General features: G+C 43.0%; 1 protein-coding gene across 1 annotated transcript; it reads right to left on the bottom strand.

The window, feature by feature from the left end:
* Positions 1–8322: 8322 nt before the first annotated feature.
* On the bottom strand, positions 8323–101979 carry LOC111141812 (calcium binding protein 39). The gene is made up of 9 exons (XM_022494643.1): positions 101650–101979; positions 61236–61391; positions 33348–33512; positions 31303–31421; positions 26478–26646; positions 19285–19344; positions 15115–15180; positions 11464–11607; positions 8323–10865 (listed from the first exon to the last, which is right to left on the bottom strand). The coding sequence occupies exons 2-9, from the start codon at positions 61347–61349 to the stop codon at positions 10677–10679; spliced, it is 1026 nt and encodes a 341-aa protein (XP_022350351.1). The 5' UTR covers positions 61350–61391; positions 101650–101979; the 3' UTR covers positions 8323–10676.
* Between the last annotated feature and the right edge of the window lie 26233 nt (positions 101980–128212).

Here is a 128212-nt window from a genome sequence, read left to right as displayed (position 1 = left end):
TGAGTTTTTTTTTTTTAAGATTTTATTTATTTACTTGACAGACAGAGACCACAGGTAGGCAGAGAGGTAGGCAGAGAGAGAGGGGGAAGCAGGCTCCCTGCCAAGCAGAGAGCCCGATGCTGGGCTCAATCCCAGGACCCTGACATCTCGACCTGAGCCGAAGGCAGAGGCTTTAACCCACTGAGCCACTGAGTTCTGTGTAAAGTTTGGACAATAGTACTTTGTCAGATGTGTCTTCTGCAAATACTTTCTCCTAGTCTGTGGCTTGCTTCTTGTTCTCTTGATAATGTCTTTTCCAGAGCAGTTTTTAATTTTAACGAAGTCCTGCTTATCGGTCATATCTTTCGTGAGTGCTGCCTCTGGTTATATTGAAAAGATCATCACCATATCCAAGGTCATTTTTCCAACTCCCATCCCAAACTCCTATTCCCAAACTCCCATCCTCTGGGAGTTTCATAATCTTGCTTTTTATAGTTGGGTCTATAGCCAATTTGAGTAAATCTTTATGTCTGTCTTTAGATTCTGGAAGAGTCCCAGAATCCAATCACACCACGAGTGATTGGGATTATCTACTTTCCTTCTATTTACCATCCTCTACCCTATTTTCTTGGCTAAACTCAGAGGAGGGAATTTCTGGGCCGAGAGAACTGTTCTTATGTTTGGGGCTCTTTGGGACTCTAGTCTGTCCCATGAACCTTCTCCACTTTCTGGAATCTGCCTGATTTCCCCTTGTCCTTGCAAAATCTCTCCATCCGGGCCAGGACTGCTCTTAACCAGACCAGGCAGTCCCTCCGGGCTCTGAAGACTGCCTTAGCTCTCCACAAAAGCTCCCCTCAGCTCAGCCACCAGAGCCCTAGTCCTCTTAGCAACTAATTCATCCAGGCTCCTGCAGGTCCCTCAGCCTGCACCTAGCATTGCCTTGAGTTGGAGAGGAACTCCTGGAAGCTGCCAGATGTCCCCAGCCCTCTGGAGAGGCCCCCCACCCCTTAGCCAGCAGCTTGCTCTCCCTGAGGCACCTCCAGGGCTTTCCCAGGCTCCCCGAGGACCTCAGTTGTGCTTGGACCTCAAACAGGCCGCTGTGGAATGAGGATGCATGGACCTCCAGGATCACCACCACGCCTGGAGGAACCCAGGCTCCTGACTCCCGCCTGCATTTAGAACAGGACCCAGAGATCACTGTCCCCGTGTGGGCCCGGGAGGCTTCCACCGGCAAGACTCCGAGAGCCTCAGCGGCAGCTCAGGAATGACCCTTCCGCCCCCAAGTCCNTGCTGGTGATGGGCGGTGGGGCAGAGGCCCTCTGGGAAGGTCCAATGGGAGGCTGGGTGCCCACTTATCCTCGGAACTTGGCCATGTCTCAGGGCGTCCCGGCCAGCACGGGCACAGTGGTTCTGGTGGCTCAGCTCCTAGAGAGGGGTGGGCAGCCAGCTGCCTCGGTCTTCAGCACATCTGAGCACCTGGCCTACCTGCGGGAAGGACCAAAGCTACCGGCCCATGTGGGTTCTGGTCTTTCATTTGATCTCAGAGCAGTTGCCTTGATGGTGTTCTGTGGGCACTAGTCCCGGAGACGCTTCCCTGCCACCTGCTGGAACATGGTCAGATTAAATACACAAACCTGGATATAGTAAGAATGAGGGGACCCCTAGAGGCCCATAGCGGGCTCCCCTGTAGGGGTGTTGCTCTCAGCTGAGCTTGTGTGATGCCCGACCGCTGATCTCCCTGATCGGCAGAAGCCCCTGGTCGGGGGCACAAGGACAGACCCAGAAACACAAGGTGTGATACACAGGAGAGGGATGGACAGCAAACTGGGAGCCCAGCTCAGACCCACACCCTCTCTGAGGGGCCACACGGCTCAGGATCCCAGCTCTGGGTGCTGGGTCCAGACCTGACCCAGGCCTCTGGTCCCCAGATGGGTCCACACCATGCCCTGCCTCCCAGCTCTCTCTGGTGGCCCTGGGCATCATGGGCTCTGAGGCCTGGCATCACAGCTGCCCTCACCTGAGCCCACTGCTGGCCCATATCCTGGAGGATGGGCTTGCCTGGTGCTGCTCCTTGTTCATTTGCACGGAAGCGGGAGGACCTGCGGCCAAGTCCGAGTACTTGCCTGTCTGGCTTCTCCACCTGTGGTCCCGGGGCCGCAGCACCCCGGGATCCGGTTAGAAAAGCAGAGTCTCGGGTCCCATCCCACACCCTCTGGATCAGAACGAGCTTTTCATCAAAGCCCCTGGGTGAGTAGCAAGGACAACACCTTTTGAGACCAGAGACCACCTGGGAGCTGGGAGCACCTCAGAGAGCCACAGGGCTCCCAACTATGAGGACAGTGAGGGCCAGACCAGTAGCCACTCCTCTTGTGCATTTCGCTTAAGCAGCTGATCAGAACGGGTGGGATCCCGAGACCTCCTTCGACATGGTTCCTTGCGTAACTGAACCATCTGGAGTTTGCTCCTTGGTGAGTAGCAGGTTGAAATGGACCGGAAACTTTATTTGCAACAAATGAAGAGATCAAGGAGAGTCGTGTCCGAGGCTGGGACTCCATAGCGAGAGTGAATGGGTTTCCCTTATTTAGGGTGAGGATGAATATTTAAGAAAGGGAAACCTTATCTTCGTGTGTGGAGGAGGCTTGGGGGGNGGGGGGCTTGCGTTTTAAGCAAACATTGTCATGTGAGTGAGGCTTGTGCTCCCCCTTGGGCTGGGGGGGGTTAGTATTATAATGAGGTAAAGGTAAATGAGTCACTCCAGGGGTCACTCTCAGTCCCTCTGTGCAGGCATCAGTCCTCAGTGGGGGGGTGTTGGGGCGGTGTGGAGCTCGGACTGGCTGCCCCAGCTCTTCTGGGCAGTCATTCTTCAAGGGTAGTTTTGGTTCCATCATGCGATGCTATGCCTGTCGGGTGTTTTGATGGAAAGAAGAGCTTACGGAACAATGTGGGGAGAAAGGCCGATGGTACAAACAAGCAGGTGAGCAGTGAAGCTTAGGTCTGGCGGTCTGGCTGGTGACAATTGGGCCACAGCTATCGGCTTATTGAATTTTGGAGGAAGACAGGCCATGGGAAGACAGTGTAGAGGGTCCGACTAAAGAAAAGAGATCCTGCCCACCCAGTCAGTTTCTGGCTCTCTTACCTACTGCTATGTGGCCTTGGCCAAGGGGTTGACCCTCCCTGTGCCTCTGTTTCCCCATCTGTAAAGTCGGGATCCCAGAGAACCTACCCAGCTGAGTGTCATGAGGATTGAGTTAACCCTTGTAGAGCACTGGGTAATCACTCAGTGTTATGAGGATTGTTGGTGATTAACCAGGAACCCTGGAAGCATGGGGATCTGTTGACGTGGGTGCTTCAGGAGGACTTGGATGCGGAAGGTCAGCAAATATTTACCTACCAGTCACCACAAAATACACATTAAATCAACACTGATTCTCTATTGCATCATCACACAATTGAATTTCTAAGTCTGTTTCCTAAGAAGGGAAAAGAGCTTTCTTGGGATTTTAGACGGCTTGTTGTAATCATTGCAAGGATGTCGCATTTACAACCTTGAGACCAACGCACTTCAAGGCAGGACAGGCAGGATTTGCCCTGCACAGGAAGGGAGGAACACGGGTGGGGGATGGAGATGAGGCAGGAATTTAGGAATGAGAGCAGAGCTGGAGGTCCTGGCTGGTGGGCCTCCCTGAGTTCCGGTTTGGGCCGGCACATCTGGGATTGCGGCTGGGCACCCACGAGGCAGTGGGAGAGTGAACTCAGAGAAGGTGCGGTGCATGCTGCTCAGTCCCCTTAAAAACATGGGACCCTTCCCCTGGGGCTCAGCAGTGTCTGTGGGGCTTGTATCCCCCTCCTCCCAACATTTCAAGCGAACAGAAAATTCTACAAGGGAAGTTTACAGGGGGAAATGATGTAATGGGGAGAAGAGACAGATCTCTCATGCAGAAAAATTCCAAATAATCCGTGTAGATACTTGCTACTTGCTTCCAAGGAAGTGGAGCCTGATCCCCACTCCTGGAGCATGGGCTGACGTCGCGACTTCTACCTGAGGACAGAATCCGAAGAGGGAAAACGCAAAAACAATGAATTCTGTTACGCTGAAAAGAAATTAAAAAAACAAAACAACAACAAAAAAACACAACATATAAGAGAAACAAAACAAAAAAAAAAAAGAAAGAGGGAAAACGAAAGAGCAGCTTTACTGCAGAGAAACCCAACAACAGGGTCTCCGCCAGATGTTCAAGGTCAACATCAAGTGATAAGTCACGGGGCTGTGTGCACCCTCCATACGATGGAATGAGGACGGGACTCTATCTGGGTGGTCTCCCTCCTCAAACCCATAGTCTCATTCTAATCAGGAGAAAAAGTTCAGATCCCACCTTTGAGAGATTCTACAAAATGCCCCTCATGGCAAACAAAGGGAATCCGAGGAGCCGAAGGAGACAGGATGGACTAAATGTTGGGTCCTGGGAGAGATCCGACACAGGGGCAGGACATTAAGGAACAACTAAGGAAATCTGAGACAAGTATGGACTTGAAATGTTAATAATAACACATCAATATTGGTCCATGAATTACGACAAACATATTAATTTAGGATGTTAATAATAGGAGAAACCATGTGTGGGGAATATGGAAACTCTGCTATCTTTGCATTTTTTCTGTAAATCTAAAATTTTTTAAAATATAAAGCTGCTTCAAAACAAAACAACCATATACTTACCACCTAATTTGGACTCTTCCTACTTTTCTGTCTCGATCACAGTTTGCGTGTGTATGACCGACACATCTAGCCCTCCCTCTGGCTCTTTATGTACCTCTCTTGACTGCCCGCTTTTTTTTCCCCTCAAAAGGGCACTCTGGAATTTGGGCAGGTGGGGACTCAGCACCAGGGGGGTCCCAGGTTACGGCTGTGCTCCCGGAATGCCACTCTGGCAATGCCGGGTCCCCAGGCTCAGCGGCTGCTGGCAACAAGGAGCTCTACTGCCACCCAGTGGATGTTTTAAAAATTAAAGTCGTGTGCTGGGGAGGGGGAAGCTGGAGGCCAGGTAGGCAGGGGTTGCCTCTGGCTGGGAGCATGTCTGAGCCCAGCAGCACAGGACCCTCTAGCCCTATGGTGAATTTTTAGCTAAACCCAGACCATTGCTAATCCTGGCCCCAGCTCCCAACTGTGCAGTCACTTCGTAGGGTTATATATACCACACTTTTCCAAAAAAGTCTTTTTGGGAAGGAGATAGAGCATGAAGGAATCGGGAACTTTGCAGTTTTGCTAGTATTTTTGTGACCAGGAAGAATAATTTCAGAGTGGCAGCCTGGCCTGTGTAGCTGTTTTTAAAAGATAAGTATCTGGAGGCTTCGGCTGACTGGGGCCTGGGTCTGCAGCCTGCGCTGGGTCACAGGTACCCAGTGTCAGGCTTTGACACACACATGCTGTGGCCACAGCCTCTCTTCAATGCCGAGGCCAGAGGGACAGGAAGCCCTGAAGGGCAGGCAGCAAGCGTGGCCGCTCCTCTAGGAGAGGCCCTGTGTGTGACACGGCTGACCACATGCCTCTCGGTTAGGAGAAGGAACAAAATGGCATCTTAGTTTGTGTCTCCCCAGAAGCAGAGCCTAGGACAAAGGTTCAAATGCTGGTCATTTACTTGGGACTCGATCCCAGGAAGTTCTGGTACAGAGTGGGACGGGAGCCTGGGGAGGGAAAGAATCTGACAAGAGCTACGTCCTGAAACCCTGAAACATCGTGGTTTGGGAGCTAGGTTCTGCTGGGAAGCACCTATCCCAGCTGAGGTCAGGTGAGGACGCTGCGGTGAGGGCTGCTTCTGGGGACATTAACGGCCACCCTTTCGGTGCCCAGGGCCACAATAAACAGTTCTGAGGGCATAAGTGTGCTAAGGAGGTGGGCTTGGGCCCTGCTGGGTCCTTAGTGTGTTTGGTGTTGGGGTGGGTGGGCACTCAATCCTACCCCACCCACCCCACCTCCTCATCCGGGGAGAGGTCCCGGGGTGGGGGCTGCCTGAAGGCTGGGGAGAGAGAACTCAGGACCACACAGAGATTCAACTGAGCAAGAGAAGGTCCTATTTGGCTTAGGAGTAGGGTTGGCACAAGGGGACCCTCACTGCCTTCTCCACGCAGGTGAGACTTCCTAAGGTGGGGAGATGCAAATGTCTCTCTAGTGTGGAAGGGAGTATGCTGGCCGCCCACCAGGGTGGAAGGAGAGGGAGCCAGCTGGGGGCTCAGCCTGTCTGGAAGCTTCCCCTGGGCTGACCCAAGGCTCCTCCCACAGCCTTGTCCACCGCCCCTGTAGAATCTCCACCAAATGGAAGACCCAGGTACTGAAAAACAGAACACGACCATGTTATTTCCACAGAACACCAAGTACTTAGGTGATAAACATTTATTGCCAAGGAGCTAAAGCTCATCTTGTAGAGAATGTTGAGAAATATAGACCTTCTCCCCAATCTCCTGTGTCCGCTCTCCCTGAAGTGTGACCCAGAAAAATGTTATTTCACAAATTACAGGGGACAGGACCTCCTGCCTAGAAACCTGGTGATCACTGTACTCAGGGACCTAGATCCCCAGGGACACGCTGGGCCCGAGGCCTCGGGCACGTGCTCCACCTTCTGGACGTCCGTTCTCATCTGGTCACACTGGGCACCCAAACATCAGCGGGGCTGTAGAGGTCATTGTGAATAAACACAACACAAAGGCCTCGTGTCAGCTGGGAAGCCACAGGACTTTGTGCAAAGATCACTACGGCCTCCGTCAGCGTGCACTTGGGCAGGGACAAGGCTCCATGAGAGCGGGCTTGAGAGCTTCTGTCCCTGTTAACCTTGTCTTGGGTTCTTGGGGCCTGCTGGAGGAATGCGGGTCGACCAGAAGTGAGGCAAGCACTGGCAGCCGGAAGCTGATGGTCCTGTCACAGCAGAGCTGAAGTGGAATGTGTCCAGACTGCTCCCGAGGGAGGTTTTTCCATGGGGCTGGCTTCCAGCTAGCTTCCAGCCAGCTGAGAGGGCTCTGAGCTTGCAGTGTGGGGTGTCCTACCTTGTCCTTCACACCTTCTAGAAACAGGATGGTCAGAGAGAGAGAGGGTACCAGGCTCTGAAAACTGCTGTAAGGACACAAATGGCCAAGGGGAGAACACTCCTTATAGAAGCAGTAGCTGAATGGAAGTGTGTCTGGGGCATTTCTAGTGAATTCTCAGGAGGGATGACTCGTTATCTCAGAGTGGCTCTAGTCTCCTGAATGAACAACGCATCGAGCATTGAGCCCTTAAAAACTTTTAGAGTCATGATCTTCTGTGGTCCTTACAAATAATATATATAAATAAAGGAATCAGGGGAAAGCTACGCATTACGTCTGAGCAGCCTGAGACTCAGTTTTTCTTGCCATGGGGAGCTGACACCTGACTGGTGACTGGTAAGAAGTGGAATGTGTGCTAACGCATGAGGCCAGCCCTCAGCATGGCCACTTCTTCATGTCTGATCAGAGAAAGAGCAAAGTCACAAGTTCTGACCTTATGGGACCCTGTCACCTTTGGAGATGACAGACTTAACTACCTGGAAGAAATAAGCGGTAAGTAAGATGTTGTTCACATGAAGTGCTTTGACGAGAACATGTCCCATGCCATCTCCACAGAGAACGGCGGTCCCATTTACAGACGAAGGTTAAAATGAGAAGCGAGGGGGCACCTGGGTGGCTCAGTGGGTTAAAGCCTCTGCCTTCAGCTCAGGTCATGTTCCCAGGGTCCTGGGATCGAGCCCCGCATCAGGCTCTCTGCTCAGCGGGGAGCCTGCTTCCTCTTCTCTCTCTCTGCCTGCCTCTCTGCCTACTTGTGATCTCTGTCTGTCAAATAAATAAATAAAATCTTTAAAAAAAAAAAATGAGAAGTGAGGACGGGGCTGTGCACCCCCAGCCCAGGCGGCCCGGGGACAGATGGTCGCTCCGGTACTTCTGCGCTCTCTCGTCTTCACTGCAATCTCACCCTGATATCTGTAAGCCTCCTGCCCTGTGGTCCAGTTTTACCCTGGAATGTTCACAATAAAGGTCACAGAGCCATGGAGAAAGGACCCACTCCCCCAAATGCTAGGGTCTAAAAAAGCCATCAGACAAGGGGTGACAACACTGAACTGCGAGAGGCAGGGCCTGGGACCTGGGAGCCCCAGCATGTACGGGAAAGTCGCATTTGACACCAAAAATAAAACCGGGAATAGGAAAAAAGACTCGGAGAGGCATGTGTATTAACTGTTTCCGGTTAGTCTGTGACAAGATTTGTGCCTATGTATCTCCTGATGGGGCTGTTCACAGACACAAATGCAGCTATCTGTAAGACACCGTAAGAATGGACAATGCTGTTTCTCCAAAATTTTATTTTAATTTAAATTACAGGGCCAGCCAGATATTCTGATAAGAAATTTACGTTTCCTCAGGAGAAAAGAAATGCTTTCATGGCATTGTTAACAACTGTATACATCTCCACTTTTTTTTTAAAGGGTTAAAAATCACAATGAGTAACTGTAACTGACTTATGTAAAATTAAACCTTTATAACACAAAAAGAAACCACTTCCAGTATAACAGTTTTGGTAATATGAATATATTAAATGTTCATAACTTCAAATGCAACTTTTCAACTTTGAATGTTTTCACATTTTTCTTAAAAAACAGAAACAAAACAAGTCTTAACTCTGCCCAGATCCCAGTGCATCAGAGGCATATGGGTTTTGACAGGCTGCACCCCCACTGCCTTCCACACGGAGGCGCTAGTGCCCTGGAGCCGCCCCCAAGTGGAAGCTGTTTCAAATTTGAAGAACCAGCTTGGCAAGGAAGGAAACCTTTCTTCCACTTGGTGTGACTAAAGTTTTCATGCTAAACCCAGATACCAAGCACGAGACCACGAGAACCAGAACACTTTATCATGGTCAAGTCTGCCGTTCCCTTCCTAAACATCTTGGATATTTTCATTTCGAGGAGCTTGGGTTGCTTTCCATACTTCCGACAGAAAAATATGAATTATTTTACACAGATTTTTGGAAAAGACAGCCTCAGAAAAACCAGTTATAATGTAGGCTGCCTTTTTAATGAGATGGAATAAAACACATCTATGTTTCCTGGAGCTATTTTCCCCACTGGTATTCCTAGGAGGGCTGAAAACCTCATGCTTAAAACATCCACTGGGCGTCTCATTTTACTGGCTGATAAATAATTCAATTAGTGAGAGAGGCTAGCAAAGAGTAATTATATAAATTTCTTAATCAGCTACAGCCATGCTGAATTCGAACTGGCAAACTCTGATTTGTTAAGTTATTAGTTGTGATCTTGTATTACTAAGATGAACAGATACCATTCTAGTAACTTTACACAGGTATGTTCTAGGAGACATTGTTCTGCCGTGGTCACAGTAACAAAAAATGGTGCAAAATCAGTTACTTCATAAATACTGATCATTTGCAGCATTAAGGAACAGGACATTAAAAAAAAATAAATTTCCCCATGGGACACCTAGGACTAGGGACTCTTCTTTTCCTAAGAGAAGCCAAAGTTTTAATTATTCAGTTTTACAACTATTGTACTGGATTACTTATTCTACAAAGGAAAAGGTGCTCTACAGAGGCTCCCCCCACACATGGAGAATCAGCAGTCATTTAACATAATCGGGGTCATCCGTATCTGGCAAATTCATGACTCATTTAAATGAATAAGGCCAACATAGCGCAGGAAAGCGTAGCCGACTGACTGACGGCTCCCCAGTAGGTAACTGAATACAAAGGACTGGTTTCCATTTTTTCTTTTAATGCTGTGATACTTAAATGTTAAATCAGCATTTTCATGTGATCGGAAGTATTTCAATTACATATGAGCATTCTTTTTTTTTTTTTTGCAAAAACTCAATATTAGGTAATAGTTACATACTAATACAGTAACATTCCTCTGCTGTACAAATTAAATCATTTAAAAGAAATGAGCATTCTAAGAATTATATACAAAAGAAACCTGTAAGCATTGCTGAAATGAAATGCAAGGTGTCACTGTTAGCTCTACTGGTTTAAAATACCTTCCAAAGAGTAAAATTAATACCCTTCAACATACCCAGGTTTACAAGTCTCAAGAAAATCAAATGTCAAAAAATTCTAGAAAGCTGTGAAAAGCATATATACATTTTCCTTATGACCTTATGAAGCTTCACACCTTCGAGAAGTTGCTATCAGTTTATTTGCACGTCAACTTTATCCACCCAAAAAGCTCACATCTCGGATACAGCTGCCCTCTCGTTTCAAATACAGCTCTGCTCCATCGTCCTTTAGTGAAGGCGTACAACCTTACCAAGAAGCCATGCTCAGAGATCAACGCAAACACGCAGGTTTCATCTGCTAACAGCAATTCCCTTCTGCCCCAACCCACACCACCGTCTATACACCTGCCTCCGGAAACCTAGCCACGTTCAGAACTCCTACAGCAAACAGAGTCCTTGAACCCTGAAATGACACAAAGATCAAGAGAAAGTCCACGTGTGCTCTAGTGTGCAAGAAAGCAGCAGCTACGTTCTCCAACTTGGACTAAAAAAAAAACAAAGGTAAAATGAAAAACCGTTCACTTAACAGCAGGTTAGCAGTAAAGTTCCTCATGACCCAATAAAGAGCGCCTGATGCTGAATAGCTAACAGCAAATGCTGAATGTGAATTTAATATTTTAGATGTTGACTGGAAATTAGGCTTCTTGCTGAGCTGGTCTCTTCAAATCCCTGATCTGTTTAACTAAATAGGTCTTCTCATCGTTAAATTGTTCGTCCTCGGTCCTGTCATTCTGAAACTTGCTGAGGAACTCTATAAGTTTGGTCTGATTCTTGAGGAGGATGTCTAGGATGGGCTGCGTCTTGTTGGGATTGGCTACAAACACCTGCAAAGAGAGAAACCAATGTCAGCCGCAGGAGAGAATGGGAGCCTGGTGGCCCATGGTCAAGGCAGCCGCAGAGGCTGCTGCTTGGGAAGACGTCATCCGACGAGAGGGGTGTGCATGTGTGTGTGTGCATGTGCGTGCTTGCGTGTGTCTGTGAGGGGGGAGAGTCTCTGTGTCAGTCCAAAGGACTGATGCCTTCATTCATGCTCTGAAATCCAGTAGCTGGTATTAAATACAGACTGTTTTTAGAATAAAATGGGCAGAAATTATATCTAGGCACAAAAAGCCAGAATGGATTTTAAGTACTGAAACCTCCAAGAAAAGGATTAAGGAATGGATTACCCTTTACTTTGTGATTAATAATATTCTATGCCAAAGATAACTGACACTCTTCCATAACATATGCTTTTCTGGTCCCCAGTCCAGATGATATACCCTGTTTCTGGGTCTATTTAAATGTCATACTATACATATGTGAACACTGACTGTTGAATCACTTAGATTACCAAAATTAGGTGAGTAATATTTCAATAACCAGTCAATGAAATGAGATTAACAACTCTGGAGGAAAATACTGCTTACAGTTCTAGCACTCTACCTTAAAAACGTGGAAGGCCTCAAACTGGATGTTACGACTCTTGTCTCGTAGGAGATTCATCATTAATTTGAGGTTCTCTGGTTTACTGATGTACTTCGTCATAATTGTGAAGTTGTGTCTGTCTAAAAGTAGTTCACCGAGAAGCTGAGAAGACATTTAAACAATTAACTCTTATATTATCATCAAGATTTCAAGTAAAAGCAAAGTTTAAAAAGAAACTTCCTATCACTATTGTTAAGCACAGAGTGTTGTTAGCAGGTACTCAGAAGACCGATGAGCTGAACTGAAATCATAACCGAAAAATTACTGAGTGTCCACTGCTTGCCACTTGAACACCTAGGCCTTTCTTCCAGGGGTAAAGCCTACGGGGAGTCCAGCATTGCTCTCTGCTCTTGACACAGTCCAAGGCACATCGGCCCTGAATCTGAAACTGTCAGAGCTACTCTTTAAAGATGCATTTACGTTATCTCATTAAAAACAAACAAACAAACAAAAAAAAAAACAAAAAAAACCCACACCTATCAAAGAAAATGGTCAAAAGGTAAGTTGTTGGTAATTCTTATTTAACTACAAATCTTAGCCTAATTGAAAAATTATTTATCTGGACCTCCCAGGACAGAGGTTTCCAGATTCAAAGCTGGAACACAGGGTACCCTTAAGCCTGAGAAAGTTATGTTTTCAGCGTATGGGCTTCAGGAAGGTCTATAAAAATGAGTATTTCTCTTTTCTTTCTTCAGCAAAGTATCCTGAAGATACTCCCAATTTTTTCTTAATGACTCCTCATCATCACTAATGACATCAATTAAGCTTAAAAGAGCCTGTCTCCAGGGCTTGCTGAGTTCAAAAGAGTCTATTATACCCTATCAGTTCTTGGTTTTCACATTGTCACTGCTTGCTCTAGTTCGCAGTCACCCCTTCGTGTTGTCAGTGGGCCAGCTTCTACTGCGGGTTTAGCGTGCCTGACCCACGGGGCTAGGGGTCGAGTTGCAGTCCTCGTGGACAGCGGCAGAAGCAGAGAGGTAGAGGGCCGGGCCCCGGCATCAGCCCGCCAGGGTTCCAATGCTGGCTCCTTGCTTCCTGCGAGCTCTGGAACCTTGAGCACATTATTTAACTTTCCCGAGCCCTAGTTCCTACATCTCACGAGAGTGCAGGGAGGAAGAAAAGCATGAATATGTGCAAAGCATGTTAGACTTGAGTCTGAACAGAGACTCGGGTGAGGTCCGAGGGAAGCAAAAAGCATGAATACAGTTATGGATTTATTGCTTTAGTTAATTGCTTTTTGGATTCCTGGCTATGTTCTAGATACTTGGAAGTTGCCAGAACACTGGTCTCTAGATAAGCAACATGTTGTCATATGAAATAAAAAATACGCTGACGTATAGGAGAACAAACCTTTTCTGCTTAGGGTTTTTAAAGAAATTATAAGAAGAATTCAGAAGCTCAAGTTCAGGCTTCACATCAATCTGAATCACAAATAATATAACTTTCAAGGTAAGAATCAACAAGTACTGACTCTTATGAAGACTCTAAAGTTACTATTATGTGAAGGTTTGTAGTTTTACTAATGTTCATTTTCTATCAAAGAAATACAGAACATGACCCATTTGGTTATCTGGAGATTATCAGTTTAGTTATCTGGAGGAGGGTAATTGGTAATTCATTATATTTCTTTAGACATAAAAATAAAAGTCTGAGGTATTGCACGGGAATATATATTTGCTGATAAAATAAATACAGGAATAATAAATGCCAATGTAGCTGCAAAAAAAGGAATAAAAATTAAAATTCATTTTTAAATTAACACCGGTCCTCAAAATAGCTCCATGCGTTCACGAGGTGTTACAAAACTGTAGGAGCCAAAGACTGGCTTTGTGTCCATGACTAAGGTCTGGCAACTGGTGGTCTTAACCTTCCTTTTCATGTTGGCAATTCCTAAGTGGCAGAAAGGTCTTGAAAGCCCTCCTCCTTATCTAAGCAGCACCAAAATTCAGAACTTGGTCAAAGTCTATTGATTTGCCAATAAACTACCTTGCTCCCCATCCTGTGAAGAGGTATTGGCCCTGGAAGCTACTACCCTAGGTAATCCTGCCTGGTGTCCTTGGCCTTGGAAGACGCTGGCTCTATCCAGTTGCTCACATCTGCATGATGCTGGGGAGACAGGGCATCTTGGCCCTGCGATAGAAACGGGCTGCTGACAGAAGGCCATTTTACTGTGTGGACAATCACAGGGGAGCCTATACTATATCATGAACCTTACAAATATATATTACATCATACTGGTGTACCGGGAAGAAAATGTCCTTAAACAGCCACCAGAAGTACCGTAACCCATTCACCACCCCCTGCCTCACCCAAGATGAAAAGATTGGTCTTATCCTTGGCCATCGCCAGCCAGCTCCCCTAGAAGGGAGGAGGTTAAGGATCCCGGATGCTGACCTTCAGGCCAGGCTGGGAGGTGAGGCCTGAACAGCAGCAATGAGTGGGAAGTGCCCCAGCCCGACCAGATCATTTCCTCAGCGACTCATTTCCAAACTGTGGTTATGACTGGTCCCCCACTGTAGGAGTCACAGCCTTAAGGGAAAAGGAGGAAGTAGCTGGCCTGATAGAAAGGATTCTTTTGGAATTTGGATGGTAGAGAGTGTTCTTATCAAAGGACACAAAGTACAAAAGACACTCCTGATGTCTTTTAGTCGGTTCCCACAGAAAGATAAGGTCTTCACGAGTGATGTCCCCATGGCAGGACGGGAAGCAGGAATGCAGGCCTGATCAGATGAATGCAGACAGCTCTGATAGGAAGAACTCCGAGCAGAGTAGAATTTAAAGGGGACATAGCAAAAAGTATAAATGGAATTAGAATTTTTCCCCCAAATCCTTTGTGATTTCCATCTATAGTTCCTGTCAGGACCACTAACTGACAGAGTGAGAGGTATGCTTTTATGAACTGCACTGAGAATTTTCTAGAGCAGAGGTCAGTCAGCAAGCTTTCTGTAAAGGACCAGATAGGAAACGTTTTTAGACTTTGCCGGCCATATGGTCTCTGTAGCAACCGTTCAAATCTGTTATCCTCTGAAACATAATATGTAAATATGTAAATAAATGAATGTATCTGGGTTCCAACAAATATTTACAAAAATAGGAGCTGGATCTGGCCCATGAGCTACAGTCTGCCAAACCCTGTTCCAGAGTTTTAAATTTGAAATTTCAATTTCAGATGGAACTGTCCATATCCCAGGTTGATACAAAGCAGCCAAAACTGCCTGTTGATCAAGATTTCATTGCTCATGTCCCCTCTGCGACCCCCCTGCTCCCGAAACAGGCCTGTGCCGTCCCCAGGAGCACAACAGCTACTGGGCCTTCCTCTGGTTGAGATGATTCTAAGTGTCAAAAATAGGCTCCAAATGTAAAAGACAGCACTGCTAAGAGGTAGAGACCTCTTCAAAACTCCGTATATTCCACTTTGGTATCCCTATTCACAGGCAGGTGGGCAGGTGCCCTGTGAACTCCTTCCTTTCCACAAAAATCTTGACCATGGAGAAATGTATTTTCCTCTCATAGGTCTAAGACCCATACCAGCATATCTCCCTTTCCCCCAAAGACAAGTTTCAAACACAGGGTGAAGAGAAGTAAACCACATAGAATAATCAGTCATACCTTGAGTGACTGTCTTTTTGTCACATAATTTTCTGAATGAAGTAACTTCTCGTATTCACTGAAGAACTAAAAGACAAGAAAGCATGTATTAGGAGTTATATTTTTAAAGATTGAAAGAGAACATTATAAAGCTTGAGCACAAACTTTTTTTTTTTTTTTAAGATTTTACTTATTTGCGAGAGAGTGAAAGTATGAGCAGGGAGAGGGGCAGCACGAGCAGGAGAAGCAGATTCCCTGATGAGCAGGAAGCCTGATGTGGGGCTCGATCCCAGGACCCTAAGACTGTGACCTGAGCTGAAGGCAGATGCTTAACTAAGTAGCCACGCAGGCGCCCTTGAGCATGAACTTTTTTTTTTTTTTTTAAATTTTACTTATTTATCTGACAGAGATTCCAAGTAGGCAGAGAGGCAGACAGAGAGAGAGGAGGAAGCAGGCTCCCTGCTGAGCAGAGAGCCTGACATAGGGCTCAATCCCAGGACCCCAGGATCATGACCTGAGCCAAAGGCAGAGGTTTTAACCCACTGAGCCACCCAGGCACCCCAAGCATGAACTTCTAACACCACAAAGGCCACCAGCTGCCCTTCTGTCTCACACAGCCCTCCCCAGTGGTGCTCAGAGTTCCTTAGGGGCTCCTGAGGATGACCTCCAGGAGTAGGGTTCCTGGGACTGACCCTTGCCCAGTGCTAGACTAGCCAGGCCCATATGGCTTAAATCTCATCTTCTGTCATCCAAACTCCGTATGCACAAGACATAACTCCTACCCTCCAACTGTTTCTCAAGGTAGAGTCAGCTCTCATTTCTTGGTGTTAGAAAATTTCTGTATTTTACAGTTCAGTGAGCCTGAAGCACAACTACAGAGAAAAGCTACCTGTTCTTCCAGTGCATCAAGCAAAAGGAGAAAATTGAAAAACAGAGTAGGAGAAATTCAGCACTGTCAAATAGGTAGGTGTCCCTAGAGTAGTTGGGACTTGGACTCAATCTCGACTAAGGGCAGCAATTTCATTTGGGGATGAAGGGGAGGAGGGAAGTGTTCTTCAGAGATAAAAAGGGAAGGACACCACATGAGAAGATTGGAGAATGCACAATGTGACATACTTAGGAAGTGACACATGTCTACTGCATTTACAAAATGGGAAGTGACACGTGTCCACTACATTTATAAAATGAACAAGCACAGCGTCACCAGCTGGGTAAGGAGCAGAAGCCCATCAAAGCAGGAGGTAGGACATGGAGACGAGGGACACACAGAGGCCAAGGCCACACCTGCTGCAACTGTTTGTGCCTATGCTTTCCCATGGGTCTGCATACAGCAGGCCCTAGCGAACTGCCACTCTTGGGCCAGATCGAGCCTGCCCTGCTTTTATACAGTTTTGCTGGAACACAGCCATGCTCATCGACATACTGCAAATGAGTCTGTTTGTGTATTGTTTATGGCTGCTTTCTCCGCACCACAGATAGGAGAGGAGAGGGAGAGGGGAGAGAGAGAGACTGCATGGCCAGGAAGCCTCGAATATTTACTCCCTGGCCCATTACAGGAAAGGTTTTCTGACCCTTGCTTTTAGAGCTAACCCAGAACCTATGCTTCTGTCTAGGCAGAGGTGGGATGGAGACCTCTGCAGAGAAGGATGTTAACCCACACTTCTGCTCAAAGGATCATCAAACCAACGATCCAAACAACTGGATCTGCCTTCAGTCGGTGACACAGAATATGTTCCCCTCAAGTTCTTGACAGAAAATGCAGGTTAAGATGGTCTGTGGCCCAGTTCTTCCGATAAGCATAAGCACAAGAGACTGTCCGGCCAGAGGACTGGCTGAAGAGTGCCCGTGCAGTCCACGCGCCACCCCCCCACCGCTCCCCCGGGGTAATCGACTCTCTTCCCTGGGTTAGGAACCAGGGCAAGGACAGGCACCGCTGTGGCTCCTCCAAGATCTGCTCTCAGGGAACTAACCACACTTCAGTTCGGCATCTCAGTCATCCTGAGGGCTGCGTCCACTGCATGCCACTCTGACCCATTCCTCTGAGAACCCCAATGGGAGAAATGTGTTTTGTTTTACAGGTGCTGTGATTTTTTAATGGATTCTGTTTCCCTCTATCCTTCTGGTTATTAGGAAGCTCAGGGCCCAGGTGTGCGGGACTTCCGGTGACACAGTCTTATGTAATCGCACCTCTGGCCCCTCACTCGCCTTTTCGATCCCTCAGATCTGACCTCACGGTCTACACACTTCTGTCAGCTGCCTCCCAGAAATTCTCCTAAAATCCTGTTAACCAATGTCATCCATTACTAACATGTAGGAAACTATTTTACTACAAAACTAAACCAATGTCACTGTTAGTTTGTGCCTTCGGTGGGCTTTAAGCTAAGACACCAGTGTGCTCAGTCAGAGAATCCCTGAGACCTGGCAGCAACACGAACAACCCGCCGACGTTTACTGGCTGCTCACCGAGTTCCAGCTGCTGCCATCTTGCCCACGACACACATGTTCTAGGTCCTCACAGCAACCCATGACAACAGAGACGCTGCTATTACAAGCCTTCTTTTTGGGCTGAGGATTCTGAGGGCAGAGGGTGAATGAAGGCAGCCACCCAAGGTGGGGCTGGGACTTAGAGCCAGACTCTTGGCAACCTGGAGCCGAAGCCCATGCTTCTAACTGCTGTAGAAAGGCCCCCATTTTGAACCAACACACATGCAAAGAAACATACCATGTCCAAATGGAAAATTAAAAAAAAAAAACAGGCGACCAGCAATGTTTAAGCCACTCGTGAGGCCTTCTATGAGGGACTCCCTATGTACTGAGCATTGCATGATGGATGTTACTGAGTGGGAGGGAGAGAGGAGCACGCATGAGTTCAAAAGCGCAGATTCTGCCTCCGAGCATCTTACAATTTAGTTGAACAGCAAAGTGAATAATGAACAGTATGAACATAATGTGCCTAGGATTTCAAAAATTCAAATGACCAGTGGAAGAATGGAAAGTTAAGCCAGATCTCATGGGTTAGATGGGAATTATAAGCGGGCTGTTACTATCCCAGCTTCTCTAAGCAGACACATCCAGTTGTGGACAGCACGGCATTAAGCTAGTCTAGCATTAGGAGGCGCTCGTGGGTGTGGTGGGGAGCAGAGCCTGGGCACTGTGGCCTGAGGGCTGCTGTGCAGATCTAGAGCACTCAGGATTGTTGATGAACTTCCAGTTCAGTACCCGGCAGTGTAACATAGGCTCAAACCAGAAGGAACCCTTCTGCTGGGCTAGTCCACTGTCCTCACTTTAAAAGGAGGACGGACATCTGAGTCCCCCAGGGGTAACGGCCTTGGTCATGGCCACAAGAAGGCAGCAGCAGAGCCCTCTAGGCTAGTGCTCTTCTCACTCTCGTGGTCACGCCCCTTCCTTCTCTCTCCTAGAAGCAACAGGAATGTCAGCAACCGATGGAAATGGAGAGTTAAGTCTTATGATAATTTTCTTTTTATCTTAATTTTATATTGTCATTTGGCAACAAAGCACTTTTACTTCCTTCCCTAAAGCAAGAAAAGATGCAAAGGGTACTGTGTCAATCAAAAAGATAAAATTCTACTCCTGACCAAGTTAAGACTCTATTACCTCAATTCAGTAGAGAAATGATGATAGCACCATATAAAATCATTATAAACATATGCAAAATAAGTAACTGGCATAAAAATCTAACTTAAGTCTTTCATTTCTGGTACAAAACTTACAATTCATTAGAGAGAGAGAGAGCGAGAGAGCACATGCACATGTGTGTGAGGAGGGCAAAGGGAGAGAGACAGAGAATCTTAAGCAGGCTCTACAGGCAGCACGGCCAGAATGTGACATGGGGCTTGATCTTATGAACCTGAGATCATAACCTGAACTGAAATCAAGAGTCATATGCCTTTTTTTTTTTTTTTTTAAAGATTTTATTTATTAATTTGACAGAGAAAGACAGCGAGAGAGGGAACACAAGCAGGGAGAGTAGGAGAGGGAAAAGGAGGCTTCCCACTGAGCAGGGAACCTGATATGGGGCTCAATCTCAGGATCCTGGGATCACGACCTGAGCTGAAGGCAGACGCTTAACGACTGAGCCACCCAGGTGCCCCAAGAGTCATATGCTTAACTGACTGGACCACCCAGATGCTCCCAAACTTATAATTTTAAGGTACTAGTTCATATACTTACTTTATCATAATGTTGTTCCAAAAATTCTGCACTGAGCAATTTATGTCTTGTAAGTAAATCCTAGAGAAAGAAAAGACGCAATTTTACAGTTGTTCTGCATTCAAATTCTTTAGAAAAGAGAATCCTAAAACATGCCACGCCACTTTACCTGATAAAAACTGTTGTTAAAAATCACTATACTTAAAAACATTTGAACATGAATTATATTCAAAATGCTGATTCTAGGTAAAAGTGAATCAAATCATTAATAATTTGAAACTGTGATTGTAATGATTGTGATTGGTCACAGGTCTACAAATCTTAGAAGGAGAAATTTAAAAACAAACATAAATTCAAAGAAATACAAATTCAAACAAAGGGAATAAAGCAATAAAGTGAAATAAAAGTAAATGATTGTGGTTAAAATGTCAAATAGGATACTGTTCCTGGTGGAGAAAGGAAATTTCTTTCATTAGAGAAAGTTGGAGGATCCATTTTCTTCCTCCTAAATTCTGTTACATTCAGTTTCATATCTAATGCAATCTTTTTCTCAGGGACAGAATTTTAAAAAACCCCACCACCTTATAAACATCAGCTCCTAAGTAAGCAGACTAAGGCTGCAAAAATGTAGTATCAAACCTCAGAATGTCTCAGAGTCCAATTACGCATGACTACAAACGACAGCTTATGCCTCACCCATATGGCCCTCCCAGGATGCAACTCAAGGGTCATTCATTCAGAAAATATCTACTATGTGCCAGGTAAAGTTATGGGTGCTAGGGCTACAAAGATAAAAAGATGTGGTTCCTGCCTTTAAGGACTTGGAAGTTAGCAATGAACTAGCCTTGGTCTCACCAGGTGGGAAGAGAATGGAACATGTGACAGCAGAAACAGTCAGTCACTACTTGGTGAATTACTGAATTGAATACAATTCCTTTAGAGCCACCCACTGGAGAGCTTAGTGCCAATAATCCTTGTTCTCCAAACCAACTCTCCTTGTTTTCTTAGCTGTTGATGTTTGAGTGGCCCAGGTCACGATGAACTAGTGTTTCCTGAAGTACGTCCAAGTGTAGTGCCAGTCCTGAGAAATGCTCTAGGAAATGCTCCATGGTCAAACACGTGTGGAAAGCACTACAACTCTTGCATCCTCGTGGGGATCTGGCAGGTCTCGAGTGATCCTGCAGGGAGCTCTTTTGTTGTCTACTATGTGACTGCCCTTCCCTGAAAGGGCCTCCTCATACAGGCTTTCCCCTCGGCCTAGCTAACTACCACCTCTGAACCTTGCTCCCACATCACTGCCGTAGAGAAATCTTCCAGACTGGTCACCAGTACTGAAGCATGGACAGAGTTGTCTTTACGTCTGTGGGATTATCTGATTACCATCTCTCTCATGCTAGACTTTATGTTCTAAATATATAACAGTCATGTCTATTTTACTAATCTTTGAATCCCCAGCAGCCATGCAATGCCCAGCACATAGTAAGAGCTTAATATTTGATAAATGAATGAACCAATAAAAGCAGGGAACAGTTTTGGGAAAATATTACATCAAGCAATCTTCAAAGTATGCTTTCAAGAAGGCTTCTAACCACCCCAAAGATTTACAGGTGTTCAAACTGCTGGATAGGGCCCAGGAAAGACCTATCTAATTTTTTTCCAAATTCCCTTTGGGGATTAAATCGATAAAATTAGAAAACCTGATGTTTGAGCAGCCTCAAGAAGCTGGAAAAGAAATGCCATAAAGCTTCCCCAAATGGGGCAAGAGATGGCGGGGGGCAGGGAGGGAAAGGAGAATTTGTATTATCTTAGCATACTGGCCCGCAGGAGTCAGTTATCCGGGAGTCAGCTATCCGGGAGAGAGGTACACAAGACCTCAAATACATCAAGGATGCTTGTTAAAGGCCTTCCTCCTCCATGCTACTGTCGTCTGTTTATGGCGGTCCTCCCTGCGCAGGAGCCTCAAGGGCAAGGGTTTGTCTCGTTCACTGACGAGCCTCAGCACCTAACAAAACAGTGCCTGACACGGGGCTGGCGCTCAGACTTGAGGTGTGAGCTGAATGAACAAATGAATAAGCCGATTAAGGGATTAGTGTGTCAGGATTCGTGCAAAAGTAAGTGTCATTTCCACTTTTTCTGTGGTTAAGTCATCCTGGAGACCAATATAAGGAAGTACAGCGAAAGGAACCCAGTGTTTGTGGTTTTGCCATAATCTGACAGAAGAAAATGCCCAAGGCAGGGGTCTTAAAGACAGTGGCTCTCAACTGGGGTTGATATTAGGGACAGGTAGGTAGAAAATATTGCTCTAGAAAGCAAAAGTCCTAAATACGTGGTACAACAGATTTTTATTGAAGTTCTGAGTAAGGAAAGTACTCTGAAGGATAGGTCTCAAATAGAAGCAAGAGCCTCACAGCTGGGCCGGACAGGAAAAGGGGGACTCAAACATCTTGCCATCTGGGGAAGATTCTATCACCATCTGGTTTCAAGACACCAGGAAACTCAGGAAACTACTGTCAATTTGGGAATCAAATCTCATAGCCTTGGGGTCGGAGACTGAAGGGGAGCTCTGAGACTGCTGAAGTAGGAGCCAAACCCCAACTCAGCACAGGATGAAAGCTCCTTGTCAAGACAGGACACACCAGGGCCTAGACAGGAGTGACACATCTGTAGGAAAGGAGCAACTGCTGAGAGCCAGCCCCGAAGAAGGTGGATTCTAAGCAGGGAAAAGAGGTGGGGACTTGGGCAGAGCCTCTACCTACTGAGAGATGAGAAGGAACCTCAGCCTCGGGGCTAGAGCCAAGAGCTCTGTTGAGTTCAAACCACAGCGGGGGACAGAACTCAACAGAGAAGACAAAGGGGAAAGGTCATGCAGTCAGTGGTCAGCAACCTGCAGAATTTCCAGAATGCCATGTACTCCCAGACCAGGAGGTGCTGGGTCTGCTAGCAGTGGGGGGAAGGAGCGAGATCTCTGATTTCTTCCCTATCTAAGTTCTAGTATACCCCAGGCCCTGGCAGGACTGGGAGGAAGGCAGGGGTCATCTCCCAAGCCCAGCAGAATGAGCAGCCAACTTTTAGGGTATGCTGAATTTGAAAAGATTCTTAAAAGCTAGTAAGTTGGGGCCTCAAACACCATGTGGCAAAGATGGCCCTGGGGTCTCTGAGGTAATGCCACTGATCCCAGGGCTCGATTTCACAGAGCCCTGGCAAGTTGTGTGGCTCATTTTCCTCCTTTGTGCTTGACCATGTCCTAAGACAAAAGACTCAATTCTCCCAACTGTGTGGTTCTCCTTTGGAGCTCTTAAGGGTTAGAAAGTTCTCCCTCCGCTGGAGTCAAACCTATCCCCTGGTTATTTCCAGAAACTGCCAGAGCCTACAGAAATAGGTTCAACCCACTTTCTACAGGTCCCCACCTCACAACATGTGGTGCTCTCACAGCAAGTCCCTACAGAGTCTTCTCTTCTCCAGGCTAAATACGTCCAAGTTCCTTTAACCACTCCTCACACAACAGGTTCTGAGTCCCCCTCACCATCTACTGTCTTCTGCAAGTCATCTATTTGTCTATGTGCCTCTTAAAGTGTAGTGCCTGGAACGGAGCACATTTATGTGTTGTTACCTTAATGGCTTATAGTGGGGTGAGACCATCGTAAGCTCCTTAGGTCAGACACTATGTGGTCGCATGGAGCTCTGGGGCAGCAGCATCACACTGTTTAATGTTACAGGACGGATTCAGAATTTCGTTTCCTCAGAGTGGGCTCTGGAGGCAGACTGCCTGGGTTCAGATTCTGGCTTCCCCATTTATAGCCTGACTTCACCCAACATTTCTAGACTCCAGTTTCCTTATCTGTAAAGGAGATGGTTGAGTCGGATATGAAATTGCCTACATTTTAGTAACTATTACACTTAGAAAGTATTATACTGAGTATTAACTGTATTATTATGTCTTATTCCCATATCCTTTAGAGTTGGGAACTCCTTCCCCTTGAGGAACTCCTTTAGACTTCCTCAAGGGGAAGACCTCAGTCATCATCCTGTTCTGTTATGGCCTCTGCAGATCGCTGTGAAGCCTTATTCTAGGATCACCACTGTCTGCTATCTCTCCCTTCACAGCTATCATCTCATATTTGATAAGAAGGCCTCCTCACCCTTTATCTAAGTCATTAACAATGTTCAGCTGGGCTGAGACAAAGCCCAGTGAAAAGCCACAAGAAATTTCTCTCCGGGGTGATGGCAAATCCGTTCTCTAGCACCTTATGGATAGGGCATTCATTTAGATGTAAATCACTACACTGAAACTTCAGCTCCTTTCTTTTCATTGATTCCATAAAAAAAATCTGTATGATTATTCAATATCCAGTATATCCTTATGGTCATAAAGGGATAATTCTAACAGTTACTGTTTTCTGCACACACACTGTGTGGAGGCACAATAACCTTGACATACTAGTATTATTACCTCCAACTTAACAGATTAAGAGCTTGAGATTAAATCCACAGCAGAGCTGGGAAATGAACCCAGGCAGCCACACACTCTTATCCCTTTAGCTACTGGCAACTATGAGATTAATAGGACTGAACTTACTCTTCGTGAATCCATGCTGGCTGTGGGTACATGGTTTCCTTTCCAAAATGCTCAGAAATCATCCTTTAGAAATACTTTCTAGAACCTTACACAGGTATAACATCAAGCTCCAAGCTCCACCAGCCTCTCTGGGGAATCTACCTTCTTTTACTCTGGAAAAATTGGAAATATATTTGTTGGCCTTCTGATGCCCCCTCCCCATCTCCTTAAGTCCTCAAAAAAGAAAACACGAACAACATTTGGCCACTGATTTACTATCTTAGTACATATTCATTCAAGCTGCAAATCATGGACACATTTAGAGCAGGTGGTTTGGTTGATTTTTTTTTTTTTTAATTTATTTTTTAAGTAACCTCTGTACCCAACATGGGGCTCGAACTCATGACCCTGAAATCAAGAGTCACATACTCTTCCGACTGAGCCAGTCAGGTGCCCCTGGACCAGGTAGTTTTAATTTCCTTTTGAGACTCAGCACCTGTTCCACAGACTCTAAACTCAGGTTTATGGATGAGCTGCATTTGTCTGACAGTTTTTTTGTGCATGGTGCATTTTCTGGAGACATGGGTCTGGTCATATTCTTCAAGGATGGTGCAAGCCATAGATCTAGCCTCCTTTTTCCATGACACAAACAGTCTCTCAAAGAGGACACGAGCAAACGAGGAGAGGAGAGTCCTCTGGCAGGAAGTGTGAGACTGTCCCTGCGCTGACCCGGGTTCCTTCTAGGAAGGGTTGGGAGGGAAGGTCTGCCTGACAGCTCTGTGTCGCTTGCTCTCTCCCATGCTGTCTTGGTTTGGACTCCCCTTGATTTGGTTTCTTGGGAGAGCTCTCTGTTCAGGGGCCTCTTGAAAGGGCTCCTCCCTTGCCATGTGGTCAGGAGCAGCTGAGACACACAGGCCAGGGCAGCTTCTCAGCGCGCCTCTTCCACAGTCCACCCTTGGCATCCTGCACTGTGCTAGAAAGCTTCCCTTCCTCAGTAGACCTACCTGCCAGGCGCTGCCCAGTCTCTCCCTCTCTGGCTAACGTGAACTGACAGGGTGGCTTTCCCCACAGGGATTCCCACCACTGCTTTCTCCCTGGTGAGAATGTAACTCTAAGCAGCAACCCTAACTGAGGGCTGATCATGAAATTATCGGCAAGGCCAAGGAAGACGGTTAGAGACTGCGCCTAACCCGCTGGCTGTGTAAACAAGGCTCTCTCACCCGTGGGCCAGCTGTGCTGCCCTCGCCCTCTTGGGTCAGGCACTGATGTGCGCTCCTCTGCTCTCCCCCCACCTGCCTCTCCCACAGTGGCCGCCCTCAGCTCGTGGCTTCCTTTCCGCACAGATCTCTTCCCAACACATAGGGTTACCGTACCTCTCTCCGAAACAGGCCTGCTGCTTTTGAATGGGGTATCCCCTTCCACCGATATATCCTAAGTATGAGTCCTAGCCCCAAAATGCAGGGACACAAAAGACATCACATTTGTGGCTCTGTTATAAAACCGAATTCGAATTCATTTTGTTTTGTACATTGACATAAAAATATCTAAGATCTTACTTAAGGCTTCTGAAATCCTCTTTAATGGTTTCCGGGAAATGAATCCTTGGGCACCTCTTACACTATTACCTGATTCTCGTTCCATGAGAAACCCTAAGGGCCAGCTCCCCAGGTTTTCATCCTGTTTTAAGAGTGTTCACTCACCGTGAGGGACGAGTTTTACCCAGGAACCAAGGTGTGTGCTCATTATCTCAAGGGTTCTTTATCGCCATAAAACCGAACCCTCACAAGAAAAGTGGCTACTTCTCACTAAAACAGTGTTCATGGTTTCTGAGCAAAGTAGTCTGCGGGTAACTATATTAAATTCTGATTAAAGTAGCAGTAAATATTCACTTAGAAGGGCAGACATTTTATATAAGGGAATGTAACATCTAAAAGCTTTACTTTCATTGTGAAGGACACTAATAAACATTGCTGCTTTGTGTAAACAGCACAGAACCTTGCAATTCACAACAAAAATGCACGCGTTGTACATTGGTATCGTATCAGATGTGTATCTAGTTTATACAAACATACAACAGGGAGATGAGGTATACAGGAAAGAGAGGCTACAGAGTAATTTGGATAGTGCAGGTGATTCTGCTCTCTTTCCCCCAAGCATTTGACAAATAAGTTTTGGCATGAGCATGAGGTAGGAGAGCTCAGCCCATCGTTCCCTTGGGGCTGTCCACAACGTGGAAATCTCTGTCCTGATTGTGGTTCTAGTACTTGAAGACGTGCCTATTCCAAATTAGCATGGCCCTGAGCAAAAGACAGCTACTTTGTCTGGTGCTTAACCAAAGAAACTACTATAGTATGTTCCAACACAGGGGAAAAACCTGTTTGTTAGACGTTCATGTATCAATATATCACACCTAATGGGTAATTTAACAGAAAAGTATAATTTTGATCACACCAACCACACAGTCGAACTCGTCCACCCCTTGTAAGGGTGACTCCACCGCATACACCTAAGTCACACAGACTCACATAAAACATATCTTCTCTCTTCCCGCTAGAGGGCAGCCGCGTATAGACTTGGAGCTTAGAGATTCAGGGAAAAAAACAGCAAACCAGTTAATCACACTTACAAGTGTATTTAGAATTCTATAGTTTTATGTTACCTTGAATGTGGCAAATGCATCTGACGCTATGTCAAATGTTGACATTTCGACATATCTGAAGAAATCATAAAATTGTTCTGACCACAAAATGATTTTTGCAAGTGGTTCATGTCTGATGCATTCTCTCAACATTATTCCACAATTTAGAGCTATTTCTGGAGATTCATACCTACAAAAAGAAAACAAACCATGATTGCTGTTTTAAAACTCCTCTAACACTGAACAGTTTCAGATGTGTCCTAATTAAGTGACCAGAACAGGTTACTGCTCAGGGGAAGTTATTCTAGAGGGCACGCACACACTAGCTGGTGACAAATGCTTCAAACCAAAGAAAAATAACGATAAATAAATAATAAATGTCATATTTTAGGTAAAAGATTAGAGAAGTATTTAGAGTCACACCTCCAAATAGGGGTAAGATTTACGTGTGGTGCTCTTAAGACTTCAGAAAAGCCAAAAGCTGAACCAAAAACCATTATGAAACAAAATGGTTTCTCTAATTCCTAGTATCCAAAACAGCATTTTGATATCCAAAACAGTATATCAAATATATAGCATTTGTACTTCATTGTTTCAATATAGTAGTTAAAACAGAACCTTTAAGACTCTTGGCAACGTGAACCCTACAAAGTTGAAAGCCTGATCTGAGGAGGTCACAGTCTGCTTGTCAAGGAGAGCCTGGAGGACCCCCCCGGTGGGTGCTGGGGATACCCCAACATCAGTCATGCACACACGGTTGTGTCTCACCTCGATCAGGAAGGAGCCCCATTTTCCTCTCAGCTGTGCTGCCCAGTCCCTTCTGACGGGGGTCCAGCCTCGAGGGCAGCCCCCGGTCCCTCCACTGCCTTTTGGGCTGCATGCACTGGCTTCGTGTCTTTCCCACATACCGGCTCCTCAACCCTCCCGCACTGGTTGCATTTCCCAATGTTCTACTTGCAAAAGACCTCTTCCTGGCTAAAAGAAACTTTTCTCACAACATAAGTTCTACACCCTACTTAGTGTCCCCACACTGCCAACCTTTGCATCTCTGTCTTTGAAAAAGGAAAAGAAAAAGCTCCCTCAGTTCTCCTTTCTGCCCCTCAGACCGTTCCTATTTCTTGCCTGGCTGAGGGCCTACCTCCGTGGCTGCCAGCCTACCAGTGATTGCCTGTACACTTTCATGGATCCCACCATGACTCCACAATTCCCCTACTCAAGTCTGCTTCTGAACTCTAGTTAGGCATTTTCTGTTGCCTCTGGACAACTTCAGTTAAAAGTCTACCAGAAGCACTACATATCTAAATTCAAATCTCATCTCCCTCTGCAAAACAGCCGCCCTCCCCTGCTTCCTCATTTTTATAACTTGGCGCCATGATTTTGTTTCAGATACCCAGGTCTAAAACAGGTCTTCCAGAACTTTCTCATCTGATAATGTAAGTGTTCTACACCTGTTCTGTTCACTGTGGTGGTTACTGCTAGTCACATGTGGCTAGTGAGCCCTTGAAATTTGGCTAGCTTGACTGAGGGACTGAATTCTAAATGTTACTTAATTTAAATTGATTTAAAGCAAAATGATGGAGTGTGTTTAGGAGGTACTGCATTGTACAGAACAGTTCATACATTTCCCCTTTCAGCACATCCAAACCTTCCCATCTTTGGTGTCGCCACCACCCATCCTTTTTAATAAGACTTCTCTGAAATATTTTAGTTTCATTTCTTTTCATCCATCCCCACTGTTGCATTAACTCTCCCCTAGAGAAAGGCAGGAGCTCCCTGACCAGTAGTATCTTTGTTTAAGCTGTGTCTAACCCATTTACCCAATACACTAGGGTATCAATAGCATTTCCAGTTCAGGAGTCCAAATGATTTCTACTTGCTAATCAAGTAAAGACAAATTTCTGGGCTTAATGCCCAGGCTTCCCCTCATCAGATCTGTTCCTACCGTACAATGTCCTCTCCCACTCTGCCATCAAGCACTCACTCCTATTTCCTTATTGCTGCCCATCACTATGTTCATTCCTATCCCTGGACCCAATCTCCTTTTTCCTAACTATGCAAATTCCAAACCTTTGGAACTCCAATCATTAGTCTCACCTCTTGTACCAACTCTTGCGCCTCACTGACTAAACACTTCCTCCCCTGAAATCCTAAAATACTACTCATTCTCTAGCACTGGTATCCCTCTGTCGTACAAAGGTTCATGACTCTTCTGTATCACATGTGGCCCAGCAACTAGAATGCTGACCAGCGCTTTGGTCCTGAAAATGTCTGCTCACAAAATGGCTGATCGTACAATTCACCTTCACTGACCTTAATTTAATAATCAAGAGACTAGAAAGACAAGAGTAAGACAGTTTGGTACAACAAGTCAGGCAGGTTTTGATGGTGGTTTGTCAAGCTTGTCTTAAATGATTAAGCCATAAACCATTGAGTACAGGGCAGACAGTTATGCTGCACAGCCTGTTAGCACTAGGGAGGAAAATACATCAACGTCAAGTCACCGGAGGAAAAACTACTGCTCCAGATGCCTTTGAACGCTAGCAACAAGATTACATTCAAGCACACACGGAAACCAGCTGCAGAAGTCTCTCCCTGATGTCTAACAACAAAGTACTTCCAGCCTATGCAGGTGGTCACGTTGCATGCAAACGGTCTCAACTCACGAACTAAGGTACAGAAATCTTAAACGGGAGCTTGCAAGGTTCCTTGAGGAAATGGCTGTTTCCATGTCTGGGACAGGAACCCGTACAAAATGAGCAAGGGACATCTTGTGCCAGAAAGCATGAAGCAGTCAAAGACTAACAGGGTCTTGCCAAAAGGACATGAGTACCAACTTGAAGGAGCTTCCCAATGGCCCAATGATGACACAATGTGGATATAAAAATCTGGACATAATAACTGCAATGGACTGAAATACATCAAATATATGGAAACGCCCCCTACCCCCAGACTTGAGTTCATAATGACTAGTTCACCAATTTAAAAGAACAGAGGACAAAGAAACACACTAAATGAAACCACAGGGATGCAAAATCCAAAATATGTCATTTTTCTATAGAACAAATGACCCAGTTGCTTCAACAGGCAAATGGTATTAAAAAAAAGAAAGAAAGAAAGAAAGAAAAGAGAAGGCATAAGAGTCATATGAACCAAATTCAGTTTGTGGACCTTGTTTGGAACTGGATTTAAACAAACTAACTGAAAAATGTCGCTTTGTGGGTGAAAATCTAGGACATCTGAACACTGAGTATAAGATAACATTGGGTTTGTATGTGGTATCATGACTATGGTAAAAAACAAATCCTCGGACGTTTATGTCTAAAATCCTAGGGATGCATACTGAAGTACTGCTGTGTGTAAGGAGGGAGAGGAGGAGGCAAGGGTTACAAGTAAGAGTGACAGGAGGTTAGTGACAGGCAGAGCTGGGGAAGGGGTAGGAAAAGGCTGGTTATTTTCTTCCCTCCAGCTTTCTGCACATTTTCTGCTCTAAAGGCTAAAAAGGGGAGACCAATACCAGCTGCATTTTCTAGGCTTCTCCCCCCTCATTGAGTTTTCTGCTCTGGCCCGCTCACATGAGAGCTTTCAATTCTTCTTTAAATTGTACCTTAAAATTCTCACTTTACATGATGTTTAACAATATTTATATCATACCTCTGGCTACTTTCAAGTGAAAATATAGGCAAACTAATTTACAGATTTTAATAACCACTGCTTTCTATGGAAAAGGAAATACTCGGTTTAAAAATACACAAAGGCATCTGGAAGGTGCTCTAAGAACACCAAATTTTCAAACTACTCACTACGTGTTTACACACGCAACTCTGGATTGGTAACAACAAAAAATTTGATGCCAAAAGTTTTGTATGGCAACATCTGAAGAAGCAACATAGATATTTAGAAATAGAAAGAAGGAAATAGAATGCTGGCATCAAACACATGCACTGACTCACGCTCTGTCTAAACAAGTCTGAACTTGGGGGAAGTGTTAAACCGCAGAGATATGAATCAGAGGGAGGCAAGCTATAAAGCGAGGGGTAGGAGAGCAAGCTGATTCACGCCAGTACTGATGCCAGTAAAACGCTCGTCCGCCAATTTAATAGAACAGCACCAATGCTGGGACAAACAGATGCACCAACAGACCCAGAGCTGGCAAACAACTCTTGTGCAAAACAACAGGGGGTGACCTTGCCAATCAGGGAGGCTCACTCCTGAGGGAGAAGAGGATTTGTTTTCTTTTGTTTTGAAGTTTTCAGGCTTTTTTGGTTTTTGTTTGTTTGCTGATAGTAACACACTACCATAAATGCCTGCTTATCAGCCCAGTCATTAGTTCCAGGAAGATGCAAGGTGAGTTACCAACTAAGTGGGTTAGTGAGTGGACACACACAGGTAAAAAGCAAAGGGCAGACTTCATAAACATGTCCTTTGTTGACACAACATAGATAAGCTATACAGCACCTGAGCTCTATTTCTCAGGCAGCTTCTATTGCCTCACCGTGTGCAGGTCTGTCCAAAGAAGACGTCTTGAAACACATCATTTAACTGATAGTTCAGAAAACCTTTTAAAATCTAAGGACTAGAGGTAAGACCACAGAAGACTTTTTTCCTTCAGTTGTATAGGATTTGTGAATTTAAGGGCTCATGATTCACCTACCTTTTAACTCCCATATGGGAGTTTAGCTCATTGGCTGAATTTTAAGGAGGGAAATGTGTTAAGATGTATGGAAAAATGAACTGATTGAACTACAGAGAAAATACTTTCCCACATTTACCATCTTGTCTTTGCCCAAGACCATCTTTCCTTTTTATTTTTCAACTGAGAATATAAATTTTGTTACATTGTACATACCCTTTCAATAACATGAACAAAATATTCTGTTGAGTGCAGATGTATTCAACAGTAGGAGTTCTTGTACCAATTTGTCTTCTGAGAATATTGTTGAAAATTTGAGCCACGTCTTTTTTGCCCTATTAGGAATACAATCATTAAAATGTTTACCCGACTAACCGCCAAAGAGCCCATCCACCCTCCCAAGTAAACTCAAATTAATGCATTGCATATTTGTATGACTGAATATCTGACTTTAAAATGTTCACAAATATTAAATTTTCGTATTTATTTATAATTCCAAATTCTACGTTTTAGTAGTACACTGTTTTTAACATGAGCAATTTATGTTCACCAAGTGAAATCTTACTGCATATAATTTCAACCATTTCTAGCCCTTCAGATCATGTGGACTCAGATATGAAAAATAAAACCCTGCTATATGCTTACAGTGTTCAGGTATCTGATTCCCACCCATATGGAACAAGCAGCCTCAAATAAAATGCTCGTGTTGTAAACAATACATATAATTTCCTTTTTACAGTGATAGAAGGAAGAGAAGCTACTTCTGCTAGTATAATAAAACTGAAAGAATCCTGTAAACAGCTGAGCTTTCATGGCAAGTAGACATAACCCCCTATTAAACTAGGCCTACTTCAGAGAGATTTTATATAGATTAATAATGAAGGCTCTAAGTACCACAAGACGCAGCAGCTCAGAGATCAGAACTGTAAAACCATCCTGTACCAAACAAGATAGCAGGACTTTACTGCTATACAGTGAACCTTATAATCAGAAAACTGCACAAGAAATTAACACACGAAAACAAACCCCTGAGATTTTTTAGAATGGCCACCTGGTACGAGGCTGACAAGCCTGCAGGAGAGTAAGTGAAATGAGAGCTTTCCAGCGCCAGAGACCATCCTGGGCCCTGCGCTAGGTCAGGAGAAGCAATGGCAATCTCTAAGAACACACATCAAGGGCACACACTGCTCTTAAATTTGAGTCTCAAATGAGTATTAAATTCAGTGTCCAGGTCAGGGAATGAGATGGGTGGACAAAGCAGAAGGAACACTGCATTCCCAACTTTGCAGAGGAAATAGAAATTGCTTTTGGTGGAATTTGAGACACTATTAAAAATACATGATATCATCTATATACATGGGAAGTAACTTTATCATCTGTTCTACAGAAGTAAATTTTTATTGTCCTTTAGTATGAAAATTATATTCAAGTAACCTATGAACCACACCCTCCCACTGTTCTCCCAAGTTGGATCTGATTACCCGTCTGCAATCCTCTCCCCTGGTTTTTGAAGCACCTGGACAGACATCGAACTGATCACTCAGGACGATAAACCCTGGGCTTAAAACAAGGCACACCCATGACAAAGACTCAGAGGAACCTGCTCATACCCATGCTAGAGCCCTTCATTACCATATAGACTTCTCAGACTACCTTTCAGACTGGAATCAAGGACCATTACTGTCACTGTTAAATTCACTGAACATCTGACGTGGCACGATTCAGCTGTATAAGCTTGGGCAGTGATATCAAACGCCTCCCAGGGCCAGGCAGGAGCCACAGCTGGGTGAAGCAGGCCCTGAGACAGAAAAGCAAGCTGCTGTGTGCAGCACACCCCAGTATGCCACGGGGTGGGAGCTGCTCCGTTCCAGCTGAGGCCAGGTAGGCTTTGCAGGCTCAATGTTGCCAGAGTCAAAATTTTCAAGAGAAGCCAGAAATTCTAGTCTTCTTTAGATTGTTGACTCCTTGAGAACCCAAGGCCAGTGAATTACGTAAAGCAGCAGCTCTTTATTAAATATAATGTAAACAAAAGGACACAACGAATACCTAAGAAACTTCACACACAGTGTGGGGAGAGAGGAGGCGGTCCTGCACCCCTGCCCGGCTCCGCTCATGGGGCAGGCAGCCGGCGCCCGCTCACACGGCAGGAACCCTGCAGCCAAAAGCCTGATGGAATCTTGGGGTCTTTCAAAGGAGAGAACACAAGGAAAAGGACCAGGAGGAAGGTAGCGCGCTTGCAAGGGAAGAAAGCGGCTTCTCACCTCAAAGTCAATGAGCTGTAGGTCGGCCACCAGCGTGCCCAGGAGCCCGCTGTTATACAGCTCCTGCGCCAGCTGCGCCACGGCCTCCGTCTGAGGCTCCTTCTCATTCGTGCCGTACAGGATCTCCTTCATGGCGACCAGATTTTTGGAAACTTCTTCAGTGGCCTGATGTGGGGGAGAGGAGAAAAACAACTCCTTTAAAAAACCATGTACGGCATCCATCCATTTGTTACATACCTTCTCTCCATATGATATCACCAAAACTCCGTAAGAGACTCGGGCGGGCCCGGCCCATGCTGGCCCTCGGGAGCTGAGCACATGCGTGTGTGCACACATGTGAGGACTGACACACGTGTGGCGGAGGGAAGGCCAGCAGAGTGACAATAGGTACGCTGGAATGCCGAAAACTGTGTTAGGATGGCAGGAGCAGAACAGAGAGAGAAGGTTCAGTTCTGCCTCCCGTGGGAGGGAAAGGACATGGAAGAGGCCGCGGGGCTGGCCCTGAATACGGAGAGCCACTGACGAGCGAGAACGAGGGAAGAGGAGACTGAGGGAAAGGAATGGCATGCGGTGGGGATGAGTGAGGGGAGAAGCATAGAGTCTGTCTGAGGAAAGCATGGCGGGAACAAGGGAATGACAGCAGAAGGCGGCTTTGGATGCCGAACTAAAATGTTAGCAATAAATAATCACCAAAGAGCTTCCACTTCCAGCTAAGAGAGGAACAAGAGCCCGTTCTACCTTCCCCCATAAAAAAGATGAAAAAATTGGGGAATTTATTACATGAAACACTACATTTAAAACACTGAATTTCAGACAGCACAGGATAGTGACCCTCACGAGAAGGGGAACAAATGAAAAACTCACAATTGCCCCAGCTTGCCGCCTGGAGAGCTTCCAGGCCACTGCTCAGGGAGGGGGAAGGCAGGCACAACAGGCGGTCAGGCCCTGTGGAGACAGCTGGGAATCCGCAAGGCAGAATACCAGAGCGGAGAGAAGTGTGCAAAGACACACCCCAAATCAGGGAGCAGCCTGCCCATCTCTGATCTTCTCCAGAAAACCTCCTCTCAGCCTCCGTAACTATTCCTTTAAGAAAGGTAGGGCTAATGTTCCAGTCCCACTTAGGATGGAAAGATGTAGAAGACACTAGACCACGACTTCCCTATAAATGTCACAAACGTTAATGTAGCCTGAGGCTACCATTAAGAATTTTTGCAATTAAATCATATAATTCATTTGAAGCCAGGTCTTTGAGTGACCCTGCAATGAAGGCTTCAACTCCTCCCACTATTTAATTTAACCTCATTAACAGCCCATTGTTCAACACCGTGGAGGTTATTTCTGGATTCTGAAGGACATCCAACATACCAGCTATCACTCTCATATCTGCATTACCTGCAAATTTGATAAGTATACCTCCCACGGCCTCAATCATTAAACAAAACACCGAAAAAGAGATAACTCTGAACAGAACCTACCATTATGACTTTGAATCATCATGCTCTTTTCATGAACGATCTACTCATAATCTTTGGGCATGGTCATTCAGCCACTTACATATAAACCTATTTCCAAATCATATTCAAAAGGCTTTTTTTTTTTTTTTAAAGAGATTTTATTTATTTATCTGACAGAGAGACAGTGAGAGAGGAAACACAAGCAAGGGGAGAGGGAGAAGCAGGCTTCCCGGTGAGTAGGGAGCCTGATGTGGGGCTCGACCCCAGAACCCTGGGATCATGACCTGAGTTGAAGGCAGAGGCCCAACAACTGAGCCACCCAGGTGCCCCTCAAAAGGCTTTCTGTTAAACACCTGGATAAAATAACACTTGACCCTTGAACAACAAGGGTCTGAACTATGCTAGCCCACTTATACACCCATTTATTTTTATAGGACAGTACTAGAAATGTATTTGCTCTTCCTTATAATTTTCTTTCTTTCTTTCTTTTTAAGATTGTGATTTATTTATTTGACACAGAGAGAGAGATCACAAGTAGGCAGAGAGGCAGGCAGGGGGGTGGGGAAGTAGGCTCCCTGCTGAGCAGAGAGCCTGATGTGAGGCTCGAGCCCAGGACCCTGAGATCATGACCTGAACTGAAGGCAGAGGCTTAGCCCACTGAGCCACCCAGGTGCCCCTGCTCTTCCTTATGATTTTCTTAGTAACATTTTCTTTCCTCTCTCTGACTTTATGGTAAGAATACAGTATACAATACATGTAACATACAAAATGTGGTGACTGCTGATGTTACCAGCGGGGCTTACAGTCAGCAGCAGGCTACCAGTAGTTAAGTTCTGGGGGAGTTGAAAGTTTTATGTGGATTTCTGACTGTGTGGGGAATCTGTGCCCTTTACCCCCGTGTTGTTCGAGGGTCAGCTATATACTATTTCTTCCATATTTCTTGAATATAAGACAATGAAATTAAGTTAATTTGCTATGACCTTTTTCCTAAGCCTATGCTGATTTCTGATGACTAGGATTTTCTTTTCGAGATGTTTAAGATGATCCTAGCAATCCCATGCAGAACTTCTTCAGTATCAGTGGTCCGCAGAATCTTTACCTTCTCCGGTCAGCTATTACTGCCTGATTCTGTGAATGCCTTAGGTTTCTGATAGCAGCTCATCATCCCACATACCAAGTTTAAGTACCCCAAAATGTGCTTTTGGGGGACAAATATATAAAATCATTTATCAACAGAAAATGTTCTCTTACAAACTAATTACATGGGTTATTTCTGTAATTTCATTTTATTCATCTTTATTCTTAAGCTATTTTCTCTGACAGGGAAGAACCTGGCATTTAGTGCATTTCCTGAGTGTGTTATCTGCTGATTTAACACCAGTGACCCTAAGTAGTAGGCCCAGCCCCCTGTGCATCTCTGGCTAGATCACACTTTTGAGGCTCTCGGCAACCTTTCATATGCCTCAGCTTACAGGTACTCTTCTTTGAAATCATGATATGATTTTAGATTTGAATTCAGACCACACTCTATGCTCTGACAGTAAAAGATGAATAAGAAGGGAGAAGGGTGATAGCTAAAAGGTAGGAGGTTTCTTTTTGAAGTGATGAAATGTTCTAAAATTGACTGTGGTTATGGTTGCACATTATCTGTGAATAAACTAAAAACCACTGAAATGTACACTTTAAATGGGTGAATGGTATGTGTGAGTTATCTCAATAAAGCTATTAAAAAAAGGGGAGAAGCCAGGAAATAGAAACAACTTATGGTATTTCTTAGATGAAAGGCAACCTGGACCCACGTGTAAAGCCCTCTTCTTCCCACTGAGAAGATGGTACTGTCACCTGTATTACAGGCTGAGGAGGGGTGGGACATCAAGGGCATTCCCCTATCTGCTAACCACTGTACTCGCCTGCTTATGCAGATCCTTGTGATATGGAGAATGGATTGTAGGGAATTCAAGGCAATCAGTTAGTGGGCTACTTATGGAAACCCTCTGGCTTTCTGAGGAACTCACCTGTCTGTCTTCTCACCTCCTCATACAGCCAACTCCTTCTCACTTGATTTTTTTCTCCCCAATCAGTTTCAGATATGATCAAGACTCCCATTAACAAAATCAAATAAGCTCTCCCTTGGCCAACCCCAGAGCCCTTTCCCACTACTGCTCACCCTAAGCAAACGTCTAAAAAGCGTCCACCCGTGTGTGCTACAGTCCACATCTTCTCCTGGTCCCTCCCAGCCCAGTCCCATGGGGCTTCTCCACCTAGCGCTTTACAGCTTTTAGCCACTCACCAAAGACCAGCCTGCCGGAAGTACGACCCTGTCTTTAGTGCGCATTAGCTCTTGGCAGCAGCTGAAGGTGCTGCTTACACCCTTCTTCTAAAGCTGCTCCTCCATGGTCCTCTGTGACTCACCACCACCCTAATTTTTCCTGCCTGTCTCCCTGGTTGCTCCTTTTGCCTCCTTCTTGACTCATTCCTCTTGACGAGGCCATTTAAATATTGGGAATCCCTCAAGGCAGGGTACAAGGTCTATTCTTCTCATTCTATCATCTCTCCCAAAGTGATGTCATCCACACCCACACCTTTAATTAACACCTCAACACAGATACCTCACAGATTCCTATCTCTAATCCAGTTCTCTTACTAGTACATTCAAGAGCCCACTTGAAATGTCTCCACTTGAATGTCTCAAGGCACCTCAAAGCTAACACAATTGAAAACAGAACTCATGATCTTGCCCTAATGCCTGATACTTGTCCCTTGCTCTCTATTTCAGGGAATTGTATGGTACTACTACTGATGTTCTTGTGCATGCTGGAAACTCAGAAGCCATCCTCAACCCTTCCCTCTTTCTCACCCGCCCCAATATCTAATTCACCACATCTCCCAAATCCATCCATGTATCCCCATAGCACCACCCGCCATGTCAGAGTCCTCACAGTTCTTGCCTGGACTACTGTAAGTAGCCCACTAACTGATTTCCTAGAATTCCCTACAATCCATTCTCCATACCACAACTAGAATGATCCTTTCTTAACATAAATATGATTGTCGTGACTTCTGCTTCAAATATGCTCCAATTACCTATTGCTCTTGGGTTGGAGAAAATTTCTTAACATGTCCTGTAAGACCCTGCACTACAGTTCCTCCCCCACCATCTATACGCCACTTCTCTGGTCACACCGGCATCCTTTCAGGATCCTGGCACATGTGGTTTCCTAGGCCCATGCCCCAGCCTCACCTCTTGGCCAACTCACATTCTTCTTTCATTTCTCAGCTCAATGATCACTTCCTCAGAGGAGTCTTTCTTGCTAAATTCTATCACACCTTTACCACTGCCACATACTTCTTTTCTCACAGTTGTACATAATTCTGCTTTTCCTTGTGATTTCTAATTATTGTGTTCCCTCCTACTCCATCAGAAGCCCAGTGCTGGCAGGTGCGCCATACTTGCCTGATGAATAGCTGAAAATCGGTAATCTTGATCACCAGGATAGTAAAAAAAAATCCAGATGAAAACTGGATGTGGGGAAATGTGGTATTACACCATGAAGGCAAGGAATTCCTAAAAAACACAGTGCATGCATGAAAGGCAATCTACCTGGCAGAGCAACAGCAGTGAGCAATAAACATAAACCCTTGTGTTCTCACAGAGAAGAGTCTGGAATGAGACACCCCAAACTGAGCATAGTCTGCCTGTGAGGACAGGGTAGAATACTTTCCCTTTTCACTTGCTCTACTTCAGCCTTGTATATTTCACAATTTACACCTTCCTTTACACCCATGGTTAGTTTCCATCTATAGAGGATAATCGGCAGCATGATATAAAAAACTAAAACTCATCAACCTTATTATTAGCAGTCCTGAGAGAGAGTAAGTTCATATTTCAAATGATGACTTTTAATTTTATGCATACTTCAACTATTTGTGTGATTTCGGTTCCCCATTACATGGATAGTTACAAGTTGATTAAATAAAACCTTAAAAAAAAAAAAAGAGGAAGAAAGAAACATGTCCAAATTTTCCTCAAAGATGATCAAAAAACCTTGGGCACCTGGGTGGCTCAGTGGGTTAAGTGTCTGCCTTTGGCTCAGGTCATGATCCTAAGGTTCTGGGATTGAGCCCCACATCGAGTCCCACATCAGGCTCCCTGCTCAGTGGGGAGTCTGCCTTTCTCCCTCTACCCCTCCCCCCTGCTTGTGATCTCTCTCTTGCTCTCTCTCTCAAATAAATAAAATCTTAAAAAAAAAAAAAAAAAAAAAAAAAGATGATCAGAAAACCTTAAGAAGTATTTCACCAGAAAAGGTGATGTGGCAAGTGTTTACTGAATGAAGATAGCACACAGAACAAATAAACTTGTCTGTTCCTGTGTAGGCTTGGCTTGGCACCCTTTATCGGCATTTATATCAGGGAGCCCGCCTAGTCCCCCATCTCTGGCCTGCTGGCATTAAGGCAACATGTTCTCTGTCTTTCTGACCACATCCTCCTTATTGCACCTCCCTGTCTGTCCCTTCACACCTACCGAGTAAGCAAGTCACACTTACTGCTTCTCCAAGCACTATACCCTTTTTCAAGCTGTTGAGACCATTGTGTCACCTAATCCACCAGGCTCCTCATCGACCGTGTTACCTGTCCTGCCAAGACTGCATGTTTCTGTGCTGTGCGTGCCCACAGCAATGGGTCTCTTGTTCCCCTAAACAATGTTGGATGTTCTTCACTGAAATTTTCTCTACTTCTCTACCTCAGCTCCCAGGTTTCTCGGCACTGTAGAGAAAGTGCTGGAAACTGCGTACACTTAGTTGGCTAAAATTCATGCTGTTCGATGGCCTTCAATCCAGTCAGAAACATTTCTTCCATCTGGATTATTTTCAACCAGTAACTCTTAATAATAGATGCTTCAAAATTGCTCCACTTTCCTCAAGAGACTGAAGTTTCTCTCACTCTCTGCTCCCTATCTGAACAACTAGCTTCACTCCTTCCATGTTGAGGTAAGACTTCATGAACTTCGGGGCGCCGAAGTTCAAATAAATAAATAAAAATCTTAAAAAAAAGAAAAAAAGACTTCATGAACTTCTCCATCTCGATGTACGTCTGCCATCCTCCATCCCGACCCTGGACACACACCACAATCACTTGGGGTCTTTTAAAAAAGATGCCCAAAGGGGCGCCTGTGTGGCTCAGTTGGTTAAGCGTCTGCCTTTGGCTCAGGTCATGATCCTGGGGTCCCAGGATCGAGCCCCATATCAGGTTTCTTGCTTGGCAGGGAGCCTGCTTCTCCCTATCAAATAAATAAACGAAATCTTAAAAAAATTAAAAATAAAAAAGATGTCCAATCCCCTCAAGAGACTTGTTAATGACAAAAGGAAAAATAGTTCTTTCACATGCAGACACCATCATAACTGTGTGACAGAGTAAGCGAATGGTAACGGGACCATTGACCTCATATGCCTCCTGGCACTGCCAAGGGTACAGCATTATTTCTGTGATTTTGTCGCCAAAAAGGCATCACCTGCGTTGAATCATGAGGAAACATCAGCCAAACCCAAACTAAGGAACAGTTTACAAAGTAACTGGCCAGTACTTTTCAAAAGTGTCAAGGTCATAGGAGTCGATGGAAGACTGGGACACTTCCAGATTAAAGGAGAGTAAGGAGATGTGACAACTAAATGCGATGTGTCATCCAGAACTGGATCCTGGGCCAGGAAAAGGACATGAATAGGACAACTGATGAAATCTGAAAAAGACCCATGGATTAGTTAATATTATCGTATAAATGTCAGTTTCCTGATTCTGATCATTAGACTGGTTATGAAAAATGTTAACATTTGGGGAAGCTGACAGAAAGATACTCTTTTTGTAATCATTTTATAAGTCTAAAAAGTTCATCTACTCTCTTATTTTGCTTTTTCTTCACAAGTGAGAGGCATCCCTCCTGAGTTCCAAGGCTGATGATGGTTCTATATATGTGCTGGAGAAAGGGCCCCCTGCCTCCAGTCCCCCACGTGCAATTTTGCCAGTTGTGTGGGCCTCGTGGAATGTGCAGATTCCATACCTCAAGATCTCAACTTCCAAATAAAGGCTCTCCCAGTTCTCTACAACCCCATCCTCTCTCCTCACTCTCTCACCCTGACATTTTTATCTCTCCTCAAGTGACCCTGAGTGTTCACATTACTGTCCACCCTCGGAGCCCCCATACCCACAAAGCCTTCCCTCACTTCCCCTGCTCTCCTCCTCTGATGCCACAGCAGTTGCTCCCGTTTCAGCCCTCCCCCCCCCCCCCCCCCTTGTAGGGTCAGATCTTCTCATCTCTACCTCTCACTTCCCTAACTTATTACAGGGCTTTGGAAAAGGCTTGCTTACACTTTTTTGTTCTGTCCCCACTCCACTGTCTATGATGGTGACTTATACACAATGTGACTTCACGATTTTGTTAATTGACTCAATTGTCCAAGACATTTTGTCAGCTGAACACGGTGTTCTGGGACACAGACGCTACCCTTGGTTGGCCAGTGAGCATCATATTAAGTTTCATGGACACAGACTACTAAGAGCAGCCAACTGTTTTACAAATACATGGTCATGAAGAGAAGCATGTGAAAGCATTAGCCCCCTCTTGACCAGCCACTCACTTGACTGAAAGGCGACATGGATCACGCCCCACTAAGCCTGCTGCTGTGGATCACGCTGCTGCCCCATGGAGGTAAGAAGCATGAAACTCGAAGTTCTTAGTTGTTTTCTTGAGGCTTTCTGAGCCACACATGTGGGAATCTGAGGATACTCCCTGGAGCAGAGTCACGGAGAAAAGAATCTGGGGCTTGAGAGAACTTCTCAGGGAAAGGCTCTGAGTTGAGAAGTGTTATTGCTAACTGCTGGGGGCCAGGCACGTTAATCCTCTGCCAGAAACCCTCACTGACTTCCACATACAACTGACGGTAACACACTTCATTTTTTTTTTTTTTTAAGATTTTATTTATTTATTTGTCAGAGAGAGAGAGGGAGAGAGAGCGAGCACAGGCAGACAGAATGGCAGGCAGAGGCAGAGGGAGAAGCAGGCTCCCTGATGAGCAAGGAGCCCGATGTGGGACTCGAATCCAGGACGCTGAGATCATGACCTGAGCCGAAGGCAGCTGCTTAACCAACTGAGCCACCCAGGCGTCCCAACACATTTCATTTTTAATTAATATCCCAAGGGATATTTTTTAAATTAAATGATTTAAATTACAGGATCAACTTAAATAGTAACCAGTATTCCAAAGTTCACATCTCACACTCACTTCACTAGTAACAATATCAAGGCTGTAGACTAGAGCTCTTTCCCTCCAAGTGTGAGGACATAGGAACTACTTCAAATTTTTAAAGTGTAGTATCCGTATAATAACTTCTCCAATTAGAACTAAGGCTGGGAGCCTTTCCACTGCCTGTTTTCCCATTAAGAAATACAGCAAAGTGGGAAAATAAATTAGCAAGCCAAACACTAGTAAAAACGGCCTATATCAAGACCTCTAAAAACTCAGGTTTTGTGTTAACTCTTGCCTTAAGGCCAATATTCCCACAGTACCCATCACTGTACTATTTTACCAAATTAGTGGCAACCACTTGGATGCAAAATAGCGATGTGAAAATACAATTTTAGAAGACAAAAGGAGATCCTCACTTGGTAAGTGAGTTAGTGCTTCTAGACCATGTCCCTGAAGTGCTCATAGCCCTTTTCACCCACTCCTCCCTTGGACCCAACAAGGCCCAACTACTCAGGAAATCTCAAAATAGCCTCATAGCAGGAGTGAAAGATGACAAGGTGGCTCTTCAGAGGTGCAGACATGGGGCTGTGAGGTAGAAGACTGGGTCTGCCCACTCTCCGACCCAGTTTTTAATAAAGTTACTAGGTAAACCCAACTTTACATATAAAGTACACTTAAAGATAAACATGGCAAAAGTTGTATGTTTAAAATATAGATATGTCTGCTTCAGAAATTAAAAGGCAAAAAACCCTTTAAAAAAAGATATTCTACTTCATAATAATAATTAAGTTAAAATGGTACAGTATTTATTTCCTCCTGCCAGAAGCAAAGCCTTTTTTTTTTTTAAAAGATTTTATTTATTTATTTGACAGACAGAGATCACAAGTAGGCAGAGAGGCAGGCAGAGAGAGAGGTGGAAGCAGGCTCCCTGCTGAGCAGAGAGCCGAATGCGGGGCTTGATCCCAGGACCCTGAGATCATGACCTGAGCCGAAGGCAGTGGCTTTAACCCACTGAGCCACCCAGGCGCCCCAGTAAAGACTTCTAAAAGAAGTCTGGTGAGTGAAAAATAAATTGGTCCAACAAACTGGATGGCAATTTGGCAAAGTGTATCAAAAAGCTTTAAAAGATGTAATCTCCATAAATCACACATTATACTTCTAGGAATTTACCCCAGGAAAATAGATAATTACACAAAGATGTAAGTATAAGCAGTGTGATTTATAATAGTGAAGAACTAGATGAAAAGTTATCCCATTGAACTGGTTAAATTATAATGTACCGATAAAATGGAAGACCATGGCAAGCTTTGAAGATAATTAAGTAAATCTATACTGATATGCGAAGATGTTAACATTAAAATTGAAAGATAAACCAGGTTACAGAACAGTATGATCCCACATTCATTTACTTATTTGCTAGGAGAGAGAGGGAGGGGGAACATATGAATGAGAATCTGTAAGGATATCCTACCATGTCAACAGTAGTCACTTCACGTGCTAGTGGAATGAGAAGGAGCTTTAAACATAAAGATACACACATAGAAATCCATCACAACTACTAGGCATAATGAAAGGAGCACAGCTCTCTCACACACCTCCCCCAGATGCCTCACATCCCCTCGTTACCTACAGAGTGCTCAGGAAAAGAGAAAGAGAAGTTGCAGATGTCAGCCTCCTCTATGTCTTCAAATGAACAGGGCTTTGGCAAATAGATGCTTAGGTAAGGAGAAAGAACCTGATGGCGAAGGTTGTGAGCCAGGAATACAGAGGCAACATTTCTTTCTTTCTTTTTTTTTTTTTAAGAGACTGTATTTTTAAGTAATCTCTACACTCAACCTGGGGCTCAAACTTACAACCCTGAGATCAAGAGTCGCAGGCTCTCCTGACTGAGCCAGCCCGGCGCCCCAAGGCAACATTTCTTATATCAGTCAGTCAGGAGGAGAGAGGGACCAACCAATTTTCTCAGAGAAAATGAATTATGAATTGAAATGCTAGATTTGAAGTGATGCTGCAGTATGGAGTCAGAGTATCTTAAATGTTGAAAGGAACATCAGCGATCATCCAAATAATTGTTGTTGTTGTTTTTAAAGATTTATTTATTTGAGAGAGCATGTGAACACATGTGTGTGGGAGGGGTGGGGGAGAGGCAGAGGGAGAGTCTTGAGCAGACTGTCTGCAGAGCCAACACAGAGCTCAATCTCCGACTCGGAGACCTAGACCTGAGCTAAAACCAAGAGTCAGGCGCTTAACCAACTGCACCACCCAGACGCCCCAAGTGGTTTTTAAACCCTTTTGGGGCCACTGATATCCTGCTCCCTATTTCTATCCATCACCATTTTTCAAAATAAAAGTCTTACATAGAATCCCAACATACAAATGAGGATAAAGTAAAAAAACGGACAAAGGAAGGAGGAGCACCTGAAACCACAGTTGGCTTCTCTAGAGCACACCTTTGGAATATTAAGTTTAAAAGCAAAAAACCACAAAAACAGACCCTTTCCCTAGCCCCTGGAAGAATCCCTCCTTTAATCGATCTCATCAGAAATATCAAAGTTTCTCTAGATAAGCAGGTGGCAAACTTTTTATGGATCATATAGTGTCTGTCACAACTACTTAATTCTGCCACTGTAGCAGGAAAGCAGCCACAAACCATATGTCAATGCATGGGCATGGCTGTGTTCCAATAAAACTTTATTTATTAAACCAGGTAATGGGCTGTCCTGGGCTGCAGATTATTGACTCATTCACTGGAAAATATTTGGTGGGTAGAAAATAGGCCAGAGGGTATGTGGCCCTAGAGTTAGCTGTATACAACTATCAAATCCTCTCAATTCTCCCTCAGAAATCTAGTTGCATATCTGGCTTCTCCTCCTCCGTTAGCTTTCCTGGTCACCAGAGTTCTCTCACGAAGTTCATCTTCTGCCACTATATCTTCACTAATACACTTCCAATCTCACCCCATCTCTGACTGAAACATTGCTAGCAGGAATGAAAAGTGGTACAGCAACTCTGGAAAAGAGTTTGGTGGTTTCTTGCAAACTAAACATGTGGTTACCTTATGACCCAAGAATTGTACTCTTGGGCATTTATCCCAGAGGAATGAAAACCTACGTTCACATAAAACCTGTATAAAAATGTCCAGAGTAGAGCTTTATTTCTAATAGCCAAGAACTGGAAACAGTCTAGAAGTCCTTCAACGGGTGACTGATTAAACACACTGGGGTACATCCACAGAATGGACTAATAAAACTCAGCAATCAAAAGGAATTATCATTACTCACACGACTACTTGTCCTGATCTTGTGGGAATTAAGCTGAGTGAAGGGAAAAAAAAAAAAAAAAAAACAACAGTCTCAAAAGGTTATACACTGTATGATTCTATTTATAAGATAGATATTCTTGAAATAACAAAATTACAGATTTGGAGAACAGATTTGTGGTTGCCAGCAAGGATTAGCGAAAGGGGGAGAGGAGATGGGTGTGGCTATAAAGGGATAGCAAGAGGGGCCTTGTGGCCACAAAACAGTTCTGTGTCTTGACCGTGGTGGTTACAAAGAAACCACACAGCTACACACATGCAACAGGCGCATGCTGCGCACACACACAGAAAACTGATGAAATGGGAACAAGGCCTGTGGACCTTATCAATGTTAATTTCCTGGTCTTGATATTAGATATAATTATGTGCCATTCCACCACTAGGGGAAACTGGGGAAAAGGTACTAAGAGCTCCCCCTATATACTTTCCCGCAATTTCCTGTGAATGAATAATTGTTTAAAAATAGATTTAAAACAAAGCAAAACCATCACAAAGATTTCTGCAGCTCCCTCAGTGTATCTTTAGATTGTATATAAGGCCTTTTCCAATCTACCACAACCTACACCTGTAGCCTCATTTCCCACCAGACCCCTCTATCCAGTCACCCCTATAATGTCACCTTGAACTTGTGACCATATTCTGGACATATCATAAACTGTTTCACATTCCATTCCCTCTCATTCTTTGCTGGCAACACCTTAAAATCCAGTTCAAATGTCACTTCAAACTTAATGCTGTATCTTAATGCTGTATACTCTGACACAAGTAGTACTGTCTTATCCTCCTGGTTCCACAGAATTTCATGCATACCTCTAAGTCTCTCTATACTACATTGTATTATTTATATGCCAATTTCCTCTAGTAGATTATAAACTCCTTAAGAACGGACAAAATCTGATCTATGTGCCCATCTATCTGCCCACAGAGATGAGGGCACTAAAATGCCTGTGGATTCAATCAACTTGGGAATCTTTTGCAAAAGATGACAATGGAAGTAAAGTCATCTTTTCCAAGAGCCTGGACTACCAATCACCATGCACATGAAACTTGGCACAAGGAAACATAATTCAGAAGGGAATCACTGTTTATAAAGTCATCTTTTTAAAGAACAATTTTGAAATGATCTATTAAGCAGAATTTTCCATGCTTCTGTTCACTATTAGTTTATATAATCAAATCTATTATAATTTACATATGACTAGTTATTATTGAGAAATGTCTCAAAGAGCTCAGATTTTTTAGTGGGGGTGGGGAGATGGGAGGCTTAAATCATTATTTTGTCTTACATTTTTCTTTGTTTTAAAGATTTATTTACACAGTGTGGGGATAGAAGGTACATACCTCAATATCATCAAAGCGATCTATGAAAAACCCACAGCAAGTATCATTCTCAATGGGGAAAAACTGAGAGCTTTTCGCCTAAGGTCAGGAATATGGCAGGGCTGTCCACTATCATCACTGCTGTTCAACATAGTACTACAAGTCCTAGTCTCTGCAATCAGACCCCCAAAAAAGGCGTCCAAATTGGCAAAGAAGTCAAATTCTCACTCTTTGCAGATGACATACTTTATGTGGAAAACCCAATAGACCCCACCCCAAAACTGCTAGAACTCATACAGGAATTCAGTAAAGTGGCAGGATATAAAATTAATGCACAGAAAATCAGTTGCATTTCTATACACCAACAAGAAGACAGGAGAAAGAGAAATTAAGGAGTTGACCCCATTTACAACTGCACCCAAAACCACAAGATACCTAGAAATAAATCTAACCAAAGAAGTAAAGAATCTGTACTCAGAAAACTATAGAATTCTCATGAAAGAAATTGAGGAAGACACAAAGAAATGGAAAAACGCTCCATGCTCATGGATTGGAAGAATACTGTGAAAAGGTCTATGTTAGCTAGAGCAATCTACAGATCTAATGCAATCCCTATCAAAATACCACCAACTTTTTTCAAAGCAATGGAACAAATACTCCTAAAATTTGTATGGAACCAGAAAAGACCTTGAATATCCAGAAGAATATTGAAAAAGAAAAGCAAAGCTGGTAGCATCACAGCTTCAGACTTCAAGTTCTATTACAAAGCTGCAGTCATCAAGACACTATGGTACTGACACAAAAACAGACACAGAGATCAATGGAACAGAACAGAGAGCCCAGAAAGGGACCCTCAACTCTACTGTCAACTAATCTTCAACAAAGCAGGAAAGAATATCCAATCGAAAAGACAGTCTCTTCAACAAATGGTGTTGGGAAAATTGGACAGCCACATGCAGAAGAATGAAACTGGATCATTTCCTTACATCACACACGAAAACAGACTAAAAATGGATGAAAGACCTAAATGTGAGACAGAAATCCACCAAAATCCTTGAGGAGAACAGAGGCAGCAACCTCTTTGACCTTGGCAGCAGCAACTTCTTGCTAGACAGATCTCCAAAGGCAAGGGAAACAAAGGCAAAAATGTAACTACTAGGACTTCATCAAGATAAAAAGCTTCTGCACACCAAAAGAAACAGTCAACAAAACCAAAAGATAATTGATAGAATGGGAGAAGGTATTTGCAAATGACATATCAGATAAAGGGCTAGTATCCAAAATCTATAAAGAACTTATCAAACTCAACACCCCAAGAACAAATAATCCAATCAAGAAATGGGCAGAAGACAGGAACAGACATTTCTGCAAAGAAGACAATCAAATGGCCAACAGACACATGAAAAAGTGCTTCACATCACTCGCATCAGGGAAATACAAATCAAACCCACAATGAGATACCACCTCACACCAGTCAGAATGGCTAAAATTTACAAGTCAGGAAACCACAGATGTTGGCAAGGATGCAGAGAAAGGTGAACCCTCCTACATTGTTGGTAGGAATGCAAGCTGGTGCAGCCACTCTGGAAAACAGTATGGAGGTTCCTCAAAAAGTTGAAAACAGAGCTACCCTATGACCCAGCAATCGCACTACTGGGTATTTACCCTAAAAATACAAATGTAGTGATCTGAAGGAGCATGTGCCCCCGAATGTTTATAGCAGCAATGTCCACAATAGCCAAACTAAGAAAGAGCCTAGATGTCCAACGACCGATGAAGGGATAAAGAAGATGTGGTATATAAACACAACGGAATATTATGTAGCCATCAAAAAAAAAAAGAAATCTTGCTATTTGCAACAATGGGAACAGAACTAGAGGGTATTATGCTAAGCAAAATAAGTCAATCAGAGAAAGACAATGATCATCTGATCTCACTGATATGTGGAATTTGAGAAAGAAGGCAGAGGCTTATAGCGGAAGAGAGGAAAAAATGAAACAAGATGAAACCCAGAGAGGGAGACAAACCATAAGAGACTCTTAACCTCAGGAAACAAACTGAGGGTTGTTGGAATGGAGGGGGGTGAGAGGGTTGGGGTAGCTGGGGGTGGACACTGGGGAGGGTATGTGCTATGGTGAGTGCTGAGAATTGTGGAAGACTGATGATTCACAGACCTGTACCCCTGAAACAAATAATAGATTGTATGTTAATAAAAAAAAAAAAAATTTATTTATTTGAGAGAGTGCATACCCGAGAATGTGAATGCGCACACATGAGCAAGGGGAGGGGCAGAGAGAGAGAGAGAGAGGGAGGAAGCAGACTCCCCACTGAGCACGGAGCCTAATGTGAGGCTCAATCTCAGGAACCTTAGATCATGACCTGAACCAAAACCAAGAGTCAGGCACTTAACTGACTGGGCCACCCAGGCAACCCGTGTCTTGTATTTTTCTTTCTTTGAATTTCTTTACACCCACTTTTAGTAAAAGAATAATTTTTAAACAAGTGTCCTCTAAATACATACCAATCTATATTTAATGCCTTAAATATCAATTCATTCTCAAAAAGGGATCTATTATATGATCTCATTGAAAAAAGGAAGTTTTTTTTTTTTTAAGGATTTTATTTATTTATTTGACAGACAGATATCACAACAGGCAGAGAGGCAGGCAGAGAGAGGTGGCGGGGGAAGTAGGCTCCCTGCAGAGCAGAGAGCCCGATGCAGGGCTCAATCCCAGGACCCCGGGATTATGACCTGAGCCGAAGGCAGAGGCTTTAACCCACTGAGCCACCCAGGTGCCCCCCAAAAAGGAAGTTTTTAAATCAAAGTAAATTAAGATAAAGGATGTGATATGGAATCTAAAAGAAAGCTGAAAAATATTGCTGGTGCTAAACATTTGATAAAAGCAATTCTATTTTCACATGAATTCTTTGTTAATTAAAAAAAAAAAAACTACTCCAATAAACACAGACACACACACATCTCTCTCTAATAAAGAAAATGTCTCAGCAGTCTAAGCTGAAAGATCATGGACTAATAATAACCTATTAATAACCTTCTGGTGTCAAAGATTACTCTAAACAAGTTGAGTAACCATGAGTCACTGTCAAATGGCTATGCTAGAAAAGGCTACTCCCTTTGCCCCTCTTAAATATGCCAACATAGAGCAAACTTATTCCTCTCATGAAATGAGTGAATATAGCCATTCAACACTGTGAACACATGTACTCAACAGCAATGAAGGGACCCAAGTATAAGCTGAACAGGCAGTTGTACCTTCTTTATATAGCATGCGGTGGGCAAAGAGTGTGTAAATAGCCATTACATACACAGATTTATGTGGCTGTTAGCAATGAAAGAACAAATTCCACCCCATCCCACTCCACCCTCATGCCCCAGTTACCTAAAAATAAGGATGGTAAGATAAACCATTTTTTCCCTGAAAGTGTAAGGGAAGTAGTTTCAAATTCTTTTAAAAAGGTGTGGCGTGGTACCTAAGGAACTAATCTATTTGTATTATATACAATTCTTAATAAGGCAGCTGTGCACCATATAAAACAAGCAAAAATAATAACATATTACAAACGGGAGAATAAGCATTCAAATGTTGTATTTACCATTTCGTCTACAAAATCACAAGAAATGACTGAGAAAATGCCCGTGGATATAATGAGTAAAGTAGAAACAGGAAAAGATTCACCATGGGTTTGGCAGAGCTGAGAGTGAATTCTCATTGTACTGGTTATATTAGGAACAACAGCTTTCTTTACATGGATCTTGAGAATAATGACAGGAAACTATTATACCTCAAAATAAGACGGATGGCTATTCTTTATGAAGGCACCTTGCAAAATATGGTGTTTTTTCAACATAAGGATGTGTTAACCACGCAAAGCTTGTATTTCTTCTACAAGACCTAGGTGGGCTCTTGGCCTGTGTCAAATACATATCCAGAGACAGAAATCTGCTCTCTGGAAGGGAAGCCAATTTCTACCTATTATTTTTCTTAATAGCAAGATGAAATTGGACTCCCTGTTTTACTTCCACTTACAGGTTTTAATTCTACCTCCTGCCACCATCTGGAACCTTTCCTTTCCTCATATAAGATGATCCCCTAAAAACCTTTAACTAAGAGCCTAGGGCTCACATTTTATTCTTTCTCTACTTCATATCTCCATCATTCAATTATTCAATTATTATTCAATTATTCAATTATTCCTCATGGCAGAGTTCTCAGTCTCTGTGCCAGATGGACATTCCTCTCCCAACACGTTCTAGTTTCTCTATATCCTCAAGTATGGACTGGTCTATATACAGCAGAAGACAATCACTTTGAATTTAAATACTGTATTTCTATTATTGCCACCTAGGCTTTCAATAGTCTTTCTGGGTACTTCACTACATGATGTATTCTCAGGGCAAAGGCATGCGGTTTGTAAGCCACCTCTATCTCAGCTGGCCCATGGATCGTCTTTTCTTACTCTCTTTATTGAATTATAATTGACACAGAAGAAACCACACAGATTTTAAAGTGTACAATTTGATTAAGTTTAAACTTATGTGTATACCCATGAACCCATCAAGACATATTAAACATACCCATCACCACTAAGAGTCCTCTGAAGTCCTCTACTTTGCCAACCCCACTCTAACCCTCCACATCCCTGCCAATCCCCAAACAACCACTAATCTACTTTCTGTCATTATGGCTATCCATAGAGTTTTGTAGTAACAGAACCATACATTATGTACTCTTTACAGACTGGTTTCTTTCACTCAACATAATAATTTTGAGATTCCTTCATGCTGTTGTGTACAACAATAATTCCTTCTTTTTTATTGCTGAGTAGTATTCCTTTCTATGGACGTACCACAACTGGTTTATTCACACACCTGGACTATTTCCTACTTTACACTATTATAGATAATGTTGCTATGAACAGTTATGTACAAGTCTTTGTGTGGACATGTATTTCTTGTTCTCTTGGTAAATACCCAGGAATGGGATGCTAAATGCAAAATTAGCTTTTAAAGAAACCGTTAAACTGTTTTTGGTAGTGGTTTCTCATCTTACATTCCCACCAGCAGTTTCAAATGTTCCGCATAATCACCAGCATTTGGTATAGCCTGACTTTTCAATTTTTGCCATTCTAATAGGTGTGTAGTGGTATCTCCTCATGGTTTTACTTTGCAATTCCCTAATGATTAATATCTTTTCAAGTGCTTATCCAAAAGCTGAGTGTTTTCTTAGGTGAAGTGTACATTTGGATTTCTTGCCCACTTTTTATAGGATTGTTTGTTTTCATATTGCTAAGTTTTCAGAGTTCTTCATATATTCTGGATGCAATCTTTTATCAGATATATGCTTTGCAAAGATTCTCCCTCCTTCTATGGCTTGTCTTTTCATTCTTTTATCAGTGTCTTTTGAAGGGCAGAAAGTTTTAGTGGTGATCAATTCCAATTTACTAATTTTTCTTTTAATAGAGTATGTTTTGGTATCAGATCTAAGAATTCTTTGCTTAGCCCAAGGTCACAAAGATTTTCTGTTTTCTTTTAGAAGCTTTATAATTTTAGGTTTTACATTTAGTTGTGTGATCCATTTTGAGTTAATTTTCATATGGCATGAGTTATGGGTCCAACATTTTTTTCACAAAATGTAGCTATCAAATTGTTTCAGCACCAACTGTTGAAAACAACCACCCTTTCTCCTCTGAATTGCATTTGCTCCTTTGTCAAAAATTTTCCATATACATGTAGGCTTATTTCTAATTCTGTTCTGTTCCACTGGCCTATGTGTCTTCTTTATGTTGAAGCCACACTGTTTTGATTATTGCACCTTTAGAATTCTTGAAATCAGATGCTGTGAACCCTCCGACTTTGTTTTTGTTCCAATTTGTTTTGATTGTAGGTCCTCTGAATTTTCATACAAATTTTAGAGCCAGCTTGCCAATTTCTATAAACAAGCCTGCTAGAACTGCAACGAATCTATAAAAATCACAATTTGGGGAGAACTCACACTTTAACAATATTGAGTCTTCCAACCCATGAACAGGTATATTTCTCACTTATTTAGGTTTTTCAACTTTTAGCAAGATTTTGTAGTTCTCAGTGTATAGGTCTTTTACTTTGTAAGATTATCTCTAAATGTTTTGCATTTTCTCAATACTACTCCAAATGATTTTTTTTTTCAATTTGGGATTTTCCATTGTATTATTACAGAAATACAACTGTCTTTGTATATTTATGTTGTAACCTGTGACTTTGCTGAATTTATGTATTAGTTCTACTAGCGTTTTTGTAAATTCCTTCAGCTTTTCTATGTAGATGATCACATCATCCACAAATATAGTTTTACATCTTCCTCTTCATGCCTTTTATTTTTTTCTTGTCTGACTGTGCTACAAACTCCTAGAACAAAGTTGAATAGAAGTGGTAAAAGTAAACATCCCTTTTTCTTTTTCCCCCTTTCTTATTCTTGTTCTTGGAAATACATGATTCAGCCTTTCATCATTATGTATATAGTGCTAGCTGTAGGGTTTCTGTAGATGCCCCTTGTTAGGTTGTGGAAATTCTATTCCTAATTTGCTGAGAGTTTTCATCAGGATCGGTTTTTTTCCCCCCTCTTCCTTCTTTTCACCTACTGACATGTAGTTTGTCAATACAATGAACTATAATGATTGATTGTTGAACGTTAAACCAGCCATGGGTTCTAGAAATAATATATCACTTGGTCATGATGTATGGTCCTACTGTTAGATTCAATTTCCTAAAATTTAGTTTATAACTTGCGCATCTATGTTCATAAGGGATATTAGTCTATAATTTTCTTGTAATGTCTTTGGTTTTGGTATTACGGTAATCCTGGCCTCAGAGAAGGAGTTAAGAAATATTTTTTTCTTAAATTTCCTGGAGAAGTTTATGTAGAAGTCATGTTATTTCTTCCTTAAATGTTTGGTAAAAATTTTTAGTGAAACCATCTATGGTTAGATTTTTTGGGGGGGGGATTATTAATTTTGAATTACTTTAATGGATATAAGGCTATTAAAGTCATCTATTTTTTTCTTGCGTGAGCCTGGGCAAGTTATGTCTTTCAAAGAATCTGTCCATTTCATCTAAGTTGTCAGATTCATTGGCATGAAGTTGTTCACAATATTTCCTGATTACCCTTTTAATAGCTGTAGAATCTGTAGTGAATTCAACTATTTCAAGGCAGATACTGGTGACTTGTGTCTTCTTCTGATCAGTCCTAGCTAGATTTTATCAATTTTATTCATCTTCTCAAAGATCAAGCTTTTTGGTTTTGAGTTTTTTCCCTGATTTTTATTTAATGAATTTCTGATTTGACCTTTATTTACTTCCTTTCTTCTTACTCTGTTAAATTTGCTTATTTACTGGTTTCTTAAGTAGGGACTAAGACCTTTCTTCTAACATTTACATTTAATGCTATAAAATTTCCCCAACTAATGTTTTAAAAGCAACATCACACTAATTCCGATGTTGTGTTTTGTTTCTATTCCACTCAACTTTCTAATTTCTTTGACCCAAGAATTATTCAGAAGTATGTTTAGTTTCCAAATATTCTGCAATTTTTCTAAGACTGTTATTGATGTCTAATTAATTTACTACATCTAATTAATTCTACTGTAGTTATGGAACATATATTATATAAATTTATCCATTTAAATGTACTAGAACTTCTTTTAAGGCCCAAAATATGGTCCACATTTATGAAAAATGTGCCATATGTCACAAGGGTGGGAGTGTTCTGCTCTGGTTCTATAACTATTAGGTCAAGTTGGTTGATAGTATCTTTCTGGTCTACTAGAAAATGCTTGCTGATTGTCTACTTACTTGTTCTATCAAGTACTGAGATTGGGGTACTGAAATCTCCAATTAAAATTGTGGATGTGACTGACTTACCTGGCAATTTTATCAGTTTTTGCTTGATTTTGCTTTAAGGCTCTGTTACTAGTTGCATAAATATTTAGGATTGCTGTGTCTCTTGGATTAATTGACCTTTGTTTTATCATGAAATGATTTTTATCCCTGGTAGTATTCTTTTGCTCTGAAATCTACTTTTGCCTGATATTAATAGAGGCACTCCAGTTTTTTCTTTTGACAAGTATTAATATGGCATATCTTTTCTCCATTCTTGTAAGCTGAGTCCTTATCTTTATTTACTTTTAAAATATTCATTCATTCATTCATTCATTCATTTGGAGACTACAGGAGTACAGGTGAGGGGAGGGGAAGAGGGAGAGGGAGACAGACAGCATCCGAAGCAGACTCCACACTGAGCATGGAGTCTGTTGTGGGGCTGGATATCATGACCCTGAGATCACAAGCTGAGCCGAAATCAAGAGCTGGAGGCTCAACTGACTAAGCCACCCAGGTATCCCTGTGTCATTATCTTTAAAGTTCATTTCTCACAGGCACATAAAGTTAAATCAATTCAAATCAACAATCTCTGTCTTTTAATTGAGGTATTCAGACCATTTATATTTAATGTGATTACTGCTATGGTATTTGAGTCTATCATCTTGCTGTTTGTTTACCATTTGTCCCACCTGTTCCTTAAAATCCCCCCTTTTCCTCTTTTCCGGCCTTCTTTTGGTTTAATCAAGTATTTTTAGTGATTTTGTTTTATTTTCTCCTTTGGCATGTAGTTTTTTTGTTTTTGTTTTTAAAGATTCTAGTGCAAAGCTGTATTTTTTCTGTATTGCATTTTATCAGTTAAGACCATGCCGTTCCTTCAACCTCTGCACCACCACCCCTAGCTAACTAACCCTCCTCTGGTGTTGGATTCAGTTACATATAGAGTTTACTATCCTTCTATAGTATTTGTCATTCACAAATTCTGTTAGTAAGCCCTTTAATTCTCTTCATATAAATCAGTAACAACAAATCAACCACTTAGAGTTGAGGATAGTATCTTATAACAGATCACTAGAACCCTGCTTAGAAGCTCTGAGTGATCTACTAATCACGTCCACTAGGTATAATTATTCATCCAATCATTAAAAATGTCCCCTGGGCATCCTGAACTACAGGGGAAGATAATTAATGAAATAAAACTATATGGAAGACACTGGGTAGATCTCCTGAGAAGGGTCATTTATCTCACTACTACTATGTGTGGTACTACTAAAAAGGAATATGATACTTGGCCAACATCATAAAAATCTTGAAGATACGTGGCTATTATACACTCTTATTAGTCACAAACTCAAAATACAAATTTTACATACTCTCAATACCTGTTTTATCCTATTCAGTAGGAATTAAGAGTTCAGAAGAGTCATAAGGTAACAGCATTTCAATTTAACTGTGCCTTGTATTCCACTTTCAATAAATGCAAATAGTTACTAAGCTGTCTTTGGAAGGTTTATAGTCTAAGAAAGAATAAACAAACATCATCCGTATATTAAAAATGTTAAGTGCTACAAAGGAAAATAGAGCAAGATCAAGAGGAATAGGAATGCCAGAGAGGAGAGTTGCATTTTAAATAGGGGGTTGTATGGGGCGCCTGGGTGGCTCAGGTTAAAGCCTCTGCATTTGGCTCAGGTCATGATCTAAGGGTCCTGGGATCGAGCCCCAAATCAGGCTCTCTGTTCAGCAGGGGGACTACTTCCTTCTCTCTCTCTGCCTGCCTCTCTGCCTGCTTGTGGTCTCTGTCTGTCAAATAAATAAATAAAATCTTAAATAGGGCATTGTGTGAAAAGTGACATTTGAGCTAAGACTTGAAGGTGGGGAGTAAGCCAAGCAGAGAGCTGGAGGAAGAACATTCTAGGCAAAAGAAACAGCCAAATGCAAAGGCTTAAAGGCAAAAGCCTGACTGGAGTGTATAAAGAAAGGAAGTCAATGTGGGGGGAGCACCTGGGGAAGGGACCACTGAAGCCACAGGCCTGACTGTCCAGGGCAAGGGTCATTGTGTATTTTTCCACTAAAGGGTAGACAGCAAATATTTTAAGCTTTGCAGACCACATAAGATCGCTGTTGCATATTCTTCTTTGCTTTTTAAACCAATCCTTTAAAAATGTAAAAACCAATCTTAGCTTACAAGCCTCATATAAACAGGCCTAGACAAGGATTTGGCCTGTAGATCTTAGTTCAGACCCTTGTAAGGACTCTGACTTTTACTCTAAGGAAAATATTATTTGACTCATGTTTTGAAAGAACCACTATGCTTGTAGGGAGGCAAGAGAGACCTGTTAAAAGGATACTGTAGTAATCCAGAGCAGAGATAATGGTAGCCCAGACCAAAGTGGTAACTAGCAAAATGGGAGACGTGGTTAGATTCTGGCTTTTAAAATTTTCTTCCCCCCAAATAAAGTGAATGGATTTGCTTCATGAACTGGATATGGGAAATGTGAAAGGAGACATGCATGATGCAAGACTCTTGGCCTGAAAAACAAGAAGGACCGAGTTTCATTAACTATGGTTGCAAAGACTGTGAGTGGATGGTGAAGTGTTTTGCTTCAAAATAAAGTAGAATTTATATTCCTTCAATCCTGCCACAACTTTGTAGCTATTTTATTTACTCTTCTAGAACTTAAAAATAATTTTTTAAATTAAAAAAATCTTACTGGCATTTGAATTAAATTGCTTTAAGCTTAAAAATTAATTTGAGAAGAAATGGCATCTTAACCGTATGCCAGCTGATAACATGGCCCAGGTATTCTTTGGTGCCTCCAAATAAGGTTTTATAGTTTTCTACATATAGGTTCTTCATACTTCCTGATGAAAGTATTCCCAGACATTTTATACTTTTTTGTTGCTATTGCAAATGAAGTACTTTCTTAAAATATAACAATAAATAGTTCTAAATAGTTCTGATTGGCATTTAGGGGTGCTATGAATTCTCTATCAATTTAGCTGCCCTGGTGAACTCTCACTTTCAAACTGGTTTACTTGTGTTTTACACAAATATATGAATATCTCAACAATGTAATTTTCCCTGTTTATTTGTAGTAGATTTATGTTTATTTCTAAACAATTTCTTTATGTACTGGCTGGATTTCCAGAACAATGCTAAATAAGTCATAGCTAGCATGATTTTATTGGGACTACCTTCAAGTTTTCAGTCTGAAGTATGAAGTCTAGGTTGTTTTTCATGGTTTTTAACGAGTGATGAGATTTTCAGCTTTTCATTGTTTTTAGGTCTCAGTTCCCTCTTCACCATCTGCATCAGTTGCTACTTTCTTTTGAAGCTTGTTAACAAGGTGAGTCAGAAAATTCATGGTCCTCCTCCCTCTTCTTAATCTATTTCAGAGTAAATAATTTACATGGATTGCCTTTCAGAATTGTCCTTTTTCTCTGAAATGAAATTTTTCATAAATTCAACTATTTTTCTTTGCTTTGTTTATCCTAATAGCAGGAAGTCTATTTTTGCTAAGGTTTAAAGCAGCAGTTCACCTCAGTGTTACTGACATTTTGGGCCAGATAATTCCTGGTTGTGGGGCTGTCCCATGCTTAGCACATGTCTGGCCTTTTTACTAATTAGATGCCAGTGGCAGTCCTCCCTCCATTGTTAAAACTGATAATGTCTCTAGACATTGCCAAATGTCCCATAAAGGGGAAAACTGCCCCTGGCTGAAAACCACTGATTTAGTAAAGTAGATGATATGAATTCCAACAGATAGAGAGAGTGAGAGAGTGTGTGTGAGTGAGTGAGAGAGAGCATTGAGAGATCGGGGCTTGATCCCCAGAGATCATGACTTGAGCCGAAACCAAGAGTTGGACGTTTAACTGGCTGAGCCATCCAGGCGGTCTTAAACTTGTTTTCTATAATTACAGAACTCATCTCCAATGCCACCTCCTCAAGGAAGCTTCCTCATATAACCCATCTAAATTAGGATACTCCCTCTACCTGACGCAACTGACCTACACACACATACACCTTCCATTAACTACCACAGATTTCAAAGTATAGACCTCTGGGGACCCTTGAGACCCTTTCAAGGGAACCATGAGGTCAAAATTATTTTCAGTCAATACTAACACATTATTTGCCTTTTTCTGTTATACTGCCATTTGCACTGATAGCAATGACCTCCGAGATTGAATCAAGACATGGACAGCAAACTGTACTAGCTATCACTGTAATCTATATCATCATGCACTCAGTTAACAAAAAAAAAAAAAAAAAAAAAGTCAGTTTCACTTAAGAATGTCAGGAGGAAGCAGGAACAAAATATTCATTTTATTAAATTTTGATCTTTGAGTACACACATGTCTTTTTAACATTGGTGTGATAAATGGGGAGCATGCATAAGCACCTTCTGACCCTTCCAGAAGTGTAACTGGCTGTCTTAAGGAAACGTACAATTGTTGAGCTATGAACTTGAAAGAAAACTGACATATCATTCAGGCTTGGACATCTGGCAGATATTTTCTTGAAAATGAATGAAGTAAACCTGTCACTTTTAGAGAAAACACCCAACAGTATTTGTTACCAAATCTAAATTTTGAATACAAAATGCAGATCACTTCCCAATACTTAAGACTTTTCTGATGGGATTAGTAGTACTACTTAAAAATATGAATTTTTGATATTGTATAATGTGTTAGCATTTGGAAGATGTGTATATGTCAGTTATCTAATACTTTCTAAATGATCAATGAATGTTACAAAATCATACATGGATAAAAGATCTTTTCAAAATGCAGAGTATTAGGGACACCTGGATGGCTCAGTGGGTTAAAGCCTTTGCCTTCGGCTCAGGTCATGATCCCAGGGTCCTGGGATTGAGCCCCGCATCAGGCTCTCTGCTCAGCAGGGAGCCTGCTTCCTCCTCTCTCTCTCTGCCTGCCTCTCTGCCTACTTGTGATCTCTGTCTGACAAATAAATAAATAAAATCTTTAAAAAAAAAAAGATCTTTTCAAAACACAGAGTATGAAAAGTATATTCACAATACTTTCAGGTTCTATTACAACCAAGGAACTATCAATTGTTGAATTTTGGTTTGGTATAAAAAAATATTCAAAATTATTTGAAAGCCTTTTCTTAAAACACACCTCCTTTTCCTACCTATATATCTGTATGAGGCCAGATTTTCTTTATGTATTTCAACCAAAATAACTAACACATGACAGCAGACTGAATGCAAACACAAATATGAGAATCTAACTGTCATCTGTTACACCAGACCTTTTGTCTTTTAAGTTTTATCATATCATTAACATTTATCAATATCTTATGATGGGAATGTGAGAGACTAAAATTTCCAGGGAAGATCTAACTGAAAGCCTGTAACAAATCTTAATCCCACAAGTATGAACTTCTCTTCTTCACAAGAACACAGGTAAACCAGAGCCTTGGACTTAAAAAAGATGTTAAGCAGTCGAATATTCAACAACCCAAGACAGGAAACAACCTTCTAAAACAAACAACAGGGTGGTAAATGTCATTCCAATGAGTGTCGAAACACTCATTCAAATAATAGTAGGGAGTCCCAGCCCATGGGAGTCAGGTACTGTGGAGGGCATAAGTGGACCAGAGATAACACATGGGTCAAAGAGCCCATGTTCTAATAAGGGAGACAAAAATCCGACACGAACAAAATCATGTTTAAGATGGTGGCAGTGCTGGCATTTCCAAAGGAGGTGGCCAAAAGGTAGAGATTTGTTTTAGGGGTAAGGATGAGGAAGGAAAGGGAGTACTCTGGGAAGCCATCTAGGAAAAAAGAAAGGTACAGGGTGGTTCTGAAAGATGAGTGGGTCTGAGGTAGAAATGGAGGGGGTGGATAAGACAAAGGCATTAATTTGTCTTATCCTGATTATTTGCTTTAGTTGCTCTAACAAACGGAGGCAAGCTGAGATTGTTAGAGTACACAGAATAAAGGGAAGAAGGGTTGAAAATCACCTAGAGAAGCAAAGACCAGGTCATAAAGGGTCTTGTGTGCCATGGGAGGGGTCTGCAAGGAAGGTTTAAAGTAGGGGAGGTATTTTAGAAAGAATACTAAGGACTAAGCTACTGCTAAGGTCCTTAAGAAAGGTCATGAGGGTCTTCATCAAGTGGGAATGGATGTCATGATCAATTCATATATCCCTTAGGAAGTAGGGGTTAATACTATTTTGTGAAAGATCACATCTTAAAGAAGAAGGAGACAGACTGGGATGAAAGCCAAGTTTTAGGCTATGGTGACTGGGTAGAGGGAAACACTAGTCATGGATAAAGGCAACACGGAAAGGAGGAAAGGAAACCAGGAGAGGTACTGCTCCAAGACAACCACCAGTGGAAAGAGCGATTTCAGGAATCAGATAAACCACTTCAACAATGAAAACAAAACAAAAACAAAAACAAAACCACCATCCCCCCAATTTAAACAAACTTGAAAACCTGAAATGAAAAACCAAGAAAAAAGTTAGAAATCAATCTATTAGATGGCAGTACAGAAGAAAGTATATGGTGTTTAAGCATTAGCAAATGCTACTTTAGGACTCTATTTTAAAAACTCCAAATTGGGAATTATTGATCTTTTAAAATCACCCCATAATCTGTCTTGTATTTGCTCCTACTCAAAAAATTGAAAACTTAAAATAAAGCCAAATACATACCTTTTCTGCTTTTTTGTCAGATATGTCTTGCTTTTCCAGAACGGCCATGCTCTCCTTCAGGTTCTTCACAATGTCTGCTGGAGATTTGTGCGACTTCCCAAACGGGAACGGCATGGCGGCAGCGATGGATGCCTCGCTGCGCTCTGCCTGCTTTACCTGCGGACACAGAGAGGCACAGGTGAGAAAAAGTGGGGTCAACAGAAAAAAACATGCTTTTTAAATCCTAACATGGGAAGAAAATCAGTGTTGAGAAAGTCACTTTATGACAGAACTTTCAAAATGAGCAGGAACTGAGGAACCCACAAATAATCAAAGGAAATGATAATGCAGAAATATCTTAGAATTACAGAACACTTTGTACTTTTCAAAATACCTTTTTTATCACCTGCTCTCCTAACCACTCATTTGAGGAGGAACACACTGGTGCTGATGAGCAGGGCAACTAGTACTGCCAGGCCCCATACTGAGCACTTTAATTCATCACCTTATGTGATCTTTTTAAACAATTCCCTGAGGGACATTACTACCATTACTACTCCCATTTACAAGTGAACTTTAATGAGGTCAAGAAACTGACTCAAGGTACTAAACGATAAAACCAGCTCAGGTCTGTCTTAATCCAAAGTGTCCTTAGTCACTGGACTATACCTCTAATTAATAGATATCTCTATTTTACAGTTGAGGAAACTGAGGCAAAAAGCTAGGTAAGGAGCTTAGCCAAACAGCACTAGCAACAGGCTCACTCTCTAGGTCTTGGCCCAGTGTTTACACTGTTTCCTCCCAAGCACCCAGTGGGCACACACCTCCTTCTCTTTAGTCAGTCAGGGTCTCAGAGTTGGAGAGAATCTTGGACCAAGCCTTGAGCAAATCTCCAGGAAGATCCTCAAGTCCCTTAAGTAACAGTTTCAATGTGTACTCTTTCTGCCTGGATAAGACTATCTCCTATGAAGGAACTCACTGGATAAAACCCTGGGAATAATGAACTTCTGGAAGTTCTTAAATTTTTTGTGGGTAGCAGAAAACAGTATTTCAACCACATAAACCACAATATTACATCATGTAAAAGGAGGACATCAACTATTCCAAGAAGTCACCATGAAAAAACAAAGTTACTAACAAGACAGACAATGGAAGTAACTTGGGAACGTGTCAGAACTTATAATAACTTTTACTAGATAAACTGAAAGAAGTTAGTTCATAGATATTAAACAACCTCATATAAGATACCAAAAGGTAACATTTTTGAGAAGAACCTTACAGAGCACTTAGGTCAGTGGTTTTCATACTGTGACTTTTAATCTCCTATATTTAACTGTCCCTGGGGCCCACTGCCCACCTCCACCCAAGTTTTTTTTCCCCATGTCAACACAAAATATCTCCACTGCACAGCATCATTAACACTTCTTTTGGACTTTGCCTAAGACTTTACTTGAATAAAGTATTTGAATGTTCTTTCTCTGAAGTCTGAGATACAGGGACCTGAATATCTGTTTATAAACACACACTTGAGGGGAAGAGCATGCCAATTAACGCTAATGTTAAGCCTACAATTAAAACATGAATAAGTGTGTTATTTCTTGACATGTTTTTTCATTTTTTTTTTAAAAGATTTTATTTATTTTTTTGACTGACAGAGATCACAAATAGGCAGAGAGGCAGGTGGGGGTGGGGTGGTGGGCGGGAAGCAAGCTCTCTGCTGAGCAGAGAGCCGGATGCGGGGCTCGATCCCAGGACCCTGAGATCATGACCTGAGCTGAAGGCAGAGGCTTAACCCGCTGAGCCACCCAGGTGCCCCTCTTGACATGTTTTGATATGACCTGTTCTGACCAATCTTTCCACCCAAGTTATCACCTATATAACTTACCATCTTTCTATCAGCTTGTAAATCTGCTTGATCACAGGACCAAAGAAAACCACAGGTTCTCAAAATCCAAAGATGCATAAAATTGTACCTAAATATCTTTTCTATAACAAGAAGTTTAGATCAATTATAACTGAGTTATCCCAAGTGGTATTACATTATCTGATTACCTGACTAGGTACACAAATTATGTTCATAGGCACAGACATCCACAAATCTTGGATCACTCTTTCCCATTACTTTTTTTTTTGAGGGGTTAATGCAGGTTGCTTTTTCATAAACACAGTGAATTCACAATCACAACAAATTCTCTGAAAATACAATCTTTCCTATTTGTACTCTGTAAATAATAGCAATGATGCTATAAGTCAATGCTGGGTGGAGGGTAGGAATGTTTAATGGTATTTTGCAGGAAGTGTTACGGTGCTATGCAACAGAGATATTTTCAGCTCTGGCTCAATGGTGGAAGAAGTGACTTTCCAGGGCAAAGGGGGTTTTAAAAAGTTCTGCCATAAACCAAATACTCGTCATAGCAGAAAGGGTACAGCTGCTGAAGAGAACCCATATAATGTGCTTCTGTGAGGGAAAAGAGGAAGCATGACACAATCATTCCTTTTAATTAGTATACTACGCAGCCAAATTTTGCAGAACATATAAACTAGTAAGACTGTACTCTGAAGAAATATAGTTAGTAACAAGTACCCAAAACAAGAAATGGACACTCCTCAGCAAGATCCTTGGAGATGAAACACACTCAGGCACATGTCTGAGTTTTGGAACTGATGATCCCAAGTATGGTGATACCCAGGCGGAGAAGCAATGGTAAACAAAGATTAAGATGGTTAAGAGATACCTTTCAGCATAAGGACCTACCTGCCTTTCCAGGTTCCCTCTTTTCCTTCTTTACCATCAGCAATATTTCATTACAAGTATTTGAAGGAGTTTTAGGGATTTGTAACAAGAGCCCATTGATGAAGGCCCTTCAATAATTCTGCACTGCCCTTATAATAAAATCCAAATTCCTACCACGGCCCTCCTAGGCTTTACCCATTTCCAAGTCATGGCCCAGTGCCCCGGGCTTTATCATAGAGGTCCAGCCACACTGATGTTCTTTTTGTTCCCAGAATATGCCAACTACCTCTAAGCCAGAGTACCATGTTTGCAAATATGGTACAAATCTTAATTTTTAAATCTAGATGGTGGGTATATGGGTTTTCTTTGTTACTCAACTTTTCCATATGTTCAAACTATTTCTTCACACTGTTTTAAAACTGCCTAAACTATGTTTTGGACATAACTGGAGTTCATGAATGGAAATGGACAAAAATATATAATTGAAAAATCCATTTAGCTTTCAAATACAACCAATTTCCTCCATCCCTTCAAAAAAAGGTTTTTTGGTTCATAATAGACCTCAGCAGGATTCTTCAGGCTGAGCCAAAATTATTAATGCATTTGGGAGAAAACCAGCCACTGTTAGCATTCTAGAGGGCTATGGAAACCCATACACCTACAATTCTCAAACTGGAGGTAAGCTTGCTCCTGATGCTGAACCGTGCTGTATGCTCTATCTATCCCAAAGATAAAGAAGCCTTACACAGGAAATTCAACTTGAAAATTCGAGGCAGTCAACTGTGGGTGGGGGTGGGGGCGAGGAATAATTAAATATACTGGTTTCATATTAAAACCAACATTTATGAACTCTACGCTAAAGCTGTAGGAAAGGAGTCTGTGTGAATACTGAGCACTGTATACCCCTTTGCTTCCGTGCACTGCTCTCCCTTAGCTGTTTTCCTTTCTCTCCAAATGCCCTTTCTTTCTGCATTTAATTCAATGACTCATCTTTACTACAACACTGATGTCCTTCCGGGTTCCACCCTTGGCTGTGTTCTTACTCTATATTCCGATTGATCTCATCTACCCATGGTTTCTTTCTTTTAACTTTTCTTTTTTTTTCTTTTAAAGATCTTATTTATTTATTGAGAGAGAGAGAGAGAGAGAGCGCACACACAAGTGGGAGGGAGAGAGAGAGAGAAGCTGAAGTAGACGGTGCAGAACGCGGAGCTGGATATGGGGCTCAATTCCATGACCGTGAGATCATGACCTGAGCTGAAACCAAGAGTCAGATGCGTGACCAACTGAGCCACCCAGGCACCCCTACCTATGGTTTCAGTAACCTGAAATCCATCTCGTTCCCCAACCAACTGGCCTACATTTCCAAGTACTGCTCTCTATAAATGTCCTCCAGGCGACTCAAACCTCATCCCCAAGTCCTACTTCTTTTTTTAAGTTCCCCTTCATGGCAAATGAATTCTTTCATCTAGTCCCAAACCCTGGTCATCATACCCGATTCTTTCTAGTTGCTAGCTCTTCCATATATAATCAGTTCATAGTTTCAGTCAATTCTATTTTCTCAATCTCTCAATTCTCAATTTCTCAATCTCTACAGACACCAAATGTAGAACTTCACTATCCTCCACATAGGGCAGTGGTTATAAATGGGGCCAATATCACCCTTAGGGGATGCTCTGGGAAATCTGGTTCACATAATGACTGGAACACTGAAATCACCAAGAAATAAAAAAAAAAAACCCAAAACACTTTTTTTAAAAAAAGATTTTATTTATTTATTTGACAGAGATCACAAGCAGGCAGGCAGAGAGAGAGGAGGAAGCAGGCCCCCTGCTGAGCAGAGAGCCAGATACGGGGCTCAATCCCAGGACCCTGGGATCATGACCTGAGCCGAAGGCAGACGCTTAACCCACTGAGCCACCCAGACACCCCCAAAAACACTTTTTGTGCTTTCCTTCACATAAGCAAAGCTTCTATATCCTTGGGGGTTCGGGGGGGAGTTGGGGTGGGGGTCAGAATAATGAAAGTCTTTGTATCTACTGCTGCACCTATGTCTATCACTGAGAGTTAAACTTCTACTTTTTTAAAGAAATGGTGACATTATTCATTATGCAAAATTCAAATATTAAAGGATGACACAAGGTAGACCATGAAAGTCACCAGCACAGCCTATAGAGACAATGGGTATGAACAGTTCGGTATACACTCTCCTTTTCATTACTTGCTCTGTATCCGTGGTCTTTTGTACTGGAAGTCTTCTCTCTTCAAAACAGATGGAGACCAGATGATACTAGAAATGGTCACTTAATATCTTAGAAAGAACAAAATCTGCAAATTAACTGTTCTGTTATGTGAATACTCCTAAGAGCATAAGGCTCCACCCCAAAAAGTGCTGAAGAACATAGAGAACACCCACGGGGAAAATAAAAGTCTAACATTGTTAGAGTGAGCACTGCAAGGCACTGCCCTCCTTAGGCATCTCACTGCTTCTGGCTTGTGTGACCCCCTCTTAACTGTAACTAATTCTATTCACCTATGAACTGATAAATCCAGAAAAGTAGTCAAGTGGTCCATAGGACATGCAACCATTCACATACTGACTGCGCACTCACTATATGCCACAAACTAAAGGCATCAGGGGCGCCTGCTTTGAGGAAGACAACACTCCCATGTGCACGGATATGGGTGTATGTGTGTAGGGACAATAAGGAAAAGTGCTGAATGACGACACATTCCCAGGCCGTTGAGTTCACAGGACTCTATACTAACCTGTTAGATCTGACTCATAAACTTGGTGGTAAAAGCAAAAACTGCAAACAAACAAAAAACCCCACACACAGTAAGATGATTGCTACAAAGAAAGACTGTTAAAGTACCTTAATTAAGCAGTCATAAAAAGTGTGAAATGTCGTACACACCTGAACCCATTTTTAGATAGCCAGCTCTGAGGCCTAATGTCCTGCTTCTAGGGCTCATGTTCCTTAATTCAAACAAATACTGAATATCTACAACATGCCAGATGTCGTGCTAGGTGCCAGACCATCCATACAGTTGTGCGGGGCAATCAGATAAAGCACAGTGGTTAATTACACGGCTTTAAAGATAACCTGCGTTCAAATCCTGATTTCACCGTGCTTTTAGCTTACTCAGACTTTTCTAAGCCCCTTTTCCTCCCTCACCTCTAAAATGAGAAAAACAATAGCTACCTCAAAACTTAGCATAAGCATTAAATTACATGTGTTTAAATGTGCTTAGCGCACCATCTGCATATGGTCAAATCTGAAAAAATAGTAATAAAGGATAGTTATGCAGGCTTTTTTTTCCTTCTAAAATCTGATTTGTGACTATTTCCACAATTAAAAATGAGCAAAAAAAAAAAAGGACTATTCACAGACTGGATAACAAAATAAATGATCTTATTTTTCTTTTTAAACTTGCATCTTAAAAGTTTTGATTCAGCTTCTGGAGGGACAGGATACATGCCCTTCTCAGCTGTAAATAAGATGCAATGACTTAGCTCCATTAAAATAAACTATCAATAACTTGAAGAAGCAATTGAACCTTTGGTTAATGAACAAAGCCACCAAATACATACCTCATCATTAACTATGTCAAAACCAAAATTAAGTGCCCAAGAGATACAAGACTTTGGAGTGTCTTTTGCAATTAATATACCCTGACCAGACTTCCAGGGGCTACAGATGTTCAACACTGGACACTATGCAGGAGTCAAAACTGACACTCTTGCATAGCCTAGATGGTAAACCAGAGGGCTGTAGTAGTAGTAACAGTAGCAGTATTTAAAATAAGGTCTCTCATATGACACTTAATGATTACAAAAGCAGTGTTCACTCTTCTGTTCAATACCTCCCGCTAGTGACTTCCCATTTCATTCAGAATAAAATCCAAACTCCTAACCAAGGCTCGTAAGGCTCCCTGTGATCCATTCCTCTCTGTTCTCATATCTTGTGCTCTAGACTTGAGGCACACTCTCTGGCTTGAATTCCCGGGCCAGGCCTAAGGACATTCCCCATACTGTTTATGAAGAGCTCTTAGCTCAAATCACCACCACTCTCTCCCTCATTTTACTCACACTTCTACTCAAATGACACACTATCCATAGGGCCTTCCCAGACCACTGTTTCCAAAATAGCACCTCTGCCCTGCTCTCATCTCCTTATTTTCTTCATTGCTCTCTCTGCACTTATCACCATAAACTGACATATGTTTATCTGCTCCTTTCTGTTAAAAAGTCCTATGAAAACAAAGACCTTATTAGTTTCACTCATTCATTGTTGTAGACCCAGAAACTGGAAGAGTGCCTGGTACATACTTTGAAATATCTGTAGAATGAATGAACTATTTCTTTTGATCTTCAAGGAAAGAGTGGAACTCTTTTGATCCTTCATTCCTAACAGAAGTTTTATTTTTTCCCGTTCTATAGACAAATAAACTAAGGTCAAAAATACTGGATAATTTGGGGGCACCTGGGTGGCTCATTGCGTTAAGCCTCTGCCTTTGGCTCAGGTTATGATCTCAGGGTTCTGGGATCGAGCCCTGCGCATCGGGCTTTCTGCTCGGCAGGGCGCCTGCTTCCTCCTCTTTCTATTTGCCTGCCTCTCTGCCTACTGGTGATCTCTCTGTCAAAACAAACAAACAAACAAACAAACAAAAACCAACTGGATAATTTGTTCAAATATCATGAAGCTAGTTAGTAAAGTGGAAGGGCTGGGACTTCAAACAACTATGCACTATCAGGTTATCAGTATCTTTCATATTATAATGAGTGTTTATTACATAGCAGTAGGTTTAAAAAATGTTTCTCTCTGCTTCTTTAACCTGCTTCTTTAAGATTTATGTGCCAGGATGGCAACTGAATTATTATTTTCAAAACTGGAAAATGGGGAAAACAACAAAAATCTTCAGTAAATATAACTGAACACTGTAAAGTCATCTAAAATAAATGCTTCTGAAGACTTCTATGGAAATGAAAAAATGCCCACAATTCTTCCTTCCTGAAAATACTTTAGATACAAAAGTGCAAATATATATACATACTGTGTATGTGTATAAAACAATCCCATGTGTGATCTACATGTGCAGATACATATACTAAGAGAAAGAAATATCAAAGATTAGTAACAGGTAGTGAGAATATGAGTTGTATACTAAATTTTTAAGGTTAAGTATGTGCATGTAATACTGTTTTTTCTTGATAAAAGTGACTTAAAAAAAAGATTTTATTTATTTATTTATTTGTCAGAGAGAGAGAGAGAGAGAGAGAGAGAGAAAGAGAGAGCACAAGCAGGCTGCAGAGGCAGAGAGAGAAGCAGGCTCCTCACTGAGCAAGAAGCCCGATGTGGGACTCGATCCCAGGACCTTGGGATCACGAACTGAGCAGAAGGCAGCGGCCTGACTGAGCCACCCAGGTGTTCCAGAAGTGCCATTTTTAAAAATTAATACAAGCTCAGTCCTTATAAGAGGAACCAGGTCTCCACGAAGGGGCAGGAAATACATAAACAAGATGAGCCTGGGACATGTTAATTACTTCAGGAAGCAAAGATGAATGGGTTCATGATAAAAAAGACACAGGAGTCAATCTGAAAGGCTCTCATAGACCTAAGAAGATAGAATTTGGGCATAAAAAAAAATGACCACAATGAACTGACACACAAATAAAACATCTGAATATATACAATATATAAATTATTACATATTTAATAATATAAGTATATTTAATATAGTTAATATAAGTAAAACATTAAAATCCATGAAAACTATAGAACTAAAAAAATCCATTGGTCACCTTGCAGTTTGTGAGAGCAACAACTCACTATCCCCAAAACTGATAAATAAAGGAAGGGGAACAGCACATTTATCCTGTCTTCTCTGAGACAGGATGTGTCTGAGGGTAACCAAAGAGGTGACAAAAGTTCTTTCTAGAAGATTCACATAGCTAATAAACATAAGAAAAACAGAAAATTGCCATTTTGTAATCCCCGATGAATCTAGGATCTAGGCAACAATCATCAGTGATGATTGTTAAAATCCTAGATGAAAGGGTGATGGAGAACTTCAGTGTAAACACTGGAGCTGACAATTTGGAAGACACTGGTCTATTGCTAAAAATAGGACAGCCAGACATCAATCTGTCTCATAACATAATGCAATAGGAAACACAAAGCTTCATCATCTATATGTTTTTGATCTCCTTTCCCCCGACTATAAAACAAAAATTCTGAACCTAATCAAGTTTCTAGAACCACCAGTCCACAGGAAACTGGGGATAAACAACAATTTAAACAACATCACTAGAAGCAGTAAGTCAAGCCCAGAACAAGGGACAAGTCAAATAACTGGGTTTCTCCAACAGATTAAACAGCACAAGGCAGGGTGGGGAGCAGAGAATATTAAGAGACTCACAAGACACAGTCAAATGTATGGATCTTCTATCCCTGATTCACATAAACCAACTGTCAAAGAGGTAGCCTGGCAATCAGAAAAATTATTCACTGGAGAGATAATCAAGGAATCTGTTAATTCTGTCAGGTAGTATAATGGACTATCGTAGGTAAGGAAAAAAAATGCCCTTGGTGAGACATACATGCCAAAGTACAAGTAATTTGGGATTTGCTTTAAGATATTCCAAGTATCCCTCAGAGTAAGGTCGGGTGGGGGAACAGATGAAACAAGGCTAGCAAATCATTAACAACTGTTGAAGCTGAAAATTCATTACACTAGATTCTATTTGTACATGCTTGAACATTTTCATAATTTAAAAAAATTAATAAAAAGAAAAAGTTCCTATTCTGAAGAATTGGTATGTTTCTTTTAATTGGTATGTCTATTGTGTTTTGCTTTGTCCCTTTATTTGCCAAACTGTCCAAGGTTATATTTATGGGTAACTACAAAAGACTACCTTAATCGATGTGTCTGACATAAAAACAACCCATTCTCCTCTTCTGAGCTTCACAGCTCTCTTACTTCACTGTTCTAATCTACATGTGTTCATTGTGTCCACTGCAGTTCCATAAATGAACTTTTCTGTTTACAGCAGACAGAAAGAGGTAACACATCTACAGAGGAATAAGAACATGGGCAAGTCCTTCAACAGCTGACTTACAGAGCCCCTCCTGGAAATAATTCTTGGAAAACTACCACCATGGGTAGCCCCTCCTTGGGAGCACCCTTCTCTACTTGTCCAATATCCGGCCCATCCCCACCCCATGTCTAAATGCCAGCCCCTCCAGGAAGACCCCACAGTGCGAGTTCCCTCCCTCCTCACACAGAAGCTTTTAAAACCTTGATGATGCTGTGCTCTTGTTATTTACATATGTATCAGCCCGATGACTCAGGAAGCCCTGTGGGGGCAAAACTGATTATTAACCATCTTGTTACACACTTTGTACAGGACTCCGGATACACTTACTGACGGGCACTGAAAAACACTTCTCAAAAACAGAGAAGGCCACAGAAATGACTGATGTATAAATAAACAGGAGTTAACTAGAAAGTTTTAATTTGAAACCTAGCCAGAAAAGGGCCAGGGGCCACCACTTAAATGGTTTTGTAGGTGAAGTGAGCAGGAAATCTTAGGAAAGCACCTATAATTTACCTGTTGGCTATGCACAAAGCCGGACCCCTACTTGCTGAGCAACTCTAATTTGCTCATCTGTATGCTGTTTGTGCCAAGCATATCAACATGGCAAAATTCTGATTAAAGTGCGATGGATTCAGGTAGTTAACCAACATGGAATACTGCTGGGTTCCCGAGACCGAGGCACAATTGGTAGAACTATCCTCTTTTGGATGTTCACAACTTTTTTTGCACGGACTGATTTTATTAATGTTAAATTAGAATAAACTTAATAGTACTGATCACTTGTGCATTATAGTGTGATGTATATTCTCTAGTTCAGTGTCTACAGGCTTTTTTTTTTAGTTTAGTCAACATGCAATGTTATGGCAGTTTCAGGTGTACAACACAGCGATACAACAGTTCCGTGTATTTTTCAAGATAAGTGTCCTCTTAATCCCCTTCACCTGTTTCACCCTCCCCCCCCCCCCCCCTCCCCTCTGGTAACCTTCTGTTAGTTCTCTAGTTCAGAACCTGTTTTTTGGTTTGTGTCTCTTTGTTTTTTAATTTGTTCACTTGCTCTGTTTCTTAAATTCCACATATGAGTGAAATCATATGGTATTTGTCTTTCTCTGACTGGCTTATTTCACTTAGCATTATACTCTCTAGCTCCATCCATGTTGTTGTAAATGGCAGGATTTCATTCTTTTTTATGGCTGAATAATATTCCATTGCATATAGTTACCAAATCTTTACCCATTCATCTATTGATGGATTCTTGGGCTGCTTCCATAATTTGGTTATTATAAATAAATAATGTTGCAATAAACACAGAGGTGCAAACATTCCTTCAAACTAGTGTTTTTGTATTCGTACTAAGATAAACACTTTCTATCCATAAAACTATCCCTCCCACCTTCTTGAACTCCTATGGTAAATACTTCTTATACATCTTTAGATTCACAGAAAAGGCTGGCCCTGAGGTCCCATAATGAGTGTGGATATCAGGATTCAAGGCAAGTCTCTTGACTCCAAATTCTCTTTGTATTTATCTTTTTTCATCTTACATACAGATCAAGGATTACAAAAACATACAACAAAATAGTATTAAATTATCAGAGTATCCAGAAATAAATATTTACCAAGTGACTTTTTAAGAAATACTGATTTTTAAAATTCTGATCAAACAGGCAAAAGGCAATTTCTAAGATTACTGAGTTAAATAAATGTGAAAAGATACCCCTGAATCTTCCTTACCCCCACAAAACAAAAACTGGCCCATCCTTCGGTTTCATACACTTTGGAATGGATTTTTACTGCTCATTACTGACAACTGAAGTTCCTTTTCTATTAAACATCAGAAATGCACACATAAAGAGCTAGGCTATGAAAACTGTATACACCCTTCCAGGTTCAAGTAAGACTGCCAAACACATGCAGAGGTCTGAGTGACCATGAGCTTTTCGATCCTCTCGTTTTAAGTGAATTACAGAATGAGTACTTAATGAAACGGGCTTAGTAAAAGTAATGTTTAGAAATAATTTCAATTTTGTGTTCTTCTAAAACTGGCTTTCTGTTCATCCTTGAGAGTTTCTTTTACTCACACTAAACATGGGAATGTCAAATTATGAATGCTTATGAAATATTCTCTAATGATAAAGTTCATTCTAGATTTGAGCAACAAAGCAAGAGATACACATTTATAGGAGAGGGCTTTGCTTTAGTAGCTGATTTATAGACAAAAGTTATTTTACAAAAATTTGTTTTAAACCACCAGCTTGTGTTAAAAAAAAAAAAAAGCTGTGTGTTAATTTTATGAACAGGAACCTCATGATAAATTTCACTTATTGAGAGAATCATATTACTCATGTCAAGTTTTACTGTGGTAATTTCAGTGTGCCATGCAGTCATTATGGACTTTCAAGACTAAAGTTATGATAACTAGGTACAAGAGAATATTTCAAGCTACCTCAAATCCTTTCTGGAGCAAGGTGGGGTATATGTAAACATCCACTCCAACAGTTCTACAATTCACTTTAAAGACAGAGTTGGAAGTATTTTAACTAAACTGAACACACGGCTAAGTAACTCTTAGGAGTTAAGAAGTGTACTAACTTCACTTCTGCAGAAAAAAGTGTGCTCTTTCTATACAGATTTGCTCTTCACCCCAGCTGAAGACTGGCCCCAGGAGCAGTTTTCAAATGTCTTTTGTTGTTTAAAGGTGGTCTGCTCAGGACTAAACCAAGAAGCCATGAAAGGGAGTACTCTTAAAAATGTTTTTCTTCTAGTTGTGACTAAATGAATACCAAAGTCTAAATCAGCTTAGTAATATTACAAATAAAGTTGAGTTCAAAAAAACCAAGGTCCATGTCTTCACGTTTCAACTTTCTGTATGAATATAGTTTGGCAAAACTTGGTATTTTATATCAATAATTCCATGCAGAACATACCTCTAACAATGTCTTTTAAATAATGCTTCAGAGCTGAAATTGTTGGATCAACACAGCTCTTTTCTGAGTCAGCAGGGGGTCACTGCAGCACTTCCCCAAAGGACGGGCTGTTTTATAACTTCTTCAGCAAAAATACTCAGGTCACAGCTTTGGGTCTTATCTCTAATGGGTGACTGGATGTCCCCTCCCTTCTGGGCAGGATCTGCCCAGCTTTACTTTGTATTAAGGTACGAGGCCAGTTGTCCCTGGAAATCATAAAACAAGAGAAGATAAAGAAACTCCCTATCTTCTCTCTACTAGCCAGATGCATCTGAGTCAGGACCATCAATGAATAGAAGTGTCAGTTCTTAATCTTTAACAACACAGAAGAACCAACCCCTGCCTTGCGCACCTTAGAGAGCAATTTCTCATGAAGAATGACCAGCCAACAGGCTGCTCTGGCCACAAAAAGACCACATAATGTTCTGTGCAGTTCTGGATGCCAGATACTGCAGTAAAAGAAGCCAAGGAGATTCTGAGTGACTCAGGTAAGGCAGTAGTCTGAGAGTTGGAACATGGAAGATTCTCAACTTGTACCAAAAGCTTATGCCAATTTACACTGCCATCAACTGTGCATCAGCTAACCAACAGTGGGCTCTAGAAATCCTTTTGATTCCTGCCAATCTGTCAGATTAAAAACTGCTGTTTTCTTGATCTCCTCCTCTCCCCATACCTCTCATCCTTGCAATTGTTTTCATTTGAATTGCTGATCATTGGTACAATGAACGTATTTTCTTGCCTATTGTCCATTTCCATTTCCTTAGTAAAACTGTACATCTCTACTGCTCATTAGTCTACTGGGTTTGGAGTATGTCTTCTTACTGATTTGTAGGATACTGTATAATTATCAATATCATCTCTTTAGCTGGTTTTTTTTTTTTTTTTGCAAATATGTGTTCTACTTTGCCATTTGCATTTCAACTTCTTAAACTTAACGTACAAATCATTTTCTTATAGCTTTATCTACAACCATTTTCTTTATGAAGTCCAGATTTTCTATTGGGCCTGTAACTACATGCTGAATATAAATGCGAGATTTCATATTTACAGGTATCAGACATAATTTACGATTAAACAATGAATAGCCTTCTCTGAAATGATGTTCTAGGACAATCTAACAAACCTCACTAAATTATTCAACTTGACAAAGCATATCAACTTTTTTTTTTTTTGAGAAAGGCTACTTTATTTTATTTTTTTAGATTTTAATTTATTTATATGACAGACATAGATCACAAGTAGGCAGAGAGGCAGGCTCCCTGCAGAGCAGAGAGCCCAATGCGGGGCTCAATCCCAGGACCCTGGGATCATGACCTGAGCCGAAGGCAGAGGCCTTAACGCACTGAGCCACCCAGGCGCCCCAAAGCATGTCAACTTTTACATTAACGCTCCTTAGTTGTGGGGAAGCCAATCAAGAAATCCACTGTAACAGGAGTTCATGACCTTACTCCAGATAATCACCAACTAATTAAGTTATCTGGAAGAGTGGGCAGCAGAGAATACATTCTTAAATATAACTACACTAAAATGCATGTTAAGTAAGTACAATATTAAATAAACACAAAATAATACATTTTTCAAAATTATAGGTGTATGATTTGAGAATACTTTTTTAAGATAAATCTACAGACATGTCTTTTATTTTTTATGATTTTAAAAAAAGATTTTATTTATTTATTTGACAGAGAGAGACAGTGAGAGAGGGAATACAAGCAGGGGAAGCAGGAGAGGGAGAAGCAGGCTCCCCACCAAGCAGGGAGCCCGATGTGGGGCTCGATCCCAGGCCACTGGAATCATGACCTGAGCCGAAGGCAGATGCTTAACTACTGAGCCACCTAGGCCCTCCTAGACATGCCTTTTAGACATGGATTCCAACATGATGTGACCAATTTCTCGTTCCTAGACTTTACCCCAATCTAAGCAAGCCAGAGGCAAATACCAGGATTAGAAGGAAACTGACAATATGCCATCAAACCGCGGTAGCAATTTCAGTGAACATGAGGTAGGAATATCTTGTGTTAGATATGTCTCCTCCTGTACTAAGCACTGATACTTCCAGGACTAGGCTAAAAGGAAAGTGAGAGATTGCAGTAGAAGAAACCCAAAGCTTTCCAGAGCAGCCTAATCAGACATGTTGTTATGTAAATTACTACCACCACACTAGCCTGTGAGCTGTTAGTGTGCAAAAGCCATGGATCCACCTTGAATCTGCACTGCACGGAGCATAGCTGGTAGCAAAATTCCTATACAATTTATCCAGTTTGGGTTCTGTGGCAGATAAAGATGAACTGTGCGGGAGCTGACTCAGAGGACCCCTGTTATTCTCCAGGCATTCCAGCTTGTCACTGTCCGTCCTTAAGAGTGCAGTGTTTCAAACTGAACCCTATATTCCATATGTGATCTGACCAGCCAAGACTACCCATCTGTATATTTCATAAATGTACTCTCAGAGTCCGTCAAGAGCTTTGATAGTCACATACATGGCTGCTTTTTACTGAGCAATTTAATTGACCTAAGTCTTCTCCACCTGTTTTTTAGGGAGCCACATCTTCACCCACTGTATACTTCTACATTTTGGGACATACCTGCAGGACTGAACAATTGTTCCTATTGAGGCACTTCTATCTTAGATTCAGTATACAATAGGATATTTCAAATTTTTTTCTTGGATCTTAACATCTGTTATCCAGTATCTTATTAGCTTTCCCTACCAGATTCCTGCCAACTACGAATCTGATCAGCAAGTCACACAGGTCTTCCTTTACTCCCTATTAACAGTACAAATAATGAAGCTTTCCAATTAAAGCATGCCATCAATCTGTATTGTGTGTACAGTCATTTAAACAACCACAAGGCCACCAGGCCACCTAACTGCATTACCACTAGCAGTGACAGCTTACAGATTTCTCTGACCGTATGACACACATATATTCACACATAAAAAATAAGTATCATACATACACGTACAGTACCACCGAAGAGTACTTATCCTTACCTACTAAAATTACCATGTTACTCTCTATTCTATTTTATTCTGTCCTAGTCCCGTTTCCTTCCTCCCTCTTAAAATGTTAAGCTGATTTCAAAAAATAAGTATCATACATACACGTACAGTACCACCGAAGAGTACTTATCCTTACCTACTAAAATTACCATGTTACTCTCTATTCTATTTTATTCTGTCCTAGTCCCGTTTCCTTCCTCCCTCTTAAAATGTTAAGCTGATTTCACACCCCCCCCCCCCCCCCACCTCCCCTCTGGTAACCTTCTGTTAGTTCTCTAGTTCAGAACCTGTTTTTTGGTTTGTGTCTCTTTGTTTTTTAATTTGTTCACTTGCTCTGTTTCTTAAATTCCACATATGAGTGAAATCATATGGTATTTGTCTTTCTCTGACTGGCTTATTTCACTTAGCATTATACTCTCTAGCTCCATCCATGTTGTTGTAAATGGCAGGATTTCATTCTTTTTTATGGCTGAATAATATTCCATTGCATATAGTTACCAAATCTTTACCCATTCATCTATTGATGGATTCTTGGGCTGCTTCCATAATTTGGTTATTATAAATAAATAATGTTGCAATAAACACAGAGGTGCAAACATTCCTTCAAACTAGTGTTTTTGTATTCGTACTAAGATAAACACTTTCTATCCATAAAACTATCCCTCCCACCTTCTTGAACTCCTATGGTAAATACTTCTTATACATCTTTAGATTCACAGAAAAGGCTGGCCCTGAGGTCCCATAATGAGTGTGGATATCAGGATTCAAGGCAAGTCTCTTGACTCCAAATTCTCTTTGTATTTATCTTTTTTCATCTTACATACAGATCAAGGATTACAAAAACATACAACAAAATAGTATTAAATTATCAGAGTATCCAGAAATAAATATTTACCAAGTGACTTTTTAAGAAATACTGATTTTTAAAATTCTGATCAAACAGGCAAAAGGCAATTTCTAAGATTACTGAGTTAAATAAATGTGAAAAGATACCCCTGAATCTTCCTTACCCCCACAAAACAAAAACTGGCCCATCCTTCGGTTTCATACACTTTGGAATGGATTTTTACTGCTCATTACTGACAACTGAAGTTCCTTTTCTATTAAACATCAGAAATGCACACATAAAGAGCTAGGCTATGAAAACTGTATACACCCTTCCAGGTTCAAGTAAGACTGCCAAACACATGCAGAGGTCTGAGTGACCATGAGCTTTTCGATCCTCTCGTTTTAAGTGAATTACAGAATGAGTACTTAATGAAACGGGCTTAGTAAAAGTAATGTTTAGAAATAATTTCAATTTTGTGTTCTTCTAAAACTGGCTTTCTGTTCATCCTTGAGAGTTTCTTTTACTCACACTAAACATGGGAATGTCAAATTATGAATGCTTATGAAATATTCTCTAATGATAAAGTTCATTCTAGATTTGAGCAACAAAGCAAGAGATACACATTTATAGGAGAGGGCTTTGCTTTAGTAGCTGATTTATAGACAAAAGTTATTTTACAAAAATTTGTTTTAAACCACCAGCTTGTGTTAAAAAAAAAAAAAAGCTGTGTGTTAATTTTATGAACAGGAACCTCATGATAAATTTCACTTATTGAGAGAATCATATTACTCATGTCAAGTTTTACTGTGGTAATTTCAGTGTGCCATGCAGTCATTATGGACTTTCAAGACTAAAGTTATGATAACTAGGTACAAGAGAATATTTCAAGCTACCTCAAATCCTTTCTGGAGCAAGGTGGGGTATATGTAAACATCCACTCCAACAGTTCTACAATTCACTTTAAAGACAGAGTTGGAAGTATTTTAACTAAACTGAACACACGGCTAAGTAACTCTTAGGAGTTAAGAAGTGTACTAACTTCACTTCTGCAGAAAAAAGTGTGCTCTTTCTATACAGATTTGCTCTTCACCCCAGCTGAAGACTGGCCCCAGGAGCAGTTTTCAAATGTCTTTTGTTGTTTAAAGGTGGTCTGCTCAGGACTAAACCAAGAAGCCATGAAAGGGAGTACTCTTAAAAATGTTTTTCTTCTAGTTGTGACTAAATGAATACCAAAGTCTAAATCAGCTTAGTAATATTACAAATAAAGTTGAGTTCAAAAAAACCAAGGTCCATGTCTTCACGTTTCAACTTTCTGTATGAATATAGTTTGGCAAAACTTGGTATTTTATATCAATAATTCCATGCAGAACATACCTCTAACAATGTCTTTTAAATAATGCTTCAGAGCTGAAATTGTTGGATCAACACAGCTCTTTTCTGAGTCAGCAGGGGGTCACTGCAGCACTTCCCCAAAGGACGGGCTGTTTTATAACTTCTTCAGCAAAAATACTCAGGTCACAGCTTTGGGTCTTATCTCTAATGGGTGACTGGATGTCCCCTCCCTTCTGGGCAGGATCTGCCCAGCTTTACTTTGTATTAAGGTACGAGGCCAGTTGTCCCTGGAAATCATAAAACAAGAGAAGATAAAGAAACTCCCTATCTTCTCTCTACTAGCCAGATGCATCTGAGTCAGGACCATCAATGAATAGAAGTGTCAGTTCTTAATCTTTAACAACACAGAAGAACCAACCCCTGCCTTGCGCACCTTAGAGAGCAATTTCTCATGAAGAATGACCAGCCAACAGGCTGCTCTGGCCACAAAAAGACCACATAATGTTCTGTGCAGTTCTGGATGCCAGATACTGCAGTAAAAGAAGCCAAGGAGATTCTGAGTGACTCAGGTAAGGCAGTAGTCTGAGAGTTGGAACATGGAAGATTCTCAACTTGTACCAAAAGCTTATGCCAATTTACACTGCCATCAACTGTGCATCAGCTAACCAACAGTGGGCTCTAGAAATCCTTTTGATTCCTGCCAATCTGTCAGATTAAAAACTGCTGTTTTCTTGATCTCCTCCTCTCCCCATACCTCTCATCCTTGCAATTGTTTTCATTTGAATTGCTGATCATTGGTACAATGAACGTATTTTCTTGCCTATTGTCCATTTCCATTTCCTTAGTAAAACTGTACATCTCTACTGCTCATTAGTCTACTGGGTTTGGAGTATGTCTTCTTACTGATTTGTAGGATACTGTATAATTATCAATATCATCTCTTTAGCTGGTTTTTTTTTTTTTTTTGCAAATATGTGTTCTACTTTGCCATTTGCATTTCAACTTCTTAAACTTAACGTACAAATCATTTTCTTATAGCTTTATCTACAACCATTTTCTTTATGAAGTCCAGATTTTCTATTGGGCCTGTAACTACATGCTGAATATAAATGCGAGATTTCATATTTACAGGTATCAGACATAATTTACAATTAAACAATGAATAGCCTTCTCTGAAATGATGTTCTAGGACAATCTAACAAACCTCACTAAATTATTCAACTTGACAAAGCATATCAACTTTTTTTTTTTTTGAGAAAGGCTACTTTATTTTATTTTTTTAGATTTTAATTTATTTATATGACAGACATAGATCACAAGTAGGCAGAGAGGCAGGCTCCCTGCAGAGCAGAGAGCCCAATGCGGGGCTCAATCCCAGGACCCTGGGATCATGACCTGAGCCGAAGGCAGAGGCCTTAACGCACTGAGCCACCCAGGCGCCCCAAAGCATGTCAACTTTTACATTAACGCTCCTTAGTTGTGGGGAAGCCAATCAAGAAATCCACTGTAACAGGAGTTCATGACCTTACTCCAGATAATCACCAACTAATTAAGTTATCTGGAAGAGTGGGCAGCAGAGAATACATTCTTAAATATAACTACACTAAAATGCATGTTAAGTAAGTACAATATTAAATAAACACAAAATAATACATTTTTCAAAATTATAGGTGTATGATTTGAGAATACTTTTTTAAGATAAATCTACAGACATGTCTTTTATTTTTTATGATTTTAAAAAAAGATTTTATTTATTTATTTGACAGAGAGAGACAGTGAGAGAGGGAATACAAGCAGGGGAAGCAGGAGAGGGAGAAGCAGGCTCCCCACCAAGCAGGGAGCCCGATGTGGGGCTCGATCCCAGGCCACTGGAATCATGACCTGAGCCGAAGGCAGATGCTTAACTACTGAGCCACCTAGGCCCTCCTAGACATGCCTTTTAGACATGGATTCCAACATGATGTGACCAATTTCTCGTTCCTAGACTTTACCCCAATCTAAGCAAGCCAGAGGCAAATACCAGGATTAGAAGGAAACTGACAATATGCCATCAAACCGCGGTAGCAATTTCAGTGAACATGAGGTAGGAATATCTTGTGTTAGATATGTCTCCTCCTGTACTAAGCACTGATACTTCCAGGACTAGGCTAAAAGGAAAGTGAGAGATTGCAGTAGAAGAAACCCAAAGCTTTCCAGAGCAGCCTAATCAGACATGTTGTTATGTAAATTACTACCACCACACTAGCCTGTGAGCTGTTAGTGTGCAAAAGCCATGGATCCACCTTGAATCTGCACTGCACGGAGCATAGCTGGTAGCAAAATTCCTATACAATTTATCCAGTTTGGGTTCTGTGGCAGATAAAGATGAACTGTGCGGGAGCTGACTCAGAGGACCCCTGTTATTCTCCAGGCATTCCAGCTTGTCACTGTCCGTCCTTAAGAGTGCAGTGTTTCAAACTGAACCCTATATTCCATATGTGATCTGACCAGCCAAGACTACCCATCTGTATATTTCATAAATGTACTCTCAGAGTCCGTCAAGAGCTTTGATAGTCACATACATGGCTGCTTTTTACTGAGCAATTTAATTGACCTAAGTCTTCTCCACCTGTTTTTTAGGGAGCCACATCTTCACCCACTGTATACTTCTACATTTTGGGACATACCTGCAGGACTGAACAATTGTTCCTATTGAGGCACTTCTATCTTAGATTCAGTATACAATAGGATATTTCAAATTTTTTTCTTGGATCTTAACATCTGTTATCCAGTATCTTATTAGCTTTCCCTACCAGATTCCTGCCAACTACGAATCTGATCAGCAAGTCACACAGGTCTTCCTTTACTCCCTATTAACAGTACAAATAATGAAGCTTTCCAATTAAAGCATGCCATCAATCTGTATTGTGTGTACAGTCATTTAAACAACCACAAGGCCACCAGGCCACCTAACTGCATTACCACTAGCAGTGACAGCTTACAGATTTCTCTGACCGTATGACACACATATATTCACACATAAAAAATAAGTATCATACATACACGTACAGTACCACCGAAGAGTACTTATCCTTACCTACTAAAATTACCATGTTACTCTCTATTCTATTTTATTCTGTCCTAGTCCCGTTTCCTTCCTCCCTCTTAAAATGTTAAGCTGATTTCAAAAAATAAGTATCATACATACACGTACAGTACCACCGAAGAGTACTTATCCTTACCTACTAAAATTACCATGTTACTCTCTATTCTATTTTATTCTGTCCTAGTCCCGTTTCCTTCCTCCCTCTTAAAATGTTAAGCTGATTTCACCAAAAGAATAATAGGATGGAATCTGTAGTTTGTAAAACTTAGAATCAATCTGAGGAGCTCTTTTACTAATGACGGCTAACTTACGATGTTGAACTTTTCCAATTATCGTAAGGCAAAAAGATTTCATGACTAGGTTTAAGACTCAAAATTAGGAGGCGCCTGGGTGGCTCAGTGGGTTAAAGCCTCTGCCTTCGGCTCAGGTCATGATCCCAGGGTCCTGGAATCCAGCCCTGCATCAGGCTCTCTGCTCAGCGGGGAGCCTGCTTCCTCCTCTCTCTCTCTTTCTCTCTCTGCCTGCCTCTCTGTCTACTCGTGATCTGTCAAATAAATAAATAAAATCTTAAAAAAAAAAAAAGACTTAAAATTAGTTACATACTACAAAGTCTTATTGAGAAACATCTGTAATACATGAATAATTAACTAATTCCATGAATATGTTAAAGGCCTTTTATCAATGATGTGCCATCTTTAATTTTATCTACATTGATTCATTTATAGATGGTCTTAAGGATTTAAGAATGACATTGTTATAGTTTTAGAATTAGTTCCAAAAAATGTGAACGTCACCACTATTTCTTTACAAATTAATACTGTATTTTAATAATACAAAAGGTCAATCAATGTCCACATTTTAAAATGTGAAGCCATCAGTCTTCAAGCATGAAATCATATACCCATTTTTCTTCTAGTTAAATTTACTGCTCACTTTGCTGCAGGGTTGTGTAAACATAGTCCACATGATCATGGGCAAACATCATGGTTTCACTCATGTTTTAGTAAATAAGAAAAGCAAAAGCCAATCCCGCTCTTTTTTTTTTTTAATTTATTTATTTGACAGACAGAGATCACGAGTAGGCAGAGAGGCAGGCAGAGAGAGAGGGAAGCAGGCTCCCCACCAAGCAGAGAGCCCGACATGGGGCTCGATCCCAGGACCCTGGGATCATGACCCGAGCTGAAGGCAGAGGCTTTAACCCATCGAGCCACTGAGGCGCCCCCCAATCCTGCTCTTTTAAAAAGACGATAATTCCCTAAAAAGAATGTGTAATAAAAACTGGAACTGTAAACAAGTGAGAAAATTGGAAACAAAGTTCAAATACTGAAAAAAAAAAGGCTTTTAGAAAATTATTTTTGTGTCAAGATAGATCAAAAAAGTAAAAGAAGTGCTGTGGTTATAAAAGGGTACACCTGAGAGTGGTGAAATAATTTTTATTTTTTTTTTTTAGTTATTCTGATGAAAAAACCGCATTTTGAAAAAACAAGTGCCTTTTGAAAGTTTACAACCTTCAGGGGCGCCTGGGTGGTTCAGTTGGTTGACCGTCTGACTCTTGATTTCAGCTCAGATCATGATCTCAGGGTTATGGGATAGAGCCCCATGTTGGGCTCCACACTCAGTGAGGAGTCTGCTTGGGACTCTCTCCCTCTCCCTCTGCCCCTCCCCGCCAATGCATATGTGTGCTTGCGGTCTCTCTTTCAGATAAATAAAATCTTAAAAAAAAAAAAAAATTAACAACCTTCAAACTTCTATCTAGTGGATCAGATATAAACCTGGAAAATCATTCTCCTTCAAGGTCCAGCACTGCTATTTCTGTTCTGGCCACACGCCCATGAAAGCACAAACATGCCACAAAACCAGCCTGAGCTGCAGCACCATAGTTGGAGATCCGAAGATCTGTTTCCTTTTTAAACTGCTCTAAGGCCACCATATAGTGGTATTTAGTGTAAAGAGACTTTTTCCAGCAGAAAGTATTCAGAATCACAGAATACACAGTTCCTGGGCCTTTTAGAGGTTTGTGTAAAACATTTTACTCAAAGAGGATTTCTCCTAAGGAGTCAACACATCCTTTCCACCCCTCAGCCTGTGGTACACATTTACTAGTTGTTGTTCCAGGCCTTCGAATACAACTGGGGAGACAAGGTGTACACACAGAAAGACTGTAATCTATAGAGACTAACGCATGCCACAAGACCCTGTATGAAAAAGCCCAAATAAGTGATATGAGGAGCAAGTTCAGAGGAAAGACACAGTACTGTGTGCTCAAGACCTCAGACTTCAACTGAGATGCTTCTTGAGCTGCATTTTATAGACAGGATAAACTTGGATCAGAGTCAGAAAATGTATTACAATTGAGAGCTGGAGAGCTTCATGCAACAATCTGAATTATGATAAGAAAACAAAAATTATTTTGTAATTTTATCAAGCTCTGGTGGGTAATAAAGTATCGAGTGAAGAGGAAGGCAGAAGGTAAAAAAAAAAACCTCACTGTAAACTCAAGGGTTGTTTACAGAATAATCACATGCCTTCTTTTACTGCCCAAAGAACATTCCACACTTGATGGAGTGGTGCTTTCCAGGTGAGTGTTGACATCACAATACAGTCACAATGGAAAACTTGCTTTTTAATCTGAAAGCTGTATCTAAAATACACAACAAAAACATCTTATATCCAAGGAAGTCCAAAAGTTAAGGTTTAGGTAGAGGCCCCAAAACATTTAGAAAGCGCTATGATGGATGCAATTACTTAAGACTGAAAACATTTCTTTCTACAAAAGTACTGAATGTGGGACTCCATGTTTCCTTTACTATTTCAGCAGAAGAATCTACTGACTCAAGTGAATGTGGGGACTACAATATTTGTGAAAGTGCTCTATAATCTGCAAAAAAAACCATACAGAGATTATTATTTCTACGCTGGCCTCAAAAATCTACCTTCTTGGATTTTATTTCCCAAATGCTTGGATTATTGCTAGCCATATTGCCAAACTGTCAGAATCTTAGTGGTTCAAACAGGAAGTTAATGTTAATGAAAACAGGGTTTTCTACAGGTGTTTCTTGGCTGGGGGTGGGGGGGGGGGGGCAGGCAGAGGGTAAGCCTGCCCCAGTGGGAGACTAGCTAGTGTCAAAGACATGTCTTTATTCATGTACTGACCCTGCCCCAGGAATCATTCTCTTCGCCTTTCCTTATTTTTCCTTGGCTCCTTATGTGTTTGGGGTGAGGTGGGGAAGGGGGAGGGGACATAAGGGGGAAGAAAAGAGAAGGAACTATTACCTTAACTTTTTCCATTTCCCTCAACTGGAAAGCAAGGAACATGAAAGAATAGCTAATTTTAGCATGAGGGTGTGGCTTTTAACCTTACCATCATGATAAATTTGTTAAATACTGTGTGATCAATTCTCCTGTTTAGGTGAAAATAGGTGACCCTGCTAAGGGGACATTCTGTCTGGGAGAGATTACTAAATCAAGTCAAACAGAGAAAATGTATCAAGGTAATCAGCATGTATAGGGTACAGTAAAATAAGGTACTTCTATCATTTTTCTTCATAGTCAAAGAATTCTTACCTGTGTAACAATGGCCCTGGCCTTCAATTCTGTCTCTCAAGCAGCCCCTACTCCAGTGCACAAGGCCTATTTAGTACCTGTCATTCTGGTAAGTGAGAATGAATAAAAGTATTTCCAAGTTTATTCAACATCTTTTTCAAGCCCCTAGTAAGTGTGAAGCACTGAAGACAGTAAGTTCTAAATGGCTGCCTTTACAGAAAAATACTTTTTAATCAGTTATATGAAATGTATTCCATTCAACTAATATTAAAAATACCACTCATAAATTAAAATGGTTGAACTGTACATTCAAATTTCTGTTCTATATTCTACTCCTATCTCTTCTCAGAAATGAGAAACAACAGTAAGAATACAAGTTGGGTAAGGGCGGGGCGGGAGGGTGCCCAGCAAAGGGCACAAGGTAAATGTTAACAAACTACAAATGATGAGAAACTAAAATGCCACCCAATCAAATACTGGTACTTTAGACTAAAAGCAGATTAACAAAGCAGAACATTCCACCCTTGGGTAGCAAACATTCCAATCCCTCCCTGTGTATTTCTGGGCTTGCAGAGGGACTATCAGTGCAGTAGCTTTTAGTTAGGGGTGGAATTCCTTTGGGATTGATTCTGTGATCCAGGCCTTCAGGCTCCTCTGGGCCTTGAGGATATCTACAGGCAGAGGAGCCTGCTTTTCAGGCCAAAGTGAGAGATAAGAGACAAAATGAGAATAGGAAGGAATATGTGGCCTCAGAATGGACAAATAACCAAGAAGTTCATCGGAACTTATTTTTGGATGCCTAAAACAAATCAGACGGGAGAAGAACCTCAATAATCCTCACAGTTGTGAAGGTCAGAGGGTCATTCTACCTTGCACCCAGCACCATCTCCTTCTGGCAACTGCTCCCCACCCCCAACCATTAACATAGCTACAGTGGGAGGTGGCACAGTCCTGTAAGAACCACACTCCTGCGGGCCCGGCAAAGTAACCTAGAGGGGAAGGCAGACCTCTCCTTAAAGTCTCTATTGCAGGGCTGACACTCCACGAAAGCACATTTATGAAATGCAGATGGCCAGGCTTGCTATCAGGTGGGAATGACCTGTGTGCACAATGAGTCTGAGTAAGCAGAGAAACGCAGGAGCGAGTGCATGGTCATAATGGAGTTTGTGCTCCTGGTTCCAATTGCTGGTGAAGACCCTGGGGCACTGTTGCCTTTTCCCACACTTGCAGTGTTTTGACTCTGCCTGAGATAAGCTTTCACTAAATCCCTACCTTGTTGGAAAAAACAAAAGTTCCAAGCAACACAGGGGCTACCTGTAAGCTATCTCTGCTCTACTCCTGCGCCGCAAAAGGCAGCTCTAACAAAGGCAGGACTCAGACATTTCTCCTCTCAACGTGTGAGAGGGCCCAGACCTGCCTCACGGACACTAAGACTGGCACTGTCTTTATTCTTGATGTACTCTGCATACCTGCATTTGCAGCTGAAGATCTGAAATGTGTCATTAAATGACAGAGGAAGAAACATGAAAATAGTAACAACGTGAAAACAGGTGTGTCTGTTTATTCTCACAAACTGAGAATAAAGTTCGAGATTATTCAAACGCAAATTAAATGCACTTTTTCCTTAGCCATCCTAAACTGAGCTCTCAAGATGACCTTGTCAAATCCTGATATTTCCTTTTGGATACCACTGCTCTACCACTTGGAATACGGATTAAATACAGATTAAAAAACTACATAAATATAAGGGTCTGAATAGTGGTGTTACCACCTCCCTGAAAAGTTTTATGGCACCCAAGAACAACCACTTAACTAGAACGCCATACCTTCTCTTCTTCTTTAGTCGTTCTTGAAAGTGGAGGGAGAGTGGAAGAGGAAATCTAGGCGAAAACAAGGTGTTTACATTTAGAGAGTCTCAGTGTCTGACTTGAGACAAAGCAGAACACTGTAGAGTTAGAACATCATGGCTCTCATTCAGAGACCAACTCAAGGCAATGGAGTGAAAAGCCCTCTTGGTTCCTGAGGGACCAGGTAGCTGCTATGGCTCTGGAACTAGTGCCTCAAAACCAAGCAACCCGAGGATCTGACAGACAGCCTTGTACCCTGAGCACCAAAAACTGAGGACAGGGGGTCAAGAAACAGCTAGTTTTGCAACGGCCAAATGTTAGATGACATAATTTATCATCCTAACCAGGACAATTTGGCAAATGAAGGGGGATGCGATGAATAATTATGTAGGGACAAGCGGCATAAACCCGGACTTTCCCTAGCAAACAGGGCTTTTGGTCACCCATACCAAACTGTGGCTATCTTCCCTCCCCTATGACCAAGCCAACTTTTCTATTTCATTTACCCTGAGGGCCAAGCACCCTCCACTTAAAGCAGAGCCACGCAGTCACCTGCACATAAATATTAGTGGTGATGAAAATCAGTCCCTCTTGGCAATATTTGGTTATTTCAAATCATTTAACATCTATAATTCACTGCATTTATAGAGGAATATGCCCATGTCACAGATCCCTCCCACCTTAGGTGTTTCATTTTTTGTATAATGAGATTTTTCTGCTAATATTTTTGTAACTGAATATTGCTAGAAAGAAAAAATGCTACAAATTTTTCATATCTTTATGTGGTATATGGTTCTCTTATTGAACTCTTACTTCCAGTTTTCAGTTGATTCTGTTGGTTTTCCTAGGTTTTATGGTAACATCTGCACATATTGTTATTTTCCACCATTTTTTCCTAATAGTTACATGTTTTATTTGATGTTTTCTTGTATTGGCCAGGGTGGTATAGAATATGAGAAATGTTACCGGGCATGCCTATTTCACTTTCTTATTTCAAGGGGGAATTCTACTACAGCTTCCCTTTGGTAGGCTGTTTGCTGTTGGTTTAAGGCAGATACTCTTTTATCTCCTACCAGCTTTTAAAGGGCTCATAATCAAGAACTGGTCAAACAGCATTGTTATCTTGGCACACGAGGGGGCAATATGTACCACTGTGAGACCCCAAGGGTTTGAAACCCCAGGCTCTGTGACTTACCACCAATTTATCCTGGGGCAGATTATTTTACCTCTTGATCTAAACTTCTTCATCTGCAAAATGAAGGTAATAATAACACCAATAACAACCTCTTTGTTGGGGTTATTGGGAAGATTAATTGAAATAATTATAATGGCTGGCACACAGTAAATACCAAGTGTTACATGTTATTTGCCCTCTTTAATTAAGAGAATTTCCTATTTAATTATTTGCTGATGTTTTACTTAGGATTTTCGTGACTACTTCCATAAATGAAACTGAAACATAGTATTCTTCCTTTGTAATGTCTTATCAGGTTGCTGTTCTTATATTCTATCAGGTTTCTAAGAGTTTTTGCTAGTTTTGAAACATAATTTTGTTATCTTTTGGTAGTCTAGGATCTAGAATAAATGAGTATTTATTGAAAAGTCTCTTTAAAGAGACTCTTTTTAAAAGTCCCTTTTTAAAGAGAACTTATAATTTCTCTATCATCCAGATCCAGACCTCCACTCACTTTTTTGGCTGGGAGGCAGGCCATGGCCTTTAAACTATGTAATACATTCCATGATTAATAATCTGTTCAAGCGCTCCACTTCTTTTTAAAAAAAAAAATTATTTATTTGAGAGGAAGAGAGAGAGAGAGAGAATGTACATGGGGCGAGGGGTGGAGGGAGAAGGAGGAAAGAGGAGGACAGAGAAAGCAGCAGACTCTACGCTGCACTTGGAGCCCCACATGGGGCTTGATCTCACAACCCTGAAATCACAACCTGAGCTGAAACCAAGAGTCAGACACTTAATCAACTGAGACACCCAGGCACCCCTTCAAGTGCTCCACTTTTTTTTTTTTTTACACATTGCATTTTTTTTTAAATTTTAAAGATTTTATTTATTTGACAGAGAGAGAGATCACAAGTAGGCAAAGAGGCAGGCAGAGAGAGAGAGAGAGAGAGGAGGAAGCAGGCTCCCCGCTGAGCAGAGAGCCCGATATGGGGCTCGATCCCAGGACCCTGAGATCACCCTGAGCCGAAGGCAGAGGCTTTAACCCACTGAGCCACCCAGGTGCCCCAAATGTTCCACTTCTTAAGATAGTTCTGAAAAGCAACCAGTTCCACTTTTATCATTAGATCTTTCAAAATTGTATATAACACACTCATTTAGACTCAGTTTTCTCTGCTCAATTCTTTCTGGATGTACTCCTCTGTCTTGCTCCTACTATTTCTTATTCCTTCCTCCTTTCAACAACAAAATCCTCTGTAAAAGATAGTTTTACCCTTTCCACACACCTATGGGGTGTTTGCACACAGTATACTATGCTAGGCAGACTCATCTCTGTCTTCCTTCACCATATGTAAGTTTAAAAGTGGGGCAGCCTTCCTAAGACAAACAAGAAAAAAATGAACATGCCTTACCCTCACTACCACCCCCATGAGGGTTTTACCTTGTGTGAAGAAGGAATGTACTCTACTGTTCAGCCCTCTTCCCATCAACACAGGTTCTAATCACATACTACGTAGTGTTGAGGAATAAAAGCAAGACTAGCTCTTGAGTAAACAAATGGGTATGACCAATTATGAAGAACAGAGATGAATAATTTTAACAATATAAAGCTAGAAAATATTTACCATGCTGTGTGCACAAACCAGGAAGAAGTTAACAGTTCTAGTTCCTTTAAGTGCCTTGCCTACTTGAGAAGGCAAGGCACAGGGATGTGGGCCATTCAATCTGTGACTAATTTGCTATATAGCACTTAGGAAAAGCATATTATACAGCTTATATTCTAATGCAATGAACATAAGTAAAATAATCTTGTAAAAACATCAAAATAACTTCAAGTCCTAGCAAATATTCCAACTTACACACTTTAACATTTTTTATATAATCTCAAGTATGAATGAAACTATGAATCTTTACAGATACCTGTATCCTCCCTACATTCTTACCTAAGACACGGAGAATTCTATTACGAAAGGAAATAGTTACTAAACTATATCTGGTAGCTTCCAGAAATCAACACTTTGCTAAGGACTCACTCCCTTCTGGAGTATGTCCCAGCAATCAACATCAATTTCAGTCTCTATGATTTGTGGATTCCATCTTTCCCTTCTTTGGACAAACAGTGCATCAGCATCTCTAATCACCCTGCACAGCTCCCTCTCTTCACAGCTCCTCAAAGGTCACTGACAGCATATCAGTAATGTGAACATTCTCTGTGTCCTAGGACCTCACACACCCTGACCAGAAAACTGGACCTCATGTTTCTGTAACAGAAATTCCTTATGTTCCCAGATGATTCTATGTTCAGTACCTTGTGGTGGAAGCAAGAGTTTGGTGGGTTAAGACTGTACACTCTGGGACCAGGGTTTCAAATCTAGGTGTATGACTTCAGGGCAATTATCTAGCTTCTTTTTTCTACATCTACTCACCCGAAAATATGGGAATGAAAATACGGTTATTATAGGATTAAATGAGGTCAAGATAGAGAGGCTTTCAACTTTATACCAGCCACTAACATATATATGCTATGTTAGCGATTTTTAATTTTTACTTCATTTTTTTGCTCATACACGTAGAGAACCTTCAGGCTACCTCAACACTGAACTGGTATACCTCAACAATGCCAAATGGAACCTCTCATTTCAGCAACCCCAGGCACTACTGAGGACAAATGGGCAATAAAAGAGACAAACAGTTGGGGCGCGTGGGGGCTCAGGTCATGATCCCAGGTCCTGGGATCGAGCCCCACAGTGGGCTCCCTGCTCAGTGGGAAGCCTGCTTCTCCCTCTCCCACTCTCCCTGCTTGTGTTCTGGCTTTCACTAGCTCTCTGTCAAGTAAATAAATAAAATGTTTTAAAAAGAGAGAGACAGGGACGCCTGGGTGGCTCAGTTGGTTGAGCAGCTGCCTTCGGCTCAGGTCATGATCCCAGCATCCTGGGATCGAGTCCCACATCAGGCTCCTTGCTCATCAGGGAGCCTGCTTCTCCCTCTGCCTCTGCCTGCCATTCTGTCTGCCTGTGCTTGCTCTCTCTCCCTCTCTCTCTCTGACAAATAAATAAATAAAATCTTTAAAAAAAAAAAAAAGAGAGAGAGAGAGACAGAGAAACATTTAATCAGGGACCAACAACATCAACATCTCAGTAGATGAGGTAAATGAGGCCAAGCTATGTTCAGGACAACAGTGAACAGTCTACAAACTGGATTTGGCCCCCACCATTGTTAATCTCCTCTAAAGGTCCCTTTTCTTTGGGTCAGGACACAAAATTAAACTCCCAATAGCAATACGAAATACTGAGGATGTGGGAATTTTAAAAACCGCAGGAATGAGCATACAACAAGAAACAGCAACTTTTGCTTTGCCTTGTTCTTCTTTTAGTGAATTAAAACTATCAGAATGCCAAATTAATCACTGATGTAGGTATGTACATATCTGTACTTGATGACATTATAAAAGCAAGATTATTGGGCGCCTGGGTGGCTCAGTGGGTTAAGCCGCTGCCTTCGGCTCAGGTCATGATCTCAGGGTCCTGGGATCGAGTCCCCCATCGGGCTCTCTGCTCAGCAGGGAGCTTGCTTCCCTCTCTCTCTGTGCCTGCTTCTCTGTCTACTTGTGATCTCTCTCTGTCAAATAAATAAATAAAATCTTTAAGAAAAAAAAAAAGCAAGATTATTCTAAATTTAAGATACCATTAAAAGAGAATAGTTTAAAAATATACAACAATATGGCATACAGATCACCAATTGTGAGTCCATTTGCAACTATGAGGCAAAACAATTTTTTTTTTTTAAGATTTTTTAAATTTATTTATTTGTCAGAGAGAGAGAGGGAGAGAGTGAGCACAGGCAGACAGAATGGCAGGCAGAGGCAAAGGGAGAAGCAGGTTCCCTGACGAGCAAGGAGCCCGATGTGGGACTCGATCCCAGGACGCTGGGATCATGACCTGAGCCGAAGGCAGCTGCTTAACCAACTGAGCCACCCAGGCGTCCCGAGGCAAAACAATTTTAAGTGGGTTCTTTTTACTATTTTAAAACTATTCCAGAAGGCTGATATCCCAATGAATGACACATCTAGCTACAGATCAAAAAGAGTCCAGGTTCACTGAAGGCCACTTTAACACTTACAAAGGCTTAAAGTATTTTTGAAAATGTGTATGGTACAGCAGAGAGTCTTAGAGCCTCAGTTATCACAAAAGCTAAAATGGACTGGGCACTTAGAGCATATCAGACATGTTATGTAAAGCATTTCTCACTGAATTCTCACAAGTACTTTATGTGCAGGTTCTATTCTTGTTATTTTACAGATGAGAAAGCTGAGGCAAAATGGCATTAAATACCCACCCAACAAAACACCACCAGAATCTAAATGCAGGAATTCCAAGTCTAGAGCCCCTTTCCTTATCTAGCTGAGCTTTAGTTTTCTACCAGTCTCTCCAGAGCCTTCTCCCAAGAGTACCTTAGGCATTTATAAACTCATGTAATCGCTCAGTGTTTCTCAAATTACATGGTGCATTGTTTTAGTTGCTCATTACATTAAAAAATAAAGCAGGACGAAAACTATTTGAACACATCGTACACAGGAAGGCCCAAGTATTGTTCAGTGAAACTTCTCAGTTTTGACAGTGTCTTTATGTATGGTGCTGGGTCACTAATCAAAAATGTAATTTCTCACCATAGGTTGAAGTTAAAAAAAGAAAAAAAAAAAGGCTTGAAAAGCCACTTATCTGAAGTGTTCATTCTTTTACTTAACAAAACTGAAAATGAATTATTCCAACCTTTGTTGGATTTCAAACCTGACATAAGTAATCATCCCAATCAAAAAGTAAATGCTCTCTGAATTCCATACTATGTATTGATATTAAAAAGTCTGTAAAAAAGATTTCTCAGGGTGCCAGGGTGGCTCAGTGGGTTAAGCCTCTGCCGTAGGCTCAGGTCATGGTCTCAGGGTCCTGGGATAGAGCCCTGCATCTGGCTCTCTCTCTGCTCAGCAGGGAGCCTGCTTCCCCCCCCCCCCCCCCCCCCCCCCCCCCCCCCCCCCCCCCCCCCCCCCTTGTGATCTCTCACTCTGTCAAATAAATAAATAAAATCTTAAAAAAAAAAAAAAAAGATTTCTCAAACTGTATTCCAGTAGAAACCCTTCAAGACTTTGAGGGGAGTGTTTCCTGAGTGGAGGGGGTGTTCTTGTGACCAAATAAACTTGGCAAATTGGGAAATACTGCACATTGTATTTCCTTTCTGGACAGCCACAATGTACATTACTAAAAACTCTGACAAACTCTGATGAAAAACAGTAACACAGATCACTACCAAAAATTAAAATCTGATTAACAGTTTTTAACCCAATGTTTTCCCAAACTTAAATTTCATTCTGAAACTTCTCTCACCAACAGCCAATCTCTCATAAGACTAATGTTGTACAAAACAGAATTTGTGAAACACTGGTTTAAGTGAGCTTACCTGAAAAAGGGAGAGCCTAATAAGCTTCAGCTATTATAGTTTGTAAACCTTGAAATAAGCACAAATATAGCAGATATAAATAAAATACACAGAAAACGGTATTTTGGTTACTATTTCATCTCTGCTGAGCCGTTTTATCAGAATATTACACACCTCTATCATTTAATAAGCATTTACAGAAACAAGTATTCTAATCTAAAAACACAAGGTGGGAGAAGAGGGAAGAGAAGAGATATGAAAAAAGATTTTAAATAAATTACTATCTATTTCAAGGATTTCAAAGATTTCAAATAAATTACTATCTACAGTACAAAACTTAGATACGTAAGAAAAACTCACACATGAGCACAAGATGAATAGAGAATAAAACCATACTATACAGGGCCAAATGATCTGTAAAGGTCACATTGATGACCTGAGTTCCGTCTCCCTGTCTGGAGAATTCAGAAGTAAATGAACTGGCTGATAACATGCAGCAGAGAGGGAAAGAGTTGTTTACCTAGACTAGGAACTCTTTGCAACTGGCATATAGAATAGGACTCAGCATAATGGGCTATAAAAACTGCTTGTGGAACAAATTAATTCATAATAGATGTTTAGGAGTTATGAACGCTCAGGGGTGGCGAACAGCTGCCATCTCTTATCAGTGAGAGAACCTCAGCTGAAAATGACTCTATGATCCAAGCCAGCATATCTACTGGCGGATTAGAATCAATTACAGTCGATGAATACTTATCTTAAGCATGTTCTTCACGTCTTCAACTGTGATTCTACATTTTGGTCCTTTCCACTTTTCTACTCTTGTTGCCTTTGGTAATATTTTTCCTTTTCCCGAAACAAAGAGTTCTTAGAACTTCACAGCATATATACTTAAAAGCTGACAATGAGTTTGATGTAAAGCTTGAGGATTTGTTAATCATTAACTTGACTTACTAAGCTTGTACTTTACAAGCCGATAACATTTCGTTCTTAACCATTTATTCCTAAGTACAAAAGCAGAAAATACATATCGTGATGTTACATTACCTGAAGCAGAGAGCTACCATATGGTGAACTAAGACCAGGCACCTGGCCAACCAGAAGAGAACAATGTTAAAGAATGGTTACATGCCATAAAGCCCTTGTAAAGGAACGGACTTAAAGACTACAGTCAAAAGGAGAGGTAGGTAGTACAAGGGGAAAAAGAAAAGTCAGAAAAGTCTACACACAGGATCACTGAAAATAAGAGCAAAAGAAAGGGACTTTCTGTCTGGTCCCATTCGCATAATAATGGCATGACTGAAGCCCAAAGAGGTGGAGTGACTTGCCCAGAGTGAAATGATTAGTCACTGAGTCAGGCAGGACCCAGCCCAGGCCTTCCAAGCCCCAGGCTTCTGTGTTGCCACTGTAACAAAGGCCTCCCATCTTCTCTACAAGACTAGTATGAAAAATAAACACTACCCACTGGCCTAACTAAAACTAGAAACCACTAATCAAATTACAGCTCTCAACAACCAGAGTATGTAGGACAAACCATCTCATTTTGTACTATAACATGGTTACTGTCTGGAAATCTACTAAAATCCTCATTAAGCTTTATTTACAAACCTCAATTCTGAAGTACTAAATCAAAATGGTCAGGAAAAAACCAAGACCCTATTAAGGAAAATAAAACTTAATACCATATTCCAAGGAGCACACATTTTAAAGTGAGGCAAATCTGGGTTCAAATCCCAGCTCAACTGTACAATGCCTGTGCGACCTTGGAAAAGGCCCACCACTTTCATTTTCCATCTGGAATGATGCTAGAGAACTACCTACCTTAGAGGTCTGTCCAGCACTCCATAGTATTCAATGGTAATTTTCTCCCCCGATCTATTTTGGGTTTTTGTCTATTTCAACTTTTAACTTCATACAACCACCCCTAAGAAACTTGCCAGCTACATCAAAATGATAAACACGAATAAACACCTTTAAAAAAGGATTAGTGCCAAAGACCATTTAATATGTGAAAATAATCTTTGTAAATGTTAGTGTAAAGGTTCAAAAAAGACATTACTGCATAAAGTATAAAACTTAATTTCTTTCAAGCAAACTAGATAAAGAATGAAGAGAAGCAGGCTCTGAGATCAGTCCCGTGGCTAATAAGTCACACGACCCTGAGCAGGTTGACTCCACTTTGTAGAAAGCCCCACTAGTTACAGCTCAAGGTTCATCACACACTGCCCTAGTAACGGTGGACCTGTGCCCATCTGCAGAAATAGGGTCTCTAAAATTCTCACCTTTCTTCTCCCCTGAAACAGTCTGGCATCAGCAGCATCACAAAACTATGTCCAGCACTTGGTTATGTGCCAGGCCCTGTTCTGAGCATGTTAGATGTAACTACTTTAATTCCGCTACAGTTTTCTCAGATATGGTGTGTATCACACCTGTCCAAGAAATCCAAGCTACAGTGAAGTGGAGGAACTTGCCTAACATCATAGAGGCCACAGGACGGTGAGGGTTCAACAATCCAGGCAGTCTGCTAGTGCTTTAAAGCACTAGTAACAATGCCACTCAGAAGTCAATAAATCCCAGAGTGGGCCTTAACTACAGACATGTAGAAAGAAATGTATTTCTTCTTTGTGCCCAAATACAGCTCATACATAATGCACTGTGGAGGGAGAGAACCATGAGTGACGTGTTCACAGTTCCTTGTAGGAGATCAAGCTACAGTTTGTTAGACAAAGTTATAAAATAGCAACTTAAGATCAAGCTACAAAAGGTATATTTTGTTTCCTGAACATTTTATTAAAATAATCCAAGTGTTGTGATGTTTTTATTATCATACCTCCTTAGTCCTCAAGGAGTGATCTGATGGATAATGTTCCCAAGGAATAATTACATAAAACCAGACTGCTGCTAAATACTGGTTAACTAGACTTTCTCCGTCTTTGTAACCACGCATATGAAAATGCGGATATACATATAAACAATCAAACCCAAACCTACAACACTGTACTTTGAGTATCAAAATCTCAAGTTAGAAATACTGTATCATGTGAACAGGTGTGTGCTGGACACTGCCTACATAAATGGCCAGGCGGTCTTTACCTCCCTCCTTTGGGGCCACTTCACACCTGACTGACCTCCTGCAATTCCCTACATGCCAATCTTCCTTCCTCTACCAGTTTACCATCACAGCTGATAATAAAGCACAATTCTGCCATCCCCTCACCCCTTCTAAAAGCACAGTGGAGCCAGGAGGCTCAGTACGGTAGAGAATCATACCTACATATATGCACACACATAAATCCCAAAATAAAATGCTAATGGCAACAACCTGTTAACCTTTATTCCATTACTATCAGTCCGGCATCTGTCACCCATCTTGCAGTAACTCTTCTCACCATCCTGGAAAGGCCTGAGAAGCAGACGTGGACTTGGAACAAACATTTAACATTTACCGGTCTACTCAGTAGTCTGGTCTACTCCCACAACTGCTGGTAGTAGAAATGTTTGCCTCACTTTGCTCCGCCATCATACTCTGGACTGATAAAGGCAGTGACTAAGGTCCAGTCGGATAGCATCAGAATGATGAGACAACAGAGGAAGAACTCCCATACAGCTCACTTCCTTCTTTAATTAAGGGTGGCCCCAACACCAGTCTTCTTTCCAGTAAAAACCAAACTACAGACTGATGACTAAATTGCTATGCAATTTTTAGGCTACTTGACTTAATCTGTGCTCATACAAATACAAGATCTTTACATCTTTAGAAATAATAAAACAAGTCCCAAGCAACCTAACCTGATAGAGGTGGAATGTGATTTTCTTTCCCACAATTTTATGACACAACAAAGTTTTACCAACATTTTTGCTGTTATCCATACTAATCCACCTAACACATTCCTAGTTCTGGAACACCAGACAACATCCACAAAATAAAATTCCTAGTTAAAAGGAGCAGTGGAAAAGGAGAAAGTATTTTGTAAAACAGAAACACCACCAGGAAGGTAACCAGAAGATACTACCTGAAGAGAAATTCTACCCTATAGTGGATTTTATATTTTGTGTGCTGGAGGTGGATGTGGATTTATGTCTGTATTTTTATGGCAGATGGCAAAGCTGTGACTAATCAATAATCAATCCCTCCTGGAAAAAATACTCTAGGGAGAGCATGGTAGTAATTACAGAAATCTGTAAACTACAAAAGATGGTCAAGGAAAAAACTTTAAATATTCAAAAATTATAAAGGATGCTTTGTGGTATATACATTTGCAATCTAAAAATAAAGATTCAAATAAAACCAAATGATAAAGCTAAACCCCATACCTACATTAGACTTTCCTAACTACTCTTTTACACTAACTTTATGAAAATTTATACAATCTAACTCAACATCTCACTTTATATCCCATTAGAAACAGAAACAGAGAATTAATACATTTAGAATGTAAAGCAAAAGGAAAAAAAAAAAACAACTGGTTTAAGCAAGAACCTGCAGTCTAAAATGCTAATGAACTAAAGTGAACTGTCTTGAAATGGAAAAAAAAAGTCCCTTTAGTTATAGCAGCAAATTATTTCACCAGATTCTGTATTTTACTAATGAACACCAACATAAAAACTACATGTAGCCTGCATCTTTGTGACGTCATGATCAAAAAGTATTAACCTATATAGACAGCCCTGGTATAAAGATATTTTTTAGAGGTGGGAGGGCAGGGAGGGTAAGGTGGGATGGGGAGGTGTATCACCGGGTATGGGAGATACTACACCAGATAAGAAAATCTATTTAAAAACTACATCTACTTGGGGCGTCTGGGTGGCTCAGTTGTAAATGTCTGCCTTCGGCTCAGGTCATGATCCCAGGGGTCCCGAGATCGAGCCCCCCTCCCACCCCCCCCCGCCCCGCATACAGCTCCCTGGTCAGCAGGAAGCCCGCCTCTCCCCCCTCTCACCATGCCTCCCTCTGTCAAATAAAAAAAATCTTAAAAAAACAATGTCATCCCCCCAATTTACCAGAATTTATGAACCTTTCCCAATTTGATGACAACCCCCCCCCCCCCCCCCGAAAAATAAGGCCTCTCATCAATCAGCAATAGGATCTAAATCCTACAAATAATAAATATACTTCAAACAAGGCACCTTTAGAAACAGTTCGGCCAGGGCGCCTGGGTGGCTCATTGGTTAAGCCACTGCCTTAGGCTCAGGTCCTGATCCTGGAATCCCCGGATCGAGCCCTGCATCAGCCTCCCAGCTCCCCGCGGGGAATCTGCTTCTCCCTCTGACCTTCTCCCCTCTCATGCTCTCTCTCACTCTCTCTCTCAAATAAAAAAACAAATAAATACACCTTTAAAAAAAAGTTCAGCCCACAGCAGCAGTTATTAAACATGACTACTGCATGTTATCGGAGATAAATGCAACCTTGTCAGAAAAAAGGAATACACTTAAGACTTCCCTTACTTGGGTAAAAATATTTTACATAAAGACACTTTATGTAAAACGTAATACTTAATGACAAAAAACTTGAATAAAATTTATATATATATATGTACATATATATATGCAGTTTTTATTTCATCATGCAAGGAAAAAATAAGTATAAGAAGACAAAAGGAAATATGCAAAACCAAATCTAAGTGGTAAGATTACAGAAGATAATTTTTAAAAATTTCCCAGTACCTCTTGCACTTTGTAAGTTTTTTAACTGAAAAAAGTTGACATTCACTCATCATATAAACAAACAACAAACAAGTGTTTATGAAACTAACATGGGTTCTGAGCTGCTTCCACAAATCATATATTCTAGACTTTGAGTAAAGCTAATTATCTGCTAGTAATTGGGGAAAAATGTACAAAATCAAGCTAGATTTTCACTTCTCACTCTCCCATATTTATGTAACTGAAAATAAAGAAATGTTTACCTTTCTATAAAAAGTTTCTATGTCCAACTTGCCATCCCAGAATGCTAGTAACAATCTGATTTTTTAAAATCATCAATTTAGACTGCTTTACAAAATGCCATTTCGAAAAAGTTATGATCAACTCAGTAATTCCAAAGTGTAGCCAGCTAATACACCGTGGGAGAAGTTTTGATGCATTTTAGTGAACCGCACCAACAGAATTGCCTTATGTGCAAAGAGCTTATTTTAAACGCATCTTTCCATTACCTCTTAAGAGCATGATATCTAAATGAAGCTTTTTGCAAAAGGTACTTTGCTTAGCCTGGACATGGATTTATTTGTAGCTGTCAAAATCGATCTCAAACTGCTTTATATTCAAGGCACAGAACGTCAACTCTTCACTGGGCCTCCTTCTCTTTCTTTCACAGGACGGCCTTAATATCTCCTAGCTTAAATTTCCGGGCTCATGAGTCACTGAGTAATGAGCTCTAAGTTTACCTAGAATGCCACTCAAATAGCTCCTCTACAATATTCAATGGTCTGGCCCCCCAATACCTCTGTAGCCTACCCTTAACTCCCCAACATGACCACAGACAACTGAATTATCCACTATTTCTAGACTATGCCTTTTTATCTTTGTCCTCTAGTTTGCTGTCCCTCCTCATACCGTCTCTTCCCCATCCGTCCTCTCCCAAACCCCACCGGGCCTTCAAGACCCAGCTTGGCACCGCCTCGCCAAGGAAGTCTTCCAGATCTCTGCTAGGCGGAAGTGATCGATCGGTACGGTTATCCCCGGGTGTCTTTCTAGCACTTTGTAGTTCTTTCACAGGACTTATCACCTCTTTTCTGGTATCGAGGTTATTTGCGTACTGGTCTTATCTCCCACACCAGAGCGTAAGCTCCTCGGGGGAGGGGACCTTGGGCCCCGGTTCCCCTTAGAATCCCTCTGGCGCGGACCGACTATAGCGCCCGCACGCAGTGCAGCGCTCGGCTTGGTTCAACCGAACTCAGGAACACTCCGGCCGCACAATTCCTAACCAGAAGTCAGTTAGGCATTTTCCCCAAATGAAGATCACAAAAGATGCTGCCTGCCTCCCCACAGCAGGAAGTTTACCAGGGGCCAGGAGTGAGGCGGCCAGAGCCGTGTGCGATGGGAGTGACAGCTGGCCCGACCCGCACCTCCCTGCTCACCCGAATCCGGCCGCGGACGCCCCCAATCGCCAGCTGTGCCAGAGAACCGCGAGGGGTGGCAGGGGAGCACCGGGCGTCCAGAGCCCCGGCCGCAGACCGCTGGGCGCCGCGCCGGAGGGGACTAGGAGGGAAAGCTCCGCAAGGGGCCCGGCCCGGGCCGAGCCGAGCCGAGCCAAGCAGGGAGGGCGGGCCACGCGGGCCCGCCGCCTCCGCCACCGGAGAAAATGGAGGCAGCCCGGGACCCGATGACGGGCCGGGGCAGGCGGAAGCCAGGCGGGCGTCTGCGCCGTGAGCAGGGCCGGGCTGGGGGGTCACTCACCGGGCTGGGCCGGGCGGCTCCCTCTCCGCCTCCGCGTCGTCGCCGTCCCCGTCCTCGGCCGCCGCCGCCTCGGGCTGCTCGCTGGGTCCCCGCGGCGCGGCTCGGGCGCTCGGCCCCTCCGTTGTCTTCCGCCTGCTCCTGCTCCCGGCGACCGACTCCCGCGGCGGCGGCGGTAGCTGCGCGGGCGGACGGCGGCCCAGGGGCTCCCGCGGCGGCCGCTGCACTGCTGCGCTCACTCGCTTGGGCTGCGGCTGCGGCTGCTGCTGCGGGACCAGGCGCCGCCTTCGCCTTCGCCGGCTGCTGGAGGATCAGTCTCTCCCAGGCCTCGCCGCTCCCCGCTCCCGGCCCGAGCCCGGCTTTGACGTACGCACTGCGCAGCCGCGGAGGGCGCGACGTCGGGCGGTGCCGCAACGCCCCCTGCGGCCTCGGGCGCACCCCAGCGGCCGGGCGGACTCGCGACAGCGGAGTCCGCGCCTAGGCCGAAGCGGGAGGGGACGCAGAGAAAAAGCAGCAGCGGGAGCACGGGAAGGTATGTATGGGGGGGGGGGGGGGGGGGGGTGTTCTTTCACCTGCCGCTTCAGTGTTGGTGCTCAGCCTTCCTTGGCTGTCTCAGCACTCTTCCTGGAAGAATCCTACGTCCGCCTTCTACGACCACTTCCTCAACCGTTAACAAAGCTTTATTTTTTCTAAATGCCAGGGGCCCACTTTGTGTAGACAGAGTCTTTCATACTTGCGAGGGACAGGTAACTCTCATGTAGTATCCTCTGAGCCAGAGTGCAGAAAGTGATGGGATGATCCAGATTAATAGGACTCAACAGTCTGGATTTAAACTCCAGCTCCACGATGTGGTCTCCAATGGATTATTTCATGTCCCTGTGCCGGGTTTCCTTACACACACACACGCTACGTAGAAATGCCATGCATATATATTTTTGTTTCACTCTGTTGCTTTGGTTTAATTTGTAATTGAACCGGGTATTTTCGAGCATCTACTGTGTGCCGCTATTCTAAGCGGCAGGACAGTGAACAAAGCAGTCCCCGCTCCTGAGACATGCCAATAAATAAACCAACACATATAGGACATTGGGTGGTTTCTGGTGCTATGGAGACAAACAGCACAGACTAAGGAGGGAAGAGAAGGGAAGACACTGTTAGTTACAGCGCTCCTAAGGGGAGCAGCTACGTGAAGAAAGCAGGTTGTGAGCTTTCTATATGGAAAGGCAGAGGGAACAGCAAGGATGAAGGCCCTGAGATGGGACACCAGGAAGCCCAACAAGGCAAGCGCACTGAGGGAGGAGAGAGGGGAAAATAGGAGGAGAGAAGGGGGAACCAAACAGAACAAAGTGAGGACTTTGGTTTTCACTCTGCATGAGATGGGAAGCTATTTGGAGGGTTTCAAGCAGAGAAAGGCCGTGGTCCGAGCCTTCAAAAGGCTGTAAAGACCAGCCTGAAGGGCCTGTGGGTTTCAGCCAAGATACTGGTTAGAAGGCCTTTGAAATAATCCCGTCAAGAGAAGACAGGCTCAGCCCTGGGTGGTAGCAGTGGAAGAGGAAAGAAGTGGTCAGGTTTTAGACACATTGAAAAGGTAGAGCTTACAGATTTTTGCTGATTTCCAAACTTTTTTGGTTTTTGGCTTTTCAAGCAATTGGAAGATACAGTTGGTGAAATGAAGATTTAAACAGAAGCAGAAAGGAAGGGAGGAACTCTATACATCTGAGGCCATATTAAGTTTGAGCTGCCTGTTAGACACCCAACTAGGAAACTGGATATAGAAATCTGGGGTGTGGGGGAGAGGTCCAGGCTGGAGATAGAACTTTGGGAGCCCTCAGAATAGGTAAAATCTCAGGACTCAGTGAGGTCATTTAGGGAGTATTAGTGAAGTGCGGGGGCCGGGGATGAGCCTGAGACCCCCTGATATTGAGAGGTCAGACAGGAATATAACAAGGACCCAGCAAAAGATTCTGAGGAAAGGAGCCAGGGTGGCAGTGAGAAGAAAACATCACATGCTGGAAGACCAGGGATGGACTCGTGCCACCAAATGTAGCCAGTAGTTCAAGTAAGGCTAGTGTTGGTAATTGGACATCAGTGTCAGTTACCACATAGGTAACTAGTGGCCTTGGTAAGTGCCATTGAAATAGAGGTGGGTGGGAAAGCCTGCTTGGCATGGTCTCTAGAAAGAATGAGACCTAGAAAGAATGGGGCTCTAGAAAGAGACCATGACCATTTTTTCATGAAGTTTTGCTCTAAAGGGGAGCAGAATCAGGGTGACAGTTGGAGGGGAATGTAGGGTCAAAGCAGATTTTTGTTTTGTTTTTAGAATGGAAGTGCCAATGTGAACAATTTAGTAGCAAGGAAAAATTCGATAATGAAGGTATGTGGGGCGGAGGGACATTTTCTGGAAAGCCATCCTTGAGTGAGCAAGAAGAGAAGGCAAGGGTACTAGGGTACCTCAGGTACCAGCAAGGCCGATGTTCACAGACAGTAACAGAGGGCAGGCGAGGTGTGGGCATAGAGACAGGGAGCCGGATGGATGAGGTACCAGAACGTGGGGACTTGTCCTTCTGAGAGCTTCTATTTTCTTAGGGAAACAGGAAGCAAGGTCATCAGTTTGGAGTGTGGAGAGGGAAGAGGTGTCAGAAACTTGAGGGAAGAGGAGAAGGCGTAAAGAAGGATCAGTCAGCAGGGTGGTTCTGTGTTTTCACTGGCCACATTTGGCTGAGCAGGTGCAGGCAAAGGAAGGTGGGGAGTAGGATTCCACCGGGGTTATTTTTGTGGAGAGAGAAAGGGAAAGGAAGGAGAGGTATGTATATGCAAGGAAGTAATATTGTACAATGACCAGCTGTTGAATCCAAGCCAGATGAGAGGGGGTGGTGAGCCAATTGGGCTGACGGGAGGTGGGGGCAGTGGTAGAGGAGAGTCCCTGTAAACCTGCTGGAATCCATGGAATGATGGGCAGAAATTGTTGGAATCAGCACAGGAAGGGGGGTGAGCTGGAAAGAAAGAGGTGCTGGTGGTGGGAGAGGCAGGTTGCTTGCAGTGAGATTATGTGAGGCATAGTTCTCAGTAAATGCAAGGCCTGGGGCAGCTTCTCAGACCATGATGTCCACGGGCATTCTGGGAAGATCTTGTCGAAATGCGGTTACTGATGGCATTGGCCTGTGGCGGGGGTGGGGGGGGGTGGTCCATGATCCCACATTTCCAGCAAGTTAGGGTGGGATGGGGAGGATGCTGATTAGTCTTACTCTTATTAGTAGCCTTGATACCAAACCTCAGTTAATCTAGTATACACACACACACACACACACACACATACAGAAAACTAGATTAACCTTGTTAGTGAACAGGTACAAGAAATGGCAGCACGTTAAAAGTAAAGTCCACCCTAACCAAGGACAGTTTATGCCAAGCATATTAGAAGCTCATTAGAAGAACCATAGCTGTTGAGGGGCTGTCTCTGCTCAGAGAGACATAAGCTGACAAGAAATCCAGAGCAAGCCTTGGACTTGGGGAGTGCCTGATTCCTGGAGCTGTCTCTTTGCTTTTCTCTGGTAATGGTGGAAGGGAGATGCCCAGCAGTCTCAAGTGTGAGAACTACAAGTTTTATCTAAGTTTGAAACTTTGTTTAATAAGGACTTTACCTCACAGCAATGTGTGTGTGTGTCTGTGTGTGTCTGTGTCTGTGTCTGTGTGTGTGTTTAAAGCCAAGAGTTCCTTTTAATTGTAGGCCCAAAGGGAAAAGGAAGCCTTTAGTGTGCTCAATTTCCACAAAAACAACTGAGGAACCAATTTCCCAAAAAAAATAAAAGAATGCATGGGGTTGATAATCCCCTATGCAGGGGTTTGATTCCTTTCTTTTAAGGGTCAGATCAGGTTTCCAGATTAATCTCTTAACTGGGATAAAGCCACTGCAACGGCAAGATGGCAGAAATTTCTGGAGCCAGGGTTTGTAACAAATTCTGAAGCCCAGTGGAAGGCGTCATGACATTTGACTGCTTGAATTTATGCTGGGAGACACCCTCTGTGTCCTTCTATGGAGCCTTCTGGAAAGCCCTTTCTACTAATGTATTTCTTTGTAGGCACAACCTCTTTCTGGGAAATTCCTCTACCCCTTCATCTTGAAACCCCCTTCACAGAGGGTCTCCCCCACCCCCACCTTCTAGTGCAGCATCCGCAGATCTCAGGGTCCTAAGGCGGGGTCCTCATGTTTAAGGAAAACCAATCAGTGATGGTCCTGTGTAAATGTCTTGTCACTTTTATTTCCTTTCCTCTCCTCCACTGAAGTTGGATCATCAGAGGAAGGCACCTCCCTCCCTTCATCACACCATCTGTGAAAGGACTTTGAAGCCTGACTCACAGCTTCCTCCCCACCCCACCCAGTGCCTGACTTCTCTCGGGCAACATTAGTGCCACTCATCTAATATGTTGGACCATAGTTCCCTCGTATCATCCTCCCTGGTGACCTTCACTTCCTTTCCACTTCATCAGCCACTTAATTGGCCCTACCCTGGTCTCTGCAGTGGCCAGACTCTACCTTTGAAGCTTGACATTTGTGACTTTCCTGGGTAACTGCTTCTCCCATGCACCTACCCTCTCCACTCCCTCAGACCCACCAGACCTGCTCTAAATCTCATTGAAACCTTATTTATTCAACAGATATTTTTTGAAAGCACATAATTACTGGACATAAGCAGTGGTAATGAGACGTTGAACAATGCAGAGTCCCTGCTCTCAACGATCTTGGAGTCCGGGAGAGACACACAAGTAAACAGGCAGTTACAGAAGGCTGAGACATGGGGCATGAGTAAGAGTTAGGCCATTGAAGATGGAGATAAATGTTTGGGAAAATCATGCAAACACCATAAAAACAGGAAAGCATGGTAAATTTAGGGAAGTGCATGGGAATAGCTCAGATATAGAGCTTAGTTTTAAAAGAGAAATTTGTTTTAAAGATTTTTATTTATTCAACAGAGAGAGAGAGATCACAAGTAAGCAGAGAGGCAGGCAGAGAGAGAGGAGGAAGCAGGCTCCCCACTGAGCAGAGAGCCCGACACAGGGCTTGATCCTAGGACACTGAGACTATGACCTGAGCCAAAGGCAGAGGCTTAACCCACTGAGCAACCCAGGCGCCCCAGAAGAGAAATTTTTTATTGCTATTTTTTCCTCCACTTTATTGAGAAATTATTGACACATAACATTTGTAAGTTTAAGGTGCACAGTGTGATGATTAGACACGTGTGTATTGCAAAATGGCTACCACAATACAGTTAATGAACATCTTTTACCTTGAATAATGATTTGTGTGTGTGATGACAACATTTAAGACCTAGTCTCTTAAAAACTTTCAAGTATATATGTATAATACAGTATTGTTAATTATGGTCACCATGCTGCACATTAGACCCCCAGATCTTGTCTATCTTGTAGGTGGGAGTTTGTATCCTTTGACCATCTCTCCATTTCCCCCATCCAAAACCCCTGGCAACCATCATTCTACTCTCTATTTCAAAGGGCTCAGCCGTTTAAGATTCTGCATTTAAGTGAGAACATACAGTATTTGCCTTTCTCTGCCTATTTAATTTAGTGGAGGACCCTTGAGGTCCATCCATGTTGTTACAAGTGGCAGGATTTGAGGAGGGGAGTTGGCACCAGATAAAGTTGGAAAGATAATCAAAGGTCCACAGGACAGCTAAGTAGGCTGGGTTTCAACAGGAAGGCAGTGGGGGTGAGTTGGGAGGAGTGGGCACTGAGACTTGAAGCCATGGAATGGTGAGCTCAGATTTGTACTTCTCAGAAACAACACTCTGACACTCTGCACACTGCGGATGGGAAGAAGGCCAGATTGGAGGTAGTGGGATCAGTAGGAGGCTGCTTTCATCCTGGAGAGGGAAAAACGGGGCCTCAGCTAAGATGGTGGCAGGGGCCCTGGAGGGGAATGAATCAGTTAGAAAAAAAATAGTTTTTAGAAGGTGGTACTTGGTGACTTGATGGATATAGATGGGGAGACCATAGGATGAAAAGCAGGCTTTTGACATGAGTACCCGGTTAGACAGTAGGGCTATTTGCTCAGATGGACACCATCTAGGAGCCATCAGAGGATAGGAGGAAAATGACAAGCACATTTCCAGAGAGAGGCTAGGCAACAGTCCAGAGCTACTGGGGGATCAAGTAATACAAGGCATCAGTTGGATGTGGCAATGGGAGGGGCTTTTGGTGACCTTGGAGAGAGCTCTACCAGTGGAGGGATGGGTGAAGAGACCTGCAGATGGCAGTGGGTTTAAGGTGTGAAGAAGAGATAAAGTATGGGAGTAATAAGCACAGGTAGCACTTCTAAGACAGGAAGGTGGAGAAGAAGGGCTGGTCAAGTGAGGGCCTGAGGGGAGCAGAAATGAGCATGTTTAAATGCTGATGGGAAGGAACCACTAAAGAAGAAGCTAAAGGTGCAAGAAGGAGAAATTATCAGATACCTTGAGGTCCTTCCATTGGGAAGAGGCTTTATGGGCACAAAGAAGGGAGGCTTCTTCTTTGCCATAGAGAAAAAAGAGGAGAGAGGTCTAGGGAAAGGATGGCTGAGTGAAATAAGGGGGAATTTTGGGAACTAAGCTATGCAGGATGTGTTTTGTTAAGGAAAAAGAGTGGTTTTGTCCTAAAGGAAAACGGCTGGTTTGTTTGAATGAGAAACAAGAAAGCATAAGATATAAATGGAATGGATATTGAAAGTTTTTTTTATTAACATATAATGTATATTTTCCACAGGGGTGGATATTGAAAGTTATAGAAGGTTCTAGAAAAGAGAATTTTATCTGTTATGGTTAAAGCTGGCTGGATGGATTTATTTGTAAGATTTTCAAAAAGAGCTTTGGCATCCAGTAGGGTTGATGGGAAACTAGAATTTGGTTTCCTCTGTTAAAGTGAGAAAATTATTGGTCTGCCGTTCATAAGAAGTTTGTGGTAGATCAAACAATGGCCCCCTAATGATGGCCGCAACCCAATCCCAGGAACCCATGAATATGCTATTTTACATGGCAAAAGGAATTTTGCAGATTGAATTGAGGACCTTGAGATGGGGGAGATTATCCTGGACCACCCCCTGGGCTCAGTGTAATCACAAGGGTCCTTACAAGAGAGAGGCAGGAGAGTCAGAATGAGGAAAAGCCATATAACAATGGAAGCAAAGGGACATTGAAAGATAAAGTGCTGCTGACTTTGAAGATGGAGGAAGTGGCCTTGAGCCAGGAGTGAAAAGGACCACTCAAGGGTGGAAAAGGCAAGGAAATAGATTGTCTCCTAAAGTCTTCAAGAAGAACTCTCTTTGCTGACATCTTAACTTTGAGACTGATTGTGGACTTCTGACCTCTAGAACTATAACATAATATATTTATGTTGTTTTAAGCTCTTTAATTTGCAGTAATTTGTTGGAGCAGCAATAGGAAACAAATACAAGGTTGTTAGATGATTCTTTACCTTCTGTGTAGTTTGCTTAGGTAACAAAGATTGTGTGCTTTACCAGAACCTTCTATGGTTTATGCTGACTTTCTGATGACCTTGATTATGTAAAAAAGAACAAAATTCTTTCTCTTGAGAAGGAGCTACAATTCTTTACAATCATGTTACCCTTTCTGTTTATTTTTTAAATCCTTTAAAATAAGTAGCCAAGTACTATTTCTCAGGAATGGTGGTTCCTGCCTTATTCAGTTATTCAAATCTCCTGACAACTTTTGATGTTTTGCTTGCCCCCAAATTGATCCTGAGTGATAGCTTTTGCACCTACCACTGTCTTTGAGATTTCCCAAAGGAAAAACCATACATGATTTGTTCTTTCATTTTGTAAGAAGAGAAATGCTAAGAAATATTTGGGTTTATCTAACAGTTGCTATTGATGAGTTGTGTAGGAAGAGATGGGGCCTAGCCTGTCCCAGGTTAAGTAGGTAATAGGTAGTTGCATTCAGATTTCCAGAACTGTGCGTTGTGTGGGAAATTGCCAGAGCTTTGCCGATGACCTCACTGGCCCTGACGTTTCTTGGCACTGCTGTAGCTGAGCGTAGCCAACCATAGTAGATGTTGTCAGTCAGAAAGTCAGCAGGGTCTCCAAATGGTAACTCACTTACAACTTCCTTCATTTGAATCTAACATCTTCTGGCGGTGGGGGGGTGGGGAGGCAGTTTTTCCACTAGATGTCCTATCACCTAACTGTGGAGTTATATTCATATGTACATATTTAGAACTTATTCCGGGAACGCTTGGGTGGCTCAGTCGGTTAAGCGTCTGCCTTTATAAGTTAGGTATAATATCTGCTCCTCTTTGAAAATAGAGTTAGTCATGGTGTTAATATTTTGTCTACAAGGCTTTCTGAATCAAGTTTATTTTTCAATATTATTAATAACCTTGTAAATGATCAAATGTCCTTGTCAGTTGTCCTGCTTCTGTTATGAACACCCAAGAGATCTTACACTTTAGAAAATTGTCAGTGGGGCGCCTGGGTGGCTCAGTCGGTTAAGCCTCTGCCTTCTGCTCAGGTCATGATCTCAGGGTCCTGGGATCGAGCCCCGAATTGGGCTCCCTGCTCAGTGGGGAACCTGCTTCTCCCTCTGCCTCTGCTGTGTCCCTGCTTTGCTCTCTCTCTTTCTCAACAAGATAAAATCTTTTAAAAAAGATCTTTAAAAATATATTTTAGTATTTGACAGAGAGAGAGACAGCGGGAGAGGGAACATAAGCAGGGGGAGTGGGAGAGGGAGAAGCCGGCTTCGGGCCAGCAGGGAGCCTGATGTGGGGCTTGTTCCCAGGACCTTGGGATCACGACCTGAGCTGAAGGTAGACGCTTAATGACTGAGCCACCCAGGCAACCCTCAAATAAATAAAATCTTAATTTTTTTTTTAAACAGAAAATTGTCAGTAATAGGTTAACCACAGCCATTTTATTTTGTCATGTGCAGATAGTTTTTTTGTTTTCCTCTGATGCTTCCCCGAAAGCACGGGCAGTCAGCCACAGACTAGAGCGATTGTCACTGAAGCACTCTCGATTGCCTTGCAGCTGGCCTTTCCCCCAGAATCTGAAGAAGCTCTGTGAGCTGAAGCCCCATAACTTGGCATTAACCTCAAGGGACCCAGCACTGCAGCAGACCATGCATGGGCTAGAATTCTCCCTGAACCAGCTGCTGCTGGGTCACTAGGGAAGTCTGACAAAATGCTTGGGTCACACGTGCTTTTGAAGACTTTGGACAATGCCACCAAGAGCATGGCCATCTTAGCGTCAAGCAACTCAGTGATATTGCTGGGTTTTTCTTCTGTGGACCTCTGGAATCCACTGAACTGGTTAATTCTCAAGGTTCAACTCCCGGCTCCTTACTCTGATACCACTACTATAGCATTATCTCTCTATTTCAGGCATCCCTCTTTTAAGATGTCGATCCTTAGGACCTTAAAACCACCGACCTTTGCCCCACTTCTTAAGAGATGGCTCACCAATTTTGCAGGAATGACACCAGCGAGAATCCTGGAGGGACTATTTCCTAAAAGGCCTTGCTTTATCCCACTCAGGAAGTATAATGACCACCTCTGAGTTATTCAGTAACAATATTCTTCTTGAACAAAATGTGGTTCTGACAATGTTGAACTTCATCTGAGCCCTGTGCAGCCTCAACCATGAAGCCTCCCCTCCCCTACTTTGTGGTGGAAATGTGAATGGGAAACCAGCTAACCACAAAGGACCACACTGCCCTGAGTGTTTCCAAGAGAGCTCTCATCTCCAACCTTTCTTGTGACTCCCATAAGACTCCAAGATTGCCCCCTTGTTTACCCACCTCTGTAAAATTCCAGGCCTCCTTCCTTTTCTTTGAGGTGTTCTTCACTAACATGCTTTTTACCAAAATAGCCAGAATAAAGAAGTCTCTTCTTAAACAACTTTTTAAAGGATTTTATTTATTTATTTGAGACAGAAAGATACAGAGAGAGAAAGAGAGAGAGAGAGAGAGAGAGAGAGATCAAGCATGAGCAAGGGGAGATACAGAGAGATAGGGAGAAGCAGACTCCCTGCTGAGCCAGGAGCCTGATGTGGGGCTCGATCCCAGAATGCTGGGATCATAACCTGAGCCGAAGGCAGACGCTAAACCAACTGAGCCACGCAGGCGCCCCAAAGCTCTCTTCTTAATTTTCAGGTGAATTTTGCCTGTCGCAGCTCCAGGGAGGACCCCCCGCTTTGGTGGCAGCCAGTGCATCACCCCTGATTGTCCTCCTGAGGCAAAACCACATGCACCCTGAGGCTTTGTTCAGCCCCCCGTGACTTAACCCTGTGGGCATCCACCTTTCAACAGCTCAAGACATGAGTGAACTGAGAGAAGGACATGTGGCCCCAGATACCTTGGGTCCTGGTGGAGTTGTGGAAGGGGGACAGGAAGAAATCAGTCTGACATCTTCCTGAGCTCGGCCAGGCATAGACACACTCCCAAAACAGGAAATGCTATTGTGACATCTGAGGTCCCAGCCCAGAAAGGTGCCGGGCAGAGCACAGGTGTCACTCAGGTCTGGGGAGCTGTCTGAGTGGCCACTATGAAGGTCAAGGGTGAGCCTGAAAGTTAGAAATGCCAGGGGCCAGCTCTATAAGCTGGGGTGGGGGGGAGAGGGGAGACCCCAAAGAGAGAAAGTCCAGGGGATAAGACTGGCCAAAAAATAAAAATAAATAAAAAGAATAAATAAAATGTAAGCCTTTAGCCAACCCTGACCCCTCTCATTCCTCTTCTTGTTGGGGGAGTGTGGGGGTAGGCAGGGAAGGCTCCACTTCCCTGGGTAGAATGTGCAGAGTCAGGGGTGTCTGAAGGCAGCATGTGACAGGAGCCACTGCCTCTGCAACTTTACAGCAACCAGAAAGTGGCCTTCCCAACTGCAGCAGGGACATGTCACCGAGAAGGGTGAGACATCCAGATGATGCCACCATTGTGCAATTATCTCTCTTGTAGCCTGAAGGCTCTAGACATTTGTGGTAGGTTTTCCTCTGACGTGCCAGAATCTGATTCCCCTGAGTGAAGCAAGCATGTCTGGAGTGAGGTCCCGGGGGCCATTGATAACTGGGGGGTCCCCGGGAATTCTCAGGGTCCTTGCACATTCTCTGTGCTGTCCTCCAGTGGAGCGTGGTCCCTGGGACTGGGGAGACATTTCACAGTGCTGGAAATTGGAACTTCCTGTGCAAAGTGTGTGTTCTGGGTCATATAAAGACTGGCAAAGTCAGAAAACTCATCAGAGGCAGAGAATAGGTCATGTCTGACGTGTAGGCAGTGGTCATATTAAAAATATTTAACGACTAGAACTACACAAGCACCTACCGAGCAGGATGGATTCTGGCTGAAAATCAGCTCTGTGTATAGCACTGTAGGACTTATTTTTAGGCTCACTTTTTAAAAACAAAAACAAGAGACAGAAAAAGGGATTGGGTGCATATTAAGCTTTGAACTATGCCTCCAGAATTGAGGTGCCGACTGAGGCACAGTGGGTTAGAACCTGACCTTGGTGAGTAGCGACTATGATGGCTGGAAGCGGAACTGGTCCAGGAGATCACACTTGTCGTCTTGATGATGATCCATAACACCAGCAATTCAAGAGGCCAAGACCATCACAGAGTCCAGTTTTTCAGGGGGTCCTGATATCTGAGATGGATAAAGAAAGCTTCAGGGTCTTTCTGGGCCTCACCTTGACTTTGAAGCATGTTCTGCCAGAAGACCTGACATCTGGATTCTTCTGTGTTGGCATCCTGGCAGCAAGCCATACCTGTGCTCTGGCTTTTCTTCAGAGAACATGCTGGAGAGGTCTCCATGGTAGAGCAAGTCTCCTCTATTCTCTGCACCCCCAGGACTTGGTCCAGGGGCTGCCGATTGCAAGTCTTTTGCTGGTGTCTGATCATAGCTACAATTTTTTTCATAATAGAGGATCTTCCTCAAGTTAGGGTGCCCTCAGTGGCTGCTATGGTATGGGATGGTATGACATGGTTTTTGTTGAGTGGTTACCTAGGCTAGTTGTTTGAAAATGCCAATCACTGAAGGTCAAGTGTCTACTCCAAGTGGCCAGAACTGAGTTTGCCTGTCTCTTAGAGTTCTTTCAATCCACAGCAGTTAGACTTCAAGGCCCACCAATGCCTGTTTCCATTGAGTTCGTCTCTCCAAGCCATGAAGCCCCAGGACATGGATTGGCTTCACACAAAACTGGAGTCTATGAAAAACAGGCGTAAGAGCAGAAGTTTCCTAGCAACATGGTGGGCCCGTATACATGGTTGGGAGGCTTCTACATCAGGCAGACATGGGTGGGCTGAGTTAGGATAGCTTTGGATGAGGGCAGTAGAGAGAAAATCCATGGTTTCCTGAGGAATTTTTGCTCACTTTGGGGTCCAAATAATAGTCCTTTCATGTCGAAGGGGTCCATTGACAAGGTGGTAATGGAAAAGTGAGTTTTGGGATACCTACAGTAAACAGAAAATTTTTATTATTCGAATAGGTTTGCTGATTACAGAAACCTGGTCAAGTTAACCTCAAGTATTTTGAATATGTGTATGGGGGAGGGGATGCCAGCCAAGGGTTTGCGGTTAGGTGGGGTTTCCAGCAGGGTTTTTGGGTAGCAGTTGAGGAGCTGGTGGGCACACTCTTAGCAGCGTGGGGCGGGGGGGGCAGTAGCTGGGACTCATCTGTGCCGGCTGGCTGTCCATACTGGTATGGGACCAGAGTTCAGAAGGCTCTTTGACAGACTGCAATCTGTCATGACAAAGACGATAGTACCTGCAATCCCATAGGTAGCCAGATCCTCTCTGCCTGGGGTTTTAAGGGTGGAGGGTTGGGTCTTAATTCCTGATGAATGATATTATCCTTGGTGGGCTGGCAGGGGTAGATGCAAAGGAGCATCTCTTAAGCTGAGGAATGTGCCATGCATGGTTCCCATCCCTTGGATGGTTTGCCCATTTGGTGGTGAGGATGTGTGAGTGTGAAATGCACACAGGTGAATGAGCCTGTGTGAGCATAAGTGCGAATGTGTGTACCTGTGAGGGAGGTATGGCAAGAGGACTGCCTATAATACCTACATAGGAAGCCACTGACTCACCCCAGGCAGTGCATGCTGAGCTGGTCAGGAAGGCAGGAAGAGGGAGGGCTCTATTAACCCATTGTCTTCTCCCCAGTTCATTCCTTACCAAAAAAAAAAAAAAAAAAAAAAAGAGTTTGGGGTGCCAGGTGGGATAAGCCCCAGCCAGTAGGGGCATCCCTGACCTCCCACAGAACGGTGATCAGTGACCTCTGCCAGTGTGTGCAGTGGCTTACCTTCTGGAAGAAGTGAAAGGATCTGGGGACCAGGACCATCCAGGCCGACACTCCAGCAGCAGCCTTGGCGGGAGTTCAGCCTTCTCGAGATTCTGCTACAGTGGAAGAGAGCCCGGGGAAGCTGCCAGTCACTGTGGCTTAGTTCCACTCCTTCCAGAAAGGATTGTTCAGACCTAGAATGGTGCAGAAAATAGGCTCTTTCCAGTCCAAGCATAGCCTGGATGACAGCACTCCATGGCACGTGCCCGAGTTGGTGCAGCTAGGACACAGCGGATGGACTTGGCACTTGGCCTCCACTCGCCAGCAGGGACCCCCCAAGGAGGAGCTACAGTATCTCCAGCTATTTTAGGATCAAGCAGAAGATGCTATTTGTACTGTCACAGTGTCTGAGGAACGGTACATAAGGCACATAAAATGTGCTGGAGATGGCCCAGATCAGATTTATCAAACTGAAGCTTGATTTCTTCGCTGAGGATCCGTGTCTGTAGTCACAGTCTCTGTGCAGCTTCTGCCCACCCCAGTGCCTGCGGCCGTACGGTTCCAAAGCCTCTGCACCCTCTCCCAGCCATCCCCAGCATCGTGCAAATCCACTTTCAGCCGTTTCTAGAACCAGAGGAGAGATAGGTACTGACTAAGCAGTAAACAAGTTTCAAATTAAGAGATAAAAATTACTTTCAAGAAATATAGAGTATCAACAGTGTAACATCTTCGTTAAGTGTCTATTGTCTGTGCGTAAGCCTGGGCTGACCCCAAGGGTCCTGTTGGCCAGCCCCATTTTTTTGTGATTTCACCACAAACCACCCCAGAACACAGGCCAGGTTATGGGTAGATGAGATACTGCTAAAAACATAAAATCCCATTGAGTTCGCTGATAATCATTGTGTGCCCCCATCAAAAGTACCAAGCAAATTAACCCTAACACTATGGAATGTTTTCAATTAAAATTACATGAAAACAGCCCAGTTTCCATCTCAGTGTTTCAAATGTAAGTTCCATCACAGACTGTTTTGACAAAAATTATCTCTAAAGAAAAGGCATCTTGATTAAATTAAAGGACAAATGACATCATAGACATTATTTATAAACATGTTGTTACTTGCCAAGCTATCTTATGATCAAAAACTCAGTTCTGCATTTTTGTATGATCTGTATTTTCTGAATTTAATTCTGTCATACAGCTGTATACTTTCTTGAGCAGAATTTGCCACACTTATATAATCGTATAGTTAATTATAAGCAAAATGGAGCATTTTCAAATGAGTTCTATTCAGCCATCAAGGTAACACAACAGTGGGCAATTCTACTCCTAGAGTAATTCATTAATAACTCTCCCCCCAATAATGAACATCCTGAGTCACTACTTACACAAACGTCTTGGTAAGCTTATTTATCTTCTATTTTAATGTCCTTCCCTGATTCTTGTAACTGGGACCTGCAAAACCATAAACACTTGACCTCCTGCAGAACTTCTCCAGATCAATACAGATCAAACCTTGATCTTACTGTAGATATTACCCTACTCCATTAAGTAATGAAATCCTTTTACAAAAAACATTTCAAAAACCAATCTAAACATTCAAATATTAAAGTCAAGTATTCATCCAGATATTCATACACTAACAAAATTTTAACAAAATTGATAAAATCCAAATTAAGCAAATCACATATGTGTGTGATTGTTGGGGGGATGGGCAATAAGTGGGGGAAACAGCTGGATTCTGAGCCAGAGGTCAAAATCAGACATTCTTTCCAGATCTGCTGCCAGGGACCTAACAGTGTTCTTCCATTTCTTTAAAAATCAATAGGGAGCTTTGCATCAAGCAATGATCTCTATCTTTTCAATTAAAAGGAAAAAAAGAAAGAAAAAGTTGTATGTTTTCAGCTCACAACTTTATAATAATCAAAGTTCATGGTTTCTTGAGTCTTTCAGGTCTGGTTCTCCGAGGCTAAAGAAGATTTGTTCTGGTTGTTCTTTGCTCCTTGCTGAATCAGTCCTTAGGCTTCATCATTTGCCTTTCCCAGGCTTGGAACCAGCATCTCCTACATTTCAATCGCCTTTGTAAGGTTCCAATGAGGTGATCAATTAATATTTCATCTTTCATTTTTCCTCTTGCTTAATTCTCTCTTCCCTTTCCCTCCCCCAGTCTTCTAGCTTTGAATTCCAGTCCCACCTGCAAAGTCAGACAGCCAAGTCCTGAAAGGACACATCTTAAGGCCCATACAGAGTCTGAGGCAAGGAGTCAAGCAATTCACAGAGACTCTGAAGATGTTTTTTAATATCTTGAAGTAATAGGGTTAAAATAGCATTTTTTCCCCTTGAGTCTATATTATGCTCAGGTCCCGTGCCAGAGGCTTTACCTACATGATTGCTGATCCAGAAAAAGGGAAATACCGTATTTCATCAAATCCAGCACACCCTAGTTGTAAGACCTACCATTACTTCATGTAACATTAAAAAAAAACCCACAACCAACTATATTGTAACCTATCACTGATTGCAAATTGCATCCTAATTTCAGAGGTGTTAACGTGTGGAGGAAAAAAAAGTGCATGTTAGAACTGATGACAGAATTTTACAGAGAAGTTGGGTAATGGGGCCAGAACCACAGAGCTGATAAGTGGCAGAGCTGACTTTAGATTGTTCTAGAGTCCACTACCTCTTAGGAGGTTCAAAGGCTTTATTTTCCTGAGCAGTTTCTTCTGCCCTGCCTGCCCGTAGTCAGCGACCGGTTTCTAAGCCATCTGTCCTGGAGAACAGAGCCTTCCCTCTAAGCTAGCCAGACTGCTAACTGAGCTAAAACAACCGCTTTTTTGCAACTACTTCTCCTCTGCAGGGTGCCTAATTATAGAGCTTGCCCCTTCTGCTGCCGCTACATGACTCTTGGTAGGCCAGAGGGGAAGGAGTGGGTGTCAGGGAAGGCTAGTGACCTTCCTCTCTCTCCCACAGCTCCTTGCTTCTCTACTCCTCGACCCAGGCAGGCAGGGGCCACTTCAGAGCCAGTAGATTAACAGAATCGGGTTTAGGGAGCTAGAAGATGCTGGGATAATCCACTCACGCCTCTCCTTATCAGATCTTCTCAGATCTTCTTGCTCTTCTCTGTCCAAACGAACTGCTGCTCTGATGCCTAACTCACCTTCACCCCTCTGAGCTCATGCCCAGGTGTCTCCAAAGGTGAACTCCCAACTTCCGTGCCCATTGTCTGTTTGTTCCACTGATTGATTGACTGAAACTGACTGTTCAGTTTCTTCCTATTTAGTGACCAGCTACTATGTGCAGGTGCGCTGACGACTGACTGTAAGCCAACACACACACAATTCCTGCCTTTATGGGGTTCACAGCCTAGCACGAGACACAGATGTCATCTAAGAAACTTGCAGATAGATGTAAAATGACAACTGCAATTAAAGGTTCTCAGGGAAAGCTGCGCAGAGATAACACTCCCCAAATACTCTGTGTGTTCTCCTGCTTTTTCCAGCCCTTCTTGGCCCCTCACAACCAGTGTCTTGCCCATAGTCCATCCTTCTGTGTTGCTGTGCCTATTTTTCTGGGGGGACCAGAGGGCCCTGGTGGGGGCAGGAACCCTGGGAAGAATGCATCCTTCTAAGTTGCCCAGTTCACATGTCCGTGCTGCCCAGAGGCCTCAAGGGGCATGGGAAGCTGGGCAGCCCTTGCTCCCACCCGAACTGCTGCTGTGATTCCGCCCTGCCTCCCCACTTCATCTGACCAAGCCTGGCTCTTCCATTTCCCGGAGCACAGCTCTACCTGCCACACACCTGCTCAAAATCCTGCTAAGAGCTCCCCTTGGAGCACAGTGTAAACTTGGGCCTGGAGTCCAAGGACCCTGAAGCTCTGGCCTCTGACTACCTTCCTGCTGCTCTCCTCTCCATCCTGTCCCTCACCGGCCAAAGTCCTAACCCTGCGGAGCAGGACAAGACCTGTTGTCATGGGTTGCATGCTTGCTTAGCCAGTATCCAGTCCCTGCTTCTTCCTTGAATTTAGTCCCATGCAGCCATGTGCCCAGTCTCGGGATGTAAATCTATCATGACAGTCTCATGCCCAATTCTGGTTCTCTTATAGCTGGAAAGACCATGTGACTCCGTTACTTCAAGAAGAGCTAGGTGGGGATCTCCTGGGGGTGAGGCAGTGTTTTCCAGAAATGCTTTTGCTTTCCTAATAACTGGGAACACCTGTTATTGTTATGGCTGATACCACCTCTTCTCCTTCTTCCCTCCTTGACTGCAAATGTGGTGGCTGGAGCAGGGGCAGTCATTTTTGAACCATGAAGAAATGGATGACGGAGGTCACCCTGTCATCAAAAGGTTATTGAACTATCATTAACATCTGTCGGTTTCTGGACTTTGTATTATGTATATCTCCTTGTTCATGTAAGCCACTGTACTCATTTTCTGTTGCTTGCAGATGAATGTCTTTCCTACATGATACACCTGTTTGGGAGCCAAGCCTCAGATTTCTCTGATCTCAATTCTGACAATTCTTACCTCTGCTTCATTTCAGCACCAGACCACATCCAAATCCTGGACCTTATTGTCACCTCGAACTACTCCATGCCCAAAATATACGATACAAACTGCCCATTTTCTGAGTCGAAGTCCGATCCTTCCTTAATCCCAGGGTGATGGTGAAAGGGTGCCATTGATTTGGAATTGGAAGATTGTTTTGGCCTCCTGGTGGAAAGGGTCAGGATCCTCAGGTAAGCTCTTCATAATATTTCTCTCCAGTATTCACCCTGGATGGAGTGCCGCGGCAGCCTGGACATCCTACTTTCCCTTGCATTTCACACAACACCCTTCTACCCACCCTTGTCCCTGGGGATTAGGTATCCCTCCTCAGGATCAAGTCCAGCCCCTCCACTTGATTCTGTTCCTTCTGGTGCCTCCAGGACTTGCTCCATCCGCTCCTATCACCCTGTGGTGCTCCAGCCTCTCCCGGCTTATCCTCCATCTGGAAATATGCTCAAACTTTCCTCCACCTCCAAAGCACCTTCCTTTGACCTTGTATTCCCTCTTTCCTTTCCTTGCACCCTGAGCTTAGTGAACGAGCTAATGTCACTGGGTGGAAGGCCCCCTCCACTCATCCCTCCCCTTCTATGCACTCTGCTTCTACGACTGTTTCCAGAAGTCCCCAGTGAGTTCCAGATGATCAAGCCCACTGGTTATCTGTCATTCCTTATCTTCCTGGACTGCTTTGTTGATTTGAACCGGTGACCATGATCTCATTCTTAGGACTTCCCACTCCCTTGGCCACCAAGATAGCCTCTTTCTCACCTGGCACTCATACTCATTAACCAGTTCTTCTGAGAGTCCTTGATGGAGGCTCAGGGTCTTGAGACCCGAGTCTTACTCCTCAGGGTTCTGTGCTCAGCCTAGTGCTATTTCCCCCCATACTCTGCCTCATTTTCCCATCCACATTAGAATTTCTATGACCTCAGGACACCTGGGTGGCTCGGTTGGGTGGCTGCCTTCGGCTCAGGTCATGATCCCAATCTTCTGGGATCGAGTCCCGTGTCGGACTCCTTGATCAGTGGAGAGCCTGCTTCTCCCTCTTCCTGCCACTCCCCCTGTTTGTGCTCTGACTCTCCCTCTCTGACAAATAAATAAATAAAATCTTAGGAAAAAAAAAAAAGAATTTCCATGACCTCTATGCTGTCAATGTCTTGATGTCTATCTTCAGACCTTCTACTGCTTCTAAGGTTTAATAAATCATTCGATCGCCTATGGATTACATCTCTAGCTGCCCCATGAACAACACCACATGGCTGGCCACCAAGGCCAAGTTCCTCAGGTTGGTGTATGTGCCCTTGGGTCTCAGTTCCTGCTCTTTCTTCAGTCTTACTCCCTGCGTAGTCATTCCAGACTCACTGGGCTTCCCAGTACATGCCGTGATGCCTCATACCTCTGAATTTTGATACACGTAGCCTGAAACTCCCTTTTCTGCTTCTTTCCTCCCTGCCTCATGCTTACTCATCGTCAGTGCACACCTTGGATATCGCCTCTCTGCCAGGAAGCTTTACCTGTCTGGTGTCCTCAGGCAGAGCCACGTGCCCTTCTTCTGCACAGGCCTCTGCCACTCAAGGATCATGGCATACTGTGTAGATGATCAGACCCAGCCTCCCTCTATCTCCCTCTCTCTCTCTCTCACAGCACACACCCCTCTGCACACTTGCTCCAAGGTCCCACTCACAGTTTGTGGAGTTTTGCCTTACCTGTGGTGCTATCACAGACTCTATGTCCCCTCCCAGCTGCACTGCCCCCGAGCTAGCTTCCAAAAAGCAGCAGCACCTCTGGGTCTCGGGACCCACTTCCACATCCCTAGGAGAAAGTGATTAGCCCACCTCGGGTCAGGGATGGTCCATGGGAAAACTGGAGTAGGGGTTAGAGAGTCATCTCCTGAAACATAGGCTGCCTCTCTGTGGGAGCCCTGCTTTGACTTTCTTGGGCCCTCAGTCCTTGGAGACCAGTTGAGTGATCTGGGGATGGGGAGACACAGGTTCAGACACCTAGGGGGTCTCGGGGCTCTCAAGGGCTAAATGACTCCCACAGGATCCCAGGACCACCCAAGGAACCTCTGCCAACTCAAGGCTTTCTTGAAACCAGTTCTGGGGACTGAGCCAATGTCATTTCTGTGAGCCCTTCAAGAGGAGGACTTCAGGCAAAGAATTGAACAAAATTCTGATTTCCACAAACCTCTATGAATCACAATGCAGTATTAACAGTTGATTAGCAGACAGCGCCCCCCCCTCCCCCCCGCCGACTTCATAGGAACCATAATCCACTTGGAGACACTGGCTCTGGACATGGGGAAAAGAAGCCAGGTTTAATGCTGTTTTCTAGAAGTTTCTTGTCCATGCTTTATTCTTTTAATCAGTTATACTAGAAATGGGTATCCTTTCCTTCCAGGCCATAGCTCAGATAGGCAACCTTGGTGGAGAGGACCACCCAGCAGGGTGGCTGGCCAGGCAGAAGGGGAACACAATCAAATGCCTATCCTCTGGGACCACGCAGTGAGAGAGACACACACATAACTAATCTCTCCATGCCTCATTCACTTTGCTGCTTTGTTTATGTTTATAGAACTTCAAATCGGACATGCCATGTAGTTTACTTATTTATATTTTTGTCTTCCTCCCACACACTTCAGAGTGTAGCTTCCATAAGGACAGGGATTTTTTGTTTTTGATCTTTTGTTCAGTGTTGCGTTCCCCAGGACCTGGGACAGGTGCATAGTAGGCACTTAAGTATTCGTTAGAGGAATGAATGAAACACTAGGAGCAAGGTCGGTATAGGGTATTGGAGAAATAATCCATTCTAGGGATTGGAGATGGCTTTCTTTAGCCAGTATGCCTAAGCTGCATCTCTAAGCATTTGCCAGGCGAATCTGGATAGGAAGAGGAAAGAGGGCATCACAGGCAAAGGATAAAAGGAAGGAACAGACTGGTGTATGCTTGGCGCCCCTGCCTTCGGTGTGGGAAGGCTTCTGGATGTGGGTGTGGCTGCAGTGGCTCTGGGCCCAGGCTGGCAGATACTGATTGGAGGAAAGAAGAGTGGAAGCTACAGGCGTCTCTCTTTGGGGTGGGTAAGGCTGGGTGACACACAGGCGCTCAGTCCTGTGTTGGGACTCAGGAGCCAGACTGTTGGCATATGGCGGCCTCTTCCAGGAACTGGATAGCCAACCCGCTCTGCAACCAGTCACACTGGACCACAGATCTATGGGCACTTTGGGATTCGGTCTGTAACGGAGAAAGGCTCAGGATCTTGGACGGCGGTGGGACAGAAGGGGCCCGGGCCTGGAGATGAGCACTCCACATGGCACAGGATTCCCAGTGTTGGGGGGCACATTAAGTGGATGGAGATTTCAATCCAACTCCTCATTTTGGCTGCCGCTGCTCGTGCCCCTGCCACAAGGGAGTTGCTACTGGGAAAAAGGTCCGGCGCAGAAGAAAGTGTCCTTGTTCTTGCTTGGGATGATGCCCTTGCTCCGCTTTTAGCTCCGACAGCAGAAGAGCCCCACCCTGGCCTTCCTGAATGGTCAGTTTACAGTCTCATGCTCAGCTGTGGTCTCTGAAGGCCATTCTAGGGGGGAATGGGGTCACTAACCTTTGTGTTGAACCTGAGCCCTGAGACCTGTCGCTAGCTGTCCTCATGGTGATTTTCCCTCTGGTCCTCATTTGGGACAACCTCAGTCCATCAGAGGTGCTCTTGTGATACCAACGGCCAGAAGGCCTGGGGCCAGGGTCTGGGTTGCTTTTGTTCTGGGAGGGCTCCATGGCCCTTATGCAAGGATGCCTACCTGTACCCAGGCCAGCTCTGCAGGGCAAGGAGTGATGTCCTTGAACACTGTCTGCTACATCATCAGAGACCATTCTGTGGCCCCGCAATGCTCCCAGCAGCATCACACCTCTGACTGGTCCTACCTAGCTCCCTCGGGGGCAGAGGGCCTCTCTGGGGTCAGACTGGAGCTTGCACTTGGTTCCACTAGCAGTTCGCTTGTGCCCTAACACCCTTGCTACATTGCCCCCCTCTGGGACTGTCCCCATTTGGACGGCAGCTTCTTCAAAGTCCAGCCTGTGTCCTCAGGATCCAAATGTGGCTTGGCAGAGCTCAAATGTGAGCTGAGCTTTGCTGGACTCCCAGGTTGACACAGGAGTGGCTGCTATCCCAGGCAGGTACAGACAGCTCCTCCCCGGAGACCTGAGCAGGAAGTAGGGAGCAGGGTCCGATAGGGCTGAAGGAGAAGGGTTCCCCTCTCCCCTCACTTTGCTCTCATTTATATCCTATCCACCTCCCACTGATTGGGACATACATTGGGACATACATTGTGTTGCTCTGTATTCCCCTCTCCTAAGCTCTGCTCAGGCTACCTCCTGAGCTGGAGGGACCCTGCTCTTCCCTCACTTTTACACAGGATGGGGAGAATACATTTTGTTAAAAGCTAAGTTGGAGGTAGGGCAGGGGAGATCAAGTAATTTAGAACATCTTTCTCAAGGCAATACCTTGACTTGTGAGGCTGTTTTTTTCCCTCCATAGAAATTGAATGGCACCTAGATATTTTTCCTAATTTAACTTCCAAAACAAATCCTAAAATTTCCTTGGGCAGATAGAGCACAAATTAAAGCAAAAGCTCAAATTCTCATCAATATTTTTTAAACTAACCATATACTTTGCTACTCAGCCATTCCTCATGTACAAAGTTCTTGCTCAAAAGAAAAAAAAAAAAACAAAAAACTTTTGTTTGGCTCTTTGAGGAAAAGAACTGAGATCTCCTCTTTGTTTCCGTCTTCATATTTTCTGAATCCTGAATGAGTCAAACAAATGATGGAATCTGTTGGGGCAGCCTTTTCTTCTCTCATCCCAAGTGCCACCATCTCTGCTCCCTTTCTGGTCTCCCTGGGAACCCACAGCTGTCCCACATGCTACAGAAGAATGTGGGGTATCAACCTGTGGTTGTCTGCTGTGGAAAAACCATTCCCCCTGGAATGCAGTGCCAGCATCTCAGGACACAACCTGAACACACTCAACACGCAATTGTCAAGGGAATGCAAATGGGTGGGTCGAGGCATTCCCCTGGCACTCTGCCATCTGGATTTTTGCTTAGGAGATGCATTTCTTCATACCTGTTTGTGTTTACTGAGTATTGATGGAGAGAAGGCTCACAGAGGAAACAGTCCCTTGCTCTGTAGGACTCCCTCTGTAGGATGTGAGATTCCCATTCAGAACAGAGAACCATAGTGAAGATGATACGGCAGCTCCATCCACCCGATCATCAGTGGTCTCCTCCCTCCCCCACCCCCACCCATCTCCATGGGTCCCCTTTGCCCTACATCCTAACTCTGGCACCCAGTGCCTAAAAATCTGGGACCTGAGCAGCCAGTTCAGAATCTGCCTCTGCTACTCACTGGTTGTGGGACTCCTGTCCATCTCTCTGAGCCTCATTTTCCTTATCTATACATTGAGGATTATGCTAGGACTCAGCCACAGGGTTTGTGAGGATTAAATGAGATTATGTTTGGAAGGGATTAAGCACAGTCCCCGGCACGCCAGGGGTCAGGGACTCTGGTGATCCCGATCTTTACCTGCCTGGAGTCCATAACCAATTCTAGCTGAAAGAGCTTGAGCTGCAGAAAGAGGAGAGGGCATTAGGCTCTGCTTGGGGAAATAGACCAACTCATGGTGAGAAAACGAAGGACAAATAACAGCTAACTTGTGATACTGGCCACAGATAGATTAGGGATTAGATAAGAAGAAAAGAGAGGACTGGGTGGCTAAGGAGATCTCAGCACTGCTAGAGCAGGTGTCCAGTGGGACCAAAAGGATCCTCTTTGAGTAAATAGAAGCCATTCTCAAGAGGCTGGGTTGGGGCCAACCAAAGCTGAGTCAGCCCCCAGGTGACCCAGGTGGAGAGCTTGGAAGATTTGGTACCACCCCACGGGGTTTGCACTTGGACTTATTAAGCACTTACTATGCGATCAGCATACATTTGTAGAATAGCCACAGTTTCACAAAATATTATTTTGGGAAGTATAAATACACGACTTGCAGGCTTGCTGTTAAATATATACCTAGAGGCTTCCTGGGTAGATGTTTGGCAGAGCTGAAAGGCTTACTTGTTCTTCTGTGATGAGAACCCAATTTAGAAGTTTCTGAGGACAAATTCAGGCTTGGCTTGGTATGATTTTACTCTATAATCCCTGACCCTCCCTTATTTTTCTAGTCATGCAAAGCTTCTTTACTTAGAATAAATATTAGTTACAAGTTGTTTTTTTAAAAGATGTGTCTATTTATTTGAGAGAGAGAGCATGAGAGCGTGCATGCGTGTATGATGGGAGGGGTAGAGGGAGAGAGGGATGGAGAATTTAAGCAGACCCTGTGCTGAGTGTGGAGCCCGACATGGGGCTTGAACTCATGATCCTGAGACCAGGACTCTGAGATCACGACCTGAGCTGAAACCCAAGAGTCGGAGGCTTAACCGACCGCCGCTAAAGCAATTAGGGCTGTTGAGTCTCCATGTCTGTAGCCCACTCTCAGATGTTTTGAATACAGATAGATAGATGGAGACTTGGGCAAAAGATTAGCAATTGTTGTATCTAGCTGGAGGCTTCATGAGTGCTTGTATATTCTTTCCATTTTTCTTTGTGTTTGGAAATTGTCAAATAAAAAGGTGGGGAAAACCCACTGGACTCTGGGGGAAAGATGAGGTAAGAGGAACAGCTGTCCCCTCCTGGCTGGTACTTTTGGGCTCTAGCCTACAGCACTTCCCTTTTCATGCCTGAAGTTGGATAGCATTTCTCCGTGTACTTCAGGGTTCTTTAAGACTTGGGCGTACAGGTCATTCACTCCAGGCGTCCAGTGTCTGCTGCCCACCTTGGGGCCTCCTTTGTGCCTCTCACTGGCTTCATCCTCAGCCTGTTGGACCTTCCAAGGAGCTACCGGACCCTGGCCTGGCTGCCATGGCAACAGAGAAGCAGCCCCTGGAGGAGAATGAGAGAGGATGGAGAGCGCCTTATTTTTAAGATTTCAAGATGTGGGTTCTTTGGGGGGACATGTGGGATAAACCCTGAGTATCCCTGCAATGCTCCTGTCATCCCCATGTCTTAGGAAGACATCTGGGATTCTGGGTGGGGGAGGGAGAAGGACTAAGTCCCTCTCCTGAGGGTTTTTTTTTTTTGGGTGGGGAGGATAGGTATCTGAGGAGACAGGTCTTGTGGAAGAAACATGGTCCCGCTTGACTTAGTGAGAGTTTTACGCCTTCCAGATGGAGTTTCAAGGCTGATTTAAACTTTGAGCTCTTTGGATGTTATTTGCTAACTTTGGACCTAACCTCTGTGAGGCTGCTGATGCTGCTGTGTAATAAAGTGGTCATTCATTCATTCATTCGTTCGTTCCAACCATACTTACCTAGCGCTTATTTGGGGCGCGGTTCCCAGCCAGCGCTGGGAATACAGGGTTCCACTGTGCCTTCAGTCTGCAGATGCCCCAGGTGCTGGGGGAGGAGAGCTCTCTCTGGGAAGAGGTGGTCAGGACAGCTTTGTTTGGAGGGGTGGAACAGGGGTAGGTAAAAGAGGGCTCGAAATGAGATGGAGGAAGGGGCTTCCTTGCAGGGTGGGTGCGGGGGACACTGTGAGTGAAGGCGCCATCTGATCAATGTGCATTCTCCGGGCCAATGGAGATTAGTGGGCCTCAGGCAGGCTGGGGAAAAACCTAAAATTAGCCCGACCAGCTGGGCTTGGGCTGGGCAGGACCCCCCCCACCCCCCCCCCCCACCGCCTCCTCGGATTTCAGAAAGCATGAGTGTGTGCAGGAACAGCGTGCTTTGCCTGGGTCACTGCAGGCAGAACGGGTCACCTGGGGCTAGGCTGGGCAAGGGGTGTAGCTCCCAGCAGGGATGTGGTCTCCCCTGTGGGGCCCCCCCAGTCCTGCAGGGCCAGGCAAGAGGGAAGGGGGAGCCCCTGCCCTTCCCCCTCTCCTTCTCAGTATTCCTTCCTCTTTTGCTTCCTCATTCCCCTTCCAGATCTGCAGCTTCTGGCACTGTGGCCAGGGGCAGGTCAGAATGCTGCCCGGGCCAGTGGGCAGGACAAACCCAACCCGGGGCAGAGGCCAGGACAGGCACCTTCCTGGAGCATTGGGGGAGGGGCAACCAGAAAACCCTATCTTCACCCACTGTAGCCCGTGCCAGCCTCCTTCCTGACCTTGCCTGAATTTCCCCCATTAGTCATCACAAGCAAAGAGCGGGTGCTGTCATTAAGACTTAGAAGTTGTTTGAAAAGCTAATCTTGCCTTAGAAGGCGCTGGGGCTGGTTTGAGACGTAAGGAGCAGTGTGGCACCATGGGAATTATGGGCGGGGAGGTGGGAGGAGATGGCCAGCCCAGTGGTGGTGGCAGTAGTGGGGGCTGGGGAGCTAGACAGCCTCTTCGGTGTCCCCCCACCCCTTTTCCATTCAGCATCCATCCCCACCCACCTCAGATGTCCCCAGCATGGCTTTCCTTGTGGGGTAAACTGGGTCCCCCCCAGTTTCATGTTGATGTTCTAACCCCCAGTGCCTCAGAATGTGACTATCTTTAGAGACAGGATCTTTAAAGAACTCATTATGAGGATGGGTCCTACTGTATTATGAGAAGAGGAGATTGGGATGCTGACACCCGCAGATGGGAGATCATGTAGGGACACAGGGAGAAGATGGCTAGCTACAAGCCAAGTAGAGAGGCCTCTGAAGCAGCCATTCCTGCCAACTTGATCTTGGACTTGTTGCCTCCAGGACTGT

The sequence above is a fragment of the Enhydra lutris genome, unplaced genomic scaffold (genome assembly GCF_002288905.1).
Source record: "Enhydra lutris kenyoni isolate GAN:26980312 unplaced genomic scaffold, ASM228890v2 scaffoldscaffold1, whole genome shotgun sequence".
Lineage (NCBI taxonomy): Eukaryota > Metazoa > Chordata > Mammalia > Carnivora > Mustelidae > Enhydra > Enhydra lutris.
The sequence above is the reverse complement of the archived record's forward strand: the minus strand, read 5'-3'. Positions and strand labels throughout refer to the sequence as shown.

Bases quoted from the DNA above. Each gene is read 5' to 3' on its own strand.
- LOC111141812 (XM_022494643.1), bottom strand. From the start codon at position 61,349: ATGCCGTTCCCGTTTGGGAAGTCGCACAAATCTCCAGCAGACATTGTG. The intron at 33,513-61,235 runs GTATGTATTTGG...CCCCCACATCAG, and splicing joins CTGACAAAAAAGCAGAAAAG to GCCACTGAAGAAGTTTCCAA. The intron at 15,181-19,284 runs GTAAGTATATGA...CTTGTCTTTTAG, and splicing joins TGGAACAACATTATGATAAA to TTCTTCAGTGAATACGAGAA.